The sequence below is a fragment of the Pogona vitticeps genome, chromosome 12 (assembly GCF_051106095.1).
Source record: "Pogona vitticeps strain Pit_001003342236 chromosome 12, PviZW2.1, whole genome shotgun sequence".
Taxonomy (NCBI): Eukaryota; Metazoa; Chordata; class Lepidosauria; order Squamata; family Agamidae; genus Pogona; species Pogona vitticeps.
The window spans coordinates 9,382,929-9,525,719 of NC_135794.1; the positions used below are offsets into that span (position 1 = coordinate 9,382,929).

General features: G+C 44.6%; 4 protein-coding genes across 20 annotated transcripts; 2 read left to right on the top strand and 2 right to left on the bottom strand.

The window, feature by feature from the left end:
- Window positions 1–4,416: 4,416 nt before the first annotated feature.
- On the top strand, window positions 4,417–32,429 carry EDC3 (enhancer of mRNA decapping 3). Of its 2 annotated transcripts, none has more exons than XM_020803821.3 (7): window positions 4,417–4,557; window positions 6,328–6,505; window positions 8,149–8,459; window positions 16,267–16,599; window positions 24,967–25,120; window positions 27,174–27,391; window positions 30,633–32,429. In XM_020803821.3, exons 2-7 carry the CDS (start codon window positions 6,342–6,344, stop codon window positions 30,965–30,967), a joined length of 1,515 nt encoding a protein of 504 aa, XP_020659480.2. In that variant the 5' UTR covers window positions 4,417–4,557; window positions 6,328–6,341; the 3' UTR covers window positions 30,968–32,429. The 2 variants fall into 2 exon arrangements, with proteins under 2 accessions (XP_020659480.2, XP_020659481.2); XM_020803822.3 differs by lacking the exon at window positions 4,417–4,557 and adding an exon at window positions 5,177–5,295.
- Window positions 32,430–33,210: 781 nt separating this feature from the next.
- Window positions 33,211–58,438, bottom strand: CLK3 (CDC like kinase 3). Of its 13 annotated transcripts, none has more exons than XM_020803782.3 (14): window positions 58,281–58,388; window positions 51,674–51,795; window positions 51,187–51,338; window positions 47,162–47,378; window positions 44,774–44,867; window positions 44,440–44,506; window positions 43,350–43,466; window positions 41,884–42,050; window positions 39,749–39,843; window positions 39,202–39,352; window positions 37,633–37,715; window positions 35,371–35,450; window positions 34,909–34,999; window positions 33,211–33,736 (listed from the first exon to the last, which is right to left on the bottom strand). In XM_020803782.3, the coding sequence occupies exons 2-14, from the start codon at window positions 51,674–51,676 to the stop codon at window positions 33,551–33,553; spliced, it is 1,503 nt and encodes a 500-aa protein (XP_020659441.1). In that variant the 5' UTR covers window positions 51,677–51,795; window positions 58,281–58,388; the 3' UTR covers window positions 33,211–33,550. The 13 variants fall into 13 exon arrangements, with proteins under 13 accessions (XP_020659441.1, XP_078237207.1, XP_078237205.1 ...); XM_078381081.1 differs by having other exon boundaries at window positions 39,202–39,331; window positions 58,281–58,386; XM_078381079.1 differs by lacking the exon at window positions 58,281–58,388 and adding an exon at window positions 57,863–58,029 and having other exon boundaries at window positions 39,202–39,331.
- A 3,756-nt stretch (window positions 58,439–62,194) lies between these two features.
- LOC110084461 (uncharacterized) lies at window positions 62,195–101,084 on the top strand. Of its 3 annotated transcripts, none has more exons than XM_072981569.2 (21): window positions 62,195–62,371; window positions 62,962–63,159; window positions 63,972–64,111; window positions 65,209–65,509; window positions 66,257–66,351; window positions 68,538–68,643; window positions 70,123–70,248; window positions 71,901–72,029; window positions 73,595–73,678; window positions 74,625–74,813; window positions 76,235–76,452; window positions 77,625–77,862; window positions 78,966–79,109; window positions 83,237–83,368; window positions 84,557–84,621; window positions 85,401–85,485; window positions 86,645–86,737; window positions 91,610–91,726; window positions 92,722–92,835; window positions 95,710–95,770; window positions 99,400–101,084. In XM_072981569.2, the coding sequence occupies exons 1-21, from the start codon at window positions 62,300–62,302 to the stop codon at window positions 99,906–99,908; spliced, it is 3,216 nt and encodes a 1,071-aa protein (XP_072837670.2). In that variant the 5' UTR covers window positions 62,195–62,299; the 3' UTR covers window positions 99,909–101,084. The 3 variants fall into 3 exon arrangements, with proteins under 3 accessions (XP_072837670.2, XP_072837671.2, XP_078237200.1); XM_078381074.1 differs by having other exon boundaries at window positions 62,234–62,371; window positions 62,861–63,159; XM_072981570.2 differs by lacking the exon at window positions 83,237–83,368.
- Window position 101,085: 1 nt separating this feature from the next.
- LOC110084464 (synaptotagmin-11-like) lies at window positions 101,086–118,081 on the bottom strand. Of its 2 annotated transcripts, none has more exons than XM_020803838.3 (5): window positions 117,817–118,081; window positions 105,830–106,734; window positions 104,732–104,897; window positions 104,440–104,606; window positions 101,086–102,178 (listed from the first exon to the last, which is right to left on the bottom strand). In XM_020803838.3, exons 1-5 carry the CDS (start codon window positions 117,884–117,886, stop codon window positions 102,017–102,019), a joined length of 1,470 nt encoding a protein of 489 aa, XP_020659497.3. In that variant the 5' UTR covers window positions 117,887–118,081; the 3' UTR covers window positions 101,086–102,016. The 2 variants fall into 2 exon arrangements, with proteins under 2 accessions (XP_020659497.3, XP_020659498.3); XM_020803839.3 differs by lacking the exon at window positions 117,817–118,081 and adding an exon at window positions 116,015–116,197.
- Window positions 118,082–142,791: the final 24,710 nt, after the last annotated feature.

Sequence of the window (142,791 nt, forward strand, 5' to 3'; positions counted from 1 at the left end):
GTAGGAGAATCTATTTGTCTCCCCTGACCAACCCTTATGTCTCAAACTCTTCCACACAGCCTCACTGTCAGGATGGGGAGCCTGTGGCTCTGTAGCTCATGTTGGGGACTCCGTCTTTCACCAGCTGCACCAACCATGGATAAGGGTTAGGGATTTCATGAGCCGTAGTGCAGAAACATTTGGAGAGGACAGATTTCCCATTCCTACATAATGCCAACTCTCCTGTTTGATTTGTTCCTCAAGAGAAATGTTGATTGGAAAACTTTTTGTTCTCTTTGAACCATTTTCTTTATATGTACCTTTGCTACACATAAACCCCATTTCCAGGCCTTCTGAGTTCAAATCCCTACTCACCACACTACTCACTACACCGGTGGTTCCCAACCTTGGGTAACCCAGGTGTCCTTGGACTGCAACTCCCAGAACTTCAGACCAGCACAGCTAGTGGTGAAGGCTTCTGGGAGTTGCAGTCTATGAACATCTGGGTTACCCAGGGCTGAGAACCACTGGACGACACCACAGTGCCTCTAAAGGAGTGGTCCGCAACCTTGGGCCTCAAGATGTTATTGGACTACAACTCCCAAAAGCCTTCACCACCACCTCTGCTGGCCAGGATTTCTGAGAGTTGAAGTCCAAGAAATCTGGACTTCAACTCTCAGAAATCCTTTATTTTTTGTGGGTGTAACTTTTAAGTTACCGCTACAGTTACAGATGGGTGACCACACTAACTGATGGAGGAAAAATAACCCATCACTCAAGTACTGGCTTGTGAGCAGGCAAAGGATTTTGTACATGTCATTGGCTTGTAGCACTCAGTTGTTTTTAGTAACAAAGGTATCTCTTAGAATTGTTTCCAAGAAAAGTGTTCCTCAAGTTGCTTTTAAGAAGAATCACTGTCACTTACAGTAACAATCTCCTAGGCAGCTTTGAATCATAACAAACTACTTTTAAAAATAACCATCTTGCTGTTTGAAACCACCCCTTTTTCCCCACTGAGCAACCGTACGTTGGGATTCTACTCTCAGGTCACAAACACTTTATTGTTTATTCTCAAAGACTTTCATGGCTGGGATCCGATGGCTGTTGTTGGTTTTTCAGGCTGTTTGGCCGTGCTCTGAAGGTTTTTCTTCCTAACGTTTCACCAGTCTCTGTGGCTGGCATCTTCAGAGGACAGGAGTCCTCAGACAGAGTTCCTACTCCAGTCCTCTGAAGATGCTGGCCACAGAGACTGGCAAAATGTTAGGAAGAAAAACCTTCAGAACATGGCCAAACAGCCTGAAAAACCTACAACAACTTTATTGTTTATTAGGGAAAATATTTGGTCAAAACAAAGTCTGTACAATATTCATAATAACCAGGCTAAGAGGCAAGCTACCAAAGGATTTGTGCCAGCTGTGGGGACAGGAGGCAGGAACTGAGGGCTGAATCAAGCTTCCAGATGGAGAGACCAAAAATCTTTTGTTGCTCATGTGTTGCTTTGCTGCAAAGATGAGAGGTTTAATTCCTGGTATTTTCAGGCTGCAACCAAAAAAAACTCTCTTTCCGACCTTGGAGAGTTTCTGCCAGTCCGGATAAAGCATCTGAAAAGGGAAGAAACAAAGCCTTTGTATTTGGTTAGGGATGCTTTAAAAAGTTCTTTGTATCTTACCTTATTACTTTGAACAAGTTCAGATCTTTAGGACACAATGAACTCCATCCAAGAATATTGAAGGAACTGGTTGAAGAGATCTCAGAACCACTGTCCATTATTTTCCCAAAATCATGAAGTACATGATGATTACGTCCCTTTGACAACATTAGCCCTCGTAGAGGAAGGCTAATGTTGTCAAAGGGACATGGTGATACTGTGGGTTAAACTGCAGAAGCCTCTCTGCTGCAAGGTCGAAAGGCCAGCCATCATAAGATTGAATCCACGCGACGGAGTGAGCTCTCGTCGCTTGTCCAAGCTCGAACCTAGCAGTTTGAAAGCATGTAAAAATGCAAATCAATAAATACAGTATAGGTACCACCACAGTGGGAAGGTCACGGCGTTCCATATCTAGTCGCGCTGGCCATGTGACCACGACACCTGTCTAGGGACAAACGCTGGCTCTACGGCTTGGAAACGGGGATGAGCACCATGTCCTAGAGTCGGACACGACTGGATTAAATGTCAAGGGGAACCTTTACCTTTACTAATGTTGTCAAAGAGAGCAAAAAAGAGGAACCAGGGAACTGCAGATCAGTTAGCCTGACATCAATCCCTAGAAAAATTCAGGAGCAGATTATAAAATGGTCACTCTGCAAATACCTTGAAAACAATGCAGTAATAACAAGAAGCCAACACAGATTTGTCAAACAAATCCCACCAAACTAATCTTATCTCTCTCTTTTTAAAAATAAGATAACCTCCCTAGTAGATGGTGGGAATGCTGTAGATGTAGTATATCTGGAGTTCAGCAAAGCTTTTGACAAACTGCCCCATGATATTCTGATTAGCAAGCTAACTAGGTGTGGGCTGGATATAACAACTGTCAGGTGAATGCACAGTTGGGTACAGAATTGTACTCAAAGAGTACTTTATTAAGGACTCCTCCTCAAACTAGGAGGTAAGAAGTACCACAAAGTTCAGTTCTGGGCCGTGAGGAGGGGGGGGGGTCAGAATACTTGGCCACTTTTTGTTTAGAGAAATGGGTGATTAATTCCAAACCACTGACTGCTGAGTGGACTGAAACTACATCCTTCCCCCCACAGCCTTTTGCAGACTGTAGACTACAGCTATTTTCATCTAAGACAGTACACTTGACCCCTGAAAACAGCCATGAAACTTTGGGACTATAATAATTTTGGATTTACCCATAAGAACCTGGTGCACAACCTGAGGGGGATGAATTATCATCGAAAGCTCGTAATTTTGTGTGTGTATTTTTTAAAAAATGTAATGGTCCAATAAAGGTATAACCTGTTGCTGCATTTGTATTGTTTTGGAGACAACATGGCCTTTTCCTGATTTTTTAGTAATGACTTGGATGTCAGGGTGCAGAGAATACTTACCAGATGAGCAGATGATGAAGAACTGGCTAGCAACTGGGGACTCTACAGCTTGTCCAAAGCTACAGAGGCTGGCTGTTCTCTTGGGAGATACAGTAGGGAATTGAACTCTGCCTCTTTAATCACATATCTATTTAGCATGTAGTTCATTTTTCACTCAGGTTTTCCTTCCTTTATATGGGACTACCGTACAAAAATATCACCTGACCCATATTCAATTCAAGGAGGACCAATCTACTCAGGATTGTACTACTGTTGAGTACACACTGGCTTTTGAGCTTGCCTCACACAAGTGACAGAAATTTGCTAACTTTGTACACTTGGATCAATCCAAATGGAGACTGTAATCAATAAATCAGAAGACTGAGACTAGAAGAGGCAGCAATGAAGGAATTAAAATTATAATCCTGTGTAAGCATCTGTCAATGGAGACCGAGACCGATCTCATCTGCGCTCCTGGATTTCTGATCACCATGTATTGGTGTGAAAGCAGGGTGGTGAAGAAAACTGACAGGAAAAAAAAGTAGATTTGTTTGAAATATGGTGTTGGAAGGGAGCTTTCTGGATACCCTGGACTGCCAGAAAGATGAATAAGTGGGTCCTAGATCAAATTATGCCTGAATTACCTCTGGAGACAAAAAATGTTGAAGCTGAAGCTGTCTTACTTTGGACACATCATGAGAAGGCAGGGTTTTATGGAAAATATAACAATGCTGGGGAAGGTGGAAGGCAGCAGAAAAAGAGGAGGACCAAATATGAGATGGATTGACTCCCCAAAAGAAACCACAGGCTTGAGTCTGCAAGAGCTGAGCAGGGCAGCTGAGGACAGGGCGTTTTGGAGATGGCTCATTCATTGGGGCACCACAAATCGGAGGCGACTTGACAGCACATAACAGCGACAACCCCAGTTTAGCCCTACAAACTTTTCTTGCTTTTTTTGGAAACAGACGTGCAAGGAAGAAAAATCTTTTCCTCCTATGATCTCTGTAAGAAATGCCTATAAAACATGTTTTTTTTAAAAAAAGGTCTACTGTTTGGTGTAAAATAGTCATAATCCTTGGCCACTGTAAATGGGGTTTATGAGATTTGTAGTCCAAATTCTTCGCACTAAGGTATGAGAATCCTTTTCCTCTCCAGATGCATTTTTTGCTTATAACTCTCAATAGTCCCATCTGGGTGGGCCAGGAATTCTGGGAACTGTAGTCCCTAACACCATTCCTCTCCCCTGAGTCGAGAACTCCCCCCAACCAACACAAGTACCATAGAGAGTCCGAGAGCAGAGCGGCCCCACCGCGAGAAGAAGGTTTCTCTCTACAGAAGCGCTCTCACAATCCTCTGCCCCCCTGTGGGCGCATGCGCGCCTTCCTATGCCCGCCAGAAAGCCTAGGGAGGGCGAGGCGGAAGTGACGTCAAGCCACCGTCAGCGTGTCAAGGCGCTTCCGGAGCGTAAGGAAGGTTTGAGGGGAAGCGGAGTGTGGGACCAAGACAAACAACCGACTTTTCTGCTTACCTGCCGCCCCGGGCCAGGTGTGGTTGTGGCAGAAGGAGGGCTGCCGGTGGGTGGGTGTGTCGGTTGGCGGGGGTGGGTGGTCGTGGGAGGCCTTGAGGGGAAGGAAGCGGGACGTGAAGGAAGCTGCGCTTCCCCTCCCCCCCCCCCCAAAAAAAGGCTCTTCTCTTCAAGTATCACTCCCTCACACACACACACACACACGGCTTTTAATACTAATTGTGTTGTTACTATTTTACAGAGAGCCTCACGGATCTAACTAGGCAGAAAAAAAAATCAATCAGTTAAAAAAAATTAAGAGTCCCTGCCTGCGAGGAGTTTACAAACTTTACAATAATAAAAACAGTATTTTAATGTTTACTTGCTTTTAATTAATCAGTTGTATTTTAATTAGGATATAGTTTAATTGTGTGGGGTTTTTTTAATATTTAGCTTATTACGGTTTTAATTCTGTTCTTTTTAACGTTGTGAGCTGCCTTAGGTCCCTTTTGCCAAGAGGAAGGCAGCCAATAAATAAAACAATAAAATAAGTAATAATAGCTGCACTGCTTTCTAGCGCAGTCTTTGCTGGTAATTTCCAAGAGGGAGGCTGTGTCTCTCTCTCTGCTGCAGCAAAAGCAGCCAGGCGTCTTATGGCATTTTTTAAGAAGTTTTAAGAAGTTTTATTTAGCATAGGCCTTTGTAGGTGGGCAGCAATCCTCTCCTAACAGTTTTCTGTATCTGAAGACCTGGACCCACAAAAGCGTATGTCAGATAAGGTGTGTTAGTGTTTAAGCTGCTACAAGACTCCTTGTTATTTTTGGTAACAATTTTGTTCAGCTCAGAGATTTGGAGCATTGTTTTCAGTCAAAATAATACTTGTGACTGATCACATGTGTATGAAGATGAGGTGCATAGGTTCCTGGACACAGCAGGGATGGAAAAGCCTATAGTGTTATTTGCTTCTTTGAGGATTTATATAATTTATTGTCTGTAGCAACAATAATGATTTGAATTATTGAGCATGTATATGAATAAATGAGCATGTTTCATTTTCTTCTGTAGTCCTGTACATTAAAAGATGATTAGGGCTGATGAAAACTACAACAAACAGTTGAAAAAGAACATTTTGAATGTATACTTTTGAAATAGAAAGAAAACTGCGCTAACCAGCAAGCAGTGTTTCACATTAATATTAAGTGTCTGAGACCTGGGATTCTCCCAGTGATTCAACTACCCTGTTTCCCCCAAAATAAGACCTAACCTCAGAATAAGCCCCAATATGATTTTTCAGGATGCTCGTAATATAAGCCCTACCCCCAAATTAAGCCCTAGTTAAGTGAAAGCCCACCCTCCAGCATGGTGCAGTAACCAGAAGAGGATGAGATGACTGCATTTGAATAAATGTAGATTGTTGTACATGAAAAAATAAAATAAAACATCCCCTGAAAATAAGCTCTAATGTGTTTCTAGAGCAAAAATTAATATAAGATCCTGTCTTATTTTGGCGGAAACATGGTACGTGTCTTACAACCGCCTTGTTTAAAATGACCTTCTAAACTGATGCAGCCACAATAATCTGTCCCGCATTCAAAAAAGATCAGTGGGTAACAAAAATGAAAACTGAATGATTAAAGAGGACAGATGTTTTGGCTTGTGCTTAGAAACATTCCATGCTTTTGCAGCTGAAATCACTACAGCTGTATGGCAGCAGGGGTTTGGTGTATTGGAAGTGGATGTGAGAACTGAGTCATTGAGAGGGTGATATGATACAAGAAGGTTGACCTCATGTATCCCCCTTCATTTTGCAGAGATCAAGGAAAATATGGCCACAGATTGGCTTGGAAGTATTGTCTCAATCAACTGTGGGAACAGCCTAGGAGTCTATCAAGGAAGAGTATCTGCTGTGGATCAAGTCAGCCAGACAATCTCCTTAACGCGGCCTTTTCATAATGGAGTCAAATGTTTGGTACCTGAGGTCACCTTCAGGTAAATGTATCTTCTGACTGCTTTCTTTAGACTTTTGACTGTTAATTCTTCACCTTTACAGGCCAACATTTAACTTGGGGCCAGGGCAGGTATTGATATTTCATATTTGTAGTCAATGTACTCTTTAACTTTCAGCTTCGCTGGGCAGGGCTCCACCTCACTCGCGAGTGATTTTGCTCTTGTATGCGTGCAACTCTCCCCCCCCCCCGCACGCAGGGTTCCATTGTGACTGGAACCTAACGCGATCACTGTGCAGAGGGTGAAGTCAGTTGCAGGGAGAGCTTAGAGGGAACCTGTTTGTAGTTCATAATTGTGTATTTCATTTCCAGAACTTTGGTGACAGATCTGTATGTAAATGTTTTTTTTTAATGGAACTGTTGCTTGAAGGTTTTGAATAAATAGGCTGACCTATTTGAGCAGTAGTACTGTACTAAATTTCAATGTTGTTGCATCTCTGCCTTATTGTACATTGTATTTGAGCTTTTTTTGCGAGTTTATTTTGTGGAGACTTTTTAAAAAACCCACAGGAATTCAACAGATTCTGAAAAAAAAACAGTAAATGATAAATTGGCTAGTAAGCCATGTTTTCAGCTCCTTTTCTGGACTCCTATAATACTCTCCTTACGCAAACCCAGAAAAAAAATCCAACAATTCATGCAGAAGACCTTTTTGCATGAGCAGAACAGACAAAGAAAATGCTGTTTCAGGGCTTGGAACAAAGCAAATTGGAATACTGGTATGGAATTTGCAGAGTCCTCCAAGGTGCACAGCTCTTAGTAATTTCATGGGCTGTATAACTTTGGTTTGGAAGCTTAATTCTGTAGTCTTATAGAGTGAAATTAAAATTGAAGAAGTACAGAGGTATTACATTGCCATGAAATATTAGAGTAGTTTTTAATCTCTGGATACACATATTCATTTTGTTTCTGTACTTATTCAGATTTTTTCCCTCATGTTGGCATTGGTATGGCTGAATATTGAGCTACTTCTGAAGGAGCTTGTGTTTTCATGATAAATACAGCGAACGGTTCTGAAATGTTAGATAGAAAAACTCTAGAGGCAATATATCATTAAACACCATTTTCTGGGATCCATAGCCAGAGGATTGTAGCCTTCATTTCCAGAGATTTTGATCCTCTAGTTGTCACCTGTGGGAGACTGAATGTTAGGTGAGAGACTACCAGGGCTTTTTTAATATAGTCTTCCCTTCATCCTTCAACTTTTGCTCTCTTCCAAACATTTAAGTAGTTCTACTGGGTTATGATGAGAGTACCTAAAACTGGCTAATTCTCAATAAAGTGTCCCTAGATAACCTCTCCTCCTGGTTTGTTTTATTTTCAATATGCAGAGGAAAATATTTGATTTGTAGTTTGGTGATCTGTTTGTGTCTAACGAGATGTAGTGCCATCACTTGAAAAGATGGGTTTTGGCCCATTTTTGTTAACTTAGGCTAACTCTGAGAGCTTGTTATTGAGGTTTGTAGTGTTTCCCAGCTGTATAACTGAAGGGAAGGTTGTTGCTGGTAAGGGAACAAATACAATTTTCTGATCAGCTAAATGCCAGCTACAAAGGCCTTACATTTCTGTACTGGGAAAGGCCTGACTTAAGATTCACACCTTGTTTGGACCTCTTCCTTTGTTTAGGGCTGGTGATATAACTGAACTGAAGATCCTGGAAATTCCAGGCCCAGGTAATAATGGACCATGTGGAGACTTTCAGCCTAATGACCTTGGCATTCCTAGTATTGGATGCTCAGGGGGTACCAGCCAGAATGGTACTGGCAAATTGCTGAAGAAACCTAGCAGTGCTCCCCAGAATATCCCAAAGAGAACAGATGTGAAGTGTCAAGATGTTGCCATTTCTCCCCAACAATATCAGTGCTCCAAAAGCTACATGGATCGGCACATGGAATCCTTGAATCAGTCCAAAGGCTTCCGTCGGAGGCACAACTCATGTGAGTATACTGTGGCCAGACAGCATTGTTCTTTCTTTTTACCTCAGTGATCAAACGGTGTTGGCAAGGTGGTTCTGATTATGCTGTGTTGCTAGAATTGTTCCACCTGTTTTGCCCATGCCCCCCTCTAGAAGCTCTTGAACTGGACCTTTGAGCTGCCATCTTATATTACTGTTCAACATGAGAGGGTGTGAAGGTTGAACTTCAAAACAGTCTACAGATACTGAAGAGTGGGCTCTCAAGTTGACGTCTCTGCAATCTCCTTCAGGCTGGTCACATTTTCTGAGGACGAGTTCCTTTCAGTTCAGAAGAATGTGTTGATGTGTTCAGGAGGAATTGCGCTTGTGTTCTTGCAGGAATAGCACGGGTTTGGTATACCGGAGCACATAGGCAAAAGTTAATGTTCTTGCCATCATAGTCTACTTGATTTCTCATAACAGCTTCCAAAGCCATGCACAAGTAGCCGGACACATGAGGCAGGGCCACTAATAAGAGAACAGTGTCTGTGCCTCGTGCCATTCAGTTCGTCCTTTCTGTCTAGTCTACTCAAGTAAGATGGGTGACTTTGCTTTTGCACTTTACAAGTCTTAGCTTCCCTCCTACCTTCCAAAAGTGAGTGGAGAGCTGAAATAAAAAAATAACTTGTTTTATACATTGTGTCTTTCTACCATCTCCTTCCCCCCCCCCCATGTCTCAAGAAGTCCAGAGAGGAGGAAGATGGAGATGAACACCCATGGGCTGGGATTGGAAAAGGAAGCACGGCTTGACAGGACTGACACAGCTTCCTTTTGGTGGCTGATTCTTATACCCCATGCTTCATGTTCATGGTTGTAAGAAGTCTTGTGTGAGTTTTAAAAGGGTGTGATTTGTTGAGGCAGTCCCAGTAACAAAAGAAAGATTAGGGTCTTGTCATAAGGTTCATAAGGAGTTTTGGGCGGTTCCGAAGTATACACAGAAACTGGAGGAGTTTGGTTATCTGTAACATAACATTTTTTTATTTAATTCTAACATCGGTGTATCTATGATTACTTCACTTGGCATAACCGAGTCCCAATCACTTAACTTCCTTTCTACTCTACCAAACGGGTCAACAGCATGGTCTCTTTTCAATACTGGGGAGCTGGTCCAAACCTCTTCTTGTCGGTTGGCTTCCTCAGAGGTGCGCTCCTCACCACGCATATGGTACCGCAGCAGGGATGGCGGGCCCAATCCCCCTCGGCTGGTGGTTTGTTGAAGGTAGGATCTGGACACCCCACCTTCCTCCAGGGACCACGTCCCCTCCAGAACACCACCACTGTCCATTCCGTAGTCTCTATGATGGTGATCCCCTCACCACTAGACACAGGGGCTTGGAGTAGCCCTCCGACCTTCAGGTTCGGAAAGTCCTTCAGTAAGTCCTTTATTTCTTTAGACGTCTTCTCTTCCTTTGATCTCTGTCTAACATCTGCAGCCACTTGAAAATCCCAGACACCAGTCCCTTCTTTTATCTCCTCCTCCCACATGTCTACCCACTGCTCCTCCCCTTTATCCTTTCCCTCCTCAGGCAAACAAACCTCAATCTTAACCCTTTCCTGTTCCTTTTCCTTTCTTGGTTCATTTCCCTTTTCTCTTTAGTGTCCTTTCCATCAGGAGGAGATGGCGCACTCTCAGCCTCCTGACCTTCACAGGTCTCTCCTGTTTTCTGGATGAGGGGACTGAAGGAGCCCTTCTCACATTTGCTGATGACATAAAGCTGGGGGGGGGGGGGAATTGCTAATACTTTGGAAGGTAAACTCAAAATTCAGAAAGATCTAGACAGACTTGAACATTGGGCCCTATTGAATAAGATTCAGTTCAGTGGCAGAAAAAGTAAGGTCCTGCACTTAGGCAGGAGAAACCAGATGCACAGGTACGTGATAGGTGGTACCTGGCTCAACATTGGTACCTGTGAGGGGGATTTAGGTGTCCTGGTGGCCCACCACCTAAGGATGACTCAGCAGTGTGCTGCAGCTGCCAAGAAGGCCAACACAGTCCTAGGCTGCATCAACAGGGGGATAGCATCAAGATCATAGTGATTGTACCACTCTATACTGCTCTGGTGAGGCCACACTTGGACTGCTGTGTTCAGTTTTGGTGAACACAATACAAAAAAAGATACTGAGGCAGAGAAGAGCAACAAAGATGATAAGGGGACTGGAGGCTAAATCCTATGAAGAATGACTAAATAGCTATGTTTAGCTTAATGAGGAAAAGACTTTAGGGGAGCCATGATAGCAGTCTTCCAATATCTGAAGGGTTGCTACAGGGAAGAGGGCATTGATCTATTCTCCATTGTGCCTGAGGGTAGGACAAGAAGCAATGGGTGGAAACTTGTCAGAGGGAGATAACCACCTGGAAATAAGGAGGAATTTCCTGATGGTGAGAACCATGAAGCAGTGGAACAACTTGCCTCCTGATGTTGTGGGTGCCCCATCACTGGAGGTTTTCAAGAAAAGATTGGACAGCCATCTGTCCGGGATGGTACGAAGTCTCGTGCCTTGGGCAGGCTAGGTCTTATCTTTGGGGAAACAGGGCAGTATTAATGGTTCAGGTTTTCATGTAAAGACTTGCAATAGAGGCACTAACCTCACCAGAATAATGTATTCAGCTCTTTGATTGGCTTTTAGCATTTAAAAACTGTCTTTTTCTGTTTTCTGTTTCACTTAGGAATTTCTGTTCCTTTTGTTTGCTGCTCAGTGTTCTGAATATTGTTCAATTGCAGTTAGTCGTTATGAATAATAGCTATCATTTATTTGACTTTCATGGCTGTATTATCTTCCTGTATACCTCAGCCAAGCTGCACAAACCGAAGTTTGCTACTCTAATTTTCTTTGCAATTTCTGCCTGCTGCTTAGAATTCAAAACACTTACTTTAACTGTCCATGCTTTCCTTCTAAAATTGTGTCGTTCAGTTCTTACTGTCTACAAACCTAGTAAGAAAAGGTTAACAGGTATAGGTCAGAATCCTATTTGCAAATGCAGAGCATAACAGCTCCACAGTCGGAGCACTCTGCGTTTGCTTCTCAATTTTCCTGCTTTTAGGGACGTGGTGGCGCTGTGGGCTAAACCGCAGAAGCCTGTGCTGCAGGGTCAGAAGACCAAGCAGTCGTAAGATCGAATCCACGTGACCAAGTGAGCTCCCGTCGCTTGTCCCAGCTCCTGCCAACCTAGCGGTTCGAAAGCATGCAAATGCAAGTAGATAAATAGGGACCACTTCGGTGGGAAGGTAACAGCGTTCCGTGTCTAAGTCGCACTGGCCATGTGACCACGGAATATTGTCTTCGGACAAACGCTGGCTCTATGGCTTGGAAACGGGGATGAGCACCGCCCCCTAGAGTCGAACACGACTGGACAAAAATTGTCAAGAGGAACCTTTACCTTTTTTACCTTTCCTGTTTTTGGTTACACCCGCTGGATGTCTCCATGTTCAAGTGTTTTCTACTCATGCAAGGGGTTTGTGGGTTCCTCCTTGCAGAAGCACCAAAAAAGGGATAACCATATGAGCAGCTGGCCATTGCATGCACAAAAAATTCAGATGGGATAACATCCATAGTCTATAAATTTAGATTATCAAGGCACAAGTATTGTACTTACGTTCTTTCAGTGCAGTAACTTAACCACTATGCAAAGCAGGTCTGAAAACTGCTTGTTATATCAGTAAAAGCTATGAAGCAATGATGTGGAGGGTGGGTCAAAGTTTTTGCTCTTCCTATGAGCCTTCACGTGATGCAGTCATTCATGTGGGGGCCGTAACACTTAAAGTGATTCTGAAATTAAGTTACTGTATTTTCCCATTTATAAAATGAGACTTTTTTCTAAAATAATTAGAGATAAAATTGAGGGTCGTTTTATACATGGAAGGCAGGAGGAGGAGGCTGAGACAGAGGCGAAGAAGAAGCCCATGATCGGCCGCTTCTCCCTCCAGCAAGGGTAAAAATTAGGGGGTTGTCTTATACATTGGGGGGTTGCATACACGGAAAAATATGGTATCCCTGATCTAATGCATCAGTTGACCCTTAGAGGCATTCTGTATTCGTATATGTGAGTGTGTGAACTAGGAGCAGTGGAAGGAGGTATGCCAGTAAGGGAATAGGTAGCATACCACTAGAACAGATGGCTTGGCTGCAGAAGATACTGGGTTGGCTCCTTGGCATTCCAGTTCAAAAGGGCCTTTGGTAACTGGTGCTGAAAAACCTCTGCTCAAGACCTGGGAAAACCAAAGAGAGAGTACAGAACTAGATGGAGCAGTACTCTCACTCTGTCTGAAGAAGTTTAGTATATTCATTCACATCTGCATCATTTCTCCATAATAAGTCAGAAATAGATTATTAGAAACAGACCGGTTTCTTGTCTGCAGTGTTCCGTTATGGAGTTTTCAGGGAACTATTTTTTAAAAAGTTTAGTGGAGCACTTTTTACATGTCCATCCAGGGTCCTGTTCAGCCATTCCTTCGCGATCTCTACCTGTGCTGCATGAATATCCTCACCTCTGGTCTAGCGTCTTTCAGACAGAATTTCAAGGGGACTGTAAGATGCTAGCCGTAGAAAACATGAGTGGCAGAGGAGCCCAGGGCAAATGATACTGAGTCTTGCTGTTATAAGTGGTGGCCTTTATTGGGTGTGCATTCAGCTGACCTCTGGATGCCCTGCGCTATGCGTGCTGAAGGCTGGGGGACAGCTAGCTCTTTATAATACTGGTGCACGAGCAATCGGTAAACAAACAGTGGCCCTGTAGGTCGTGCAACAATGGATTACGTGCAGGGCTGGCACTCCACTCTTTCACGCTAGGGCTGGCAGCACGGACTTGAAAGGGATTTTGCAGGAAGGCAGCCAGCCTGCTGGAGCTTTCATGTGCTCGGTTTGTTGGTTGTAACTGATGACTGACTCTGTCTGGGAGCCCTTGTTTACCTTTACCAAGGGAGGGCCCCCTTGTCCACTGGCAGATGGCCAAGGGACTCTCTACGGCAACACATCTCGCCAAGGCAAACTATTCTAGAGTCAGGCTGGCCCTTTGGTGGAGTGCAGATGCCTCGTGGAGAGTAAACTTTTACGTTCCCAGGGGTGTGCATTCTAGGCGAGCCGGAGGGCCACATTTTCACCACAGCAGCTGCCATGGGCTTTCCTATCCTCAGAAACACTAGAAAGTGTTTTTTAAAAAAGTCAAAACCAGAAGGATCCAGATGTTTCTAATTTTCGGTGTTTCAGGGGCTCCTCCCACTTGTTTTATGTGAAACCTGCTGCTCCTGGAAGCATTCAGGAGTGACAGAAACCCATTCATTTGTGGGCTTAGCAAATTTTGCCTTAAGGGCTGTATGGGGCCCATGGACTGTGCTTTGTCCACCCTTGATCTAACTGAGAGTCGCCTTAACTACAGCCTTTATTGTGTTTTCAAAGCCTAAGACGGGATCAAGAGAGGGAAGAGCTACTGGAAGGCTTCGCAGAGGACATGCACTCTGGCATCTTGAGTGTAGATCCGCCCGCCCGGTGGCACGGTGGTTGCCTTGCACAGCACAGGAGAGGCTTGTTCCTACAAAAGGCGCAGGAGTTAAGTGGTGCAGCTTTGTTGACTCTGGATGGCTAGCCTATTTCAGTTATGTGCAGGCTATCCTTGGCAGAGTCACAAGGAGTCCAAGCTGTACATCTCATGGCAGATGATGTCCTGAGTGACATATGAAGGATTTATAGGGCAAATGGCATCTCTTTGACTCCCCAGAGGATGTAAGAGAGTCAGTTTAATTAATTGGCCTGAGTACCTTTGTTACTTTGGATCCTCTGGCTTTATGGTATAGGTTCCAATCAGGAAAGTACATTCCTTCTGTTTAGAAAATATATTACATTTGCTTCTTCTCATATTAACATTGTGAATCAGCAAAGAAGTGCTCCCAACCACAAGCAACCCATTTCTGCAGAAAAATACAACTGTTTTTAAGTTTTAACACTCCAGGAGTGGTCAGCTTCCATATGACCAGGAACCATTACTGCCCTCCCCTTGATCTTGGAGGATCACAGCTCCCTCTGACCAGATCACAAATTGCAGACCTGAAAATACAATGGGAAATATTGGCCCCCAGTATGTAAATTGTATTTCCCACAGGCCTCTGGGTCACACAATTAGGCTATATACCTGAACATGTGACCTGTGTTTAAGATAGTAAGAAGTCATTTGGCAGGTTGAAATCGATATGGGGGGGCGGAATTGTGTAGGCATGGAGGCCATATTGACTCTACATGGAGCCCATGATTGTTCTCTGCCCACCCTTGCCCTTGGACATTTATGTTCTGGTCCCAAGTTTTGCAGGTAATGTCCATTCTGGTTGCAGTAGTTTTCACAGTAGAAGCAACAGTCAGCAAGATTTTAGAGCTAGTAAAAATTGGTGTGGATTGAATAGCGGATCTCTTCAATCCCAGTGTTTTTAACTTTTCGGGGGCAGTGGTTTGGCTTCCGTTCAGCATTTCTTTTGGAAGTCCGTGGAAAGTATTCTGATTGTTGTTTCTGCTACCCAGTGACAGTTTTAGTTCCACCAGCATTCCAAGCAATTTGGCGATTCGAGACCCCTTTGAAACTAGCCACTCCCAGTGCTTTGTACATCCTCAGTTTTCGAGGGAGAGAGTGCAGAATCACTGTAAAAGTAGAAGACAGCTGGTTTGTAGATCTGAGTCTGAAAAGATCCAAATCACACAGTTTGGCAACAATAAAAATAGGTTGACGGGCTACTGAGGTACAAACAATCTCTTCTTTTCCATCAGGCTGTATCAGTGAGGAATTGTGCTCTGAAAAGACTTGGTCAGAATGGGTTCATTGCAGGCTTTGCCTGCCAAGGTTTCAGGGCCAGTCACTCATAAATACATTTAATCAGGATAGGTTAGAAGGTTGGGACCTTGAAGAGTTGGTGCCAGTCCTTCATCTTGATGGGCCAATGGCAGCTTCATGTGTTCAGGAAAAGAAAACTTTGGAGGCACTGCACCTGAGATATGATCTCCCTTTGACACCACCTGCCCAGCTCAGAGGTGTTAGACTGCAGCTCCCTTCTTTCGTAGACTGATGATGAAGTGAGTTGTGCTCCAGTGCATAGCACTTCCTGCTGTCTTGAGTGCTGATTCAGGTCATGAGGAGTTGTGATCCAATACAGTATGTCTGCATTGGGTTCCCCATCAAGTAACAGCTATCTTACTTAGGATGTGAGCTGCATTGGACTTAAATCCATCTCGAAGCTTATGAAAGTTTCAGGATTTCTGGCCCCTTCGTTGTGGTGTCTAGCTCTCTGGTGTATGTTTTTGGAGTACTGGGACAAGTTGTTGCAGGCAAGATAAACTGCACACCCCAGGATTCAACTCTTGTGTTAATATGGCCCTACACGAGGTACAAACTTTTGAATTTAGGATGAAATTAAATATATATCTGAAGTGTGATTGCACATTGTTGATAGTTTCCCTTCTCCTTCCCCAGTGGTGTTCTCCTGCAGCACTGAACATAAAGAAGGGCAGTAAGAAAAAGTTGCCAGGGCAAGTGGGCAGTTGTTTTGGCAGGTTGGTTGGTTCATTGGTTGGTTGTTTTTTACTCTGCCTTTCTCCTTGAAAGGATCCAAGGTGGTTTATGTCATTAAAAGACAATAGAAAAGCTAAGAAGAGTGAGTATACAAATACTAAAAAGGCTCGGACAAATACCATACAGAAAGACATAAGCAACGCCGGAGCACATTTGAGGCAGCCAGGAGCAGGAATCCACGTAATGGTTTGTCTGTTGCCTATCAAAGTGTCTTAGAACCTGTCTCTTGCCTCTGTGTTTTCAGGGTCCTCCTGTAGCCGTCATCCAAACCAGGCAACTCCAAAGAAGAGCGGCGTGAAGAACGGACAGATGAAGAACAAGGACGACGAATGTTTTGGAGATGATATTGAGGAAATCCCAGATACGGATTTTGATTTCGAAGGGAATCTCGCCCTCTTTGACAAGGCCGCTGTGTTTGAGGAGATTGAAACCTACGAGAGGAAAAGCGGCACTCGCTCAAGGGGCACTCCCAACGAGAAATCAGCCCGCTATCGCCACGATGAGAATATTTTGGAATCCGAGCCCATTGTGTACCGACAAATCACTGTGCCTCAGGCAAGCAAAGAATTCTGTACTGGTAAGCATCCCTTTTTAAAAAACCGAGGCAATGGGGCCGGGAGAGAGAACGGTTTACTGAAATGGCGTTAAAAGTGCAGGCTTGTTGAGTTCGTTCTTCTAAATGTTTGACATCTGTTTTTTCTCAGCACAAGCCACTTACTGTATTTATTCCATAGATTGGATGAAAGCAATCTCACAGATGGGGAAGTAGCAGCATATAAAATTGTAGCTGTGAATAAATATTTGGCATGAATGTGGCACTTTCTGAGCGTTCAGAAGTGCTCTGTGTATGTTCTCATAATCCTTACAGCAGCTGTGAAAGGTACACCAGCAGAATTCTGTTATTTTTAGGAGATGCTGCAGCATGAACTGAAGCTGAGTGAGAGACTTGCATTTGTACAAGGACATGGTCTGTGGTTTATGGCTTGAATGATTGACATTGTGGCTCACACCGCTCATGCGCTCAGCCACTGCATTGGCCTTGTTCTCTTGGTTCTGTAGAACATCTTCCCTAGCAAAATACAAGCTTCCATTGCAGTATTGCAGCTGGAGTTTTTTTGTCCACATAATGTGTAGTCAAAGTTGACGGGAGGTAGAGCCCATGCTTCATAAGCTTGTAAAATTGATCTGTGTTGTTCATCTTTTAAAAATAATGTACTCAAGAAACAGGTGGTTCGAAGGGCCTCTTGCATTTGACAGCAGCCAAGAGTACTGAGCTAGATTTGCTCACAGTTCTGTAGAGCTGTTGCAGATCTTAGATTCCAACAGATGCCTCTGGGTATCTTGAAGGGTGATACCAAGGAACTCCAGTTTCAGAATGAATATCTGTCTATGGCTGTAATCAGAGTGAAAATATAAATCATTGTTCTGTCCCTTTTATATGGATCCTGGATTACGTATCATCCAGTCATTTGCCAACCTGCGCTTCTGAGGAAGCAGTATGAGCTTTCCTCACTGCTCACCAGCTATCTATCACAAATGCAGTAGCCCAATTTGTTGTGGCAGTCAAGAAGACTTGTTCTTGTTTTGTCAGGGATCATAACGTTGTACAACAGCTGCAAGTATAAGCAGCGAGTCTGGCAGTTTGGAAGGATACTGTGATCAAATTCATGATAAGCGTCTTAACAAGTTATTGTAATTACCTGTTTTAAATGGGGGTGGGGGGGAAATCTTTCCCCCCGTTTTATTTATTGTACATTGTACAGTAAAGGCCTTTGGTCAGAAACAATAAGGTGTTTTATAGTACCCTTGCAATGGCTTACCCATACAGTAATCTAACTAGCATCCGTGTTAGTCTGTTGTGGGGCAAGAGAAACCAGAACTTGTAGCACCTTTGAGAGTAGGCTTGTTTTTTAGCTTCCGTAAGCTCTCGCTTCTGAAGAAGTGTTCTCGGACACATGAAAGCTCATGAAAAATAAGTACTGAGCTAGGTGCAGGAGTATTCTGGCCTGGTCTACAGCATCTCTGGTGGGGGAATGTTGAGAGTGTCCTGTAAATGCCTTTTGGAGAGTGGGGTTCGGGTGTGTGTGTTCCACTGCATTTATCTTTGTAGACGACACAGAGAAGGTGGGTAGCTGGGCACTAGAGCTAGAAGTGTTGACCCCGGAGTGGAAAGTGTTTATCAGGAATGTGCCCGTTGGTTGGAAGGGTGCTTTGAAGTGCCTGGTGTCATTATCCTCTCCTTTGTTCGTGCCAAGGCTACGTGAGCTGTGTCTGCGTTTGCCTTGGCAGCTGTGAAGTAATACCTGGGCCTAAACCTATCTCCTTCCATTATCATGATTACTGAATAATATGATCCACCTTCCAACCCAAGCATAATTGAAGCTTGACTGCGTCCAGTGTCGGTTTGTGGCACTGTTGTTATTTTTCAGGTCGACACGCCTCCCCTTTGATTGCCTTCCACTCTGAGTTTATTTAACATGGTCTAGTTTTGATAAGCCGGTCTGACCGGTTGGCCCTTGCGTGAGTGAGGAGAAGGGAAGTCCTTCTGGTGCTTGCACGCTCTTGTCAAAGAGCAATTAGGGCAAAGTGTAATAAAGCTCTTGCCTGGCTGCTTTTGCGTGTAGCAGTGCCGTGTAATCTCACACCTTATCTTGTCGAACACACTTCAAACAATGGCCCCTTCAATTCAGGGCTGAGAGTTCCCAGAGACCTAAGTGCTAGAAAGGGAGCACGCGATAAGGATACATGTGCCCTTTTCTGTTACAGGCTAGGCCCAAAATAGGGCTGTGTGTGTAAACAAAGATGAAATGCACAGGATCCCACCAGTGTAACCTGTTATACAACTCTCATTTATTTTATTTCATTTCATTTTATGTGTGTACGTTTGATTGATTGATTGATACTTACCTTACCTTAGTTTATCTTCTTTTTTTAATTTTAAGGAGAACATCCCTCAGTGTTGGAGCCTTACAAAACTAAAAAATCTTTTAATTTTCTGAACCATGTAGGCAGGAGAGGTGGCTTGTGGTCCTGATAGGAGGAAGGAGGGAGGACACAGGGCAAGGCAGGAGAAATTTATTAAGGCTGTGGCACATGGGGATGACAGCTGATGTTGGCTGGCTGGAATTTGTCTTGGCTTCTTGCCCTGTCTCTCTCCTTCACCCCTTCCTCCCATTTCTGACTGCAAGCTCTTTGTGACTTGCTTAAGATCTCACTGAATCAAGTGCAGGATGTAACAGCCAGATCCTGTGCATATATAACATCAGGACCAGTCAAGCATAGGATTGGGTTGCAGGTTTCATGGGCCTAGAAGAAAACGTTCTTTTACAACTGTTCCTTCCCAAAATCCACGTTGAGCGGTGACTATCACAAGCTTTTTAGGCCTGAAATGGAGATTGGGCAGATATGTGGAGGAGAACTCTGGAAGGGCTGCTAAGGATAACTGCTTAGTATAATTGCCAAGGTGAGAAGTGTTGCAAAAAGGCTGCTTGCTTCATGCAGTTTTTCAAGGCTTCCTGGAGACACCTCTGCGGTCATTACTGGAAACATGCCGTGAGATTATATAGACCAATGCTAGGACAGAGCTGCTCTTCGGTCTAGAGTTCAGCTCCTTCCTCCATGGTCCGTAGTACCTCCGTAGGTGAATGGAGGGGGAAGCCGGTGCTAGTTAAGAAATCTGCATCTCCCAGTTAGGAAATGGTGTGGTTTCTCAGCATCATGTTATCCAGGTGTTGGAAGAAGAAGAGAACAAGATCTTAACTGAGTGAAGAACTTCATTGGATCCTTGGATTGGAAAACGTGGGTTTGAAACTAAGGGTCTGTTCTCCACTGCAGTCCTCCAGTGTTCAAGTTTCGGCAGTTGCTGAGTAAGTCTTTCTTCAGAGCCGAACGCCGCTGCTGAACCTTGTGTGACTCTGAAAGGGAAAGCAAGGTGAACACAGTGGGACTAGTTTGGCTAATGCCACATCTTGAGTGACTTTGAACATCCCGTGTTATTCTTTTTTTTCCCCCTGAGCTATCTACTTTGTGAAGCTGGTTTCAAGAACAATATTGTATTTGCATGGGTGCTGTATGCCATAAAACTGATTAAGGTGAGGCAGTTATCTCAATTAGTTTTTAACATGCAAGGTCAAGCTGTATAAACAATTTGCTTTTCCCACGTCTGTAGTAAAACTCTTTGCAGGATTTTTTTAAAAACAAAGGGCCTGATCACACGAGGCAAATGTTCCCCCACTTCTAACAATACCTTCCATACCTCTGTTGTACTGAATTGTGCTTATATGGTATATATACCTGGACGAACGGTCTCATTTTTAAAAAATGTTGCCAGTTCATTTCTTCCTGTTTGAAACAGTACGGCTGGCTACCCTGTGGAACAGATTTATTTTCTCTCTTGTCTCCTGGGGCAGTGCAGCCTCTTACTTTATATATTTTTTTAAAAATTAAAGCCCCTGACCCATGCCTCCCTCCCGCCCGCCACCAGCAAAGGCCAGGCATATCGGCTGCCACTCCTCTGACAATTCCCGCAAGGCAGGTGCCCTTCTTTGAGCCAGCACCTTGGTCCTCGCTGCTCTCCCTTTTCCCGGCGAGATTGACATTCACACATGCAATACGGGTAAGGAATGTTCTGGTACATTACTGGAGCAAAATAACAGCCCTCCCACTGAAGGGGAAATAAACCACACTGCTGGTTGAGAAAATGATGCAAAAATAGTTGTGCGTTGTGTGACCAGAAATTTATACAACAATCTAACAGGTATAACTAGGGAACATTTGCCTTGTGTGACAAGGGCCAAAGCTTGATTATGTCTTCATTTGGTCCTCCAATGACTATGATTTGTTAGATTCTTTTTGTCTAAAGCAATTTGCTGTTTCTCAGACTGTACTGCACTAATAAACTATGACTTGGGCCAGTTTGTGTGACAGTGGAGATGTGATCACAATTGCTCAGAAGGAATTTTTGTTGATTTCAGTGGCTTGGTAAAGAATACAGTGGTGCCTCGCTAGACAATGATAATCCGTTCCACTGAAATCGCTGTCTAGCAAAATCATTGTCTAGCAAAAAGCAAATTGTCATCTAGCAAAAATCGGTTTGCGAAGCAGGGACAAAACATTGTCCAGCGAAATTCCCCCATAGGAATCACTGTTTTGCAAATTGCTATAGCAATCACAAAAAGTCAATGTCTAATGAAAAATCTGTCATGTGGGGTAACTGTCTAGCGAGGCATCACTGTATAGGGATCATGTTCCATGTGGCCAGGTGTAGTGATCAGCCCCCCCCTCACCTGTCCGTCACAGCTGAACCGTGAAAAAGGAACCTATGAGTGGACGGAAGGCGGAGCCAAGGGGGGAGGGGGCTGGATATAAAGGCTGGTGTATGGAGTCTGAAGGGGGGGATTCTGTGAGTGAGAGACAGTAGGAAACTTAAAAGTGAATTAAGAGTAAGTTAGAGATCTGTAAGAACACTGAATGGAACAGAGAGTTAATAGAGTTTTAAAGTTAAAGTAGAATTGATTCAAATACAAGTGATTAGCAAACTGTGATTTACCTATTGAATATTAATCATATGTTAACTTCCCTGACCTAATAAATGACTTAAGTTTTAAAAGCACACAGGTCTCCATGATTAAATGGTATTAAGGCAGTAATACCTGGTGGCAGCAAAGAAAAAAGAAGAGCAAGAACCTCGTGAAGGCCTGGGGGAATAGGGGCTTCAGAGGAGATCGCCACACCAGGGATCGTTAGAATGGAGAGTGTTGAACTTTGTAGATCTGGCCATGTATCAAAATCGCGCTGTCACAACTATTGTATATTTATTTATGTATTTAATATCCGTACTGCCCATCTGTCCAATGGTCACTCTGGGTGATTCACAGCAATCAGAGTGACATAAAAGAAAACATAAACACAATCAGAGCAATAAAATCAAACTAAATGATCATAAATTAAAAACATATTAAAATAGTTGGCTGTTATTTATAAAAGGCTGGTGCTCTCAGCAAGTGTTTGGTCGGCAAGCTTTAAAAAGAATAAAAAGGTTTTAAGAGATTTCTTAAAAGACAGCAGGGAGGGAGCCAGGTAGATTTCAGATGGCAGTTCATTCTACAGACGGGGCACAACCACCGAGAAGGCCTGGCTCCTTATTCTCTCCCTCCGGGCCTCCCTCAGGGTTAGCACCCTTGGTCATCCTGCCTGGGAAGTGTGAGTAGGATAGACAGTACCTGTTGTGTGTAGGCATTCTGCCACTGCCACGTACTTCTTTTCATGTAAGTGCAGATGACATATTTTTGCCTGCACTAATTTGGACATCTAAATCGATATCCCAGATTTATTTATTTATTTAACTTATATGCCGCCCACACTACCCGAAGGTCTCTGGGCGGCTTACAGCATTTAAAATACAATAAAAAGGCAAAATAAAAGGGCAAAATAATTAAAATGCAATTAAAAACATATACTCTAAAAATTGCCATCCAACCCACAGCTGATATTATTTCAGTTAAACTTCTGGAACAGGAAGGTTTTGACCTGGTGCCGAAATGTCATCAGCGTCAGCGCCAGACGAATCTCAGTTGAGAGGGCATTCCATAGTCTGGGGGCAGCTGCCAAAAAGGCCCTTTCTCTACAAGCCCTTACCTCCTTAAGGGATGGCTCTTTCAAAAGGCCCCCCTGCTTAGATCTTAACTGCCTGGTAGGTTCATATGGAAGGAGGCGGACCTTCAGGTATCCAGGGCCCAAGCCATTTAGGGCTTTATACGTCAAAACAAGCACTTTGAATTGGGCCCAGGCAGCAACTGGTAGTCAATGTAACTTGAACAGAATCGGCTTGATATGTCCCTTAGCGGCCCCACCACTCACCAGCCGCGCAACTCGATTCTGGACCAGCTGTAGTCACCGGACCGTCTTTAAAGGCAGCCCCACGTAGAGCGCATTGCAGTAATCTATGTGAGATGTTACCAGTGCGTGTGTAACTGTCATGAGACTCTGCTCGTCCCGGTAGGGCCGTAGCTGGTATAATTTCCACAGCTGAAGGAAGGTGCCTCTGGCCACCGAATCCACCTGGGCTTCCAGTGTTAGACTGGGGTCCAGGAGCACCCCCAAGCTGCAGACCCTGTCCCTTTAGGGGGAATGGTGCGAACTCCCCTGGTAGATCTTCCATTTAGCCAGGATGGGCAAGGGTCGAGCGGAGAACAGATGCATAAAGAGGGCATGTACTGCAGATGTACAAGGCTGGTTGAAGATTGGGCCTATCTTGTTGGGTGCTTCTCAGCTAAGGGATGTTGGTTTTCGATATGTCCAAGTCGTAAATGAAACAGGGCATCTAAGGACAGGAAATAATATAAGGACCACTTCCCAGAGCAGAGTACTTTCCCAGAGGGGCCCCAATTAATCTACTTGACCATTTTTCCTTAGGTAGCAAAACACTGGAAGGTCTCCATCCACAAGCCTGTTTGGCTTGCTTAAAACTGCTTCATTTGTACTTGAACCTTTGTGAGACGCAGAGGACTTGTGGGAACTGATTTTTGTAGAGTGATAAGTGCACTGACTGCCTCGATAAAGCTGCCAATCATGAGGACTGTATGTTTCCTCTTGTATCAGAGAGACTGGCTGGATAGCTCAGTGAGTCAGAACCTGAGAGTTTGATTCCCCAGTGTGCCTTGTAGACAAAGAGCCAGCCATGGTGGCCTTGGGCAAATCACGTGGTCCCAGAGCAAATGAATAGTAAATTACTTCTGAGTACTCTGGATATGAGAAGGGACCACCATGTGTCAGAATCAAGTGAGCAGTATGCAGTTAATTAATCAGAAACACAGTGGCTCTGGGGAATGTGAGTGAGGAGGAAAGAGTGAAGTTGCCTTCACCTCTCCTTGCCGAGCTTGCCAGAGGCATCTGTTCGGCCGTTGGCACTGGATGAGATGGACGGGGTCCACTCAGATCCTTCTGTTCTCTCTTTCATGGGAGTTCAAACTCTGTCAGTTTATCAGTGTTTCTTAAAGTCGCATCTCAATACAGTTCAAAATGTATGTCTGTATATATTCTTACCAAAATGTTAACTTCCAAATAGAGGTGGGCACAAATCACAGGTTCACGCTGGTTCGTTTTTAACCCAAACAGATGTTCAGTGCTTCTCAGCCCCACCACCTTTGGTGGGCATCCACTCAGAGGCAGTGCCCTGCCTGGGCACTCCTTCTGAGTGGGCACCCACGAGAGGAGGTGGGGCTGGAAATGCCAAACACCTTTCAGATGAAAAACAAATTGGCATGAACCAACGGTTGAGCAGTTCGTGCCCATCTCTACTTACAAAGCTAAATATATAAACTCTGTATTGAGACCATTTTGTTCTCTGTAATGCGTTCTCTCCTCTTTTGTTGGCCTAGCCCAGCGATGGCAAACCTATGGCACACGTGCCACAGTTGGCACGTGGAGCTCTTTTTGCTGGCACGTGAGTCATAGGTTGCCAGATCGCTACCCCCCCCACCCACCCCGTGCAGCTAAACCTCAGGAGGTGGCTGCAGCTGGTACTGGCACTTGGGCAGGTGGATCTGGAGCAACTGGTGCTGGCAGCGGAGGGGGCTTGAGGCACCTCCGTGCTGGGATTCCCCTTTCCACCGCCACTTCCGGTTCCAGGTCCGCAACGACAGCACACCACCCACTGTTTTTCTCCCCCAGTTTGGGCACGCGAGCCCAAAAAGGTTCACCACCACTGGCCTAGCCTGTACTGAGCTGTTCCACACCGTTGTGTAGAAATGGAATTACTTAAGCACTGACTTGTTATTTCCCAAAGAGTTTGTGACTGATGCTGTGACTGGGTTTCAAGCAGACCCATTTTTTTTTGCAGCAGTGTCATGATGGCTTATGTAGGCACGAGGTCTCGGGAGCCAGCCGTATTCTTTTTGCCAAGAGTCTCCCAATGAGTACGCTCTCTCCTCGTTTTGCCTTTCAGACTCAGGACTGGTTGTTCCAAGTGTCTCTTATGAGTTGCACAAGAAGCTTCTTTCAGTGGCTGAGAAACATGGGCTGACACTAGAACGGAGACTGGAGATGACCGGAGTCTGTGCTAGCCAAATGGCCCTGAGTCTGCTTGGAGGGCCCAACAGGTAAAGAGCTTCTGTAGGACATCACATGCTCTGCTTGCCCTGTTCTTGTGTCTCTTGAGTTTAAGCTGCTCTTATTAAGGGATGGACTGGTCTGGTCATAGAGGCATTCCAGTGCATGCATTCTGGCTCTTGGCTTTTGGAGACAGATTTGTTATTGAAAACCTTTCTGGTTCATTGGAGCATCGTAGAAAAAGTTGACCAATCCCAGCCAAACAGACTGAGTTGGGTCAGAAAAACTTCGCCTATTTAACTTCCAAAATTTGTTACTATGAGCCTTAGTTTCTTCCATGAAAGCAGTGGTTCCCAACCATGGGTCACCCAGGTGTTCTCCCACGGCAGTTCCCAGAAGCCTTCACCACCAACTGTGCTGCCCGAGGTTTCTGGGAGTTGCAGTCCAAGAACAGCTGGGTTTCCCAAGGTTGGGAATAGAGATGGGGGTATTAATGTACGAATTACGAATATTCTCGCACAGGTGGCAACAATGAGGGTCCAGCCCCTGGGGCTGGACGGTCAACTCACCGATCTGCCACTGGCGTGGGTGCCACAGTCCTTCCAGTGACTCCGGAGATCGTTATTTGCAAGGCACTCTTCGACCTGGCAGGGAGGCTTGTCATCCCACCTCCTCCCAGTAGTGGCGAGTGGATCGCAAACTTCGGAGTCATTGGAGGGATTGAAGCAGCGGATCGATGAGTGGACCGTCTGGCCTCATGGGGCTGGACCCTCATTATTGCCACCAGTGTGGTGGTATTCGTATAGTTGGGAACCACTGCATGAAAGGATTTGGGGAATTGAACATGTTACCAGTAGGTTCCTTAGCCTCCTGTTCTTGGGTGCTGCCTGTTAGCTTGAAAAGAGTGGGAAAGAAATGCTACAAATGAAGCAAATCAGAGCATTGCCTGGATGTCCATCTTTACTATTGCTCTACAACAGGGGTCACCAACCACCGGCCCGCAGCCCGGTACTGGACCGTGGCCTTGGAGACAGATCTTCCACCCCCCTGCACGTACTCCCCCCCCGCATGCCCACATGTACACACCGCCTGCCCACCCTCGAGTGCACCCCGCCCACTTGTGCATGCATCCATGAGTGTGTGGGGTGCCCCTGCCCCCATGCACGGACCCCGACCCCCGGGTCCACGGCTTGGAAAAAGTTGGGGACCACTGTAAAGTCTACAATATCTGGTAGAAACACCATCAGCCTCCTTCCTCTGGGAAAGGAGCTATTGGTGTTCATCTGCATCTGGAGCAGCCTAGCTTACTGCACAGCTGGATGGAAAACTGCCAGTATTTTTGTCCAAAAAAAGTAACATTTCCAGCTTGAGAAAAAGGAGACTTCCATATATAACTCCTAATGAAAGTGATTGGAACTAGAATGTTAAAGGACTGAAATATTAGATTCTCAGTCTCCTTGTGTTGTCAAGAGAATGATTCTGATATCTTTCCTTCATTTGCTGCTGTGACATGTTCTAAATATTCTTTAATTGCAGATAGCTGTTACAAATAGTAATAATCAGTTTAGCTGAGTTTCTTATTTGTAATACTTTCGTTTATAGTGGTGGTTCACAACCATGGGTCCCCAGCAGCGTACCCTCTTTCGGCTGTGCTGAGCGGGGCTCTGCCTCTCTCGCACATGTGACTTTGCTCCTGTGCATGCACTTGACACACACCCCACGCACATGCTGTGTCCCCCAGTGCGATCACTGTGCAGAGGGAGGCAGAGGTATGCGCACCCAGCTTACAGGGAACCTTCGGTCCCCAGATGTTCTTGGACAGCAACTCCCAGAAATCCTGGCCAGCACAGCTAGTGGTGAAAAGGCTTCTGGGAGTTCAAGAACATCTGGGAACCACTGCTTTATAGGCATATGTGCGTCCTCTGTAGATAACCGTTTTCCATTGTGAATGTAGATTGACAGTTGTCTCCCTCTTGCCTCCTGACTCTTATGTATTTTGAAAGTGTCTCTTTCGTATAAGGAGGCAATATTTAAAAAATTCCATATGCATTTCCAGGCAAGTGCTTGTGATGCTAAAGACTGTTCACACATCTTAACTTGCAGGCTGAACCCTAAAAACATTCACCAGCGACCCACAGTTGCTTTGCTGTGTGGACCTCATGTCAAGGGGGCCCAGGGAATCAGTTGTGGCCGGCATCTTTCCAATCACGATGTACATGTCATTCTCTTCCTTCCCAACTTTGTCAAGATGCTGGAATCGATTACCAATGAACTGACGCTTTTCAGCAAGACCCAGAGCCAACAAGTGTCCAGTGTCAAAGGTAAGCTGCCGTCAGGCCCAGCGCCTGCCTAAGTCATGCCTCAGTGCCTAAGTCATGTTATTGCAAAGCCTTAAGGCAGCCAAAAGGTTAAACAAACAATAAAAACTCCACAAACAATTAAAATGGCACATTAATAGGAAGGATAACTGTAAAGAGCCAGGAGGAACTGGTAGTAACTTCAGAAGGTGGAGAGAAAACTAAAAGAAGTTAGATTCCGCCAAAAGCTCATGAGAGGAACAGTCTGAATTTGGCAGGCTTCTAAAAGAAGTGTGGGCAACATGTGGATCTTGAACGTCCGTTTTGCACACACATGCTTGCTCCAGTGGTGAGAAAGCTGCGGCAAGGCACCCCATTCAGACTGCAGCTACTACAAACTCCTGGAAAGTGTTCTGACGCCCAGGACTCTGTGTGATGCTCTGCCTCGGTTTTGCAAGGCTCCTGAGTGAGAACAACAACCTGCATACATGTATGCACACTCACGCACCCACATCATAGAGCCACTGCAGTTGCCGTGAGAGTTTGGTGGTGGTCGCAGCTTCAGTGGCCATGATGAAGGGAGTGTGGGGCCTCTGAGGTTTTGTGAGGCTGACAGTGTCTTTCCCTCTACCAGAAAAGTTACTTAATCTTGTCTAATCAAGAAGATGCTAAAATGAGCAGTGCCTGGCAAGTCTAGCTCGGGGGTGGGTGGGGAATTCCCCTATTTGGGGGCAAGCAGATAAAAGGGGCTTTCTCCTTTAGCCACTCACTAAGCCTCACCCAGATAACAGCCTCTGAAGAAGGCCTTGACAAGAGGGCAGCTTCTTTTGATGGTCCAGGGCCAGGGCTATTAAAAACTTCAAAACACTCATCAAGGTCTGACTTTGTAATCATCAAAATAAATGCGTTGGTCCAGAATTCTTTCATTCCAGAGCTTGAAAAGTTCCTTTTAAGAAGACACTCTAGAATGAGATGGTCAAAGCTGGTTTTAACCAAGCTCATCAGCTGACGCTGTGGGCCGTTGCTCAGTTATCAATGGCTTCTGAATGTCTGTGAGGGTTCAGGTTTGGATTTGCTTAGTGTACCTTCTGCTTTAGGTTTAACCTCTTCAGACTCGGACACAGGTTCAGGTGGTCACACATGAAAAATTGTAGGAACTTCAGTAATACTATTGACATCAAGATGAATATTGGCTACAGTGGTGCCTCGCATTACGATGTTAATTCGTTCCAGTGAAATCGCTGTAGAATGAAAACATCGTAAAGCAAAATTAAAAAGCCCATAGAAAAATGCATTAAAACCCGATTAATGCGTTCTTATGGGGTTGAAACTCACCGTCCAGCGAAGATCCTCCATAGCGCGGCCATTTTCGCTGTCCGAGCAGCGAGGAATCTGTCCCAGAAAAGAGCGGGGAGCCTTTTTTTTTTTTACCCGGCAGCCATTTTGAAACCGCCGATCTGCTGTAGGAAAATTGTCATTTTGCAAGAATCGATTCCCAAAGCAGGGAACCGATCATCGCAAAGCGAAATTCCCCCATAGGAAACATTGTTTTGCGATCACTTTTGCGATCACAAAAACTTCGTCGCAATGCGATTTCATTGTAAAACGGAGCGCTCGTCTTGCGAGGCACCACTGTATCTCCTCTCTTGCCAATGGGACAGAAAAAGGTTAACCAGTCTTGGTTAACAAATGGGTTATCTTGGCTAACATTCCAGGGTCCTGATTGGTTTATCTGGTCCCGGTCTCTCACGGTTGTCCCTGGTGATAATGGCAACAAGGGGGGGGGGGTTCTCCCAGGTACTCCTCCCCTGTCGAGCATTCACCCGGTTCGAGGAAATCCCAGGTCCCCGGGACACTCTCTTCTCCATCGTCTTTTGTGCCCTTTTGTGTTCTCTTTGGAACAAATTCCCTTCCGAGATCCATTTGGTCTCTTCGCTGGGCATTTTTAAAAACCAACTTAAGACCTGGTTATTCAAACAGGCACTACTTAAATTTCTTCTTCCCATCTTGAACCATTGTTTTCATTGTATAATGCTGTAATTTTTGTTATGTATTAATTGTTTTTATCTTGTCTGTTGTGAGTCGCCCAGAGTAGACAATGTCTAGATGGGCGGCATATAAGTGCAATAAATAAATCAATAAAATAAATCTCTCTTTCTCTCTCTCTTCTCTCAGCCTACACCCCCCACCCACCCCCCTCTTGTGCTCCTTTCTCTTCTTCCCAGTAAGATTTCTGGGGAACCACTGCCCTCCTTCTGCACTCAGCTTCTTCCCTGGACACCCTCCATCTCTCCCACTTGTGCATCCCGAGATTCTCTAACCAGATCCATTCCCATGCGGGTGGGATGGGATCCTCTCCGTCTTCTTGCTCTTACTTTCTCCTGCCTCCACTAAAAGAGATTTTGTGCCTTCCCGTCTTCCTTGTATTTCCATTCGCACCAACTTTCTCTGTCTTCCCCTCCTCTGTGACCACCTTTTAAAATGATTCCCCCAGCCTTTCCACTTCTCCCGGATCCTGGTCCGTTTCCTATTTCATGACCCCTTTATGGGAACCTACATGAGTGGTAATCAATGCAAAAACTTTTGTTTTGTCTACTTGGAGAAGGTAATGAATTCAAGCTAGCAGCACCATCTAGTGGCAAGAGATTCAAGTATTTTTCACTTATTTGTGGTCAGTTGGGATGTCTGAATCAAATTTCTCCACTGACAAGCAAATGAAAAACGAGTGAAAGGAGCCCCAACCTTGAAATCAGGCTTCTGAAACATTGCCTTCATTCTGTTTGTTTTAAAATAGGAATTAGGCAAATTAGACATCTTGTCCTTCAGTGGCAATGCTTCTTTGTTATTCGAGTGGAACATCGATATGCAGGTGGCAACACTTTTCAGTCCAGTACAACAGGGATAGGCAGCTTGGGACCTTCCATATGTTTTGAGCTACATATTGTAAGCCCAAGCAACATGGTTAAGGCTAAGTGCTTAGGGGAACTGTTAAGCCATAACATCTGGAAGGCACCAGATTACCTACATAGGTGGTTTCCGAACCTTGGGCTCCCAGATGTTTTTTGGACTAAAATCCCCAGAAGCCTTCATCACTATCTGTGCTGGCCGGGATTTCTGGGAGTTGTAGTCCAAGAACATCTGGGGACCCAAGATTCGGAACTCCTGGTCTGGTCCAGCAGGACTGTTCTTATGAGAAGCAATGGAATGAAGCTGCTCTGTTCCTGTTTGATCAACAAGTAAAGCTGTCTCTTTTCTCTGTCTTCAGATCTCCCAGACACACCAGTGGATTTGGTCATAAACTGCTTGGATTGCCATGAAAATGCCTTTCTGCGGGACCAGCCTTGGTACAAGGCTGCTGTGGACTGGGCCAATCAGAACAGAGCCCCAGTTCTTAGCATAGACCCGCCTGTGAACGAGGCCGAACAAGGCATTGATGCCAAGTGGTCCCTAGCCCTCGGCCTGCCCCTGCCCCTGGGCGAGAGGGCTGGGCGGGTGTACCTGTGTGACATCGGCATTCCCCAGAAGGTCTTCCAGGAAGTGGGAATAAACTACCACTCACCTTTTGGCTGCAAGTTTGTCATCCCCCTGCATTCGACCTAAAGTAGCTGGGGCAGAGGGCTTGTACCTCTTGGCCCCAGAGAAGAAGACAAGGCATATGACGGATTCTTTAACCAAATGACGGATTCTGACTGTATTAAACTCTTTGACGCCTTAAGGATGTGAACCCTTCTGGGCTGTGTTCCTTCCAGGGAAAGAGTATGCATTAATGAGAACTGAGAGGCCTCTGAGCCACAGATGCTGTCATGCCATTGCATGAAGGAGCACAAGATAGCCAGTGTCTGAAACTGGCTGGGATCGCTCTGGTGGTGGCAGGGCAGGGCCAGATGTATTTTGTTCTCACATGCAAACATCCCTGCCAGATTGCTTGTGTACCAGACAGTATGTTGTTTTTTTTTCAGGTTTTTTAATTATCTTTGAGGACTTTGAGAGGGAAGGGCTTTCTAAGAACCCCTTTCCTCGATTACCATGTGGGAACAGTTGCCATTCTACTGTTTTTCCCCCCTTGTGCAGCTATAGGCCCATCTCTCTGTGTTGCACCACAAATGACTTGTGACCTCGGGTTGCTTGGCTTTTGGAATCTATTGTGCCAGGATTTTAGGAGTTTCTGGATCAGCACTTATGCTCCTAACTTCTGCTAAGTAGCATTTGCTTCCTTTGGGCTCACTGAGTGTCTCATAACCTGGGTGTAATAAAAAGTGGCTTAAAGAAGAGATTGAGGGAGCAGACTTAATGGTTGTATCCTGCTACCTTACTATAGAGCACACATTGCTGGCATCTGCTCCTTTTTAAAGAAAAAAAATATGTTTTGTGGAGCAGTTGTACATGCCTGTCCATCCATATGAGAAACTGGTGTTTGTGTGCGAGAGGGAGAATGGGAATCATATAAGTACAGTGCAGCCCCCATTGAATGTGAGGTCCATGGGAAGACACATGTACATGGCTGGTGGGATCTGGTTCTGTTTCTTTCTTGGGACCTCTCAAAGGGATAACTATACTTGAATGAAGCAGTGAAATGGGTGCAGCATCACCTAACAGTGCCGAACACTCTGCCAGGAGGGCTGAAGTAGTGAAACATTCAGAGACCTGCTGAGCAAGCTGACTGGTGTAGCAGCAGCTTTTTCCTGCATGCACCATTGCACTGAGATCTTTATCCTCACATTTTCAGGCATTAGCTTGTATAATGACTAGTGAATTGTGCATCTCGGCTGCTACTGCCCCCTTCCATATATGTGCCCCTTTGAGTCAGGAAGGTCAGGGTCCTGTGTTGCTCGCTGGGGAAGAGTCTGTTGCTGTTAAACCGTATGCTGCTGGGAAGAAATGGTTTTCTCTTCTCCTTTTCCCAGTCAGACACTTTTTATCCAGTCAGGGGTGTAATGCAGTGGCAAGTTGAAGATCTCTCTGCTCTTGAGAAATCAACCATGCTTGACTTCTGTGTCTCTCAAGGTGCCATATGAAACTCTTTCCACTAGTCACAATGATTAAACTGTGCAGTTAAAACAGGTTTGCTTGTGCAATGTTTTCATTTCTCATCCAAGGATGCCTCTCCTTATTAATGATCCACTTTTCCAGAGCTGTCTCAAGTTATATGTCATTGGGGTGGTGGCAGGATTGATTCCCATAAAAATCAAAATGAAATCCCTTGACTGGTACAGTAGGGATCTAAAGAGCTGTGTTTGGCATGTGCAACACTGCCAGCCTGAACAACTAGCACAGAACTGGACTTTGCCACTGCCATTGATGGCTACACTAAATTTGTAGGGACTAACTGAAATAGATTCCATGCTGTAGTCTGAGGTTTAATGTAGTGAGAGCAACCCTCTACCCTCTCTCCTCAACCAAAAGGGCTCATAGAGGGCAAAAGTTCAATGTAATGTTGAAAAACTCCTGTGGTATCTGGAAGTTGAGTCATGGTAACTGAACTTCTTTCTTGTTAGGTTTAAACACTTTAATACTCATCCAAGTACAGTAGTTTCTATGGACGGAAAAGAGCAGATACGGATTAAATGGTTTTCAATGCATTCCTATGGGAAATGCAGATTCAACATAAGAACTTTTCAACTTGAGAACCACCTTCCAATACGGATTAAGTTCTTAAGTAGAGACCCCACTGTAGCTGCTTCAGTCTGAGAGTTGCCAGGAGCCCACTGATCTATCCTCCGCGTTGGCTTCACTTCCCCCTGGTCTGAATACTCTCATATGATGGACAAAACCCTCCCCACGCTTCCATATCGCATGGTGGTTCTTCGCAAAGGATGGCAACAAATTACTCCATAAACGCCCAGTGCATACTTTGTGGCAAGATACAAAACCACCATTTTTATTGTTAACAGAAAAGATCAGTAGGGGTAAGGAGCAAAAATAGCTGGACACAGTCATACAAGTAAATTATCAAACAATATGAAACACTTTATTTGAACTTTACAACATATAAATATTTGAGACAAATCTGTGCTTTTGGACTGCCATCTTGTCTCATTCCCCTTCCGTGTCTAGAGTCCAACTTGACATTGCACCAACAACTTGGGACGCTCTTCTAAAGAAGGGTCAATGGATCTCCACCATAAAAAGTCAGGCCAATCTCAGAATATGTACATATCCAGCAGAAATCTCTACTCTTATCTGTCATCTGCTCAGGTCCCGGCTTGAATCTCGGCAACTCAGCCGTCTTTCCTCTGGAGACAAGCCAGCAAAGAATGGGTGGTGCAGAGCTTCAGCAAACGTAACCCGCTGGGCAGGATCAAATTCTAACATCTGCCTCATCAAATGGAACAGCTGAATGTGCTCGGTGAAATCATGCAGCATGTATGTCTGGGGGAGAAGTTGGAAGGAGACAAAACAGGCTTACTGTCACCCTGCTTATATTCAAGAAAACAAAGATAAAAGTATTTTGACGTAGTCTAGGAATTTTAAAATTTCTCACTGAGAAATTCTGCACTAAAACTATCATAGAAGGGATGCACCAGCAGGACCCACAGAAGAAGTCCAAGCTAGTTAAAGAGCAAATTTAATAGGCCTGCATCTTCTGCCAAGGTTGTGTCTCCATCTCAAGTTTAATGTACGATACGAACACAATTTCTGTCAGGCACAAAATAGCACAGAATGAGACTCTTGACTTACGGTAGCCCTTTTCAGGCATTCTTAAGTGAAATTCTTCAGCATTTGATGAGATGAATATGACAGCACTCCTCGGGAATGCCTTTGTTCGCATGAAAAGGGAGGAGTCTGAAGAGTAAAGACTCTTCTATCTGAGGAGGATCCCCTGCAAGCCAGACTCTGTTTTCCTATGTTTAGTCTAGCTCATGCACAGAGCCTGCCCAGACAAGCTGCTTGCCATGCAAGCAAAGGCACATCGAGCAGGATGGAGTTTCTGCACTCTCATCTTTGCATGCTGAGCAAACATACTTAAGGTCAGAAAGAAGTTGTTGTTTGATGTAATTTCTAACAAATAAGCACCTCTAAACTGATTAAGCAAGTCAAATTTGGCTTTTCTGGCACGACAGGAAGACTTGTCACCCCTCTCAGCTCCCTTTTTATGACAAGCTGGCAACCTTCTACATGTAAATATACACAATTGTGCCTAGCAACATTCCACCCCAGTGTGGCAGCACAATTAATGAGAGGATGTCCTGTACCACCCCTAAGACTGCTGCCAAGACAGGATATGGGGTGAATGGCAATTTGTTCCTGATTTTTCCTGAGAAGAACAAACCCACCCAACTCACGCTCTCGCCCATAATTCAGACTGAGACAATTATTTAGATATGGTCAGCCCCTGTTTTTGTTTTGTCTTTTTTGGAAACCATTTCTAGCTTTGCTGACTTGGCCACCCGTCCCAGAAGACACACTGACAAGGAAGGCATGGTGATAGACACAGATGCCATGCTTTGTTTTTAACTAAGGCTTTCAGCAAACCATGTCAAAAACCTACTTGCAGAACTATCAACATTTCCTTGAAACAGGAGACCCCGAGGGGTTCTCACCTGCAGTGGTTTGCAGTTCTCTTGGACGTATCTTCCGTCAGAGGTATTTTCATCCCACACCAGGCCTCCTTTGTGAAAATATTTCTGTTTCCTGCATGCAGTGAAACACAAGAGTTTGTTCAGGAAGAGTGCAAACAGACAAAACCAATTGTGCATGCCTTCAAGAACTAGTCCAGAGCTAAGCATTCCCTCTCCCAAATATTGCAATCTGTAATACAAACTACTTATAACAATACACGAAAGACTTGTACTAAGTACACCAAATGTTTTGTCATCTACAGGGCTTTTGTGCCTCATGAGGGTCCTTGCTCCTTGAAATAAATCTTTGGGATTTATTCCCCAGAGCATAAAACATCATTCTAAAGGAAGTACTAAGCTATCAATAAATTGCCTGTGCTTCATCTGTCCTTCAGAAATGTTACTAATTTGGGGGCAGAGAATCAGATCAAACCATGTTCTCACCGAGTTTTGCGGATCATGTGCTGCGGGATGGGGCCAAGGATTTTCTCCATCATCACAAGATGCTCTCTGTTCTCATGAGTCTGCAAAGTAAAACAAAAGGAACTCTACTCACTCAAGACAAGCAAGCACCCAATGTGTGGACCAAACCTCTATTTCTCTACCATGGATATCATTCCCTGGGGGGCCTAACCACATGGGGCCCTTGAGACGCTGCTGGGCTGGATAGGAAGTGGGAGGCAGAGTTTCCTGACCGGTAACCTAGGTACAGTGGTGCCTCGCTTAACGGGCGCCTCGTTTAACGACGAATCCGCATACCGAAGAAGTTTTTGCGATCGCTTTTGCGATCGTATTGCGATGTTCTCTATGGGGAAAAATCGCTTTGCGAATTTTCCCCATACCTTCCCCCAGCTTACCGGCGGTGGCGACTGGGGTGGGGGGAAGCCAGGAGGGAGAGCAAGCCCCAGCTGAGCTCCCTTCCCGGGATCAGGGACTGAGGTGGAGGGCAAGAAGGGAGGAAGAGCAAGCCCCGGCCGCGCTCTCCTCTGGGCATCGGGATCTGGGGTGGGGGGAAGGAGGGAGGGAGAGCAAGCCCCGGCTGCTTTTCCTTTCCGGGCTTCGGGGACTGAGGTGGGGGGAAGGAGGGAGGGAGAGCAAGCCCCGGCTGCTTTTCCTTTCCAGGCATCGGGGACTGAGGTGGGGGGAAGGAGAGAGGGAGAGCAAGCCCCGGGCGCGCTCTCCTCCGGGCATCGGGGACTGGGGTGGGGGGAAGCCGGGAGGGAGAGCAAGCCCCGGCTGAGCTCCCTTCCCGGGATCGGGGACTGAGGTGGAGGGGAAGAAGGGAGGGAGAGCAAGCCCCAGCCGCGCTCTCCTCTGGGCATCGGGATCTGGGGTGGGGGGGAAGGAGGGAGGGAGAGCAAGCCCCGGCTGCTGTCCCTTCCCGGGATCGGGGACTGAGGTGGGAGGAAGTCGGGAGAGCAAGCCCCGGCTGCTTTTCCTTTCTGGGCATCGGGGACTGAGGTGGGGGGAAGGAGGGAGGGAGAGCAAGCCCCGGCTGTGCGCGCCTCCCGGCATCAGCGAGGAGGGTGGGGGCAAGCCAGGAGAGATAGCAAGCCCTGGCTGTACTCTCTTCCCGGCATCGGCGAGGGGGGTGGGGGCAAGCCGGGAGAGATAGCAAGCCCCGGCTGTGCACGCCTCCCAGCATCGGGGACTGGGGTGGGTGGGAACTGGGTAGGGGGAAGCCAGCTGATCGGCGGTTTCAAAATGGCCGTCGCTGTTTTCTGGACGGATTCCTCGCTTAAGAGGCACCGAAAATGGCTGCCCCTATGGAGGATCTTCACTCAACGGTGAGTTTTAAGCCCATAGGAACGCATTAATCGTGTTTTAATGCGTTTCTATGGGCTTTTTAGTTCCATTTAACGATGTTTCCGTATAGCGACGTTAATCCTGGAACGGATTAACGTCGCTATGCGGGGCACCACTGTAATCTGTTAAGATTCTCAGTCCTCCAGGTGAGGTTATCTGGAAGCCGAGTCATGGCAACTGGACTTCTTTCTTATTTGGTTGAAACATTTCGCTACTCATCCAAGTAGCTGAACCTAGTAAGAAAGAAGTCTTCCAGGTAAGGTACAGAGGTGGCCACAACTACCTTCTCGCTCATGTCTCTACTCACAAGAGACCCTAAATAGAGCAGCACGTGTTGTATGTACAGATTCGGAGTAACAATTCTTCCCTTAGGGGTGTTAAAAGAAACAGAACTCGCTGATGATGGCCTTTAAAAAGAGAGGGTGTGCAGGGTGACGTTTTCACCTAGGCCACAGTTGAAGGTCGGCAGAGCAGGTGTGGTTTTCAGAGAACTCTGAAAAACCCTGACCCAGGCTTCTCCAACCTGGCACCCTACAGATGTGTCTGCTTAACATCAGCTTAAGCACCATAATCAACAGCCCAGAATTCTGGGTTTTGTAGTTGCAAATATAAAAGTATCAGTTGCCTTTCTCATTTAAGCAAGAGTCAATCAGGCAAATTTCCTCCTTTCAGCTAGTAAACTGTGCAGTGCTGTATTCAACCAGCATCTTAGCCTTGGCTGTGACACAACTGTCTAGTTCAGTTGCAACTTCCTGTTCTCTTTTCTTCCAGACCCTGCCAACGCATTATTATTTTCAATTTCAGGACTGCATTAGAGAAACTGGGACGGAGGAGTACTTTCTAGGCCGTTTCAAGAAGAAACTAAGATGAGAGCATTTAGAAGTGTTGTGTTTCCTGTACCTGAAAGAGCGTAAACCCACGGTAGTATTCAAAGAGGATGCAACCAATGCTCCAAACATCACATGGCTGTGCCCAGCCCAGTTCTGCAAAGGGAAATATAGAATAAATGGTGGCAATTCTCTATAGGAATGTGCTGATCCCAAATACCTCCATGTTTCTTTCCTTCAGTAGCTAAATACTATTTCTGCTCCGCAATACAGAGAAAATTTTCAGTGGTTTGCCAGCAGTAGAGATGCCTATCCAAGAAAAAACCTCTTTTCACACACAATCAAGAGTTTCACACAAAATGAAGAGCAAACTGCACCTGGCTTGCCTATCAAGCCCAATAAAAGCAGGAGACTACAGCACATCCTTTCTATGAACATGTTCCATTCCCTTCCACCAGTGAGAGACAACTTGTGTGACCCTCCACTGGCTTTTAAACATAGTTCTCGTGACTGGTTTATTACTTAGGGCTGGTGGGTGTTGCCTTCCAACTACATCTGTTGATACTATTATTCGGGGGGTGGGGAATGCAAGCTCTCTTTTGTCTATGCATACGCACAAAGTTTATGCACTCCTATTCAGACCTGGAGCCTGCAAACCCATTTAAATCCAGAAAGGAACATTCTGTAAGCATGTGAGTTTATGGTGTGTCTCTGTATGTGCCCTGGTTTTGCATATTTTGGCTGTGTGTATTACTGAGAATGTGCCTTTATTTATAATTAAGAATAAAGCAATCTGAATAACATTTGTAAAAAACAAAACAAAATCCATCTGCAAAGCATCAAGGTGTTAAGGGGTAATTTATGAATTTGTGGAAGGTGAACCAGCCCCTTTAAGCCAGCACCTGCCTCACCTGCATGTGTCAGAAGTGGATAGCAGTCCATCAAAGCTTATGCCAAATAAAATCTGTTAATCTTTAAGGTGCCACAAAGATGCGAGCTTTTGCTGCAATGATGTAGAGACTAAAAGAGCCACCCCTCTGGAAGTATGAAGACAAACTCACGAGCCACAGTGAACTAGGATCTCCCATTCACCTGTATACTCAGGTGCCCTAGTGAAGGGGTCCCCAACGTTTTTCACCCCATGGATTGGCTGAGGAAGGCAGGGCACCCCCCGCGCTTGTGCACAAATCAGCTGTGCAGGGGTGAGTGCATGTGGGAGGGTGGGAGGTCTGTCTCCGCGGCCCAGTCTGGCTCAGGCCACGGACCAGCACCGGGCCGCTGACCGGGGGTTGGTGACCTCTGCCCCAGTGAACCTCTTAAGCTAAGAAAGAGATACTGGCTTCCACAGCAGAGCTCACTCGGGTGGGCCAATAAGGCTAACATTCAAATCCAGTTTCCTCTGAATGCTGTGTTACAGGCCTCTGTCTTTTTCTTGGAGCCTCGGTGCCCAACTGCTGCATATTTGTGCCAAGTACTTCATCCCAATTCCTCTCCAATTTTGAGCTTATTTTTGCTGCTCCTGCAGATCAGCCCATTTCAGCATTCAAACCAAGCCAAGGGTGATCCTTGTCCTTACCCACTGCTTCCTCAACCCTTCCCACAACTGACTCCAAAAAGTCCCGGCAGTGAAAAGTCAGCTCACCCAAGATCACCTCTGGCGGGCGATAATGTCGAGTAGCCACAATGGTTGTGTGATGTTCATGGTCAAACGTGGCACTCCCAAAGTCTGCAACTCGGATCCATGTGTTCCTGATGGATCTCTCCTCGCAACTCTGCAAACACAGGAGAGAAGCCTTCCAAAAACGAGGCAAAAAGATGGAATATAAAACATAATAAAATAAAGTAATTCTATACAGATGACTGTTTCCCTTCAAAACAAAAAGGAACTCTAAATCTTGGATAGGACAAGTTCCAGAAAAATGAAAACTCAGCCTATCAAATAATTCAGACTTTGGAGGCTAAGAAGATATAGTAAAGGAGACTTCCGATCATTGGGGGAAAAGATTTTGGGCCTCCCAGACTCCAACCTCCCAGCCTCTCAAGTCTGGCCCATTTTACAAACCACTTTACATTAGCTTAAAAGTTAGCCCTCCAAATGTATCCAACACTAATACTCACCCTACCTCTTTGATTCTCAAAAAAGGGATGGGTCCAAGCCTACAATTTTCACACGCCCAAGGGAAACTCACCTTTTTCTCATTGTATAGCATATCAAATTCAGAGTTTACAAACAAGATGTTTTCAGGTTTGAGGTCCGTGTGAGTCAGCTGGTTGTCATGCAGAACTGCATAAAAATCAAAAGGGGAGAAGAGGGTTTAACAGCCTTTGCAATCCTGCTACCACACACTGTTTCGGTACTAAAATCTGCATCATGTGAACTTCAGCCACCCTAACATCTTCCATCCCCATTTCTAACTGAGAAAGTTGCAATAACTTCATACAGGGCCAAATGTCTCTGGAATTTACACAGATACTCAAGGAATGCAACTCTCTTAACTGCTGCCTTCTGACAGGAGGAGCAAGAGGTTTTGCAGTCATCTGAAAAAAAATCCTATGTGAAAGGACAAAAGACAGGCATCCTGACCCACTGCTGCATGTCTCAGTCGGCAGAAGGAAAACTGCAATTAGCCTGTAAATAGCTCGAGAAAACCAAGGAGGAATGTGGCACTGAAGTCCCAGCATAATGTTTTGTGAAGGAAACATGTTCATACTTCTTAAGTATCACCCAGTTTCTCTTTTTTTCTAAACATTATACATATATATCCACCATAAATCTTTACAACAGTAAGACATATTTAACTCAGTCTTGTTTTTGAGCATTATATTTTGCAGTCTATATCTTGTCTGTTGCCACCATCTTAAGTTTTTAGGTATGTTAATCTTTTCTTATATTTTTATATTTGCGGGTTGGGTGGGATTTGGCTGTACTTTTTATATTTATCCTACTGCTGAAAACAGCCAAGAGTAATGGCAAGGCCACTAGATGGCGCAGCATAAAAATATATTTAATAAATAAATAATAAATGCTATAAAGATTTGCACCAAGCCTCTTCAGTTTCCAAGCTCTTATGTAATTTCTTTATTAAGCTGTTCTACCTGGCTGCATCTGAGGGAACATGGTACACAAGAAGCCCAGCGCAACAACAACAACAAAAAATACTGTCTAGCAAAGAATATCCTTTTCAGGGAACCTTTTAAGAAAATGAGGGGTGTGGGTGTCCCTAGAGAATGCTGTATTTATGCAATTTAGATTTTTTTTAAAAATCTTGACTGACATTTGTGTTTTAAGATAGTTCTGCGTAGTATTTTAAGCTTGTTATTACTGCACAGTTTTAACTGTTGTGAACCAGCTTGGGTCCCCGATGGGGAGGATGACAACATATAAATAAAATATCTGGGAGGAAAACCATTTCACTGGCTATTCCCACTTATCTGTTGTAACTATCATGGAAGTTAAGAACTGTTATATGAACTTGTCTATTGTCCTCCTCTGCACTCCCTTCTCATTTTGCATCTGTTATTGGAATAAATACCAAACTCTCAGCTGGAAACTGCCCTGAATGCATGAGCAGAGAGCAGTAGATTAATAAATTCTGGATCTTCAGCTACTGTTTTTGAAAACTTATGAATTTTCGTCTCTTTACATTTAGACAGCTGCTCTTCCAGATCATAGCTTCATTACAGCCAGCTTGTCAAACCCATCACCACTAATTCTGCAAACCTTTCACTGGGACAGCCTTGAGCACTTAAAAAAAAAAAACACCCTCACCAGAGAGTGCTAAAGTGTATGTCAACTAGGACAGTGGTATAGTTCCTAGAAATTTTGTTTTATCTTTCATATTTAAAATTTTCAGGCTCAAGAAGACAATGCAAGCTATCAGGATACTAAAAAGCTATTAGGTGCGCAGATCTGTGTTTCTGGACAACAAAATCAAACATTCACACTGCCTGGGGAATTGCAAATCCCTGGTAAGGCAGAAGTAAAGGAAACCAACACTTGCATACACAAAGCAAAGTGTGCTGCTCACCTACTGTTCCATAGCATTTAAAGCACTCTCTGGGCGGTTTACAATTTAACTATGCAAGCTATACATTGCCCCCCGCCCCAGCAAATTGGGTAGTTTAAATCTGGAAGAGTTGTCCTTTTTTGTGTGTGACGTTATGTTTGGGCACACAGATGCGTGCACTGTGTTCTGTTTTGTTTGCTCCCAAATCTCCTCGGTGTCTGAACAAAAGCCCTTCCAATCTGTGAACAAAACACCCCAGAGGCTAAGAAGGACTTGCATCTTTTTCTCAAGCAAAACATAAAACATGCAGTACTTACACTTCAATGCATGGCACAGCTGATAAGCCATGTGCCGGATTTGCGAAAGATTGTATGGCTGGAAATTATTCTCCTTCAAGAATTCAAACGTGTTCTTGCCAAGAAGTTCAAAAGCAATACACATGTGTCCATGGAAGTTGAACCAATCTGACATCAGGACACATAAACTGGATCCAAGGCAGGAAGAGAAATGAACCGTCACTGAGACTGTGGCTCTCTAAGTATTGTACACTCATTCCCTTCCTCCCTAAGACTAGTCAGGATCCCAAGCCCTGATGTCTGTTCTAGCAGAGTCTCAGTTTGTATGCGTTTACATTTAAGTACCCAATCCCACCCAAGAAAAAGTCCGACAATGCTGAACAACAAGCTGCTCAAATAATGCTCGTACAAAGCCTGGAGAGGAACTGTGCTACACAGGGCCAACAGGAGTCAGATTTATTCTTCCACTTAAAAAGGAATAAGAGTATAAGAGATCAAAGAAAAGTAGCTTTGGAAAAGTTACTGCTTTTGGACTACTATCTTCAGAAATGGCCATGGTGGCTGGAGAATTCTCGGACCAGTAATCTAAACAAGTAACACTTCCAAGTTCTGTAACAGACAAGTGTCTCGAGCCCAACCAAGTGCAACACACCCTGCTCCCAGCCTGCAAAATACAGTGGTGCCCCGCATAGCGATGTTAATCCATTCAGGATTAATTGTTGCTATGCAGAAACATTGCTAAACGGATCGAAAAAACCCATAGGAACGCATTAAACTTGGTTTAATGCGTTCCTATGGGGCCCAAACTCACCGTTCAGCGAAGTTCCTCCATAGCGCCGCCATTTTTGCGCCCTTGGTAAGCGAGGGCAGGGCGCGAAAACACTTGCGGTGGCCATTTCGGGCACCCGGCGGCCATTTTGGAACCGCCGATCAGCTGTTTAAAAAACATCACAATGCAAAGATCGGTAAGCGAAACGCTTACCGATCATTGCAATGCGAGTTTTTGCCTATGTAAACATCGCAATGCGATCGCTTTTGCAATCGCAAAAGCGACATCGCTATGCGGATTCGTCGTTAAACGGTGCACTCGTTAAGCGAAGCACCACTGTAGATTTCAGCTTAAAATAGCCAACGGTATCCTCCTGGATGGCAAAACTGGCAATTAAGACCCCAACACCAATTTTCAAGCTTGCATTGGGATGAAGCACAGGAGTGCACATCAGAGGACAGGGGTAGCCCTCACAGGTCTCAAGGGGGCGGATGCAAACCTGACCTCTGTAAAAGTATCTATAAATTAAACGGAGCAACAGACCAGCCATAACCTGTTCTACTGTCCAAGTAGTTCTTGATGACTACTTCTTCCCACAGATGGAGAGAACTGGCAACTTTATTGTTTTAGCATTATTACAACTGCACGTGTAAGTTTGTGCAACGGCTCTCCTTTAGGGAAAGAACAATCCAATATAGACTCTACCGGCAAGACTTACTGTTTATTTTCCTTGTCTTTTTCTTTAATTTTCTTCAGGACATTAATTTCTAGTCTGGCTGCTTCACGATATTTGCCCACATTTCGAATAATTTTCAAAGCTACCAGAGAGTTACCTCTACAGAAGAGGAGAGAAAAGAGGGAGTGGAAAAGAAAAACAAAAAAAGAATTGCAATAATGAGACTTACATAACAGCAGAGATTTGTAGTGAAGAAACTGCTGCGGCTAAAATCTACTCCTTGGGTATTCAACAAAATCCTAAACCAAAACAGCTAACTACCCTTCCCATCAGGTCCTGGCACAGCATATGCCAAAACGTAGAGGAAAAATGTCAAGGATACATAATCATTACAGCCAACTGTCAGGAAAGGTCCTGAAAGTGGCTAAATCTCAGAGGAAAGGAAGAATTCATTGCCAGTGGATCTTCCTGATCTAACCAGCCCTATACTGTTCTACTGAGTCAGAAAATTCTTCAGGATCACTCAGGAACCCTCAAGTGTTTCTGCAGATAAGGTAGCACTGATCAATGGAATGAAAGCATTTCTTGCCTTCCTTTTCACGGCTACCCAAGGCCACTGACCTGCCTGAAATGTGACCAAAATGAGCCACCTTTTCTTTGCCCTGGTCTTTCACAATGATATTTCATATCTAGCCCAGCTCAGTTTCATTTAGCTGGGGTGTGTGCTAATATTTTACTGTTTTTATTTCGCTTGAATTTACTCTTGACAATTCCTAATCATTTTTGGAAGCCTCAATGATAGGGTATGACAGAAAATATGTATTTAAAAAACCAAGTCACAAACCAGCCTTTTTGAATCCAATTCTCCCCAATTGCATTGAACTACTACATCATCCGAAGGCAGCATGGCCAAGGGGCACAGACCTGGCCAGTATCCGGTGTGGGGGCGGCTGCTGTACTACCGTTTTCTCCCAGTTCTTATCTGTCAGATGCTCACCATGTACATTCCCCACACTACCTTTTCTCCACAGCCTTCAAGTTCAAGACCACAACTGTTTCTCAGTCTACGACAAGGCAATAAAACCTGTCGTGCCTCCATGCACGGAAGCACAGGGGAAGCGCTCTGACTTACCTGGCATGGTCCACACACTCCACCACTTTGCCAAATGTACCTTCCCCTAGGCTTCCAACAATTTCATCTAGGAGAGAAAACAAAAGTAGATGTGAGCACAGGGAACATGCAGGATATGAGGCCCTGCAATTTCACAGCATTCAAGTTTCAAGAAAAGCTCTCACAGCTACATTCTTTTAACACACAACTGCCTATTTTCTGTTTCAAGCAATTACTTTTCAGTCCATTTATAAGCAAAAAAAACACTAGAGACCCCTCCCGTACACTGAGAGCGATCTCGTCTAACATGGGGATAGAAAGTAGAGAGGTAAAGTTTTACGAAAGGTGGCTGTACATCGCTCTTGGAGCCAATCGCCGATCCTGCACACCAGGTGACCTTCCTTGTCATCTTCCACGCTCCTGCTGCGCTTATTGCTCTGTTGGCTTCTCTGTACACACCGCCCCCCGAAACGCCATCCGACCAATCGCACACAGCGGGCAGTTCCGATTGGCAGAATTGAGTTGTCATTCAAAGGCGGAGAGACGACGATGCGTCGGTGGTTGGATTTTCCAGATCCCAGCATTTCATAAGGCACACAGCATATATAACGATAGGGATATTGCAAGGGACACGTCAAGACACAAACCGACTTCAAAACAAAAGTTAAAAAACAGCTACAGGTATGTAAAGAAATTGATTAGCTATGGAAGGCAGGTGTGGAAGCCTTGCAGCAGCACTTCCACGCAGCTCTTGAGCAGGGAGTGACAGACAGGATGTGCCACCCAAGACATCTACTGCCCCCTCTTAATCACTAAGGGAAGTCACAGTGAGCAGCGCAGGACGGAGGATTCAAGGACAGCAGCTTCTCCATCGGCAACTGTGGCGATGGGTAACCCAAAAGCAGGTCAGGTGTTTTCTTCTCTTAAACCTACCCCTCCCCTCCAGTTCCAGCCGAATCAGATTCAGGCATCCTTGCCTGAAGGAAGCCAAAGAAAATCTGATTGTACTACACACTTAAAAGCGTCATCTAGCCGCTTCTATGAAAATGTGCCAAATCAAGGTACTGTCAATCCAGAGCGGAAATCAAGCTTGGAAGAATTCTAGAGGCAGGTACCAGACCCTATACTGAAACCAGGTAGTTTAAATGCTGCTCATCAGAACTCATTAATACCAAAAGTCAACTAAGGTAAAGACAGCCAATCACTCGGCCTCCTCCCAATCTTCAGGAAAGCATCTGGCTCTCTCAGGGAGAAAGAAAGAGAGAGAGAAAGGAATACCTATCCCAAATTGCTTCTAGCTCTGGAAAGAACAGCTAAGCAATCCAGAAGAGTCCCACTATCATGAGCAGATCTTCCAATCACTGTCATTGTTTTAAATTAGAACCTTTCACCATGCAGACTGTTATGGTCTCTCTAGGCTAAGATGAAAACACAGGTTACAGGCTCAAAGCCTGCACTCCTCTTTTTACCTCCCATCCCCTTCCACTGTAGAGCAAACTACATACAAATCCCTTACAGAGAGTGCCTGAAATATAGGAAAGTTGAGAAAACCTTTAAAAATTTAGAGTACTAAAATAATTTAGGTCACACCAATCAAAAACCATACTCTTAGTAGCACCACACATTCCTTTAGAGGACAAATTTCAACTACAGGAATCAAAAAAAGGGAGGGTGGATTTAAATGATTAGCCTCAGCTGTAAGCCACAAGCAACTGTGACTGAAAAGAGGAAGAGAACAGATGACGTGTCCCAGATTGTTTCCTGAATTTCCATCACAACTATGTGCATAAGAACTCACACCAAATAGAGTATTCACAGTCTCTGAAAGCTGTGAGGTATGCAAACTGGCCAAACTAAGATATATGTGTGACTCCAGATCTGCTCCCTTCTCTCTTCTTTTGTGGATTGGATCAATGAATGGACAAGGTTTGGTACTGCTTGTGGATTTTAGTTTGTAAAATGAAGTAAGAGGTATGCAAACATGTGTATTGCAATCTGGCAGGGATCAAAACCAAGATGAAGTCAGAGAATCTATACTGCACATCTTAAAACCTAGAGAGCCAAATGTACCAACTACCTTTGTAGTGTGGGCTATAAGGAATCTGACACCCCTTTTTCCATGGGGTGCATTAAAACCACCAATGCAAGACTTACGAGCTGCCTGGGTCACAAGCTGTGCCAGCATGTTATACTATAATCAAGGCCAGTGTGATATCCTAGGAACAATCCCCCTAAGGGGTGTAGGAAAGCAGAACATAATCTCTAAACTTAGCAATTGTGAGAAACTGGTCAGGCACAACTTGTTTTCAGCTTAGAAAGGTGACCGTGCTGGGTTTGGTTCTGAACGGAGGACTGCTTTGTGCTACTGAACACAACAGCCAAGAATCATCATACACTCAGTTAAACAAACAATCAAGTGTACAAAACAAAGGATGAGGCCCAACCATTCTAGACCATGTGCACCAGTAATACTGATGCATGCCATCTTTGGTTTCTTCCTCCCATCTTGAAAAACACACACTTGAGTCCCGGCTACTACTGTTGTTCAAATCTGCGTAAGAGCAGAACTGAGAACAGCTAATATAACTAGAGTCACACAGTTGCAAGAAATCTTAACTCTAAATTATATTAAGGAGAAAAAGAGGGATTAGAAGTACTCACCCAATGTTATTCAAAGCTGGAAAAGAACTAAAATTGTGTTAAGGCCCTGACAAATCCTGAACTCATTTTGGATGCTACTCACCGAGGAGGTACTGCTACAAGACCTGGTCCTGCGTTTCCGACAGCGATGCTGGTGCTTCCTTGTTCTGTGACGCTCCCTGTCCCGAGATCGCCGATGATGGCGTGAGCGACGAGTAGAGTAATAGTCCTCTCCAAAAGATGGGCTGCGTTCTTCAAACCTGTAGACATCGCTGTCCGTTTTGTCTCGGTACCCTCTTTGGTAGGGTATTCTGTCCTGGCTGAATTGCAAGTAAAAGCTTGGTTACATGTTTGAAGCAGTGGACATAAGCCTCACTTGCCAGCAACCGCTGTACTGTAAGCGTGCTACCACTCCACTGCAGGGCAGAATGAGATTGTTAAAGTTGTTATGGCAGCAAGCTGAGCTCTAAAAACTGGCCTCCTGAATAATTCAAGGCGATTCTGAACTCATCGACCTTGCTCATCATAATGGCTAACCACTTACTAGTGCAAAAGAGCTCATCTACACGGTACTTCAACTTTTTAATATTGTTAACCACATGCAAACGTTCACTGTCAACCATGTGGAATTTTTTTAACAAGCCATATATAGACTTCTTTTTTAAGATTGCTTATTTTAAATGCTACTTCTGTTTGGTGGATTTACTTACTCTTTTGCCCACCTGTCAGAACAAACCCTAGAATGCGAATGGAAGAAAATGGAACACAACAGTACCAAACAGCAAGCACTATTCCTGCTGAAGAAACTATGTTTCTCGCTCCATTTCTTCTATCCTAATCTGCTGATTGTATGGTTTACTATATGAGCACTGGAGTGGCTTTTTCCTACATGTATGTGCTTGAATGCTGAAATGACTAGAGCCCTTTCCAGATGTTATTTTCTGAAGTAGGGGGTCATTTTTAGCTGTGGCACCATATACTTCAAATGTTCTCCTTGGTGCTATTTTTTTAAGCTGTAATAGTTTTTAAGGCTACCTACCCTGAAGCTACAGGTTATAATTTTTAATCCAGTTAAAGCTGAGGAAACTTGACTCAACAGGAAACTTGGTGGTTTTGTGACAGAACAAAAATCAACAGCCCTGTACAAGTATCTCCAGCCTGTTTTGCTACTTTAAATAGACTACTGGATATAGAAAACACATGAATCCACCAGTCTCTGGAAGAACAGAGCGCACCAGGAATAACAACATTAGTGAGCTTCTAGGACTGAAGCCGGGACAATTCCAATTTCTGAACCGAACATGTTTTCTGCTCAGTAATTCATAAGAAAAAAGCAGGGGGGATGTACAGTCCAAATGAAAAGCAAGGATGCACAATATCTTAATTAAACAGGTAAAATATCTGATCAAGTGAGCTTACCAACCACGCGGAATTATTCTTCAGGCTAGTCACTGCAGGGCTAGGGGAGAGGAGGGGGAGGCATAGAAATCCAAAAATCATTCTAGCCAGATGTTGAGGCATTAAGATGTATAAAGTAAAACCCTAAAATGGAGACTTCAAACTTGTAGAATCAGCTTACATTTTCTAGTACAAGCTGATTCTCAAAGCTTGCAGCCCCCTGCATCCAACCAGGATAACTTTTGGGTTCTTTTGTTCCAATAAGCTCTGCAGTGCCCAGAAAAATCCTGCAAGACTTGCCTGTTCCCAAAATTTTATTAATCTAGTAAAGCATTAGCCAATGTTGCTTTTTGGGTTTAATAACTGAGAACAGCTTTCCAGAATTTCCAGTATGACACATTCTTGTGCTCAATATGCCTACAATAATAATGAAGCCTAAGACCATCACAGGCTAGTTTAGAGTTCACAAAAGTTAAAGCACAGTGAACTTTCTTTGATATTCGATATTCATTATTTCTTCAGCAGCTTCTGAGATGGCAAGTATCTTCTAATACAGTCCTGTAGAAACAATGAAGTGTCTTGCCATATCTTAAGGATTAAACAACTTTTCACACAAGCTTCCACAGACTGATGCCCACTTCATTAAAACACAGCTCTCATTCTGGAAAACCTGTAGAGTATCTACAATCTTGTATTGCAACAGACAGTGACTCTGAATAAAAAAGTTTTGAGAATAGAGCACAGATTTCAACCTGTCAATATCCAAGTTTAACTCTCCCACTGCACTGTACAGGATGCCCTTTTAAATTTTAAAAACAAAACAGAAAATGCCCCTTTGTTATGCTTTTCAATATGAAACAGCCAAATATTATTGAAAATATCCATGTCAAGGCAGCACTTCCTGCAAGAGATATCTAAGTAACTCTTGTCATTTTCCCCCTTCAGGTCAGTTATGCCAGGGATCTGATAGTGACTTCTGGAATAACAGTCTGAAATGGGTTTTCCTATATGCAGCTAAAAGAACCATCTGAATACACTTGTACCCCACTGCTGATCTTTGAAGTTATCTTCTTTGAGTTAAGCTACTCCAGCTCCATCAGTCTGCTGCAGAGTGGCCCCAATGCAATCATAGGCAGGCCCATAATTTTTAGACTGAGAGGAGTGTCTTTCACTCTTCAGCCACAGAGTTGATTTCAGGGTGGACACAACTACCACATATCTAATGCAATACACAAATCAAACACAGTCTCCACTCTTGGCAGCAAGGTGGATAAAAATCCACAATTTTTAAATTTATATTGTCAAAATGATCCAATTTTTTAAAATTTAAATTGTAATTTAAATTAATTTGATTTAAATTAATTCCAGCCTGTTTGGCAGTAACATTTCTATGGGTTAAATGCAGGGCAAATTTACACATTCTGTATCTATCTTAGTTTTTACACGAAAGCTACTAGCTTCAAAGCTTAAGATGGTTTGACACTACACATATCCCTTCTGTAAGAAGATTAAATGTGCTCAAATGCCGCTGGGAAACAGCACCTGAACATGTGCCTTCCACAGAACCATCAGCCACTGAGAGTCCTAGAGTCCTCTATGAATTTTAATAATCTTCAATTTCAGCCAACAGTACTCAGAACTTCATATGACAGCAAGCTCCATAATTACACATTGTTTTGAAGAATATCATTTTCCATGTCTCCTCCTATAGTCATTTTTGTGAGGCATGGGTTTTGTTGTTGTTTTTGCTATGGTGTGCCTGCTTCTTCATTTAGAACCATCATATTTTATAATAATCATTGTAATTGTACCAAGGTGGCATATGGCAGCATAATCAGCATATAGAGGAAACATTTGGCTGTTTAGATGTTTTCAAACTGCAGCTCCCAGCTTCCTCCACAATTGTCTAGCTTAGGCTAACTTGAATTGCAATTCAAGAGTGCTAACAGAACCACATATTCCTCACTCACATACCTAGCAGTCTTCCATTACTTAACCTCTACAGTAAAACACGAGAAACATATTCAGCCATCCAGTGACCAAGCAGAAAGGTGATACACTCACCTCTCAAACTGGTCTTTGTGACTGCACATGTGAAATGGAAAATGTGATTTTAAAGAGCTCTCTGTAATAACCAATGTTTGGTTATTATAATGACAGACACAAAGCACATCCAAAACTGCCTAAGGCAAGATCAGGTATGGGAAACCTTTGGCTCACAGAGGCTTTGTACCTCAAACAGCAACCATAGTGGTGGAGCACCTGCTCATCTCTAGCACCCCATCTCTCACCTTCTTAGGGTACTTCATCTTTGCAGTCCTAGTGCTGCAGGGCCTCAGGAATGGCGGGAAGCAGCCCAATTAAGCCAAGTGAGGCAATGCTGAAAAGGCCTAAAAACTGCTGCAGAGGGACTGAAGATCAACCTTCTGATGCCCTTCTAGACTGCTCTTTCCTCCATCTCTCAGAAGGAGAAACAAGACATAGCTTGCAGGATCCAGGAAAACTAGTGGCGCGTGTGTGTGAAAGAAGCAAGCATGGAGAAAGTGCACAATTGCCCTCTGTTACCTCACTGTCCATCCTTTCCTCTAATTCTTGGGAAAGGGAAGGGCTGCAGAAGATTCCTAAAGCTTTTCTAACTGCAAGTACCAAGATTTCAACTATGAATCCGACTCTGGAGCCTATTTCCATTACTAACTGTGCTGATATAAATGCTCATCCATAGCATCTTACCTTCTAGAACGTGATCTCCTTGAAAGATCCCGTCGAGTTGGGTATCGTGTTCTTCCTTCATGGTGTTCTCTGCTGCGAGATCGCCTCCTCTTCCATCTGTGGCTCATGTAAGGTTCCTGCTCAGGAGAGCGGTAGCGTTTACAGTGATGCATCTAAATACATAAGGAAGAAACTTCCATGAACCCCTGAACAAACTCTATAGAAAAAACAGCCTCAAACCAAATATCCTGACCTGCCAAATTTCCCATCATTCGCAAACCTCATCAATCTGTCTATATTTTAAGTGCTAAGTTTCTTAAACACCTTTCATAAACATCAGCGAATGTACTATGAAATTCAAGAACATCCATATAATTGGCCCTATGAGGGCCTTTGTGACATAAGCAACAGACTCTCCAAGACCTGTCACGTTAAAGGCATATCACCAATTTACATGTTACCTCTGTAAAGGTAGCAAGTTAGTAAAAGGCATTTGTAATTCAATTACCATAAAACAAGTACTGTAAATGGGTTGCCACTCTGGTATTTACTTCCTGCCAGCAATCCTATTTTAGAAGTTATGCGTATGCAAAGAGCTTTCAGGACTGCAGGTCAGATGACTGAAGGAGCCTTGCCAAAACAAAGAGAACAGAATAAGAAATGCAGATACAGTATACAGTACAAGAAACCAAATGAACAGTAGTGAGAACTCTTAGGACTAGAAATTCAGACACCAATATATTCTTGCCTCTAACCACAGTGGATATGATTTAAAACAAAGTGTTTTTTAAAAAAATCGTTCATTTGTATCCAGCCTGCCTCCAAGCCCTACTAAAGTTACTTTTAAATCAACATGCATATGATCAGGCTGCATTTGCTAAGGAGCTAGACAGAATGTGGTGCACTGGATCCAGATCAAGTAGACCCTTAGCCAACAGCCTGCATCATCTTATTACGTTGGGCCTCTGATCTATTTATTTATTTAAAACATTTTAAATCTACCTTACTCCTTTAAAACTACCCAATGTAGCTTGCAGCAATTAAGACAGTACAGTATTTAAACTAATATCAGTGAGCATATACAGTAATATGAAAAGGGTCAATGAATGCAACACCAACAAACAAAAGCTACACCAAAAGATATTCAATGTAGTAAGGTACAATCTATTTTAAAAACCCACTCAGGCAGCCAGTCACTCAGGGAAAACTTGCCTGAGGGAAAAGGTCTTTATCTGCTTGTGGAAGAACAGCAAAGATGGGGCCAGCCAGGCTTCTTGTGGGAGGGAGTGCCAGCAGCCAGCAAGAACAGAGAAGATCCCCACCATTTAGGTGATATATGCCTCCTTTTATTTTAGTTGTCAATGGGTGAGGCTACCAGCACTGACTGGTCTATAAGAAATCACTACTGCCTGAAATGTACTATAAACCTACAGAAGAACTTTTGTTTTAATCAGCCTGGAGCATACAACAGTAACCACAGTTTTGTTCAGTACATCTTAACACACAAACAGCACTGTACATAAAAGAAAATTAAGCATGCTCAATCTGCCATGTAGGAGAACAAAGTGGTCCAACTGTTGCTGAGCCACAGCCAAACCGGAGTCTTCCTATTATTTTTACCACATTTTACCTCTTAGATGGGAAAAAGCTGCAAGTGTTTCAAAGCAGGCACAGATTCATTATCAATTAATTGCAGCCTTCAAGATTAACTCAGTGAGTTGGACACTTGGCTGCAGAGTCAGAGGCTGGAAGTTCAATTCCTACTGCCCATCCCCACCTCCCAGAGAAGAACCAATCTGTGCCGCACTGGGCAAGCAACACAATACCAGGGTGCCCTTGGAAGGCGGGAGTGCTGTATACCAAGAAAACTCTTGAAAGGGTTCCCAAAATTCAAAACAGACTTGACAACATGTAACTAAGTCTGCTGTATATTGTACATCACTGACTAGGCACAAACTGGAACAACTTCTTTATGCTGTCAAGCACTAAATCAACAGCAGGTTCCAGACTTAAGAGGTTATAGTATGATCTGGGATGAAAATACAAAGGAGAACCAGGATATTGAGGCTTTTCAGCTCCAGGGGTCCTTGCACGAGACTGATTATCTAGATCCATTTCAATCTGACTTCAGGCCTGGATATGGGACAAAGACTGTTTTGGCTGCCCTTGTGGACAACCTATACCGGGGAACTGGATAGAGGGAATGTGTCCCTATCGCTTCTGATGGACCTCTCAGCAGCTTTCAATGCCACTGACTAGGATATCCTTCCAGCCCAACTCTCTGGGAAGGGACTTGGAAGCACAGTGTTAGGGTGCCTCTTGTCATTCCTAAAGGAGAGAACTCAGAAGCGGTGCTGCAGCATTCTTGTTTGGAACCATAGCCTTTCTTTTCCTCTATTATCTTTTTTTTAAAATCAGAGTCAAAGCTGCATAATGGAAAAAAAAACTTCATTGGTTTAACCCATGGTGGACAAAAAAAATCAATGATTTTTTTTTAAAAATCCAATTGATTTAAATCACAATTTAGATCCAAATCTGATTTTCTATTTTGAATTGTTCAAAAATATCCAATTTTAAAATTTAAATTGTGATTCAATTCAAAGCCATCTTTACATACTAAATATTAATCCTCCCAGGTTTAGAAAAACCATTTCCTGCAGCAATGCTGTGGGCAAGCAGACCCACATTAGGCCTGGAATTCCTGACATGCATGACAACGTTTCAAACAAAATATAACATTTGAGTTAGTATTTCCTACTGAAGATCTCTCAAATTATTATTTTTTAAGTCCTCTCTGGAAGTCAATGAACAAAAGCAGGCAATGTGATCCTGGCTTATTTTCTTTCTTTGTAAAAGGAGACTGCATAGCAATGCCCAGCATTTAACTTTCTGTACACACAGAGTGCCTTAAACATTATTTCCCCAAGGCTTATTTGTCCTGTATAATGCAATATAGTTGGATAAAAAATACTTTAACAAAAGAAATAGATTCAAGGAGATAGATCTGAGTACCCAGACAATATTTTCTTTCTCAAAAGCAACAGCAATTAAGAACAAAAAAGCCCCCACATCTCTATGTCTACTGATTTTTGCCATGAGGGTACTTTTCTGGAGGTGGTGCCTAAACCAATGTTAATGATTTGGAAGAAAACCCCAGCCCTCAATACTGGGAAGCCAAGTTATATGCAAATATTCAATAGCCACACATAACACTTTGCTTTGGGGAGTCTGAAATATAAATGGATGTGGCTTCTTCTGGCAAAATACTAAAAAATCCATAACGCCAGTTTCTTTGGTTTCGCTCCACGAAAGTTAATCTTCAGCATTTTCTGCCTACTCAGGGGTAAGCCTGAAAGAACAAACAGTTAAAAAGAGGGATTCTGCCCAGTCTTTTTTTATTTGATTTTTATCCCATTTTTCTTCCTTTGTGGTAACAGCCTCTCTCTATGTCCCTCTTCTTTTGCCTGGCCCTTTCAATTTCAGAAAGGAGAACTGTTTTTATAGGTAATTACAATTTTTTTCTTATTTGTTATGTATTCAGAGGATTGTACCTTGAATAATAATAAAAATGTTAAAAAATTTTAAAACTTGGCAAAGAATTTTTTTTTAAAAAAAGGAGAAAATAACAGTTCAAGCAGCAGCATCTAGGAATACTGCTATAACTCTAAATTCAGCCCCACATGCAATTCAGTTGTATCTACTGGTAAAACTGGTTGTCAGACGGAAATGTAAATCCTGAGATTCAGAGGAGCTTTCAGGCTGAACTTTTAACATTAGTCTCTGCCCTTCTCTCTCCCCCCCCCCACCATAACCCCACATTTCAAATTATCATGGCTCAGAAGAAGCAATGTATGGCAAAAATTACAAGGCTGAAGACGTAACACAATATTTGTTTTGCACTAAAGAAACAGATCAACAGCACAAGCAACTGGTTTTTTTGAAGAATTCCTATTCATACAGAAGCAATCTCCTCATTATAGCATCAAGCTCCAAAATCTATTATTACATTCTATTGCACATAACAACCTACAACATTAATTTTTAAACTGGAAGAACAAGTGTGCATAAAGAGGTGCCGCAGAAATAAAGTTACAGTAAGAGCCTTTTTCGACCAGCCCTAAACTCAAAGTAATTGAAACAGCAGAGATTCCAATCCTTATTCTGAAAGTATATTCAGTGCTAAATATAAGCATGAACAGAGAAAAAGTAAGAATACCCATTTGTCACGTTCGTTTCTCTCTCTCCTTTCTTTGCTGAACTGGAGCGCTCAGCAATGCTTATCAAAAGAAAACCCCTCATAAAATGTATACATGCAGCTCTTGCATCTTCAAATATTTCATACCATGTATAAGTAATCCACTGAAAATGATACTCTTCATTAAATATGCACAAGTATTTTTATTTCATATATTTTAACTACCAGGAATAAACTGCTTATTCACCTGCGGGGTGAATTTCCTGGAGCACATGTGTCTGTGAAACATATGTTTCTGTTCTCCAAAAACAAATAGCAATGTTTATCTCAACATTCAAAGAGCTCTCAGTACAGTTCAAAGTTCAGCATTTTCTTTTCCATATCCTGGAACATTATGTAAAACTTTAGAATATGCATGCTTTCATTCCAACAGAAACTTATTCAACAACAGCCTTGAAAATACATCCATTTTTATATGGTTTAATAGGGGATGTCTTGCTGGATAAGACCAAAGATCCATCTGACTAACATTCTATCTACAGAAACTGCTAGAAATTAAAAGCATAATGATAAAGTCATTCCCAGTGAATCTTTTGCATCTAATAATTGCATATTTGTCATGTGTCATTGTGCTGCATCTGACCTATGGTAGCACTAATTGAGTTTCTGAGATAGGTGTGAAATTCAAGGAATAGTTTATCACTGCCATCCCCTAGTAGTGAATCTGTCTGGCCAATCATGACTTGAACCCAAGTATCCTGAGTACTATTCTGACACTATTTGTGTCTCCATCTTTAAAATAAAAACAGTGTGGATAAAAAACAATGTTTTCTTTTTTAAAATCAAAATGAACAACATTTAATTTTTTTAAAAAAATTAAATTTAAAGCATGAAAAATCTTTTTAAAATTTTTTTTAAATTGTAATCTAAATCAAATCCACCCTGATTAAAAACTGTGAATCCAACAAGATCTACCTACAGGAACAGATTCAGTGAATCAACTGCTGAATGTTAAGTGAGTGCTTACATAAATTTCACTAAGTCAGTATACCCAGTATTTCAGTATATAAATCTTGATTTAAAATTTTTAAAATTGGATTTTTTAACAATTTAAAAAACACCATTAAAAAATTAAATTGTGATTTAAACCATTTACTATTATCCACCCTGCTTCAGATTAAAACTGGATTGAGATTGTAGGTTCCACATAAAATCTACTGCCACCTGATTTCACTAAGTAAGTCCAGTCACTATTGTCTCAAAATATTTTTTTCCCTTATGTTTTTACATACAGTATTCTATATCCAATGTTTATCCAGTCATCCTGAACTCAAACAGGGACACTTTATAGAATGAAGATGTACTCAGACAAAAATCTCTCTCTAAATATGTCTCTGCTTATATTCGAATCTTTTAAGACTTCAAAATACACAAGAGCACTTCAAGTCTATTTCAAGTCTATCACACATTTACATACACACACATTTTCCCGATATTTTACCTGCCAAACTTCATTTCCCTCACCCTTTCTGTATGCTGACATCTGCTGTGGCCTACCACAGCCACACAAATGACACAAGTCCCTTTCATACCTTTAAAAAGCATAACATTTAATTTTTAGCTTTAAAAATCAATTTGGCAAAATTTACTTATTTGACAGACCTATCTGAAACATCATTCAAGTGTATGGCTCTGCTACCATTTCACAAACAAGTGACACAAATAGGGGATGATTTATTTATTTATTTGATTTATATCCCTCCCATCTGGTATATTCTACCACTCTGGGCAGCTTTTTTTTCATCCACTGCATTCATACTCATAGGTGCAACTTTGCTTCTCATGTTTATCAAAGGATGTCCAATATGGCCTTCAAAAAATGGCCTTATGAGCCACAGTTTCCAACAGCTAAACCATCCTATTTAGAAACCATACAACATGGACGCCCAAACCCCAATTAATATAGTCCCATCTTGACTATATTACTATTTTAGATTTAAATGTGGTTTTAATCTGTTTTTGTGTTTAATACATTGTGAGCCGCCCTGAGTAGACTTTTGCCTAGAAGGGCGGGATAAAAATCCAATAATAAATAAAAATAAATAAATAAAATGCAATTAGCAGCATGATGGGCCCACGACTCCCCTTTCAAATGTCCGCAGACCAACCGTCAAATACAGGTTGCTATTAACAAATCTAGTTAATCTGGATGTGGACTGTATTGCTCACGTAATGGAATGGGCAAACAACAACTTAAAGGCAACCATTAAAACCGGAAGGCCTTCAAAGCCTGGACATTAGCCAACAAACAGAAAGATCTCTGTCTCACATGAAAAAGGGCAATAAACCAGGTGCAAAACAGACCTGCTGGCCGTTGGGGGGGGGGCGAGGGAAGGAGCAACCACGGCTTCGTTCTCGTCGGCCAAAAACCCGCAGTTCTCAACACCCCCCCCGGCCCCACGTTTTCTTACGAAAGGCCCTCCAAGCTTAATCCACCCCTACCAGCATTCAAAGTCAGCCTAGTTGTCGTTTCTGTGGAGGCGGAAAAGAACGAGAGGACGGTCCCCCGCAGTCGCTTCCCGACGTCTGTTGGCGAGGCCAGCATCCCGCGAGACTTGCCGCCAGTTATCGCGATACTGGACCGACCCAGTTCCCCAACAGCTGCTAGCCTCCCACACAGAACGTGCGCGCGTGCGCGTCAGCTCAACACAAAGCCCCACCCCTCGCCCCACCTCAGGCTCGGCCTTCCCTTAGACGCATACTAGGCCCGGCCAACTGTGCCTAACCCCGTCGCTTTAAAACTGAGGGATTTTAAAAATAATAAAAACCTCCGCTTTCGGCTTTCGTCCCCTTCTCTCGCTCCTCCTCCCCCCCCCTTTCTGCAGCCACACCGTTCACCGAATGCGACTCGGGGCCTCACCGCTGTTTCCGGCTCCTCCGTACCCGCCGACTCCTCTCTTCCTACTGCAACGACCGAGAAAAAAAAAATACAGTTCGCGCAGGCGCACTCGGAACCTCCCTGTGCTGTGGAGGAAGACGAGTGAGGCACCGCCTCCGCCGTGCAGGCCCAGAGCGGCGGACCTTTCCTTGTTTTTCCCCCCTGACGCAACGGACGAGGCAATGGACGCTCTACACTTGCGACTTTATGATCTAGGAGGACTGCGGCAAAGACAGGGCGTGGGAGAGGAAATGGAAGACGGCTGCGCGTAGTGTCAAAAATCTGGTGGCCAAAGGGGATGTGGTCTTAATAGCCTTACATACAGATTTCCGGCTCGGAATTGCAGGCCGAGAAAGAGGCAGGGATGGAAAGACATACAAGATGGATGGGCGACCTTCAGTCCTCCAGTTGTTTTGGTCTTCAATTCTCATCAACCGCATTGGGTTGCAAAGGATTATGGGGATTGTAGTCCAGAATATTTGCCGGGCCAAACGTTCTTCACGACTAGAGTACTGACTATTATGGAGATATATGCCAGTGAAGAAGTACCATTTGTAAAGCAATTTTCAAAGAAGTAGCCGTGCTACATTTCAGAATGCATAACAAGAGCAAAACTATTGTGGCACATTAAAAACTAGGGGAATTATTGCTATAAAAACTTTTGTGGACAATAATCCTCTTCCGCAGATAAATGGAATACAGTATTTTATTACTGTTATTTGCCATCAAAGAAGTTCTGAGTTAGTGGCCCTCTGCATAAACTTCCAGAAGGTCTTGTCATCAGCAGCCCTGTTTAGATCTTGCAAATTCATACCAGTATTTTCTTTTATTCATTTATTTTATTTATTTCAAATATTTTTACCCTGCCTTTCTCCTTAAAATGGACTCCAGACAGATTTAATCAACAAAACACAATATAAAAGCTAACAGTGAGTCTACAAATACTAAAAAGGATCAAACAAATATGACTATGTAAAAAACAAGCAACAGCAAAACACTTTCAAAGTAGCAAGGTACAACCGTCCATTATTTAAAAAAAAAAACCTCAGGCAGCTGGTCACTTGGAAAGCTTGCTTCTTCACCTGTTAGCAAAAGGACAGCAAAGATGAGGCCAGTCTGGCCTCCTGTGGGAGGGAGTTCCAGAGTCTGGAAGCTGCAGCAGCTCTCTCCTGTATTTCCACCGAACACACCTGGCAAAACCAAGAGAAAGGCCTCCTGATGTGAGCAGGCCATTAACAGAATTTGAACAATACTGTTTCCAAAAATATAAAAATAAAAGGATATGATTGACCTCATTAATATACTGTATAAATGTATCACTGAGAAAGAACATGGTAAGGGCAGAGGAACCAAAGGATCCTTGGAAGAAAATTTAAATAATATACTTGAAGAAGTTTGGACAGGAATATGGTATAAATATCCATATAAATCAGTATCAGCTAAAACGAAAGAAATATTTCTGAAAGTTGTTCACAGATGGCATCTATACCCTATGAAGTTACATAAAATCAATGGATATATTATACAAGTACTGGAGAAAATGTGGACAAAAGGGAACTTTGCAACACATGCGGATTTTTTGCCCAAAAATACAGTAGAAGCATTTTGATATGAGGTAATCAATTGGACAGAAATGCTGGCTAAGCAAAAAATAGTTGCGAATGAAACATTACTATTATTTTCAGCAATTACAGGGAGAAATTAGCAGCTACTTAATAAAGACCTAATTGCAAATATTATAGGGATGGCAAGGTGTGAAATTGCTACAAGCTGGAAAAATGGCCAAGATATAAAATTAAAGACATTTTTGAATAGGATATGGCAAATGCTCTTGATGGAGAAATTGACCAATAATATAAGAATATATGGAGGAGAAATAAAGCACAGTCAATTTTTCAAAACTTGGAAACTTTTATTAAAATACACCAGTGAGCTAAATGAGAAGTCACATGATTTAGGAAATAATCTAGATTACTCAGATTGTTGGTCGGTAACTTTCTAGGATGGAATGGGGATTTGAGATTGTAATTGTAATTTTGTTAAATGGTGTGAATAGCTGGTGTTTAGAATGTTAACATATTTAGTAAGGAAGATGAATAGTTAATTGTATTATCTGTTTATAATGTGATTGTCTAAAATAAAGTTTTGTAAAAAATTTTAAAAAAACAAAAGTCGAGCAGGCTCATACAGAGAGATGCAGTCCGTGAGACAGCTTGGGCCAAAGCTGTTTAGGGTTTTATAGGTTAGGGTTAGAGTCAACACCTTGGATTCAGCCTGGAAACAGATGGGTAGTCAGTGAAGCTGCTGTAACAGGAGGGTTATGTGATCCTTGTAACCAGCCCCAGTCAGCAATCTGGCTGCTGTGTTTTAGACTCACAGAACTTTCCATAGGCATACCTACATAGAGAGCATTACAGTAATCCAGCCAATATGTAACTAAGGTGTGTGTCACCGTGGCCAGATCAGACCTCTCCAGGAATGGGCACAGCTGGCACACTAATTTTAATTGAGCAAATTCACTCCTGGCCACTGCCAAAACTTGGGCATCCAGGCTCAGAGAATCTCACACTGAGTCTTCCACTTTTTCGAACATTACTGTCTTTTCCAATGAGTGTTGTGTTTTCATGGTATGCCCAAAACACAGTAGCTGTTGTCACTTTGGAAGTCCATTACCTATGCCTAAATTCCCTTTTGTTTGGTCTCCACCCACCCACCCCAACTGCATATACTGTGTTTATGAATCTACAGCCTAAATATAGTATTCTAAATGAGGAAGTGGATGGTCATTGACAACATCTCATACTGAAATAAATCTGCTAGTCTTTAAGGTGCCATAATACGTTGTTTGTTTTTATTATATACGTGTAAAACAGCCTTTACAAAGCACAAGAGTTTCCTCCAACTGAAGCCTGTGTGAAACGTTTGTTTATTTAAAAAGTTTCCAAGTGCGGTTTAGAAAGATCAGCAATGGAACCGGTCTACTAATAAAATGGCTCTTCCATTTGTGTTGTGACTTTTATCATCTGCAAACAAAAACAAGCTGCCACAGCCTGACACCTCTGGGTGCACGGAACTGCCAGTCCAATAACCTACCATCAACCAGCTATGTAGGCTATGCTGTCTAGGGGATTATGGGAGCTGCTATAGTCCAATATATATGGAGGGTGCCAGGTGGGGGCAAGCAGCCATAAGGCCTTCTCCATCTGTTACAGCAGACCTGGGCAAAGTGCGGCCCGAGGGCCACATACGGCCCGTGAGCCGCTCCTGTCTGGCCCGCGGACAGTTTTGAACATCAAAACCATTTATAGCTTTTTGTCTAAGGTTGATCAGTTGCTTATCTTTAACATATTGCAAAAAAAAAACAAAAACACAAACCTCTTTAGTATTTGTGAAGATTAACAAGTTTAAAATAAAAAACAATCATAACATCACTGTTCATTTTACTGTATTTTTAAGTAAAGTTGGTTCGGTCCCCGAACACAGGTTTTTCATGTGATCCCCCTATAGAAATTAATTGCCCACCCCTGTATTACAGCGACATTCCTTTCTTCTCGGGCCACCCTACCCTTTAACAACAACAATCCCCTCCCATCTGATGATGAAAAGTTTCAGTCATAACAAAAGCTTAATCCCTTAAAACTGTTGAATTGGCCTTAAAAATGTTAGTACTCTACAATGGCTTCTGTATTTATTTATTCACTGCCACCCCCCCATTCCCTGTGGTTCATTATGACTGCTGGCTATTAAAGTACTGTAACTTACACAGGAGTGAATTTACTTTCCTTGGCCCCATGCCAAAGGGACATACAGTTCTCTGGGGCCCAGGAAACCTGGACTCTCGGCTTTCTTTCGTTTTCTTTTGGCTGCCCTTCCTATTTGACAGGTGACTGTGTTTCACAATGGCCAATTTACTAAGAGGAAGCAAGCACTGAGAGGTTTGTTGCCACCACAGTTTCCATAGGAGCAGAAACTCTGTTTCTTGGCATGGGGAAGGTCAGGGTATGCTGAAGCAAACGGGGGAACCTTTGAATGGTCTCTTCAGGATTTGCAGTTACAGCACAGTTTGGAGAGAGGTAAGTCTGGACAACGCTAAACGGTCGGGTCATAGTAACTTCCTGTGTGTTTAGCTTGGCTCCCTTGAGCAAAGCAGCTGACATCTGGAGCAGCTGACATCTGGAGCACCTCTGAATGTGGAACCAGATGGGAATCTCTAAATGGGTCAAGATGCAAGGATGATCCTATTTTGGGAAAAAACAAAAAGATGGAAAAGAGCAGAACTCGGTGGTGTTATAAATCACACAAATCTCCTAAGACCCACGCCGTGTGGCCAATACCAAGCAATGATGGGAACTGAACTCCAAAGGTTCCCCATCCTAGGTATATAATTCATGAGAGTTGCTAGGTCTATTTATCATCAAATAGATCCTGATCATTCACATAATTGCATCTTGTATTAATTTGATCAGATGCTGTAGTTACATGTGCTCTGAAATATAAATGTGACATCATTCCTTGGTCTAGCTCCGTAAAGTGAAATACAGCTTTTTTAATTCTTTCCATAGGTAGGGTATCTATGGGACCATAGAAAGCTGCTCCTTAAGGGATCAGATCATTAGCCTAACCAACTCCGTATTGTTCACCTTTCTCAATGTTTCTCCGGAAGAGGAGTGGAGTTCCAGGGTTGCCATCCCGATACACAGCCGGCAACCGGTCTTTCCAACATGGTTCTGCGGAAATGGCAGCCTCAGATCTACCCCACGAAGATCTGGAAACCTCTGACAGAAGCCTACTAGAGTCTCCGTTCTTTTCTGCTGCAGAAGAAGCATCAAATGCCAAGACCAGCGTTCTCTGTCCATCAAAGGTATGGGTGAATGCTTTTAGTTGCCTCCTGGCCTGAAAAGGCTGAATACTCATATATGTACTGTATATTATCTAAAGCCTCTTCCTCTTGAGGAGGGTTTTTCCCAGGCCACCTTTTATAAGGTCCGTCCTAAACATCCCTGTGCATAGGCTTAGAATCTGAAAGACATGACAGGAGGAAAGCAAACTCATGCACAGATTTTTGAAGCTGCATAGATCTGATTTAAGGCCTTTGTGCCCTGCTTTGTTGGATTTTCTTCCAGAGAAGGAAAAGGCTAGAAATACAGACATCAATCTATCTTCTACCGGCTCAGACTATGGATCCCCCATGCTCAGTACTCTCTTCTGACCGGCCATTCTCAGAATGCGACTGGAAAGATTATGGACAGGGATCTTTCCTAAATGTCCCCGGAGGTGCTAAGAGTTGGCACCAGAACACTTTTGCATGTAAAGAAAAAAGGCCCGGGTTCTGCCATTGAGTTCCTGCCTTTCCTGTCCTTATAAGATTAGTGGTGATGCGGGTTGTCTGGCTTCCTCTGATTGATCTGTTTCTCATGGTGCAGCAGTGGTTATCTGAACAGAACACTCCTTTGCCCCAGCTGCAACCAGCTAGGGAATTATACTGTTCAGTAGACAGAGTAAGCAAAATATCATTCTCATTTTCATTAAGTCCCCAAGGACCGACACCTTGACAATTTTTCCTAATTCATTTTTTTTGTTTAAATCCAGTTTCTGAATTTCCATGGAAGATCGTGAACTAATTTCTTTCTTGCTTGCTTGCTTGCTTTTTAGGGGGATCATCTATTTGTCAAGGGAACACGAGGATACCCGCAGCGCAGCGGTGCAAGAAGCCCAGTCAAGGGAAATGGTTGTGTCGTCCTTCATCCCAGGCCTCTCCGAGGAACCACAGCCCTGGGTCCACAGTGCATCGCTTACTCCAAGGAGAGTGGAATGTATGTTTCGCTTTACTTGAGATTGCTGTGGGAGAGACGTAGGACAAAATCCTATGTATTTGATGGGTTTTAGGCCCCCCAAACAGGTGTGTGCTGGTTTGCAGGCCAGGAGGGGGTGGCAATCTTACAGAATGAGGGGAGATTCGGGGGGGGGGGAGAACAAACAAATTCCAAATCCTATTGTAGTTGTAGAAGAGTTACGTAAAGAGGTAGCCGTGTCAGTCCGTGCTAGCATATCAGGCGAAACTAAAAGAAGAACAGAACGTTCTAGTGTGAGCTTTCGTTGGCAAGTCCAATTCCTTAGAACTTCTCCACGAAGCCTCATATTAAAATATACCAGTTTGTCTGCTTTATTTTTTTACTCTTCTTTTGGTTTCACCTGATATGCAAATCTTGCTGGGCTCCCATCCCACTGGTGGAAGAGGCAGAGGAAAAGCATAAGAGAAATGCACATGCCAGGCCAAGGGCTGCCATATTCTTTCTCTTTCTCATGGGGAGAGGGAGGACTTTGGATCTGGTGAATCCGAAGCCCCTCCCTGTCTGTCACTCCCATTTTACCATCAAAGCACTGAAGATGGAACAGCACAGATGGCAAGTTTCCATCTCAACAAGGAGAATGTTTGTCCCTCTCTGATCATGAGTGGAGAAGAGGATCTGTTCCATCTTATGGCTACTGGGACACCCTTCCAGAGAGCACAGGGTTGCAGCCATCATCTACCAGGCATTATCTGTCTCAAGAAGGAGGTAGAATGAGAGGACTTCTAAGCAATGGTTCTAAACTTTGTGTTGATATCAAGAATGTCCTTTGCTAGATATGAACTCTACAAAAGCATCAGGAACCACATAAATAACGGTAGGGTTGGCTTGCATTTTCAATCTCGTCTGCATTTCCTACCCTTATTTTTATTTTCTTCCTTTTTTTGCTTATGTTTTTGGCTTCCAGCGCCTTCAGTTCCAGTTCACCAGTTTTAGACAGGGTAGGGGAAGCCAAAGAGCAGAGCTAGGAAATGCTCCATTTTCAATACTGCCGCTTCCAAAATCTCCCAGCCTCTTTGCTCTGTGAGTTTGCATGTTGCTTCCCATTTTACTCTTGGCAGAGATACAACGGACAGTACCAAACACAGGGAGAAGCATCCCAGCTCAGCCTTCAGGAGGAGAAGCCATTCTTTCTGTCATCTCCCAAGCCGTGACAACAGGGGCTATGATCCCATGCACCTTCTAGCTAGAAAGGTGTGGAATGGCTCAGAGCTGAGCCTGCTAGCATCCTTGCAAGAAGAGATACAAAGGAAATCGGAATGGAGCAAAGTGGGTTCCAGGCCCAGAGGACAACCTCAAGAGCGGAACCTGGAGTTGGAACTTAACATGATGCAGTTTGAACTGTTCTCCCTTAAGCAGAAGGTAATGTGAAACCTCCTGGGAAGCTGCCAGATGTTTGCAGCCAGAAGGCCATGTGGGAGCATCTGGATCAGCAGTGATGCTCCGCCTCTTGGTGCGGGAAATTCAGTCTTACTCACATTGGAACTTTTTGGTTGCCATGGCCATGAAGTTGACTCCAATTCATGGCAATCCCAAAAAGATTCTCAAGATACGTGAGATGTTCAAAGAGTGGCTTACGCTTGCTGTCACCCAGTACGTTCTCATGGCTGAGCTGGGATTTGAACCCAGGTCTCCTGAGTCCTTGTCTGTCTTTCTGTCCAGTACTCTATGCTGGCTGTCAATGACAGGAACTGATGCAATTAAAATACAAGTGATGAGCATGAGAATCAAGTCTCTGTTGAGAATCTGAATCCCTTTCTGGCAATGGAAATTCACTGGGGAGGGCATGGATAAAACCTCTTCTTGAACATCTTGTATTTAGGCTTTAAAAACTATACTAGGGTTTTGCTTGACAGCATACAACTGTGTAAGAACATTAACATGCTGACTCTTTCCCACCACAGGCTGATGGCCTCTGATGGCCTCTACATATAATACAAACTGAGGTTTATTTACAGTCAGGGCAGGGAGAATGCCAGCTTGCCAGTCTAATCCAGCCAAGAGATGGTCTGGGTTCGGGTTGAGTCAAAGCCCTGCCTTCTTCAGTGCAATAAATGTAAGAAGTGGTACCTGAAAACTCTGCTGATCCCTTATCTCTTCCCCCAACAGATGGAAAGTTCCTTCACTCATCTCGAAAGGGAGAAGAAATGGCTGGAAACAAACCACGCTGAAACCAGGAAGCCGGGAGGAGACCTCAAGGATAAGTGAGCAGGGTCTTTGCCTTTGAGCAGGGAGGAGGGGGGGGCAACTCGAGGACCACTTCCCAAATTCAGGAGCCCCATTGAAGCTGTGAGATCAGACCTCTGGCAAGAGTGACCTGTCCTTCTCTCATTTCTCCACAGCCACCTGACTGTGAGAGAGCAAAGACTAGGCAGATGATCACACAAGGAAACAGACTGCAGTCGGGACTGCTTGTAGAGTAGTTCTGTGTGGTCTGTTTCCTGGCGATCACACAACACACCGGAAAATGTGCTTCAGCTTGACCCCGATCTGTGCCCAAGCCGAACCTGTTCTGGCCATACAGCTGCAGAGTTCCTGCCTTTTTGGGGGGCCATTCAAGCCACCCCTTCTGGTGTGATCAGGCACGCACCTTCGCAGCCATCTCAAATCACACCCTGAGTGAAGGCAAAGGGGTGTCAGAAAGAAAAAAAGGGAAGATCTTAGTTACATTTTAAGAGGAACTAATTACACTGCTCATTACTTCCAAGCAACCACATTGCTCTCCCTGCTGCAACTCAGCAAGTATGTCGTTGCGCTGTGCATAAATGAGTATGTTGCATGGACTTTATCACCTGCTGTTATTTTGGGCTATCAAGTTGCTTTTGACTTATGGCAATCGTATGAATGGATGACCTCTAAAAGGCCGTGTCCTTAGCATCTCTGCTCAGGTCTTATAAACTAAAGACTGCGATCCCTGTCTTGAGCTAATCCATCTCATATTTTGCCTTTCTCTTTTCTTGCTGCCTTCAGCTTTGCTATTATTGTCTGTCCCTATGAGTCTTGTTTTCTCAGGATGTTTCCAAACTATGGTAGCCCCAACGCCTTAATAGTAGACGTGAAAAATATAAGGAAACATTCTCTAGTTCCCTTTAGTGGCCAGTTCTGATATCACACCTTGGCAATATTTATAGCAATGCAGAAGATGCAACTCGAAAACACACTTCCCTTGCCAACTAGGACTGATAAGATGGCATAAAATCATAATTCTGGTCCAAATGCCTTTAAAAGCCCTTTAAAAGTAATATTGGAAAGTAACTAAGTGTTACTTGTGACACCAAAGTAACATAGGTGTTAACCATTACATCTACAGTGGTGCCTCGCTAAACGATGTTAATTCATTCCGTGAAAATCGCTGTCTTGCGAAAACATCATTTTGCAAAACGCGGTTCCCCATTGGAATGCATTGAAAGCTATTTAATGCATTCCAATGGGAAAATTGTCGTTTTGTGAAAATCATCCATAGGAAACATCATTTTGCGTAACGTGGTTCCCCATTGGAACGCACTGAAATCTATTCAAGGCGTTCCAATGGGGGGAAATCGTCGTCTAGCAAAAATCATCCACAGGAAACCATCGTTTTGCAAAGTGCAACAGCGATCGCAAAAACTAATCTTCTAGCGGATTAATCGTTCCACGAGGCAATCGTCTAGCGAGGCACCACTGTAATAGTAATTACTAGGTGTGCTACTTGTAGCCCCAAAAAAGAAACAAGGTAAGGGAAAACTACTTATAACTGGTTTCTTCCAAATTCTGGTCTTGCTCGTAAAAAGCCTTAGTAAAATAAAATGCTCAGAAATCTCCACAGAGAGATGAGGAGGAGCCATTTTAAAAGTGTTCGTTTCAGTGCCATAGCTCTGCGAATGTGCTTCAGCATGCACAGGGAAAACAAGAGAGTGGTGACATTTTGATGAGGAATGGGTTTATTTCAAGGTGAGCTTTCATGGATCACATCCCATGTCCTCAGATGCAGGAGATAGTTAGGCTACAGGCCTGCTCCCTGACTCTTCCTTTCGTTAGGCAGAGTATTCTGGCTTAGGGTGCGATCGGGCCTGTCTGATTGCACTGTGAAACTGGGGAATTTCTAGCAACCTTGCTGGACACCCAGTATGGTGTGGCAGACGATGTGAGAGACTAGGACTCAGGGGACCCGGGTTCAAACCCTGCTCTGCTATAGAAGCTTTATTTGGGGGTGGAACTGGTAAAACCACTCCTTTAAAATCTTACTTGCCTTGGATCACCAGGCTGGTTCTCTCTCTCTCTCTCTCTCTCTCTCTCTCTCACACACACACACACACACACACACACACACACACACACACCTCTGCTTCCCATGGGTGGAGGGGCAGGGCGGAGCACCTTGTACATATGTCCGGGCATGTCTGTCTTTTAGGACCGTCCGTCTAGAAATGGAGCTAGAAAAAAACAAACCTTATTTCAGCAAGAGGAAGCCTGCGTCACCACCACCAGCCCCAGATTCTGGCCCAGATCCAGACATGGTAAGGAGAGTCTTCCGAATGTCGGATGGGTGTCCTTTACGGATCACGACCCCCAGAATCTCCCATCCAGAGGGGCCATATTGGCTGGAAGACCCCTGGAAAAGGGACTTTTCCACACACTGTTCCATTCTTCATGAACAAAAAGATGCATTCCAAAAAAGGTGTATAGACTAGCTTTCCACAGCCTGCTCCCCTCCTCATCTTTTGGACTACAACTCCCATCGGTCCCTGTAAGCATAGCCATTGGTCAGGTATTCTGGAGTTGCAGACCCATATATTTGGTGGGAACCCAATCAGGGGAAAGCTGTATGGACGGCGATTGATAAAATCTAAGGCACTAGGGCTGTTTGTTCTTTGAACAGGTTTCCATTGATTATGGACAGGGTTTTGATGACTTCATAACAACCCAAAGCCAGAATAAAATGCACACATTAACTCACTTAGTATAATCAGTATATTTTTGTGGGGCTTGGGACATGAATTGTTGGGGTATTTAAAGCACAGTGGGTTTAGAGGTAACACCACCCTGCACACAACACAGGAAAAGTGGCTTTTTTAACCTGGTGCCCCTCTGGATGTTTTGTACTAGAACTTCCTTCATCCCTGCAAATTGTCAGTGGAGTCTGGGGCTGATGGGAGTTGTTATACAAAAACATTCTGGTGCCACTCTGTGGGGTTCCTTGAATGTTTAAATCAACATTTGAAAACCTGGGTTCAAATGACCTTTTAGCCCTGAGGCCTGCTGGGTGGCTTTGGGCCACTTTTTCCACTCTCGCCTACCTCACAGGGTTGTTGAGAAGGTTTAATGTCCAAGTGGCAGAGGAAGAGAAAAGCAGAGAAGCTGCCTTGCGCTGCACCAAGAAAGACAGAGAGAAGAGGGGATACAGTGGGGTCTCTACTTAAGAACTTAATCCGTATTGGAGGGTGGTTCTCAAGTGGAAAAGTTCTTATGTAGAATCTGCATTTCCCATAGGAATGCATTGAAAACCATTTAATCTGTATCTGCTCTTTTCCGTCCATAGAAACTAATGGGAAGCTGCTATTCCGCGTTTTACCACTAGAGGGGGATTTTTTCTTTTTTTCCCCTTAGGTCAGGGAACAGTGTTAAAAGCACTTCTGGCGAAGCTAATTTTGAAGCAATGGACTGAAAACCAATTAATCCGTTCTGGCTGTTTTTTTGTTATGTAGAGGTGCGTTCGTACATTGAAGCATTAGTTCCCATAGGAACTAATGCAAAGCTGGTTAATACGTACTCTACCACTAGGGGGAGAACTTTTTTTAACCTAAGATGACCTAAGGTTAAAAAAAGAGCAGGAAAGTTTTTTTTCCTGTTCTTATCTGGATTTTTGTTCTCAAGTAGAAGCAAAATTTAGCAAATGGAGCTGTTCTTAAGTGGAATTGTTCTTAAGTAGGGACGTTCTTAAGTAGACACCCCTCTGTACATCAACCCAATATGATAAGCACTCTCTTTTGTACCAGGGTAAGAAGAATGTGGGTCAAGAGCTGACCGCTCTCCAAGAAAGCCTGGCTACTCACAAGAAACGGATCAAGGCCCTAGAAGCCAAACAAAAGGAAATGGCGCAGCAGCTGAGCACTGCTAAAGAGGTTTGTCCTAACAGGCAGTTTACGAGTGCTGGCTGCATTATGAGCCAAGCACCCTACAGTTTATTTATGAGTGAGTCTCTCCTCCTTCCCACCTTATTCTCCCTTATAGCCCTTTGAGGTAGGGCAACCTGAGAGCATGTGACAAGCCCAAGGTCAATCAGGGGTCCCCAACCTTGGGCCTCCAGATGTTCTTGGACTTCAACTCCCAGAAATCTTGGCTAGCAGAGGTGGCGGCGAAGGCTTCTGGGAGTTGTAGTCCAAGAACATCTGGAGGCCCAAGGCTGGGGACCACTCATAGTTTAGTGGGGATTAGAAACTGTATCCCGCTAGTCCCAATCTAACATGTTAACCATAATGACACATTCCCTCCAGCTGCTAGTTTTAGCTTGTTTTTTTCCCCCTTTTGGTTTTTTTGTCCTTATATTTCATGCCTGTTTTTAAATTTGTACATTAAGGGTCAACATAGACTTGATATTCAAGCTTCCAAAATCAACTGGCTCTTTTTCTGGCTGGAGAATTTTGATTGCTGGGTGGTTTTAAAAATCAAGAAACATAAGGGGATGCCTTTAAATTAAATTTATTTATTCTTTCTTTACAACGTCTGGGTTCTAATGGATTCAGGTTGCTCAGTCCTCATTGGTTGTTTCATTTGTTTTAAAAAGCAGAAGAACCCTAATACATGTGACAGGAGATCAGTTAGGAAGCAGCATAGCTAGATTATTTCCCTCCTCTTGTCTTTCCTTGATGTATATGCAGATTGATACTCACAGGCTTCCTTCCTTCTTTCTCTCCCTTCCTGTTATTACTTGCTCCTCCATTATACTTGAAGAGGCAGACATGCACATCTGGAAGTCAATGTCAGGCACTTCTGAATCAAGCTTGAGAGATCTATCCTACAACACTATCCACTAAATAGATTTCTTGAGTGAAAGAACGATACATTTTCCTTCACTCTCTTACAAATTTCTAGAGAGATATTCCTATTTTGGTAGTCACAAGCTCAGGAGGAGGCCACTGCATCCTGCAAGTAAAAATGCCAAATAAAACCTCTTCTCTTTTTTCTTTTTTTTTTTTGCCTCTGGAGGTCTCCGTTTTTGCATACTTAGACCTCCCTTTTTCTGAAAGCCCACTTCACCTAGGGAGCCCTCAGCGCAGAACACCTGAGTTGTTTATTATTATTATTATTATTATTATTATTATTATTATTATTATTATTATTATTATTATTATTATTATTATTATTATTATTATTATTATTATTATTATTATTATTATTATTATTATTTATTTATTTATTTATTTATTTATTTATTTATTTATTTATTTATTTATTTATTTATTTATTTATTTATTTATTTATTTCATTTATTCTCATTGTAAGTATATACACGGTATACCCATACAATGAAATTCACAGACACCCAGAGACCAGACACATGCACACATAAAATTCCCCAAACACTCCCTACCCACTAAAAAATCCCCAACACTCCCCACCCACTAAAAGTCCCCAATAAGAATATAAACGTTGTTGTTGTTGTTGTTGTTGTTGTTGTTGTTGTTGTTGTTGTTGTTGTTGTTGTTGTTGTAATCCCAGCAGGGTTTTTGAAAAACAGCACTTCCAGAACATTCTCCTCCTTTTTGCTCCTCAGGGACAGCGAACAGCATTCAGCCAGATCTCCGAAGCAGAACACAACGCTACAAATCCACCTCAGAGCAACGAAACATTGAGGGAAGGAGAAAGGATCCGGCTGCGAGCTGCTCACAGCAGCATCTGCCTGGTTCGTACCCCCAGAACCTGTTTCTTGGCTTGAGCCGCATATTCCCCGTGGCCAAGATCCTTGTGAGAGAAACGTTAGCTTTGCTTCCCACTCAGAGCCTTGTGACACCCCGGAACGTCACGCGGCCCCTTTGAGCCACCCAAAGGACAAACCAAGGAAAGGGGAGAGGGTGGGTTGAAAGCCATAGTGGCTGGCAACCCACTAGGGTTGGTGGGGCTGAAGGACACAACAACCAGTTGTGGGTCCAGCCGGGAGCAAAAACAGGCATTCAGACAAACACACCAAGACCCGGAGGTTTCTCAGTCTCCTAAAGGCAGTCCGGCTTTCACACGGACGCACAGAAAGAGCCCCTTTGCCTCGAAGAAAGAGCCGAGAGGAGGAAGGGAGCTGGCAATAAGCTGAGCCTGGCATGGGGCAGAGACTCTCTTCCTGGTATACACAAGCAGCTGATGATTTAAAGGGCACCCGAACCCAGAGCCTGTCAAAAAAAGAGCAGTTCCAAAATTACGCCAGCCAGCATGAACTGCCAATAAGATCTACCATGCAGGACAAACAAAATTCTCAAGAAAAATGGGCAAAGTCCCAGAGAAGGTGGCTCTTGCTAAGCCAGCGGGAGGAATAGTCTCTGCTGGAGGTGCTTTTACTTGCACACTATCAACATAAGACAACGCTTTCCGCCTGCTGGCTTCCTCCTGCGTTGGATGACATTTTTTCTTAGCCCCAGCCAGCAAAGGTCGTGGGGTCATGGATCCTAGATATTATAATATAAAACATCTAGATTTCCTGTGCCAGGTACTATCAGTGGCCTCATTAAGTGCCAGCATGGCTTCTAAAGGTTCCTCAGCTAAGTGGCTCTTTAATTGTCCTCCTGGCCCCCTTCCCTTGCATGTGGGCCCTACTACTTAAATTAGCTGGTTCTTGTTCCCTTGAGGTCTTTGCAGCATCCCTCAATCAGCCCTTAATTAATCGGTTCTTGTTTCTAGAGGGAAGCCAATCTGTGTCCTTGTTTCATGTCTGCTTGAGGCAGTCATTTCCTCCCCAGCTTCCCCCACCCCACCCCACCACGGCAAGGGATAGATTCTCATCTGCTAGGGTCAGTTCATTTGGATTTGAGCTGAAAATGCACCCTCTGCCGTTTGGTTGTTCGATCCATGCAAAACCTGGGCAGAAACGCAACGGCTCCTGGGTTTTAAGTGAGCCTACGGCTTGATTTAGAACAATAATTCTGTGATACATTCTAAGCCAACGATTCCCAACCTTGGGGCCCCCAGATGTTCTTGGACTAATGCTCCCCAAACCCTGCATCACTAATTGGGAATTCTGGGAAGTGCAGTCTTAGAACATCTGGGGACCCGTGGTTAGGAGCCACGGTTCCAAGCCAAGGGTGGAGGAGCTTGCGTCCCTCCAGATGTTGGTGGCTGGCCCATTTTGGGCTATTAGGAGTCAGAGTCCGCCATCATCTGGAGGGCTACCCCTCCTTCTCCTTTGTGTTAACCACACTGCGAGCCGCAGAACAATAATTAAAACTGCATTCTGGTCGAACGATCTGCTCATTAACTCAAGAGGAAAAGAACCAACTGGTGGAGAAAGTGAATGGGTTAGACCTGCAGCTGAAAGCGACTCTGTCAGACCGGATGCGACTCCTTCAGGTATTGGAAACTTGCAGGTCGTTTGGGGAGGAAAAGGTGGGCTATTCGGAAGGCTAACGGAGAGCAAGCAGGGGCTAGGTAAGAATTCAACCCCATTAGGCTGCCTGACTATAACAGCCTTAGCCAGGGTTGGCACCATGCAATTGGGGGGGGGGCACTATCGTTTTTGTAGCTTGGTCTGTCCAATTTTTAGGTGCTTCCAGCCAAAGAAAGGTGTGTGTATGGGGGGGTGTCAGCGTGTTCTATTGACCATCTTTGGAAAGCACCAGAAGCAGGGATGTTGTTGCAAGATGTGGCACAGGGTTCACATCCCCCCCAAACCCCATCCCTCCCCCAAATCCCACGTTGAGGGACACAGTTCCACAAAGCTGCCATTTTCTGTCTGTTTCTCATTTGTTCAGGAAGGGCTGCATCGCAAAGCCCTGCGCCCATCCCTCAAGGCTTATGATGCCACCGTGACATTGATGCCCTCTGATTACATTTGCTGTTCTGCATTCTGTGATCTTCTATTTTATTAGCTACATTTCTATCTTTTCATTTCTCCTGTGAGCTTCCAAGCAGCATTCAAGGCTTTCTTCCTCCCTCCTTCCTCCTCAGAGCAACCTTTTAAGGTAGCTCGGGCTGAAACTATGGCTTGCCCGAGGCCATCCTGCGAGTTAGATGCCCGAGTGGAGATTCGAACTCAGACCTCCTGACTCCTAAACCAACAATCTATCCTATGTTTGGACAAGGCTTGGAAAAAAAAACTTCTGTGGATTACAAATCCCCTAATCCCTGACCCAGCATGGCTAGCGGCCCTAGTGGCTGGGGGTTTGGGTATTGTAGTTTCCCTCTTAAGTTCCTTTTTTTGGAGGGAGGACTTTCTGATCGGTATGGCGTTGTCTGTTTTTGCGACCACCCTGATCCTTGTAAGGAGAGATTAATTGTAGTGACCACTGGATTGCAGGAGAAGGTGGAGCTCCATCGACAGGTCCAGCATCTCACTTCGGAGCTGGAATGTGCCCGGAAACAGCAAGAAGGAATCAGTGAGCAAGTCTCCGCCCTCCATTCTGAGCTTCTCAACACCAAGACTCAGGCGAACCATCAGGAAAAGGAGAAGGTCCTCATGAAGGAGGAGCTGGAATTGACCAAACAGGTAACTCTCAGGTCTGGAAACGGTCCTTGTGTGATTTTACCTGCAACATGGGTGGAATCTCTGCTCACATGACACATGCTGCTATGTGCTTAAAAACAGCCTCAGATCTTGGAATGCCAGTCCTTGTTGTTGTTGATATGGACCATCAAGTTGCCTCCAACTTATGGCGATCCTATGAACGAACAAACTCCAAAAATGTCCTGTCCTCAGCAGCTTTGCTCAGCTCTTGTAGATTCAAACCTATCACTTCTTTTAGGGAGCCCATCCTTTCTCGTATTGGGTCTTCCTCTTTTCCTGCTGCCTTCCACCTTTCCCAACATTATTGTCTTCTTATGATGTGCCCAAAGTAGCAAAACCTCAGTTTCATCATTTTTTTTTTGCCTCCAGAGGGTGTTTGGACTCGATTGGATCAAGGACCCAATTGTTTGTTTTTCTGTCCATTGAGAGTATCCATAAAGTTCTCCTCCAGCACCATATGTTCAACGAAACCATTTTTTCCTATCAACTTTCTTCATTGTCCAGCCTTCCCATCCATCCATAATAACTGGGAATACAGTAGTGTGGACGATCTTGGCCTTGGTCTCCACTAGTAGATTTGTACAGTTGACATCCTTATTGTAGCCAAAACAGTCCCACCTCTGTTTCTCCTAAGCAGAAAAGCCCAAAATGTTATAACCTTCCCCATTACAGACTTTGGTCCAATTAATTCATTTTGGTTGCCATTTCCCTGCATGGTTGGTTGTAATGTGTCCAGAACTTGGAAAGATTACTTTTAGATCCCAATTCCTACTACCTCCAAGTACCTGTGGGAGGTTTCAGAAAACTGTAGTTTGGAAAGTAGCTTTTCCGAGCTCTTGATCTGGGTCTTTGCAGAACTATTCCCAAGGTCAATAATTCTGCACAGAGAAAGGTAGGTTACTACAGCCATGTGAACTGACCTGAAAAGTACACTCATCCTAGCAAATGAAGTACAGTGGTGCCTCGCGAGATGATGATAATCCGTTCCACTGAAATCGCTATTTAGCGAAATCATTGTCTAGCAAAAAGCTAGACAATGGAATGCATTGAAACCTGTTTAATGCATTTCAATGGGAAAGAATCGTTGTTGTCTTGCGAAGATCGGCCATAGGAAAGCCACTTTGCGAACCGCCAATCAGCTGTTTAAATAGCTGTCATGCAAAGCTTAGGTCCTGAAAATGCCTGTTTGCGAGCATGGAGGGAGCTGTCAAAATCTAGTCTAGCGAAAATCGGTTTGCGAAGCAGGCACCAAACATTGTCTAGTGAAATTCCCCCATAGAAATCACTGTTTTGCGAATCGCTATAGCGATCGCAAAAAGCCAATGTCTAGCGAAAAAACTGTCATGTCGGGTACCTGTCTAGTGAGGCACCACTGTACAACTTTGCTACCCCCCCCCTTACAGGTAAAGGAGGAGCTTTCTTCTGAAGTGACAGAGAGCCGTCAAAGGCTGGAAGAATTGCTCGAAAAGGTTCACCACTTAGAAGCGGAGAAGGAAATCCTAGAAAGCCACATCCAGGCTCTAGAGAATGACCAGACCCAGTTGCTGCGGGAGAAAGAAAAGAGTGCCCCACAAAATCAGACAGGGGATGTTCCTCTTCAAGACGGCTGTGGGCATCACAGGTACTTGCTAAGAAAATGTTATGAGACATTTTTAGGCAAGGGAAATCGCCCTGATGACCTCACAGGGCTGACCCATTTTGCTGACTAAAGCTGGCTCCTCCTCCATCGCAGTACAAACAGCTACCAGGCTGACACCCCGTGACTTTATCGTTGCTGACGAGCGTGTGCCCTCCTCTGCCCCAGAGGGCAGCCAGCTAGACTGAGTCACCTGGCATTGGCAGCTCTGTCCTCCCACAGAAGGAAGTAGCCAGCTTAGGGGGACTGTTCAGAGGTGGCCAACGCTGCTCGTCACTCATTTGCCATCTGAGATGGTTACATCGCTGCACCTAATAGCAGTCAGCCCTAGTAAGGTCCTTATGTGTAGGAAGATGTATCAGATACTGGCTAAATTCCTTGTTCTCACCAGCTTTGAAGCACTGGATGCTGGGGAGTGGGGTTCATCTTTTTCAGCAATCATCCAGTACTTCTGTACTTGCTGTGTGTGAGAGCTGTAATCATCACCATCATCTTAGAATTGCAGAGCTGAAAGGAACCCTATAGAATAGATCATTGAATCCGGTGCCTGTCAAGGAGGCACAGCGGGGAATCGAACTCCAAGTCTCTGGGAAATGACACTAATTTTGTACAGAGATATCTTACCAGTGTTTAGGGACCCAACAAGACTCTTTGACAAGGGGTTTCGGAGCTCCACTAGATTCTTCTGAGCCTTTAATCCAAGGCAAGAGCAAGACAAGGAGTTCCTCCTTTCACACCCAGCTCCCCACAATGTGGCAAAATGTTTCTGTTTACTATTAGCACCTTTTTGCTTTGAAAAGGAAAGTACTGTACACACAGAAAGCAAGCATAAAAGGACTGGATGGTTGTTCAGAAAACCTGCAAACAACCCATTCCATGCTTCTAGTTCTTAAGAAAGCTGCAAACAACCCATCCTATGCTTCTAATTCTTGAAAACTCATGAAACAAAGCAGCAGTTATTTTTGGTTTTCTTGATTTGCATTTCTGCCCAGATTGTTCTCACGAATGCAAAAACTCCTCGCAAGACCAACAGAAACTACCTTACCTTCTCTCCTCCAAGAAGGAAAAAAATTATAATTCTTTGGTGCATAGGGTGATGAGATTTGTAGCACTTCTCTAGTGACATCCTTCTCTCCCCCAACACCCCGCAATCCAAGACCCTCCAGGGAATCTCAGGCCTTGCTGGAAAAGGAGAAAAGCCTCCTGCAGGCTCGTTGCCTTGAGCTGGAGGAGGCTTTGCACCACAAGCAGGAGGAAATGGAGAACCAGTTGGCCGAGCAACAGCAGATCTCCAAGTCCTGGAGGGACAGGTGGGAACAAGCGACTGCAGCCTTGAAGAGCAAAGAAGAACAGTCGGCAGAAACACACCGGCAAAGCCAGACCTTCTCCCCCAAGGTAAGCTGGGAAACCTCTCTGTCTCTCAGGCTGCCCTCTTTTCTCCCTTCCCGACTTCTTGTGTACCTTTCTCAGCACCCAGGTGTGCTGAGATGGCATGAGTGTGGAGCATCCTCTTCTCTAGACCTCCATGCCAGGAATTCAAAAAGAATGCTTTATGTCTGGTTTCTGGGGGAGAGGTTCCCTTCTTTCACTCAACAAAGTCCCCGTGGTTTTGGATGATCTGCGGGCGGACAAATTCTATGTCTATGTGCCTTTATATTTGTATGCATGCCCATGGATCAATCGATTTCTCCTGTATGGAAAGTAACTGGGCTCACATGATAAGTCACTTAAGATTAATTCCTTTCTTTGTAGTAATTAAGGCATAACTAAGCTATAACTAATTAACATAACTAAGAGGGATATTGTGGTGCTGCGGGTTAAACTGCAGAAGCCTCTGTGCTGTAAGGTCAGAAGACCAGCCATCGTAAGATCGAATCCACACGACGGAATGAGGTCCCTTTGCCTGTCCCAGCTCCTGTCAACCTAGCAGTTCAAAAGCATGTAAAAATATGAGTAAATAAATAGGTACCACCTCAGTGGGAAGGTAACGGCGTTCCGTATCTAGTCGCGCTGGCCACGTGACCACGGAAACTGTCTTCAGACAAATGCTGGCTCTACGGCTTGGAAACGCGGATGAGCACCGCGCCCTAGAGTCGGACACGACTGGACTAAATGTCAAGGGGAACCTTTACCTAAGCTATATGCATTTCTAATGTAACAAGAGATGACACCACTGCTTCTGTGGGGCAGCTGTTGTTCTAGTTATGGTTACAGTTACAAGTACCCTTTAGCCCCACTGCTTGAGTGTGTTTCATACCATAGAGACTGGGGGAAATTACAGTATTTGTTGGATTACAAATCCCAGAATAACCTGGGATGGGTGGGAATTGTAATCCAAACATTTTTCCCAACCTTAAGTAAAGAGATTCTGGGATTTTTTTAAAAAAAATGTAACTATAATAGTAACTAATTACTTGCGGTTAAGAAGGATAACTAATTACTTCTCCAGTTTATCTCTCTGGAATCAATCCTTCACCTCTGTTCTTTCTCCCTGACAGGTGGAAGAACCTTTGCTTCTCCAGATCCAGCTGGATGCTTGTAAACAGGAATTGGAACTGGAAAGAAACCGTACGCGGGCTTTACATGACCAAGTCCAAATGCTGCAGTCCAGGAGCCCAAGCAAGCCGGTTCCTCCAAACGAGGTCTGGTTTGAGGTGGGAATGATGTGTTGGGGGGGGGATATTTGCCATGCCTGCGTGCCTCTGCGCCCCAGGGTGAGGCTGATTAGGAACACTTTCCATCTGTCATGGGAAGCAATCGCGAGATGAAGGGGAGCAACCCAGCTCAGCCTGAGGGCTGCATTCCAGTGACAGATGGAGCTCAAAGTAAAAGACTAATTTTTAAAATATTTATTTAGATAAATAAATAAATAAGACATACACACACCCCAGTACTTGCATACATTCGTTTAAATGTGAAGAGGGCCATATATGGCCCCTGGCACACTGGGGGCCTCCCAGCAGACTGATACCCCCCCCAATGATGGAAAAGTTTCCCTCTGCCCTCTACAGGAAACATGGGTGGGCCCAAAATCACCATGTTCTGAGGGCTCCCCGTTACTCTGAGACCATCGTATCCCTCTAAAATGTTTTAATTTTTTTTAAAGCAAGGAGGCCACCAGAAGGCACAAGGAGGTGTTTTTTTTTAAAGCTTTAAACCCTGTAAGAAAAACAATTGTTTGGGGGTGGGTGGGATAGGGGCTGTGGGAGCAGAGGCAGCCCTCCAAAGCTGAAGGATGGGTACCAGGTGTGGCCTTTACAGGTTGCCCACCTGTGACCTAAAGCTACACCCTATCATATTTCTAATTGAACTCTTCCTGTCATGGGAGAGGCATCTGAGCTTTATGGGAGGATAGGAAGTTCTTGGAGACCATGGCCTTCTTGAACATGTCCCAGCATGTCAACGGCCCTACACACGTGGGCGGCCACACATTAGACCTGGTCTTTTCCACCAATGGGAGTGAGAGTGGTCCGATGGTGACTGACCTCGAGTCGGTCCCCTTGTCATGGTCGGATCACCACCTAATAAAGTGTACCATCAAGATGGCTCTCCCCCCTCGCAGGGAGCAGGGACCTATTGTTATGGTCCGCCCTCGAAGGCTACTGGATCCGATTGGATTCCAGGATGCCATGAGAGGGGTTACGGCTGACCTGGCTGGCGCTCCTGTCGAGGCTCTGGTCGACGCCTGGTTCACAGCCGCGGCTAGTGCCGTAGACACGATCGCGCCTAAACGCCCTCTCAGCCGCAGAGATCGCCCGGCGCCCTGGTTTAACCAGGATCTCCGGACGTCGAAGCGGGTCAGGAGACGGCTAGAGCGCAAATGGAGAAAGGACCCGACGGTTTTTAATCACATAGCTGTTAAGGTCGCTACTAACCTTTACCAGGCCAAGGTAAAGGCTGCCAGTCGAACATACCTCGCTAACCGGATAAGCGAGGCGTCTAATCAGCAGGCGGAATTATTCCGTATAGTACGTGACCTATCCGGAATTGGCCCGGGTGATAGGCCTCCCCCTAGTTTTACACCGGACCAATTTGCAGCATTTTTCAAATCTAAAGTGGAGGCCATCCGCCGGGACCTCTCCCCTTTTTTGAATACAGTGAGTCGAGCTGAGATGTCCAGCGCTCCGTCTTGTCCGGTGATTTTTGACTCCTTTCAGCCTGTTTCGCCCGACACTGTGGCCAGGACGCTTGATCGCTGCCGTGCTTCCACCTCCTCTTTGGACCCTTGCCCGGCCTGGCTAATCAAGGCAGCCAGGCCTTCAACAACGGAATGGGCTACTGTAATAATTAATGGGTCTTTCCTTGAGGGCAGATTTCCCTCTGCCCTCAAGGAGACACTCATTAGGCCCATAAGAAAGAAACCTAGTTTGGCGGCGGATGAAACTGGCAATTATAGGCCCGTCGCCAATGTTTCTTTCTTAAGCAAGGTAGTCGAGAGGGTGGTGGCCGATCAGCTTCAGGCGTTCCTGGATGACACAGATGCCCTGGATCCATTCCAATCGGGCTTCAGGCCGCGCCATGGAACAGAGACGGCATTGGTCGCCCTGTGTGATGACCTGTTGAGGGAGGCCGACAGAGGCAAAATGTCTCTGCTGGTCCTCCTCGATATCTCAGCGGCCTTCGATACCATTGACCACGGTATCCTCCTGGGGAGGCTCACCGAGTTGGGAATAGGTGGCCGGGCATTTGCCTGGCTCCGTTCCTTCTTGGAGGACCGTCCCCAGAGAGTACAGCTTGGGGAGAATGTCTCGGCCCCGTGGAGCCTCAATTGTGGGGTTCCACAGGGGTCGATCATCTCCCCAATGCTGTTTAACATCTATATGAGGCCGCTGGGGGGGGTCATCAGGGGGTGTGGAGCCCTGTGCCATCAATATGCGGATGACACGCAGCTCTACATCTCCTTTTCTCCAACTACAGGAGATGCCATTCTGTCCCTTCAGCGCTGCCTGGAGACCGTTCGGGAATGGATGCAGGAGAATGGGCTGAGGCTGAACCCGGACAAGACGGAGGTACTGAGGGTGGGCGCTCCCACAGTTGGGGATTTGGGAAACTCCCTCATTTTTGGGGGAGTGACCCTGCCTGCCAGGGATGGAGTTCGCAGCTTGGGGATTCATCTGGACCCGGCGCTCACTATGGAAACCCAGGTGGTGTCCGTGGTCCGCACCGCATTTTTCCATCTTCGGCGGATAGCCCAGCTGCGACCCTACCTTGATGTGGGGGCTCTCAACACTTTGGTACATGTGCTTGTAATCTCAAGATTAGACCACTGCAATGCGCTCTACGTGGGGCTACCTTTGAGGCTGCTGCGGAAACTACAGGTGGTGCAGAATGCTGCGGCCAGATTACTCAGTGGAGTGAGAAGATACCAACATATCTCGCCCACTCTGGCCGCATTGCATTGGCTGCCCATCCGATTCCGCATCGACTTCAAAGTGTTGATGCTTACTTACAAAGCCCTAAACGGTTTAGGACCTCAATATTTGGTGGAACGCCTTCTCCCACCTAGATCTACCCGTGTCACCCGTGCGAGCCAGGAGGTGAGGCTGAGGAGCCTGACGCCGAGAGAGGCCCGGAAGGAAAAGACCAGAAATCGGGCCTTCTCGGCGGTGGCTCCTCGCCTCTGGAACAACTTACCTCCTGAGATTCGCGCGGCTCCCTCGCTGGGCATTTTTAAGAAACAATTGAAAACACTGATGTATAGGCAGGCTTTCCCAACAGATAATCCCTGACGATTTTTCTTTTATATTCTTTGATTTCCATTTTTGTCTATTTGTAATGTTTTTAATAATTTTATTGTTGCTCCAATTGTAAGCCGCCTAGAGTGGTCTAGTATGACCAGATAGGCGGGATAGAAATAAAATAAATAAATAAATAAATAAATAAATAAATAAATAAACGATGACACAGACATGGGGAAACGTGCAAAGCTGTCCCACAAACTCCAAAGGGCTGGACTGGGTTCCACCTCTGTTTTGGATTTTGACCCATACTTCTTTCTCCCCCTCCCCCTCCTCCTCCATGGGACCATAGCAGAGCCCTTGCAGTGTCTGGAAGGGCTGCAGAATGTCTGGGACTTGTAGTAGGTGGTCCCAGACAAAGTAGGCTCACCTGAGCTTGGTCAACCAATGGTATGAGTATACAGTCGTGCCCCGCTTTACGATTACCTCGTTTAACAACGAATCCGCTTGACGGTGAGGTTTGAATGGTTTGAATGGGGTTTTTCTGCTTTGCGGTGATTGGTTCCATGCTTTGGGAACCAGTTTTCGCTTTATGACGATCAAAAACAGCTGATCGTTGGGTTTCAAAATGGCTGTCGGCTGAAGAAAATGCCCCCCCGCTGTACTTAGGGACGGATTCCTCGCTGCACAGGCACAAAAAATGGCCGCCTCTATGGAGGATCTTCACTGGACAGTGAGTTTTCGGCCCATTGGAACGCATTGAACGGGTTTCAGTGCATTTCAATGGGCTTTTTTATTTCACTTTACAATGTTTTCGCTCTACAGCGATTTCGCTGGAACGGATCAACGTTGTTAAGCAAGGCACCACTGTATAACGCTATAAGGCCACTCCCTGTGTTTTCCTTTCTCCCGTGCTGATTCTCTGTGAGGTTCAGTTCATGCCACAAATGGACACCTGCCGTAAGAAAGGCTGCCCATAGGAGCTAATGGCTAGGGGATGGTGGGAGTCATAGTCCAGCACTTTGGGTTGGGGAAGACTGCTGGACGTCCAGCCTTGATCATCACTGGCTCTTGGCCTTGCAATCCTGAAGGACTCCCAGGAGGAGGCAAATCCGGAGCTGGCACATATCCGAGAAGAGCTGCAGAAAGCCCAGGACATGCTGAAGACGCGCAACGTGGAAATAGAAGAACAGCGGAAGGAGCTGGAATCCACCAGACGCCAAGTACAGTATGAGCAGGACGCTTGCTTGAGACCTTCTTGCTCAACAGGGGAATGGAAGGGCCAAGCAGCCCATGTGAAGAAGTTGGGGTGAAGGATGGGATGTGCTCCTTTGCACCCCCACTACAAGAAGGCTACCTATCTTGTTAGCACATTTCATTAGAGGGAGGAAACTACCGCTGCTGTTTAGACATTCACTGGCATTTTTGCTCACCGTGGTTAGCAGCCAAGCATGGGTAGAAGCGATCAGCCAGAAGCCAGAGGTTGGAAAAGTTCTAGTTTTGCACTACAGTTCCCAGAATCCTCCAGACAGAGCATTGCATGCACAGAAGAGAGGCACTATATGATCTCTATGAAGTTCTTAAAAAATATCTCACACTGTGGCAACCCAATAAGGCAGCAACACGTGGGCAAGTTGCTACAGACAGCAGACTGGGAGATGGAGAGTGATTTGGCAAGGGAGAGAGTCATGCAGCCTGACTAGGAAATTATGGGAGTTGTAGTCCTAAAATGGAACTTTCCTAATTTGTAGCCAAAGATAAACAAGGTTTGGCAATAAATAACAATACAGTGGTAACTCGCTTAACGGGCACTCTGTTTAGTGACGAAACCGCATAGCGATTAACTTTTTGCGATCGCAAAAGCGATTGCATTGTGATATTTCCTATGGGGTTTTTTCACTTTGCGATGATCGGTTCCCTGTTTCACTTACCGATCCTCGCAAAGCGATGATTTTTAAACAGCTGATCAGTGGTTCCAAAATGGCCGCCGGGTAAGAAAATGGCCGCCCGCTGTGTTTTCATGTGGATTTCTCACTTTAGAGGCAGCGAAAATGGCCGCCGTATGGAGGATCTTCGCTGTAAGGTCAGTTTTTTGCCCATAGGAACACATTAAACAGGTTTTAATGTGCTTCTATGGGCTTTTTAAAATCGCATAGCGACAAAATCGCTTAGCAGCTATTTTTGCTGCACGGATTAACGTCGCTATGTGAGGCACCACTGTAACTACATGTATTCAAATTGATTCCAACTTCTGGCAACTCTCCTAGAGTTTTTTTTAGCTATAAAGTACTTTGAAGCAGTTTACCTGTGCCATCTTGCTACTCCAACCCACTGAGTTTTGCTGAAATGATCCCGGCTATGGGTTTCCTCCCATTGCCAATGACCTGCTGTTCTCATTTTTCTTTCCCCAGTGTGCGGAATGCATCTCCGAGAAGGAGCAGCTGGTCGCTTCTCTGGAAAAGCAGCTAGAGGAAAAGTAAGGAAAATGAGGAGCAACTTGGGACCGATCTGGAGGGACGGTACCTCCATTTGCAGGAAACCAGGCTTGAAAGCATCGTCTTGTGGGGCCTTGATGCTGCTTTTTGGACTACAGCTTCCAGAATTCCTGACCGCTGCCTTCCTATCTAGGGATAATGGGAGCTGAACTCCAAAACAATAACTGCACCATTATTCTTGTTGTCATTTTCAGATAACCTAACATCTGCAAGCAGAGCTTTTCTAACCAGGGAAAGCAGATCCCAAATCCAACTCGTATTTCAGGAAAGTTGCACGCCCCATAACAGAGAGAAGATGCCACAGGATGCTGTGTCAACACCACACCCCCTAATTTCTCATTAAAACAGGGTTGTTATTTTTATTCTCCATGGGAAACCTTAAAAAAACAGCCCTCCCATCTATATTTTGAAAATTATCTCTTATCAGGCCAAGAAAAAGCTCGTCCAAATATGTACAAGGTCCTGGGGTCTTTAGCTCTTTTCCCCAAGTGAGATATTGTAAAAAAATGGGCTGAGAGAAGGACAGAATCCAGGGCCATAAAAAATGGATCATGAAGTCATCTTCTCTTCGTGTCTTCAAATGGAAGGGAAAAGCTCATCAGCTGAACCTGGTGGTGTCAGGTATCACCTGAGGCATCCTTTAAGCTTACTGGGAGCAGGATGGGGCAGTAAAGTCTGATTCTGAAAATTATTTTTATGTTGGATTAGGGAAGAGGGAAAAGCCGACAGCCTCCATTCAAGGAAACTCTTTTGTCTCCAGGGAACAGGCTTTGAGGGACCTGAGACAAGCCAAAGATGTGGACAGAACTCGGAAGGAGAATAAAATGTCTGCGTTAGAGCTAAAGGTAACAAGAGGGAAGCTAACAGCTTGTTGAAGATGGCAGAATGCTGAACAGACCTTTTCTCTGGTCTGCCAGGATTGGACATAGGGGCTATCTCAGTGGTTTCGTGGAACCTCCATGTTTAGGAGCAGTGTACCTTAAAAGAACTGGTTTCTATTCGCCAGGAATTAAGTACATGTGTTGTCAGGGCATGCTGGAAGGTTTTTTGTGAGCAGCAGGATGCCAGAATAGGCAGACTAAGGGGAGCAAGAAGGGCCCTCCAGATGCTTTCATTTGGCCCTATGTTTCCCATTGCTTTCACCAGCATAGCCAATGCCGAGGGAGGGCCCAAGCTGCCTGCTCTTGTGATAGGCTTTCATTCCGAGTTGTTCTTATGCTTTTTTGAAGCATTAGATCAGGCGTCTTAGAGCTGTTTTGGGCTATAGGGCCCATAAAATCACTGACCGTAAAGCTAGGGTTTATGGGCATGGTCATCTGAAACACATGGAAGGCACATGGATTGCCACTCTCTGGAACAGGTAAACAAAACAAACAAAAATCCTTTGAACCAAGAGAGAGACTCAAAATCACTGGGTAGATCTCGGATTAACAGGAATTCTTTCCACAGTGGGGTTACATCCAGATTGAGGCACGAGATTAAACTGGTGGAAATGCACTTTCCTGCCCCCTTTCCTCCCCAGGGGAAGCCTTTGGCACACACTAAAAATGCAACACCTTTCGTCCAGAGCATCTTGCTGAATGGGATGAACTGGGGGACATGCAAGGGGGAGGTTTCTCTCAAAACCCAGCTGACGTTCCTCTTGTGAGAGATGCCCCTCCATCGATGAAAATCAGATCCTAGCTCTAACCCGCTGATTTTGAAGAGTAGGGAAACTGGAAAATGTTGCTCTCTGAAATGCAGAGGCATTTCCCACTGCATTAAGCCACGGCATGCCTGCTCTGGCTGGGAGATGCTGATGTCCTGTCAGCCATGTAAGGGGGTGGACAGAGAGGGTGACTTTGTGGATGCCTCCCAACAGTCTCGTCCATGACTGAAGGTGCACTGCTAGTTCACGGAAAGCCCCGAGGCTTGTGTCCACCTCCTGTCCCATGGAAGCAAAGAGCCGTGAAACCGAAATAGTGCACGTCTTCCAGTTCTGCCTCCCCCTCTTCCCTCCCTCAGGGTCGACATGGAGACTGGGATGCAAAAAGCCCCCAAAGCCCCCAGCGAGATCAGGAGAGCCTGAAACTGCAGCACCAGCTGGTGACCGAGCAGGTAAGGAGGCGGAGGGTCACTGCCACCGCCACCCCCTACACACACATACATACACACTTACACACACATCCCTCTTTGTCTGTGTCCCTCTGACTCATCAGAGCCCTCCAGCCCCTTGGAGGAGAGTGGGTTGGCCGTGGGGGGGAAGGAAATGTCATGAGTCAGAGGTTCACATGATGCCTGGAGATGGGCTGAGGGGTGGGAGCCCACACCCCACCCCGTCCTCAAACATCTGTGATAAGCTGGTTTCAAATCGCACTCTCCATGTGTGTGTGTGTTGTTATTGAGAGAGAGTTATTGAACTGCAGTAAAGGTAACTTCAAAACATATCTGAGCCAGAAACCAGACTAATCATCAGCACATTTATCTCCTCTGTATATGGGGAAAGTACGATTTAAAGAAGAATTTTGCACACAACTCGTAACAGAAGACCTCCATTCCACACACACACACCAAGCAACTTGTTCGCATTATATACACACATGCTCTCTTCCTCTTCCCCCCCCCCTCTTGAGCACTGTGCATGTATGTATATCTCTGTGTTACGTCTGCAGTGTGTTAATTTTTATGTCTTTCTTTGATGGAAAAGATGCTGTCTTAAAAAGTAAGAACATTTTGGAGGTGGGATCTGTGGCAGAGTTTTGACTTTCTGATTAAAATTCTTTTTTTGCTATGCAGAAGTGCAGAGATACACAGAGAAAAATACTTTCAAGTTCCTCATACAGTCCACTGCTTTCTCATTAACGGGCACGTAGGTAGATATTTGTAAGAAAAAGAATTAAAATGTTTCATTACTCACAGTTGTGAACAGATCAACAGAGAACTAACAAACTACTCTGACTGCTTCCAACAGATTAAAGAATGGGAAAAGAACACTCAGCAGAGAGGGAGGGCTCTCTTTAAATTCAGAGGAGGGAAGGAATGATTGGTTAGTACCAGATAGATTGACAGTCATCCTAGCCTAGCAAGGCCCCTCGCAGTCATTCAAACCACAGGCAGAATGCGAGGTTTTGAAAACTCCAACAGGATCCTTTCAAAATGCCCCAAGAAAATGCAATCCAAACCCCACCCTCGTAATGAGAAAAAAAATCGTGTATCAGTGTTGCTCATGACATGGGGGAAAAGTTATGACTCCCTTCTTTTGGAAAAAGTCATAGCATCATATCTTTGCTGTGTCCCAAAGTGGTGTGTTTCTTTCCAGCTGTAGTCCGTGCTTACCCCCTTCCAGACATCCTGGGAATAATGATGATGAGAAAATTTGCAGGAGACATTTCTGTCCTCCTCTGAAATGCTGCTTGTAAGACGAGGAGCTCCCATTGATCACTCAGTTCATAGGGTCACCATCAGTTGGGGTGACTTAACAGCACATAACAACAACAACAACAACAACAACAACAACAACGACAACGACAACGACAACAGCAACAACAACAACGAGTTGTTCCTACCCTCACTGTTTAATTTGAAGCTATTATTTCTCTTTTGGTCCTCCCACACAGAACAGGTTTGGGCACATGGAGGGGAGGGGGAAGGAGGAAAGGAAATTAAGTACAATTTAGTGCCAGTAGAATGTCCCTGTGTCTTATCTTTCAAAGAAGGGTCCTTTGTTTGCAAGGGTTACCCAGCTGAAATCTGATCTAAGAAAATCCTTAAAAAGGGAAAACAGGGAGCTTGGAAGCTTCTCATCAGCAGTCTGGACACAGCCAATAAGATGAGCAGGAGGCAGTCTTGATCACAGGGTCCCTTTCCTCCAATGTATTTCCAAGTGATAATAATCTTTTTCAGATGCACTGCTGCAGGTATGCACATTTCATGAAAATGCGCAGGGTATGCACATTTCATGAAAATCTGTATCTTCTATTGCCCTCTTTTTTTTTGAGGGGGAGGGGAACATGTAATTGGCCGCCTTGAGCTGGCTGAATAGCTCAGTGGTTTAGTTATCTGGCTGCGCAGCCGAGAGGTTGGGAGTTCGATTCCCCCGCTGTGTGCCTCCTGGGAGAAAAGCCAGCCTGGGTGGCCTTGGGCCAACTGCCCAGTCCCAGGGCACCCCCAGAAGAAGGGCAGGGCAAACCACCTCTGTGTTTTCTCTTACCTGGAAAACCCTGAAAAGGTTTACTGTAGGTCAGAATTGAAAGCACATAATTGTTATTAATTGGCTGCCTGACAGGGCAGCCTGTTCAATGCAGATTTGGTGTGGTGGTTACCGAATGTCAAGGATAAGTGCTTTTGGCTGGCTGGGCAGCTCAGTGAGTTAGGTATCTGGCTGTGGAGTCAAAGATTCAGAGTTCATGGTTGTTTTGGGTTTTTCGGGCTCTTTGGTCATGTTCTGATGGTTGTTCTTCCTGACATTTCGCCATTTTCTGTGGCTGGCATCTTCAGAGGACTGGAGTAGGAACTCTGTCATTGCTCTGTTGCTGTTTGTTGAGTATTTATAGCTGTGGGAACAGCTTCTGTCCTTCTCAGGAGATAGGGTGATCAGTGTGTTTTTGTTGTGATAAAGGGGGGGGGGGGCGGAATTATCTGTCACTGTGATTGATGGGTATCGTTAGCTGGTCTTTTTTGTGCAATGATCCCTGGTCCTTGTGGCTGGGTAGAGTTTGTTGACCTTTTACAGGTGGTATTTTTCAGTATTGGGAGCCAGGCCGTGTTTAGTTTTAGGCCTTCTTCTTTTTTGTTGAAGTTCTGTTGATGTTTATGGATTTCAGTGGCTTCCCTGTGCAATCTAACATAATAATTGCTGGTGTTGTCCAGTACTTCAGTATTTTGAAATAGAATTTCATGTCAGCATTGAGAATACTTCATGTCTTTCTGCTAAAGACAGCAGGAAAAGAGGAAGACCAAATATGAATTGGATTGATTCCCTATAGGAAGCCACAAGCTTGAGTCTACAAGAGTTGAGCAAGGCTGTTGACGACAGAACATTTTAGAGGTCGCTCATTCATAGGCTTGCCATAAGTCACAGCTGACTTGAGAGCACATAGCAACAGCAACAATGGCTCTTTAATTTTCCTTCTGGCTCCCCTTTGCAAACAACCACTATAATCAGCAATGGCTAGGCATTTTCCTTCTTTATGTTACTGCAGCCTTTATTTTAGTTCCCAAATGGCCCATTAATTGGGGAAGCACTTTAATTACCAGTTTCTACCCTGCTGCTACTGAAATGGTCATATTTCATGTCTTTTTATGTCTGTAACTGCTCCCTTTGTTGTACTAACAGGAAGATGAGAGTTAAACTTACATTATCCATTTATTTACAGTGTTTCTGTAAATGCAGTTTTCCTGCCCTCTTTTCAGAGGGGTTTTGCTGTGGAGAATCCTGCTACTCCGTTTGGTGTGAAATGCTGCTCCCCTCCCCTTCCTCTGGTGCTATTTAAGCCGGCTGCAATCACAGTCTCTTGGAATAAATACGAGGCCGGTTGCCATGACACTGCACAGGCACTAGAAATGTGAAAAGCAAGTTAAACCTGTCCCGGCTCTGGCACCACTGAAAGAATCTGCTCCGTCTAATTCCGATTAAAACAGCCTGACTGTGGAGAAGGTGGCGAGAGAGAGGAGGAACTGAGGGCATTGCCACATCGCTCCCTGTCCTCGGCTGTGTTTGTCATGGACGGGGCGCATGAGCCTGGACCGGCTGTTTCTGCCAGTGTGCCCCCCCCCTGCACCACCACTTCCCAATTCAACCTTAAAACTAGTGGGCCAGGAATCTTGTCGTGGCAAGTTTGTCACCATGGAGAGTTGCAAGGAGAAGGGTGTGTTCGATATGAAAATATCAAGGTCGTTGGCAAGTCTCTGGGCCCAAGTCCAAAGCCTGAGTTTGAATCTTTCGTACCAAGTCCTGAGTCCGAGGCTATGTATTGAAAACAAGCATTTTCCCCCACAGGGGGGAAAAGGGGAGGGGGTGGGTTCTGAGTTGCAAATTGAGTCTGAGTCATTGAAATACACACACACACACGCACACACACACACACACTGAGTTGAGTCACTAGTGCGATTGAAGTCCAACTGGACAGTGGGTTCTGATACTCAAATCCCATCCTTATAAAATATAGCACTGGATTTTGGCTGCTTGTAAGACAGACAGACAGACAGACAGACAGACAGACAGACAGACACACACACACACACACACACACACAAACACATGCCGCTCAGAGAGGACTGGTAATGGCACAGCTAAAAAATCTTGTAAATAAATAAAAAATAAATAAGACAGTGAGAGAATAATTCATAGCACACGCACATACATGTAAATGTGTTTAGATGTGTGTGTAAAACATATACATTAAACAATTAATTTTAGCTATGAAGACGTAGAAATATCTGCCACACTAATCTCTCCCAGCTGCGGCTGTGAACTCGGTCTCCAAAATACCTGAATGTTGCCTATGCTGGCTAAGACTGATGAGAGGAGAAGTTACATCTGGAAAGCGTCAGGGTAGAGAAGGCTGGAGAAAGGCTCATTTTTACGGTGATAGTAAAGTCATTCTGTGGAATAACACACTTTATGTATCTGTGGTTTATTTTGGGATACTAGTCATCGTGCACAATAACGGTAATCTGTCACCCGGATTCCCCAACTGCCGTTTCTTACACAGTGAAAAGAAAATATGATGCACACACCAAGAGGAGGTGGTGGTAGGCTAGAAAATAAAATTTCAGATTTGAAATCCCATCATTCCAGGGTGTGTGTGTGTGAGGGACTCAAAACAGCCCCATAAAAGGGTTAAAAGTGCCTGGGATCCCCAGAGTGATGGCTGACTCTTGGCATAAAAACCGTAAGGGACAGGTAACAGCCTCTCTTGAAGAAAACCAGATGCAGCCTCCACTGACTGGACTGTTCTCAGCATCTCTTTTCCTCTCTGCCCCCAAAAGCTGAAAGGGCTTTTCAGGCAGAGGGAGCAGCACCTGCAGCTGACGGGATCCAAGAAGCATCCGCATGGACCTCAGGAACAGAGTTCTGTGGCTCCTCAGACATCACCAGGAATGCCGGTGAGAGCAATCTCCTTCTTCCGTCCCAGAACCGTCATCAGTTGGGTCTCTTCTGGTTAAAGAGCCACTGGCAACGCTGCGGTTAGCTAGCACTATGGCCTGAGGTGGGGAACCTGAGTCCCCGAACATTTCTAGTAGTAAATCAATGGCTGGTGATCAGAGCTTGGAAACTTAGTCTTTAAAGTAACCAATTACGCTTCCGAATCCTCATACCCCCTGAGGTGGCCACATGGCCTCTTTTGGGGAGAACAGCCCCCCCTATTTAAGGAGCTACCAGGGAATGAATTTTTTTTGAAGTTGTCTTGGATTTGGGGAATTGTCCAGCCTGATTTGAAAACCAATACACTGGAGGAGGGAGATGAGGAAGCATGACGTTGCTTGTCCACATCTCAAAGCACCTGGGCAGCAGACCCAGCAGGTAACAAGGCACATGATGGTCACTGCCTTTTCCACATAAGTGAAGTGCAGTACAATTCTGCACAAACTGCAAAAATCATTTTTTAAAATTTTGTATCTGTGCAAAGTTAACCTATGCAGTTGCATACAAAAGTAGCCTTTTTGCCCTCTTTTGGGAGTTGGGCGGGTTGAGGCCTGTGTTTGATGATGTATAAACGGTCACCTTATGCAAAAGTAGTTAGTTTACCACCATAATTACAATCTTGAAAGAACAACTTCCATTATTCAAAAGCACTTTCAAAAATATTAGACTGCTATGAGCTATTATTGCCCTCACACTATCTGTGCGGCCTTTCCACTGGGATATTTCATTGAACAGAAAAGTTAGGTTTTTTGGACTACAGCATTCTGAATCTCCATGGTAACTGAGGCTTTCTGGGAATTGTAGTCATAAAAGGAACATATCCAGGTTGTGACAGATGCAGGGCCAGATAAGCCACTGAAGGTAAAATCATCTGGAGGAGACCAATTCAGGAAGGCTGACCTAAGATGAATAATCACCTGCCATTTGCTGGATCTCTTTATTGTGTCTCCTACAGACTACAACTGAATCAATCAGTTTTCATGAAGGTCAGCCAGCATCCCTGAACGTTCACTACAGCAAAGGAGAAGTACAGAGTCTCCAGGAGCAGCTGAAGGAGAAAACACAAACAGTAAGCAAAGCACCTATGATCAATGCAAGCGGATGAATTCAGATTCAGGGACGCTGTGAATCCAGTCCAGGTTTTAGTTTGCACTTGATAAGAATTATCCAAGATGCAGAACCTATTTTGGAACTAGGATTCAGCACCTTTGATAGTTCCTGTAAAGTGCAAACTAAAACCCGGATGAGATCCATAGCACCTCTGAAACTGGAGACACCAGTCTTCATTGCCTTTAGTTGCTGGGCATCTTAATCCTGTATCATAGAGTATTCAGTGAGACCCCTCAGTAGCTGAGATCCAACTGGTGTGCCCCAAGTGCATACTGTCTTCATTGGAGGCCCTACATGTGTGAAATTCTCTCTCCAGGAAATCTGATAGGCTTCCCTCCTGGAAAAGATACATGGGACTCAAACTGAAGCAGAGCACAGTCTTAGAATGTTGGGAAAAAAAGAGAACTTTATTCATTTCCTTCAAGTTACACAATGCATTTCAGCCACTATACATTTCTTCTATTAAAAAGAAGAAAGGGACAATGCAGTGTCATGAGATAATGAGATGAAAACATTTAAATCACATACATATTCCTCATTGTCTGACAGGTCCCATGACACATGTCATTGGCCAAATCTGTAAATCATTTGAAGAATGGCAGATGTTCCATAAAATGCTTTACTAGAGTAATACGTCTACCTTTTATTCCTTGTTGTGGTTTATAGACCGCACAACAATCAGAAACAGCACACTGTTGTGGTTTTTAATCCCCTGCCACATTGTTATGAGATATTGGCCATAGATGCCCCTTCAATAGGTTTTGTACAGGAAACCCAGCTAGAGCCCTGGATACAGGTGAGCATTCTGTTAATATCAGAGATAAAAGATTAGGTAAGTTTGTCATGGATCGTTTTATGAAACACCACCACAAAATTCTGCTGCAACTGAAATGGTGACCGTGGCTCCTGAAAGTCTGCATGAGGATGTTGAGTTTGCTCCTCTTTTCTAGAAGAAAAGCCAGATGGGTGGGTACAAATCAAATCAAATCAAATCAATCAATCAATCAATAGAGCTCTTATAATGTACATGCATGAAAGTCCTTCACGTTATTCTGACTCAACAAGAGTAATTATAATTCTGAAAATATTGATCATTTTCAGACCAAAAGAAAAAAGGGAGGAAAAGTGAGCCAGGAGGTGAGGCTGAGGAGCCTGACGCTGAGGGAGGCCCGGAAAGAAAGAACTAGAAACCGGGCCTTCTCGGCGGTGGCTCCTTGCCTCTGGAATAACCTACCTCCGGAGATTCGCGCTGCACCCTCGCTGGGTACTTTTAAGAACCAACTAAAAATGTGGATGTATAGGCAGGCCTTCCCTTCCAGTTAATTCCTGTCCTCTTTCCTTTTTTTCTCTTTATTTGATTTATTTTGTATTTTTCCCATTGCAAAATCATTTAAGTAATTAATTGTTATAAATTTTTCTTGAACTTGTTATGTTTTATGTTGTAAGCCGCCTAGAGTGGTCGAAATGACTAGATAGGTGGGGTATAAATACAATTAATACTAATACTAATACTAATACTAATACTAATACTAATACTAATACTAATACTACTACTACTACTACTACTACTACTACTACTACTACTACTACTACTACTACTACTAATAATAATAATAATAATAATAATAATAATAATAATAATAATAATAATAATAATAATAATAATAATAATAATAATAATAATAATAATAATAATAAATCAGCCATAATATGAGAATAATCTATCAATATTGGACTTTTCTCCCAAGATCCCACCACTTCCCCCTTAATGAAGTTAGGAAGGCCTGCTGTGCTCTGGTCCATGGGGTCACGAAGAGTCCTACACAACTTTAAAACTAAACAACAATAACATGTGATATTAAACATGCTCAGCTCATTGTCTCATCATAACTATCATATTTTCCCATTCTTCTTTTTACAAACTCCTGAACAAAGCTACAGAATAAACTGGCCAAAATGTGCTGGACATAATTTTTTTATGGTTGTCTTTTTAAGACTGGTTTGAAAAGTGGGTTTTATTCCAAACTCCGCTTTATGTATTTATCACATTTCTATACTGCACCATTTAGGTGGCATGCTACTACTCTGGGCAATTTTCAATTAAAACGGTTAAACACAAGCACAAGAACAGCCATCTCTCCACCCACACAATAATACTATATTAAAAAGCTACACACAAAGAGCACAGGACAGTTGTCACGGATAAAACAACAAACATAATCAATCAATCAATTGATTGATCAGTCAGTCAATCAATCAAGGGAAGAATGCCGTGAAATGCTTCTCTCAACAGTAAGGTTTTTATTATATACATTCTAAACGTCATGGAGGGTAGAGGCCTGGCGCACCGCCTCAGGCAGAGCATTCCACAGAGAGGGGGCCACTACCGAGAAGGCCCTGCTCCTGGTCAAAGACCAGTGGCTTCCCTTCTGATGGTCACCCACAGCATGAAAGCCTGGGAAATGTTGCCAGTATGGGTGGTACATCTTAGGGAGAGACACTCTGACAGGTACCAAGGTCCCAGACTGTTTTCTATCTTCTCTTTTTTAAATCTTGTTCTCTTATCTTAATTTGGATATTTTTCTATTAACGGTTGATGCTTCTGGCTGTGTTTAATTTTTCTGAACAACATTTATACAGGATTTTGTTTGTTTTTTGATGGAAATCGTTTGAGGAACTGATTTGAGAAAGCAAAGTGGAAATCATTGAAACAAAGATATCCTGGTTTGCAGTCATTTGGGGCAAAAATGATGGGGGCAAGCCCATTTGGACGAACCAAGGATCACACATTCAATGACACTTCATCAACTGTTTCCCACTCTTTCCGTTCCAGATCTCCACCATGGCTTCCGAGATCCAGGAGCTGAAGCAGAAGAACGAGAGCTTAATGAAAGGTAAAGAGAGTGACTCTAATAGGGCATCGAGTCTTCTTTCTCAGTCCTACGAGGCCTCTGGATTTGTTGTGGGAGAGGGAGAGGGAGAGGGAAAATTCTGCAAAGGGTCATCTCAGGAGACCAGTTCTTTTTTCTTTGTCCTGTCTCGGAGTGGGGGGGGGGCACTAGGATGAGGTGACACAAATCTCACCTTCCCTCTATGAGTTTTACTTGCATTTTTGTGTGCATCTACCAATCAACCCTTCTGAGGAGTAGAACTTGGGAGCAGAAGGATCAGGCAAGGAAAGGGGTTGCCATCAGAGGAAAATACATTTATTAAATTTATGGACTTCACTGTTGCAAGACAAGTTTGCTTAAAGATGGCCTTCAGGGAGGAGTAGACATATCTATGGAAGATTGCTCTATCAGTGGCTGTTCAACAGGGTAGTTAAGTAGAACCTCCACATACAGGAGCAGTACACCTTTGAATACAGTTTCTCATTCTGCCAACAGATACGAGCAACTGCATTCATGATTGATTTTTATTTATTGTTTCCCAGAAGCATCTAGCTTTTGGCCTCTTCCTGGAAGGTTTTCTTTTTCTTTTTTTCTTTTTAGCATGGTCTATTATGTCCCCTCCACAGATCTATCTTTGTCTCAGTGTCCTGCTTAATGACAACATAGACTGTCTGGGACCTTCTTATTGAGATTTTCAGTCATCCATATCATGAGTGTGAGGTTTTCCCTATCAGGGATATTGAGCCCATAAGGTAAAGGTTCCCCTTGACAATTTTTGTCCAGTCGTGTTCGACTCTAGGGGGCAGTGCTCATCCCCGTTTCCAAGCCATAGAGCCAGCGTTTTGTCCGAAGACAATCTTCCGTGGTCACATGGCCAGTGCGACTTAGACACGGAATGCTGTTACCTTCCCACCAAAGTGGTCCCTATTTATCTACTTGCATTTGCATGCTTTCGAACCGCTGGGTTGGCGGGAGCTGGGACAAGCGACGGGCGCTCACTCCGTCGCGTGGATTCGATCTTACGACTGCTTGGTCTTCTGACCCTGCAGCACAGGCTTCTGCGGTTTAGCCCGCAGCGCCACCACGTCCCCATTGAGCCCATAGCAGTATGCTAATACATTCTGATGCCTGGAGAAGAGAATAAAATGGTACCCAGAGTCAGTTGCCCTGGCCATGGGAATCTTTCTGCAGCTCTGGAGGTAGGGATCAAGTCCTCCTCCATGTTGAAAAGCAGTAAGCCAACTTAAGAGTACAGGATCGTCAGCACAACCTACACAAAACTGTCCCCCAACATCTCACTGTTGGCTCCCAGCATCCTTGACTGCCTCACTCTGGCAAATGGGAGGGCCAGCCCTGCTGTTGTTTAAGTACGGTTCTCATCATTCCAGACACTTAGCCATGCTGGTTAGGAAAGATGCAAAATGGAGTCTAATGATACCAGTTTCCATCACCACCACCCCACCCTCATTTGTAAGGAGCGCAGGAGGTATAATAATGGGCTCAAGCTACAGGAAGCAAGATTTAAGCTGAATATCGGGGGGGAAAACTTCTTAACAGTTAGAGCAGTGCGACAATGGAACCAATGACTTCAGGAGGTGGTGAGCGCTCGAATGCTGGAGGCATTCAAGAGAAAATTGGAAAACCCTCTGTCAGATCTGCTTTGATTTGGATTCCTGCCTTGAGCAGGGGGTTTGGACTCAATGGCCTTATAGATCTCTTCCAACTCCATTATTCTATGGTTCTATGAAAGCAGCATTTTCTGGGGCAATGCTGTCTCAAAACTCATTGTTGGTTTCAGGGGAATTGACCTCCATTGCTGGAGGTTCCGGCTGTAATCCGCTTGAGAACCCTTCGTGACGGGCAGCAGGGCAAGAGATAATCCCCCATCATGCATCTCTTGGGCCTCAACTCACCCACTATCTACAGAGGTTGGAACTGTTAATTTTTCGGATGGCAGTTTCCAAAATCCCTCGGCCACTATGGCCGTGCCAGCTGAGGAGTTCTAAAATGATAAATTTTTTAAACTCTGCCGCCTTGAGTCGAAGGTGTCCTTCTTGCTGACCCATGAACGAATGAGTTCCTCTTTTGATGACTGCTGACCTCTGCACCTCCATTGTCTTTTGAACAGCCCCGTTTCATCCAATCTTGCTCAGAGAGCAGCAGGGAATTTCTAGTGGCTCCAGAGAAGGCTAGGAAAGAATTTTGCCTGTAAACTGGGAGAGCCACTGTTGCTAAGAGTTGGCAAGGCTAGGCTAGATGGCCCAAAGGCCCAATTCAGTATAGATTTGCAAATGGCAAAATCTCTCTCTCTCTGTGTGTGTGTAGAGAAGAGAGAAAGACGGTGCATCTTCTAGCACCATCCAGAAAATAATTGAGATGAAAGGACAGGTTCGGTAAAACTATTAATTTTTCTGGTTAATCCATACAATGAAGATACGGAAGAGTTTGGAATGGCCCTGCTGGAGGGGGGTTCTGGCAGTGGTAGTCTACAGTAAAAGGCAACTTTTCCAGGCACAAGATGAGCTTGTCGATGATACAAAGAGGATATGAAGCCTACAGGTCACCAAGGGACAAAATAGTCTTCTCCTTAAAGCAGGAGTAACGGCACTCCCAGATGTTGTCTTACTGTTCCATAACCAGCATGTCCAGTGGTCAGGGGTGATGGGAGTTTTAGCCCATAATATCAAGCAGGACACAGATTCTTCACTTGGGTTGAAGCCTTATACAGTGGTGCCTCACATGATGACGTTAATTCGTTCCAGCGAAATCGCTGTAGAACGAAAACGTCATGCAAAAATAAAAAGCCCATAGAAACGCATTAAAACCCGATTAATGCATTCCTAGGGGCTTCAAACTCACCGTCCAGCGAAGATCCTCCATAGCGCGGCCATTTTCGCTGCCTGTGCAGTGAGGAATCCATCCCAGAAAACAGCGGGGAGCCATTTTATTTTCCCGGTGGCCATTTTGAAACTGCCGATCAGCTGTGCGAAAATCATCACTTTGCGAGAATCGGTTCCCGAAGCAGGGAGCCAATCATCGCAAAGCGAAATTCCCCCATTGAAACCATCGTAAAGCAATTGCTTTTGCGATCGCAAAAAGTTCCCCGTCTAGCGATTTCGTCGTTAAACGGGGCGCTCGTAATGCGAGGCACCACTGTATACCTTGTGCAATCTAGGGCCATTTTGGACCACCTTCTCCTGTGCACACCACCACTGGCAGATATTTTTTGTTGTTGAGAGCCTTCTGTGGTACAGGGTGTAGTAAGGGAAGGATGGGCTTGTCAGTGGTGGCTCCCTGCCTTTATCATTTCCTCCCTGGGACACCCATTCAATAGCTCTGCTGAAAGACAAAGGCTACAGTTTCGAATTATCTTTTCCCATGGATCTTTTCAATAACCTCTGCTTGTTCTAACTTTGAAGCAGGTGATGCTTTCGCAGTTTATTTGTTTGTTTTTGTTGCTATTCAAATGGTTGGCACCTCCTGTAGTTTGATGTTGCATTCTTTACCCTTTGGTTGTATGCATTCTATGACCTTGTCAATACACTAGGCTCTCTTGGAGTTGCTTTGCAAACAGTAGATACAAATCTGGTAAATGCATATTCAGGTTTCCCACCTCCTGCCCCCTCCAACAGCTAAGCTCCGCTTCCAGCAGCAGATCCAGGACATCCGCCGACTTTCGAAGCAACAGCCAGAAAGAAGCAGCGCTGAGCTGGTGGTTGCCAGACTCCACGGCTCGGGAGCGGGTTTGCAAAGCACCCAGGGGACAGACCGCCTGTTGCCATCACCCCAGAGTGACGAGCCTGTGTTGTCCTCTTTGCCTGGTCAAGAGAACCTGCAACCCACGAGGCAGGAGCCTGAGCTTTCCACCGATGCTGGGAAGGAGCAAAGAGGCCCCTCACCTGACACCTTCTCGGCCTCTGTCCCCACCTTGCCTTTGCACTCCGACCCAACCCTCTCTGGCCCACCTGTGCCTTCCATCAAGCTCTCCTTAGGCACCCTAACGTCTCTCCAGGATCCTGAGAGCGAAGGGGCCTTGCTCAGTCCCCGAGGCTCAACTCTTTTATCCCCCAAGCCGTTCGGGTTCCCAAGACCATGGTCCCCCTTTAAAGCCAGAGGAAGCCCTGAGCCTCCAGAGGACTGAACCAAAGAGAGGGTGGCCGCTGGTTTGCCTTTCTTGATCCAGAGCCTGATCTCCGAGCTGGGGAAGGCTCCTTTTCTGGAAGAGAGGTGCCCAAAGCCACCCACTGTTAGGGCCTCTGGCCCTGCCGGCTGGGGAACTGAGGCAATTCTGGTCCAAAAATGGAATTTTCCCATGTGTGGGGTGGATCTCCAGAAGGTCCAGAGGCAGGGTGGCAAATGTCAAAACCCAAAAGGGATATACAAATTGTGTCTTCTCATGCTCCCACCCTACTGAAGCAGTTTGACGTTATTTTTAAGAGGGCATCATGTTGTTGTCATTTAAAGGCTGTGTGCCCCACATTGGTTTGTTTTTGGCGTGGGGCTTTTGCTATATTTTCTTTGGGTGGTCTCCGGCTCCCACAGGGACCTCCAGATTTCTCTCTGGCTCCTGTGCCTGGCAAAGGCACCATTCAGGCTACACTGCAGTTCCAGCAAGGCAGAAGATTGGGGTGGGGAAATCTCATGGTTCTGAGGAGGGAGAAGAAAGAGGCACCTCTGAATTTGGCAGGCCTGTCTTACTTCCCCCAGTTTCCAAATGGGGTGAGGTTCCTCGCCATCTGAAACACTTGTACAAAATCTGGACGCCTTCCACAATTTCATAGAGATTGCAGTTCCCATCACCTCACCCAGCGTGACCTACGCAGATGATGTGCACTGTAGTCCAAATACATTCAGTTGGGCAACCCTGTTCTAAAGACACCCCTTTCCCAGTAAGACCATTGTGTCTAGGGTCTAAAACTGTTGAATGGGTTTCCAGGGCTTTAGGTGGCCCTCTGCCATGACGGGCTGCCTTCCATGGGTGCATCAGGGCCTTTCCCAGGTAAATGGGGGATGTCCAGATACTTTGGTCTGCAGGTCTGCAAAAGCTGGTCATCCTACCAGGAAAGGTAAATGGCTTGGCGAGAGCTAATAGAGAGCAAAGATCTGAAAGCAGGACCGGAAGACAGATGCTCATTCAAGGGTGGACTATCTTGGGGGACTTTGTGTCGGTCACCCGTTCTCCAATCGAACTATCTCACAGGATTGTTGGGAGAAGAAGATACGGCACAGGGAGAGCCATGTTCGGTTACCCTGAGCTCCTTAGAAGAGGAATGGAATTAAGCTTTTTTTTAATGAAATAAATTCCATCTGAAAATGAGCACAGTGACGACTCTTTATGACAGTGCATAGAACTGATACGAAACATTTTGCCCGTTGTACATTTTCCAGACAACACATCTAGCAACACGAGTTTCTCCTGCCCTTTCCGTCCGCCCAGTGTTGTAACCTTTCCAGCTAGTCTTCCAAGCCAAGGACCTTCGCACCACACAGTCCAGGGTCCTGCCTGTGGTCCTTCCGGCCCTTCTCTTTGCATCCTGGTCGTTCTCCTACCCACCCAAGTCCGTTCTGCAGCAACCCCATGCTGCAACAATCTCACTGCAAGAGATCGTTCAGCGTTCCCGTTCCAGCAGCTTCGGTCCCTGCAGCTCCCGCAGGACTGCAGGCCGACTTCAGTTTGGCTGGTGGTGTTTTCAGTTCTGTTCCTTGGCCGTCACCAGGTGGCAACTGTGCAGGTGAGGTCATTCCCCAAAAGCTGCCACAGTGGATTGTGGCTCAGAGGTCAGTGCATCTAAGGGGGACATACTAGTTTTGCAGAGGAAGAAAAGTACACCAAAGCACAAGGTCCCTTTGCCCTTTTGCGCCTTCCTTAGTTCTCCTCTCTAAATTGTCACCTGCTCTTTAAAGATTTTTGAGGAGCTCCCATCAAACTCACTTCTTTCTTAGATAAACATCTAACAGGCCACACTCAAGACTGTTCAGAACTGGCTTGAGGGTGCTCAGAATTGGCACCGATTTCTGAATTTCCCAACCCGCTCTGTTTTGGGATCACCGCACTCTGCTTTATCTTATCTTACAAATGTTCCTGTACCGAAATGTCTCTCAAGCAGCATTTTGGGACATGTCTGCTACAGCTCTGACTGCAGGGCTCCTTGTTTCCAGACATGGTGGATGGAAACTCCCCATGATGTATAGCCAACATATATCACAATAGGCAAAGGACTGTCCAATAGGAAACTTGGGGTCTGTGTATCAAGGGCAGAGTTGAAAATTCGGAGGCTGAAGTGAGTGCCAGCGGGCCGATTCCACATTTCCCCGACGGCACATCTCCTTCCAGTGGACCCGCCCCATCTCTGGGGCATCAGGACCAATCAGTACTCGGCCCACATGACAGGATCGTGTGTAGAGGCGAGCCTGGGGGGGGGAGGGAATGGGAGACACAAAAAAAATAGTCAAAACTCTTGACAGCTTCCTGTAGGAAATACTAAGTTACCATACTTTTTCATGTATAAGACTATACTTTTGTCTAAAATCTTTAGACTAAAAATTGAGGGTCATCTTATACATGAACATAAGCTGAGGAGAGAACAAAAATACAGTGGTGCCCCGCTTAACACTTACCCCACTTGACGACAAATCCGCTTCATGATGAAGTTTTTGCGACCGCAAAACGATGTTTGAATGGGTGTGTTTTTTTTCGCTTTGCGATGATCGGTTCCCTGCTTCAGGAACTGATTCTTCGCATTATGATGATCAAAAACAGCTGATAGTCACGTTTCAAAATGGCCACTGGGTGTACAAAATAGCTCCACGCTGTGTTTAGGAAGGCTTTTTCGCAAGACAGAGAGCAGAAAATGGCCGCCCTATGGAGGATCTTTGCTGCACAGTGAGTTATTCAGCCCATTGGAATGGATTGAATGGGTTTTCAATGCATTTCAATGGGATTTTTTATTTTGCTTGATGAGATTATCCTCGTCAGACGAGACACCACTGTAAGTGGAGGGGAATGCAGGGATCAAAGTGATCCTGCCAGGCTTTGATCCCTGCTTTCCCCTCCACTCGCTAAGCACCACTTAGATTTCTTAATTTTGGGTTAGAAAAGTGGGGGGGGGGCGTCTTATACATGGGGGTGTCTTATACACGGAAAAAATACAGTAATCCAACAGGGCAGTATCGTAGTGCAGAAACACAGAGTAGAAAAGCAATCTTGTAAGGCTCCCAGTGGCATGACTGGTTGTGTGACTGGCCTTCCAACCAGTGCAAGAATGGGCATGTAAAAAGAAAAATGCTGGATCAGGAGTGGCGTTTACACAACTGCCTTTATATTTCACATTTCTGCCATGGGATACTGGCCAGATGTACAAAATACTCCCAACTTTCAGAACGATGGTAACAACAGCAGTTCCAAAATCAACACCTGATAGAACAGTCTGGTGCGAGTTGTGTAGAAGGATTCTTGAGATGTAGAGTGAGCCAGGTTGCAATCTCAGTGCATCACTGTCATTGCAATATTTGCATATGAACAGCCACATTTCTGTCCAGGTACACATGCATGTTTTTCTCTTGCTCACAGAACACCCATATGTTCCATCCTTTTCCCCCACATAGCAACATAGTTTGAGGTCCATCGCTGGTGTTGGCCTAAAACTCTTAGCTGGGAATGGAGTGTGAGTTGACATCAGATGTTTCTGGAGGGACCAGGTGGCAGAAGGCTTTTGCAGGGATATAAACCTGCCTTTGCCACTGGCATAGATTTTTGCACTTTGCTGAGAATTCAAACCTCTTTTTGAAGAAAGCCAATCAGCATCCATCACGGCCAGATGATGCCAGACATCAAAGATGGTTTGACTTTGTCCGAAGAGTCTGCCAATCAGTGTTTTGCACAGCCAGATTTAGACAAAAAACATTTGGTTCCTTTTGAACAAGATTCAATGTGGAACTCTGCATATATTCATCAAGAATGTGTGACCAAGGATTCCTCATGTTCTCCTCACGCATTATTCACTAAAATTACTCTTGAGCAGTCTTTGCAAAAAATTGTGTTGTGGATGTAGCAAAGTTCTGTTTTAACCTATTTTAAATTCTAAAACATGGTGCGGTGCATAACCTATGGGTGATTAAATCTAAATAAAATTGAAACTTGAACTTGATCACTCGTGATGTTCTGAGCGATTCACTCATATGACTTAAAATTAGAGCTTGGAGAGTGAGATTTTTGGGGGGAGCACAGAGTGGCCCTACAGACTGGAGAATTCTGCTGGTTATAGTCCAAAAAAGTAAATGTGCATTATGCCAGAGATGGGGAACTTCCAGACAGTGAGATGGATGCAGTTCATGGACAAGTCCTGTGGACAATCTTCATCTTATCCTGGATCGGTAATCAGAGATAAGAGGCTATTTAAAGCCTAGGAAGTTGGTATCTCTGATCAGTGATAGGAGATAAGAATTGAAATGTTATATAGAGTGAGGAAGGTGTTTCATTGAACTAAGCACAAGAAAAACCTCACAACTGTGCCCTTAAATGCAACCCAGCCTGAAAATTCACTATAGCTCCTTGATCAGCTCGCAGGAATCTCACCACTACGACTGTTTGCTTTGGAAGGACACCCGGATCAAGGCTTGGGCCGGCCTTACAGGTACAGGCAGCCCACTGTCACAAAGGCTTCATTCCTCACCTGCACAACTTTGAACTCCAAGGCCAGCTGCTGTTCTTGAATGTCTCCAGCAGGAAGGTTGAACAGGAATGGGGTATTCCACACAGGATTGTAGCCTGCTATGGGCTTGGTCTCCTTCGAATCGATGATCTTCCCGTTATAGTACAGGTGTATTATCACATGGTGGTCTGAAAAAGAGGGAAAGCGAGAGAATTCAGTTTTGTAGCTGATGGCTGCTCTACATGCATCCACAGATACTGGCAGGAAAATGCAGAATCCGAAATCACAGAGGATTTTGGCAAAGGTAACCTACCTGGGGTCCCTGGGATTCGGCTGAGCCGTACCAAGTTCTCTGCCTTGCGGACCAGCACTTTGATGCGGTTGGCCAGCGCTTGGTGCTGAAGCAGGAGAAACAGCTGGCCCTGGGACTTGGGCTGGGACAGCAAGGTGGTGGAAATCATGTTCTGTGAACTAAAACTCTAAAAAAGCAGGAGACAAATGGAGAGAGGGGGAAGCTGATCTTTTGCTGTGTAAGTTTTATATTATATCAGCTAAAATGCTGTAGTGCAACAGGAGCAACATCATCTCCAGCAGGAAATCACCACTGATTTCCTTTTAACTATTCTTGGGATGCACATGATTTATACATAATGCCATGAAGTCACATGCACTCCAAAATCACCAAAGGAAGGCTTTGATAAGCAGCAATTGCCTACTGATGATGATGGCATCAGCACAAAAGGATTTCAGCCGTTGTGATATATTTGTTACAGCATCCTTAATATTTTGATAGTTGCTTATAATTGTATTAACATTATTCAGATGTATGTGATAAAAGGGAAGAATGCATTAACACCCAAGGCGGCCATTTGTTCTCACAGATCCCGCCATCGTCTGTAATGAGCCAGCTGCTCAAAAAGATGCAAGTAACCCATCAAATGCTTTATTTCTTAAAAGGCTGTGCAATAACAAGCCAGCAAGGATCGAAGTTTTCAGTTTTATGAAATTGCACTAAATTCAGTAATGAAAATGCACAGGTTCTCTTTGAGACCATAAAAAAAAGCTATTGCTGTCTTGCCACAACAGGAAAAAAAGAATGTATTTGCTGTGGAAGGAGGACTGATGTCATGATTGCTATAAAGATTGAGTTCAGAACTATAACAGTAACTAATTACTTTTTAAAATAACTTCTGAACCCTGTTGCTAACAAGCATCTTGTGGTCCCTTAAGAAATGGCCAAAATTGTATTGCGTAAGTTATGCTTGCAGAAAAGTAATGACTTCATCCGTAGGGGCAGATTTTTAGTCATTCAAAACCTTCCTTGCAGCTTGTGTGACTTGCAAGCTTTTGAACAATGGGACATATCACAAACCAGTTCCTGAAAGCGTATGTTATGGAACACAGTCCTCACCTTTTTGAGCTTGGTTTTAGTGGCCGACAGCTCCTGGGTGTAAGCAGAGGAAACGTTTTGGTTCCAGGACACTTGAGCACACGGAAACATCACCTCTCCAAGGAAGGAATCCTTCAGGTGATGGAATTCCTTGGCATACACAGTAAAGCGCAGCGTCAGGCTTTGCAGCTCTTCCAGGCTGTAGGGGCCAAAGTGGAACGGCTCGTGGAACGTGGGGTTCAAGCTTTTCCTGCACAAGGCAGTGCGCCGGGGCTCCACGAATCTGGGAAGGAGGTAGACTTTGACGTAGGAAGTCCGAGTGGCCCCGAGGCCCTTGGGTAAGTCCGAGACTCCAATCACGGTCACGATCAACGTGGCCTCGGGCTGGGAATAGAACAATGTGAACTGGAGGTGTGGCCTCGGCTTCCCAGTAGCACTGGACAAACTCCGCGGGATGGTGTAAGACTGGGGGAAGTTGGTGCCCAGTATGGGGCTGGAGAGGGGAAGTCTTTCTCTGCCAAACAGGATGTCCCCAGAGATGGTACATCGGCGTTCTCGGCCTAGAGGAGGTTTGACGGGCAGGCTGAATTTCTGAGAGAGTTGTATGCTGGGAAGAGAAGCACGACCACGAGGGATTCCTTGAGGTGGGTCCTCCTGGCAGGAAGAGTCTGGTGAATCAGCCACCGCTGCAAGAGGTGGTTTTCCCAGAACCTCTCCTTCAATCTCTAGATATTGCTGCTGGATGGGCACAGCGGCCATCTTGGAAGGCAAGACCGGAGCAAGGTCCACCAGTGTCCGCCCTGGCCCCTGCGGTTGGCTGTCGTCAAGAAGGCATTTCTTGCGTTGGTACCAACATATCGCGCAGCCAAGGAGAAGGCAGAAGCAAAGGAGAGCCAGTCCCACACCCAGGAATATCTGCAAATGCACTGAGAGAGAAAGGGGGGAAAGAGAGAGAGAGAGAGAGCAATAAATTTGGTGGCCACCTGGCTTCTTCTGGGGAAGATAATCCTGACTTGAAGGAGGGACATCCGAGACCTTGAAGTTTCTCCATCTACACTTAGCACCTGACACACAAGCTACCTGGCCTCACAAGTCACAGCACTTATACATATCAAATGGCCATTCTTTTCTTTATCCAGGTGAATATCCACTACAAGATTTGTTTAAATTATAAAAACAACTTTTATTTTTTGCATCTATACATCTCAATAAGGAGCTCTCCTTTATCCTTCATTTTAGTCAACTGTGTCCTCCTTCTCGGTGCTGTCTAAGTCGTCATCCTGGAGACTAGGTGTGGCGTAGTAGACAAGAGTGATGGACGAGGGCACGGTTGACCAAGGCTTGAATCCCCATTTGGCCATGGAAACTCATTTGAGGTGGTGGTAGAACTGGTAAAGCCACTCCTTAAATGTCTCACTCACCTTGAAAACCCTATTAGGGTTGCTGGAAGCTGGTTCCATCTTGACAGTACATAACTAACTAAGTGGCCACCCTAGCCATGAAAGGCGGTAGACTGATACACAGTGTGAGACTATATCTTCATGCACAGTTTGAACATTTTACACTACATCTTCCTAAATCCCTTTATCAGCAGGGTCACTGGGAGAGGAAGTCCAAAATAATTAAGTGCATCAATCTCTTCTTTCTTTCTTTCTTTCTTTCTTTCTTTCTTTCTTTCTTTCTTTCTTTCTTTCTTTCTTTCTTTCTTTCCAAGGAAGCTGATTTAAAAAAAAAGAATCCGTGGGAAATATTGCACCATGTCCCAATTCTATAAAAAGTGTGCCCACTCTTTAAATAGTATGTAAACAACTGCAGGTGTTTCTGATCAGATCCATGTGTACAAATTGATTGTCTTGTACAAATGGGTTGGGTCCATGCAGGAAGCACCCCCATGGGGCACCCTGTTTCTTGTTTGTTGATGTACACAAAGCTGCTGAAGGACCCTTTACATCACATCTCCAAGGAAAGCCTATCTAAAAGAACCTGTTACGTGGACTCCATCTTGGAGCAGGGCCTTGCTTTTCATTCCCAAAGCACTCATGACATCCCTCTGCTCCACAGAAGCTCCAGGTGCCCCCAATGAATGGGGTGGGTTGTTGTGTGGTGGAGAGAGATCCCAAACACAGGAAAACACACTGTATGTAAGCAAGGGGAAAGGGCCATCGGTTCCAAACTGGTAGCTGGGAAGGAGCTTGAAAACAACTTGCGTACGGCAGTATCACCATCTAAGAACTGAACCTGCCTTCAACATCATCATCCATGTGGATCAGGGACATTAATAACAGCCTATAAATTGGAATTACCCACAAGAACTTGGTGCATAGGCTTGAAGATGTTTTATAGTCAAAAACGTGGTTTGTTTTTGTTTTCTGCTTTTTAAAAATATTATATTCTTAACGGTTGATGAAAGGTATCACCTGTTCCTGGGTTCGATCCTGAGGCCCGAGGCCCCCCAACCCCATCCTGCATTTCTGCCAGATCTTCTTATTGTCCTCAAAGCGTGGTTTGCAGTTTTTGGGAGTCCTGGGCCATACACCCAGGTTACTCTCCCCCTGTTCACTGGATAAAAGCTCAAAACACAAACCAGCCCCCAATTCTATTGTTCAAAGAAACCATCCTTCTTTTCAAGAGATGATCAACCAGGCAAATCTTAAGGGCGCAATCCTGCATCTTTTTTTTCTTAGAAAGAAAAAAGAGAACGAACGAAAAAGGAACAGGACTGCTGCCCAGCCGCTCTGGAATGATTACATCAGCGAGACATGTTTGCTCAGAAGCCAAAATAAACCTGGCCTTAACTTGACACTGATAAAACCTATGGAAAAACCTCTGCTTATCAAAGCGGGTGCTCCGCTGACGCAATCCAGGAGAAAACAAGCCACCGTTTCCCAGTCCAACACCGTCTTCCAAAAGCACCTGATCTCGGTCCAATTCCCCACGTCTCTGGACTCCTAATCCAGAGTTGGGGGGAAATGGCAACCTCCAAAAGGGTCTGCAATCTCCAGAAGACCCCAGCCATAGAGGACGGCAGGAGCTAGAGCCTTAAAAGGCCCTGTTTGGCTACGGTCTAGGATGGTCTCTTTGGCACTGGGCCTTGAAACCATATTGCAGAGATGTTCCATGGAAGTCTTACTAAAAGCAGCCGTCAGCCAACCCAACATTTCCCAGATGGGTCACACTACAAGTCCCACCTTCCCCAGACAACATGCCCCCCCAGTAACCCCATGTACGCCACCATGATTTCCATAATGGAAGAAGGAGGTAATATGAATGTACTAAATCCATAAATACAGTGGTGCCTCGCTAGACAATGATAATCCATTCCACTGAAATTGCTGTTTAGCGAAATCATTGTCTAGCGAAAAGCATTTTCCTATTGGAATGCATTGAAACCTATTTAATGCATTCCAATGGGGAAGAATCGTCGTTGTCTAGCGAAGATCGGCCATAAGAAAGCCGCTTTGTGAACCGATGATCAGCTGTTTAAATCACTTTCTTGCGAAGCTTAGGTCCCGAAAACACCTGCCTTGCGAGCGCGGAGGGAGCTGTCAAAATCATTCTCTAGCGAAAATTTGTTTGTGAAGCAGGGACCAAACATTGTCCAGCGAAATTCCCCCACAGGAATCACTGTTTTGCGAATCGCTACAGCGATCGCAAAAAGTCAATGTCTAGCGAAAAACTGTCATGCAGGGTAACTGTCTAGCGAGGCACCACTGTAAACCTAGAGCAGAGAGTCTCAGAGTCAAACTTGCATGTGCTCTTGGACCGTACTTTCATCACACAGAGTGAGACTAGCCAATGATGGGCAATTATGAGGACTAACTTCCCACCCAACCCTGTGAAGGCCACACGAAACAGTAGTACCAAAGAGAAGTGTGGAAGAAGGTACAGATCAGGATACCCACCTTGCTGATGCTTGCCCAGCAGTCCGTGGACCAGTAACCATAGAAAAAGGATGACCACCAAGCTTTGTATCACCCACTTGAAGAAGAAGCAGTTCTGACAAAGGGTCTGGACTGGATCAGTGTGATCCTTCAAAAATGCCATCCCCCTCAATTTCAAGGGCCGGGGCATTTTCTTCAGTTTTGGAGAGCTGATCCCGAGATCAGGAACTGATCTTCTGACTTGAACCTGATGCTTTGAGGGGGGCAGAAGATGAGGAAGGACGAGACGTTTGGAAGAACAGGGGTCTATATCAAAGGGAAGAAGTTTCCCCTGTTTTAAGTCTCTCGGGCAAGGTCCTTGGGGAAGAGAGGGGGAAAGGGCATGTAGACGGATCCAGCAGCCCCAGAACCTGCCGGCTGGTGTGTGCAGGTCGATACATTGCGCTTTAAGTAATCCAGGTATCTCTGAGTAAGCAGCCGTACCTCCCACGCACAGTAAAGAAATCACTGGAGTTTCCCTTCCCCTCCACTTGAGCCCACCAAGAACGACCCTCTCACCTCCCTCTGTCCCCACTTCTGGATTGTCATTCAACATCAGGAATGACAAGTCTGGCCATGTGGGCACTCATCCGCCTCACTGGGCAGACTTATTCTTAGAAGGCCCACAGCTGCCAAAAGGATGGGTACTAGCAGTGTATAAATAGACACGAGGGAAGAGGCGCCCTCTGATTCGCAGATCTTGCATAAGGTGCAGGAAGGTGATGTGACAAGACAACCATAAAGATCAAGAATATTTTTGGACAGGAAGACTACGCGGAAGCAGTGGGCTTGTGTATTTTGGTTGCTTTGGAGTTTTTTGTTGTTAACTTTGAAGCTGAGGGAAATGCCATAATAACCGGATGGAGGAGTAATATACCAAACAAAGCTTTGTCACTAAAGCTCTTTGAACCTCCTTTTCTCAATCTAGATTTGCAATGGGACAAAAGCCCTCCTTTATTCATAGCACAAGGCTCAGCATGCCTCTTGTTATAGCCCTGTTTGCCGATACCTCTCCCATTGGCCAAAAGATCTCTATACAGTGGTGCCCCGCTTGATGACGACCCCGTTTGATGACAAAATCGCTTAATGATGACTTTTTGTGATCGCTATAGCAATTGCAAAACAGTGATTCCAATGGAGTTTTTTTGCTTCACGATGAATAGTTCTCTGCTTCGGGAACTGTTTTTTTCACTTGATGACGATTCTAAACAGCTGATCGGCAGTTCTCAAAATGGCTTCCTGCTGTTTTCCGGACCTATTTCCGGAAGACAGCGATTGAAAATGGCTTCCCTTACGGAGGATCTTTGCTGGATGATGAGGTATTTTCCCCATTGGAACCCATTAACCAGTTTTCAATGCATTCCAATTGGGTTTTTACTTTCGCTTGACGATGATTTCGCTTAACAGCGATTTTAACGGAACGCATTATCGTCGTCAAGCAGGGCACCACTGTATTACTGAACAATAATTCCCATGCAAGTCCCCTGCAATGTTAGTTAAAAACTTCTGGCTTGCATCGTCTGCCCCGTTTCTCTCCTGTTGTTGAAGCAGCAGCAGCAGCAACAGTCCAGTTGAATAATGAGCTTCTTACTGTATGGGCTCCTTCAAAGAGCCAATTAATAACAGCCTTTGGACATCTCAGCAGGGGGCTGGGGTATTTGTTTCTGGTTCCTGCCATCCTGTCCTCTCTTCCTTCATTTGTAGCACAGTGTGGAAAAGTTACTTCTTCAGACTGTATGGCTACCATTCATGAGAAATGGAGATTGGTGGGAGACGGTGGTCCAAAAAATAATTTTCTCAGGCTCTGAATTATAATGAAGCAGAATATCTTCAGACTGTAAAAAGAAAAAGATATGGTATCTGGGGGGGGGGGGGGGGGGGCAGCCAATAATTCAATTCTCCAATCCACAAACTATTGTTCTGATCTTGCGACCAGCTCTCCAAAGGTAAGGAGAATGCCTTGACCCTTGAAATTGTGGGGGATGGCATTTTGTAAGGGCTGAATTTACCTGGCCCTGATCCTCTGCCAATCCATTTTACCTAGCGTTGCCAGATTCACGGGTCCCAAAAGGAGGACATAGAAAGACAAAAAAAAGAGGACAGAGGAGGACGTATTATTGAATGTTTCATTTGAATCCTTCCGGATTAAACCTGCAATCAATACAATTTTATTACAACGGCTGCCAATAAATGTCTCTTAGTGAGCTGACCAAGAAACAGTCATGTTAAAAAATAAAAATGAATTCAATTGAGGCTTTTTTCCAAAATACTAAAAAACATTATTTAAACAGCCAATTGTACCCAAACCCACCCTGGCCTGGCTGCAGGATCCCCTGGCTGCCCACACTCTGCACAGGCTCAGCAGCACCCTTGCTAATCTGGACACCCAAACAAGGCTCTATTGCAGGAAGGCGGAAAGTGGCGCCGGGCAAAGCCAAACGAGGCAGCCTCCCCTCCCCTGAGGGTCATAAGTTCAAGGCTGGGGAGTGTGGGAGTTGGAGTCCCCAAAAGGGACTTTGAACACACACAATCTGGGCGCTCGCCTTCCCATCTATGTGCTCGGGCGCTGCTTGCTGCTGCATGGATGGGGAGGTGGTGCTCCATTCGCGCTGCCTTGCTGGCCTCCACGTGGGCTGGGTGAGCATGGCGGATGGCCGAGCAGTTGCTGCCATGGCGGGAGGGGGCGAGGGCTGCAGGCGATCTCCTCTCCGGGCTGGACTTTATCTGCCTGGGCTCTGGAAGGCAGCTGTATCCTGCCTACTCTGGGGAAGGAGACAACAGTTCTAATTCCTGATCCTCAGACATGCTCACTTGAGTTGGTGAGAGTTGTAGTCTGTTCTGTTCTGGAACCTTTAATGGCATTTGCAAAAGTCTAAAACATCTGGAAGATACCAGGGTTACCTACTATGTGGGGGAACATAAATTATTAGATAATGGGGGAACAGGTACACTGCCATTTGACCCGTTTGTGATGAGACTGATAAACCCACATATACGTTTAGGACAAATCTAATTACAAGATGTATGATTTGCAGGTGGGGCTCTGTGCAAAGATTTAAATTGTCAAAATAACTGGGAGTCCAAATGGAGAGCCTGCCTTAACGATGCATCTCAGCCAGCTAAATGCCGATTCCTCAGCATCCTTTCACCAAGGCTGAACTTCCAGCATTTCACAGCTGCATAAAAGACACAAGCATAATCAATGCTGCAGACGAGGTGTCTGAACTTTTTGTTTCTTTCTCAATGCCTTCATCTTTGTACCATCAGGCTTGACAAGGACTTGTGAAGAACTTGAAATCTTTTGTGCCACTTTTGTGCCAGGTTTGTAACATTTGAGGGTAAGCCAAGTCCATGATTTTCTCTTCTTACAACAGTCAAAGAAATGAGTGTTTCTTCCTCTTACAACATTATCCCTTTAGGCATGCAGTTCTTTCAGCGCTACATATTTGAGTATTCAGACATGCCAAAAAAGAAGCCATGTTGTCTCTCCAAGAAACAATCACTAGACAAAAACAAGCTGATCTGACACACATGGATTAAGGTAAACTCATTTAGACTAAACAGACAAATTTGGTATTACCAGTATGTAAACGTTGTTCATGTTTTACAGTAGGCAACTACCCTGTTTCCCTGAAAATAAAACCGAACCTGAAAATAAGCCCTAGTATGATTTTTCAGGATGCTCATAATATAAGCCCTACCCCCAAAATAAGCTCCAGTTAAGTGAAACCCTGCCCGCCATCATTGTACAACAGCCAGAAGAAGATGACAGGACTGTATTTTAATAAACATATATTGTTGTACATGAAAAAAATAAAACATTCCCTGAAAATAAGCCCTAATGCATTTTTGGAGCAAAAATTAATTTAAGACCCCATCTTATTTTCGGGGAAACACGGCATATAGTAGAATCAACTCAGTAGCTGATGGGAGTACTAAAACCAAACAGAGTTGGATACACTGATGACTTCAAATCAAGATGAAGATGACATGCAAAGTCGAGATGAGTTACTGCATCGGTAGAATCACCACCCATTCTGTTGTTGTTGTTTAGTCATTTAGTCGTGTCCAACTCTTCGTGACCCCATGGACCAGAGCACGCCAGGCCCTCCTGTCTTCCACAGCCTCCCGGAGTTGGGTCAAATTCATGTTGGTCGCTTCGGTGGCACTGTCCAAACATCTCATCCACCCATTCTATACAGGTATAATTACTCTAACAATAATCATTTAAAAACATATAGCCTTCTACCTAACAATCCACATGTTGAACATGTCCTATGCTTTGTTGTATTTTAATGGTCCTGTAAAACCTGGATATAGTAGACAGACAGGAAGGCTAACTGTACAATTCCACACATATTATGGCACAATTAGGTCCTATTGTGTTTCTCTGTCTCACAGGGCCTCTCCAAACAGACTGCAATAGCCAGTTATCAGTGGCCATGGGCTACCATATTGAAGCAGTGGGCAGCAAGGATGTGAAGAATCAATTTCATTTCTCAAAATCCTATTTAGCATTCTTTTTCTCTTAAACTATGCATTTTTGAATGCACTGTGTGGAAAATTTCCCCTCTGGGGACTACATATTGTAGAATCCATCCATCAAAAGAATCTATGCCAAATCCAGTGGCTACCATGAATGATGGGTTCTGGGAGTTGTCGTTCAAAACAGGAATTTCTCCAGGCTCACCTTTTTTCAAAAAGTGCGTCTGTGCACTTTTTAGATATCTGCATATTTTTCAAGATGCACATGGAGTCCAATTTTCTGTAGGAAAATGCAAACCTAATGGGTTTGCGTTCCGCCCTGGCTGGATGGAGATCTGCCCTCAGCTTTACCCAGGAGCCACCAGCTTCTGTGTTTCCAGCTTGTTTGCCTCTCTGACTTATCAAAGGCAAGCAAAAACTGCCGTGGAGGAAGACGGTAGACCCAGGTTCCCATTCTGACAGCCCCAGAGCACCTGACGCAGCTTCTGGTCACACCCTGGAGGCAGATTTAGGTGGTTGGTTGGTTGTTAATGATTGATCAGAATCAAAGGGGAAGTGTTCTGAGGAGGGGAAGGATGCACATCATCCCTCTGCGGTTTCTAAGCCATCACAGTTTCTGGGTCCTCAGTTACATTAGAGAATTTTCCTTAGATTACCTTATGCCATGGAGGAAGAAGTCGACAGGCCTATTGGGACAGACAGGCAGAGATTTCCACAGCTGCACAAGAAGCAAAATGGCAGCAGGTGATTTTTCCCAGCACAGAGAGATTAAAAAATGGGGACTTTCCAGCTATAAAATGGCCTTCCGTTCAGCCATGAAAAGGATGAGATCCAACTAGACTCTCAGTTCTTTGCAACCTTAAGATGCCAGATGCTTTTGGACATCTAGCAACCCTCACCCCCAGAAGCCTTCACCAGTAGCTGTGCTGTCCAGAATTTCTGGGAGCTGTAGTCCAAGTACATCTAGGGACCCAAGGTTGGAAATCACTGAACTGGAGGGTAAGCTCAGATTGGCCAGCAACCAGGGAGTGGTTCTATGTTTCACCTTCCTCTGTGGCATGCCAGGCTTTGTCCCATGAGCCATGTCAACATACAGTGCATAAAACACAGCACACTCTACCTTGGGTCAACCCAAGATAATTTTAATTCTTGAGAGACTGTAGACAATAGCAACACCTCCACCTCTCTGCTCCACTCAAGCTATAGACAGTCTTCAAAGCCAGCCTAGTTATATTGGGATGCAAAACACCCACCCACCCAAAGGACCTTTCCCCCTTCCCAGGACACTCTGTACAGGCTACGCTGGAGCCAGGATTGTTGGGTCACCAGCATCTTCTGTCCACAAACTTCAGGGCCAAAACCTGAGACCAAGGAGTAGCTCCTTGCGATGTCACAGGCAAGGAGGACCCTTGTGATGTCATAGCAGAAGAGCACGAGAGTTAGAAAAGAAGCCATCACGTTACACTAATAAACACCTTTGTGCTGAGCTGGAAATGGATGAAGACAGTTTTACCTATGCCCAGGTACCAAAGCTACTTTGCACACAAAAAGCCACTTTATCTTCCTTCAGCACTGCTCACCTTGTGATCACTCATACACACATCTAGAAACACAGAGAGGAACAGCCATTCCCTGACACTTCAGAGCCCCCCCCCCCAGGCCTGACTTAGTCAATCTTTCTCAAGCCAAACCACCTCACAGGATGTTGTGAAGACCAACAATCTTTGAAGAAGTCTTTAGAGGATGGAGAGAATGTAATAGGCATTCACAACAATAAACAGCGGAGATGCTCCTTCCTTACTTTTCAGGATAAAACGGGAGTCCCTCATTGGTGCAGGCAGCCTTGCGATGCTCTCTCTCTCTCTCCCTTGCAGATTTTCTTTGGTTTTGGGGGAACCAGTCCTGGGGTTCTTAAGCCTGGGATTCCCATAAACGAAAGAGCCTCCCCACCCTCTTGGCTTCCCTGCCAGGGCGCCGGAGGTACAACAGCCTGCCTACATTCCTGCATGTAACTCAGCACCTCCTGGCACTATCTCGTCCTCGCAGGGCCTTCAAACAAAGCGCCTTGGTGTTCAGGGAGAAGTCCAGCCCTCCTCCTTCTTGCAAGCAAACAAAGGCAACTCAGAGTAAAAGAAGGGAAGAGTTTCCCATCAGGTGCCCCCAACTCTCTCTCCTTTTCTGGGGAGGGGCCCCTCTCAAAGACAACTCCTCAGCCGTATTGCGTAGCGTGGGGGCCCACAACTGGCTTCCTGGCTGTTCTTCCTCTCCGTCTTGGCCCTGCTTGTTCACCGCAAACAGCGTCCTGGACTTGCCGTTTCAAATGGTTCACCCCTGATTTGCATTTTTGTTTCTGGTGTTGTTGGGGGTGTGTGTCTCATTTTTGGGGGGCCCTCTTTGCCACACTAGAAATAGCACACGTTCCCCAACAGTGGATCTGACTGCCTCGGGAGACTCCTTGAATGAATGAATGAACCATTTCTGGGCTAGTCCTAAGGAGCTCAGGGGAAGGCGCTGTCAAATCTCGACCCTAAACGGTAGAACAGGGTCAAGCCACTCAACGCGATCAGCATTAAAAGAAAACCAGCGGGCCAAACAGGACGAGGTTTTCAGGCAGAGGTTAGGTGGCTACCTATCAGGGATGTCGTACCTGAGGATTTCCTGCAACAGTAAGGGGTTGGGCTTGATGACCTTTGAAGGTCCCTCCTAACTCTGCGGTCTTAAGATAGATTCCCAGGGAGCTGCGTGGGGGGGGGGGGAGAATGGGGACTGCTTGGCTCATCTCACCCACTACCTGCCACTGGAAAGCATCCTGGGTTATAGAAAGAAGGGTAACTGAGTGTGCTGGTTATAAAAAAATGCTGCTTGCTTATACCTCCTCCCCCCTCCCCACCCGTAGTACTTTCTGGGCAGTTTTATTATTTATTTTCTTAATTCAGCTTTTAGACCATCCATCTGGCTGCAAGACCACACAACCTTGCAGCCTAAAAGAAAGCCCACAACCTTGAGTTTGCAGCCAAGGGGGAGAGCGGCTGAGGACATGACGTTTTTGAAGCCACTCGTTCATACAGTCAGCATGAGTCAGCAACAACCTGGTGGTGTGTAGCAGCAGCGACAGTAAAAACAGACGTACAGTAGTTCAGTGGTTTAGTTATCTGGTTGTGGAGCCAGAGGTTAGGAGTTTGATACCCCACTATGTGCCTCCTTGGCAGGGGCAAGAGTCAATGATCTGGAGGATCTTTTCCAGCTGTACAGTTCTAGGATGATGGTGATGATTATTACATGTCTGCAAACTCCCCTCGCCACCTCTGCATTTATTTAAATGCTAATGTTAAAAACTACAACAGCAATTCAGACCCTGCTTCTTTTGCTGAGTGGGATTGCCCCGTTTCTGCCCCGGAGCCGTCCTCTGATCAGGCCCGGGCCCCTTTACGCTATCCCCCCCCCAACAGTGGTATAACTTCACCAGCTCCCCCCCCTTTCCCGTGCCAGGTTGTGTCTCCAGCATCTCAATGGGCACCACTTTCCATCCTCCTTCCTACACCTCCCCTAAAAAAGAAATCAGGGCCCTCTTCCCTTCTCCGAGCTTTTCCCCTCCCGACTTACCTACTTGATCCACCTTGCTCCGGAGATGATCAGAGAGGACAGAGAGACCTTGAAGCAGGCTTGGGAGCATGGCAAAGGTGTGTGTGTGGGGGTCTAACAGGTGCCGAGGATAGGGACCAACATATGTAGCAGTCGGAAGGACAGTGGGGCCGGCTGGGTGGATGGTGGAGGGAGGCTGATCAAATTCCAGGCTCCGTGGGCTGTTCAGAACCAGCGAGGGGTCCAGACAGCAAGCGGGGGACGTGCCGGGCCATGATGGGTGGCCTTAGCCAGGCTCTGAGAGATTGAGAGATTGAGAGAGAGATTGAGAGGCCGAGAAAAGCACTCCAGGCTCAAAGAGCTGAGCAAACAGATGGAAAATATTCAGTAGTGTTTACTCCCCTCTGATCCCGGGAAAGGACAGGTTGCCACACCACCAACAGGGCGAGGGGAGGGACTCTGACACAACAGCGTCTGGAGCGGGCACCTTTCTCACGCCCAGCTTTGAACGGGCAAAACAGGAGGGCAGGCAAGGAGGACGCAGCTGACTCTGCTTGCCCTGGAATCCTGGTCTTTGGGAAATTTCCAGGTGGCTCAGCCGGGCTAGTCCTGCCCCTTCAGATGCTTCTTCTGGGCAGATTTTGTTCTGTTTCCACTATGAACTTACCCTTGTATCGATATCGGTTGGAAGCTGTCCCGTAGCCCGGAACAAGGGGTAAAATGCCATCTATGAAACATTTTAAGGATGTTTTCTGTAAGATTTACTGGCTTATTTTATGATTCTCTTTCCACATCTTTGCCCATTCATCAATATCAATATTACTCGTATACCCAAATTTTTGTGCCCATTTTACCATCGTCTCCTTCACCCTCTCATCCTTCAAGTCATATTCCAATAAGTATGTATACATTTTTTATTATTTTCTCATTAGTGTAAATCCATAATTCATCCACCTGGTCTTTCCCCTCAAAAAAGCCCATAATTTTATCCTTTTTATATCTCAATTCTAATTTCAACTTTGACCACCAATCTGTAGCTAGACCCAGTTTCTCTAGATCTTGTTTGTCATTTATAGTCTGATCTTTAGTTAATAAATCTTTATATGTGAGTAACCCTCCCTTCTGATTCAATACAGTGGTGCCTCGCTTAATGACAATAATCCGTTCTAAGTGAAAACATTGTAAAGCAAAATAAAAAACCCCATTGAAACGCATTGAAACCTGTTCAATGCATTCCAATGGGGTAAAAACTCACCATCCAGTGAAGATCCTCCATACGGCGGCCATTTTCCGCTGCCTGTATAGCGAGAAATCCGTCCCTAAACACAGCGGGGAGCCATTTTAATTACCAGGTGGCCATTTTGAAACTGCCGATCAGCTGTTAGAAAAACATCGTTTTGTGAAGAATCGGTTCCCGAAGCAGGGAACCGATCATTGCAAAGCAAAATCCCCCCATTTAGACCATTGTTTTGCGATCGCAATTGCGATCGCAAAAAGATCATCGTAAAGCGGATTCGTCATAATGCGGGGCAATCGTAAAGTGAAGCAACACTGTACTTTCAAAGTAAATGCTTCTTTTGGAGCTACCTATATTGGAATTTTCTTATAAGCTTGGCTAGTCTTTTGTGTGCAGTGTCACTGGCCCTTGTGGCTGGGTAGTTCATTCACCTTTTTGCAGGGAGACTGGCGAAACTATAGGAAGAAAAACCTCCAGAACATGGCCAAACAGCCCGAAAAATCCACAACAACCATCGGATCTCAGCCGTGAAAGCCTTTGAGAACAAATTACACTCGTTGGCTGAAAAAGGAAGGCAGAGGTATTCCTGGGGATCCTCTTCTGAGCAGCTCTCTGTGATGCTCTCATTGTGTACTCAGTGTCACTGTCTGTGAGCTGTCCAGCCTTAAATGCTTGGGCCAGAATCCTGTTCAGTCCTTCCACTCTGCAATGGAGTATAAGTACGAGTATAAGTGGACCATTTCTGAGCTTAAGCATGGAGATGCACCTTTAACAAGCTGACAAACCATTCAACTACTTGTCAAACAGACTTTTGTCAGAGCAGAAGGGACAAACCACGGTTCTTCCATTGGAAGTATCAGGTTTGAGTGACAGATATAGATTTTTATAATTATATTTAAAGGATCACGTACTATTTATTATTGCATCATTACACAAATTCTTTATACTATATTTTGTACTCTTATTTAACCAATTGCATGTAAGTATTAGAGTAATATAGGAGTGCACTTATGTGGTTTTGCTTCTACTTTTCCTTTACATCACAGAATATTAGTTGAGATATTAAATATTATTAATCATTTAATTAATCTATAAAACATATTTATTGTATTATTACATTCAAAATGTTAAAAGTATCATATTTAAAGTACATTAAAGTATATTGAATAATATTTATATAAATTTATATATATATAATGATCTATCTTGAAAGCTGTTATTAAATGAGTAAAGGTATTATTTGACAAATCAGTCTCATTTGTGTTCATTTAACCACTGACATCTTGTGGTTAAACGTGGTACTGCAACTCAAACCCACATAGGCCCTGTTCCTCAGGGACTGTTCACATTTTTCTTGTACAGGAATGCAGGCTTACACCAAAACTGCAAAGCTCTGCAAGGCATACTAGCACACTTCCATTTCTGAAATATTCTCACATGTGAAACCATCCAATCATTTGGGTTTAAGAAGAGCCACCTCCCCTATAAAAACATTATCTGGACTCAAATGAATGCAGTAATAACTAGAAGCTAACATGGATTTGCCAAGATCAACTTGTGCTAGACTAAACTTATCTCATTTTTTGATGATGTGACCTCCTTGAAAGATGGTGGGGATGCTGTAGATGTAATATAGCTTGACATCAGCAAAGCCTTTGACAAAGTGCCCTATGATATTCTTACTAGCAAGCTAACCAGTACTCAGAAGAAGAATAGAAAGGGAAATACTCTTGGTGAATGATTGGCTACGAAGGTGTTGTTGATGTGAGAGATTTGGTTTTGGGGATCACAGGCTAAGCTTCCTGGAATATGGACTGCTAGCAATAGATGGCTTGCAGCCCACAAAGACTGGTAAGAATCTCTTTGGCCACAGCATAAAGGAGGATTTAAACTGAGCTGGAACAGGGAGGGAGAAACAGGCTCAGAAGTACAGTGGTGCCCCGCATAACGAGCCATTCGTTTAACGACGAATCCGCATAGCGATGAGGTTTTTGCAATCGCAAAAGCGATCGCATAAAGATGTTTTCAATGGGTAAAAATCGCTTTGCGATTATCGCATAGCGATGTTTTAAAAACAGGTGATTGGCGGTTCCAAAATAGCCGCTGGAAAAAAATTGGCCGCCCACAGTGTTTTCACGCCCTTTCCTCGCATACTGGGCAGCGAAAATGGCGGCCGCATGGAGGATTTTTGCTTTAAGTGAGTTTTTTGCCCATAGGAATGCATTGAAGGGGTTTCAATGCGTTCCTATGGGCTTTTTTGCCCCCCACAGCGACGAATCCGTATAGTGACGATTTTTTTGGAACGGATTATCATCGCTATGCGGGGCACCACTGTAAAAATGGATGAAGCCTTACGCACAATAAGAGAAAGGGACCAAACAGTTCTAATGAGGGGGGGCCAATAATAACTTTAACATTAATAAAAGCTTTCTTATAAATACTGTATATATGAAGAAAAGCAGGCCATAAATCAAACAACATATGTTGTCTATATATAAATGTGAGGAGTACAGGGAACAAACCAGAGAAACTGGAAATCTTAGTTCAGGAGGGTAAATATGACTTGCTAGGAATAATCGAAACTTGGTGAGATGACTCCCATGACTGGAATACATAAACGGAAAGATCTAAATGGTTCAAAAAGAACAGAAAAAAATAGAAATGGATGTAGAATTGCAGTAGATGTTAAAAAATACACATTCCTGCACAGAAATACAGGAGGAGGAGATTGGCTGTCCCATTGAGATCATCGGGATCAATGTAGTTGGGATCAAAAACAAAAGGAACATGGTACTTGGAGTTTACTACGGACTGACAATCAAGGAGAGGATGTGGATGAAACTCTTTGTGACAAACCCAGACCTACTGGGATATGTCACACAGTTACTAAGCTGCCACCAACCATTCCCTATAATAAGTCACACAGACCAGGGATGGATTTTTAAACAACAAAAGAATAAGGTTTATTTTAAATACAAACAGGGTAAATAAAACAATCAGGTGAATAAAATAAAGTAACGTGGCTTATTCTCACACACACAAGCATACAGTTTGGTTCACCTAGAACCTTTAACTTAAAGCACAGACCCTGAACCCATCAGTTCTGGCTAACCAACAGACCCCTGAACCTTTCAGGCTGGTACTCTGACACACAGTAGTACCCTGTCAGACACCCAGACTCCCACAACAGCTTCTTCTTCCCCAGCTGCTGCTTCGTCCCAACCCAGTGTCTCACAGTCTGTCTCAGCATCTCCCTCTCACACACCGGCATCACATATTTATACAGTACAGCCCCTCCTCCTGATGTCCCGCCTTCCACTCCCCATAGGATGGAACTTTCCCTCCAAACCCATGACAGACAGGTAACATCAGTGCTGTTATGTAACACCTCCCCTCTTTAAAAGTTGTTTTGTAGGGGGAAAGCTAAAATTGCTTTTCACCAAAAAAACAACCTGCATAAAATACACAACAACATTTATACATACCAGATAATACTTACATATACTTACACTCCAAGTTAAACATAGCAAATAGGCATTTCAAACATTTACCATATGCATTACACCAATTTACCTTTATTAATACAAACCAATTTAAAACCAGGTACATTTTAACTTTTTGTTTTCATTATATACATATAGTCCATGTTCTTTCGCCGTCTTCAGTCTTCAGGTCTTCTTGATAAGGCGTCAGCAACACAGTTCACTGACCCTCTGACCACCTTCACTTCAAAGTCATAGTCCTGTAAGTTCAAAGCCCACCTCATAAGTTTGCTATTGTGGGTTTTCATTGTCTTTAACCATTGCAATGGTGAATGGTCAGTACACAGAATAAAATGTCTTCCCCAGATGTAAGGCTTGGCCTTCTGGATCGCGTAGACTATGGCCAAACACTCCTTCTCCACGGTTGCCAAATGTCTCTCACCTTTTTGAAGTTTCCTACTCAGGTAGGACACTGGATGCTGGTCACCATTCTCATCCTCTTGGCACAGAACTGCTCCTACCCCGCTGTTAGACGCATCGGTGTAGATGATAAACTCCCGGTCGAAGTCTGGAGCACGCAGGACAGGATAGTTGATTAACGCCTCCTTCAACCTCTGGAACGCCGCCTCACAGTCGCCGGTCCACGGGATGCGGTCATCAGCCTTCTTCCTCGTCAGATCGGTCAGCGGAGCCGCAATCTCGCCAAACCTCGGGATGAACTTTCTGTAGTAGCCCACCAACCCAAGAAATGATTTGACTTTTTTCTTGGTGTTGGGTCTGGGCCAATCACGAACAGCTTCTATTTTGGCCTCCAGGGGTTTTATCACTCCTCCCCCTACCTTGTGACCCAAGTATTTTCTTTCTGGGATACCCAGCTGCAGTTTGCTCTCTCTGCAGAGCCTAGGCCAAAGCACTTCCTCCCCTGGGTTAAAGCGCCTCTCCCTGCCTTCCTGGTCATCCCAAGCTTTCTTTCTGACCTTTTGAGCTGGCAGGGTCTCTGCTGCTAGCTCTAGGTTTCTCCTTAGGTCATTCATCAAGGTGTCTATGTATGTCACAACGTCTTGTGGGTCATCCTGGGTGATCTGCTCCCAATTTTGTTTGATCAAATCAAGGGGCCCTTTCACCCGTCTCCCAAATAGAAGTTCAAATGGACTAAACCCGGTACTGGCTTGTGGCACTGATCGATGAGCAAACAAAAGGGATTGCAGCTTCTGGTCCCAATTGTTTGGATTCTCTGCCAAGTAAGCCCTAATCATGCGCATTAGAGTCCCATTGAACTTCTCAGTTAACCCATTACTTTCAGGATGATAGGCAGTGGTTTCCTTGTGCTTAATTCCACAGATCTGCCATAAGCGTTTCATGAGCTTTGATGTGAACGATGCTCCCAAATCTGTGATTATCTCTGAGGCAAATCCCATCCTGGACATATACCCCACCAAAGCATCGGCCACTGTGTTAGTCTCAATGTTAGTCAAGGGTATGGCTTCAGGATACCTTGTGGCATGGTCCACAATTGTTAGGATGAACCTGTTCCCCCTCTTTGTGGCCTTGGGCAAAGGTCCCACAATATCCACCCCTATGCATTTGAACGGAGTGTCAATCACAGGCAAAGGGCACAACTTTGCTTTAGTCCTGTCGCGGTTATTCCCCTGCCTTTGACACACATCACATTGTTTACAGAACTCCCTGATCTGCTTCCCTATGTCAGGCCAGTAGAAATTCTGTGTGATTCTCTGCTGTGTTTTGTTCACTCCTAAGTGTGCAGCAAACATGTCAGAGTGCCCCCTTTGTAAGATCATGGGGCGATACTTTTCAGGTACCACCAGCTGACTTCTGATCCCATCTCCCCCTTTTGAGATATTCCTCAGGGTTTCTCTATATAAAATCCCCTTTTTCTCCAGAAATCTCACTGGGGTCTCAGGTGTTAGCTGGGCGTCAGTCACCTGTTCAAAACACTTTTGGAGAGTGGCGTCTGCCTTTTGCTCCTGTCCAAATCTGCTGTCTGTGGTTAAGGTTTCCACCACAGCTTCTGAACTTCCCCCACCTGCTTCCGTCTCTGGCTCATCATTACCCCCCTGAACTGTCCCTGTGGTGGCTTGTGAGCGTGTAATCACTAGCACCCGTTTCACATGTTCAGCCAGGTCATTTCCCACGAGCACGGCTGCTGGCAGAGTCGATGAAATCGCTATCCGCCAATCTCCCCTCCAGCCTTGAAAGTTGACAGGTACCTCTGCTACTGGCAGAGAGATTATCTGCCCCTCAATCCCTGCCACCTTCATGCTCTCATTTGGGATTATAAACTCCCTAGGAATAATATCTGGATGGCACAGGGTTACCTGGGAACAAGTGTCCCGCAGCCCCCTATACTGACGGTCAAGTATTCCTACGTCCACCCCTGCTGTCTCAAACAACTGAGAATCTGTTTTTATCAGCAAGCAGCGCTTTACCTCCAGAAGAGGACCATTTTCCTCAGCCTGATCAGCATAGGTAGCTGTTCCAGACTGAGTAGTCATGGCAACAGGCTCCCTCTGTGACAATGAGCTTTGCTCTTTCTGGACACAGAACACAGCTTTTGGCTTGGTCCCACTAGAATTCTGAGGCACCATTCCTTTTAGCTGCTTTAATTTCTCACACTCTGAGATTAGATGACCCTTTCCCTGACAGAAATAGCATTTTCTGGTATATTTTGATTCTCTCTCATCTTGTTTTGGTTTTCCCTCCAAAATCTGAGGTCTTGGTTTCATGTCTGAGGGCTTCCCTTCACCATGGGCCCCTCCCCCTTGCTGGCTTTTCCCTGGTCCCTGAGAGTACTTGCTGTAGGTTTCTTTGGGTTTACCTACAGATTTCCCCTCACCCAAGGGCTTTCTTATTTGGGAGATAAAATCTGCGATCTCTGCGGCTGCTGCCACAGATTTCGGTTTCCTTTCCCTCACCTGGAATTTCAATTCCCCCTGCAGGACTGAATAGAACTGCTCCAGCGCTATCAAATCTTTAAGCTGCTCATAGGTCTCTATTCCCTCCTGCGATAGCCATTTCTCAAGCAGCCTCACCAATTGGGCCCCCACTTGGGTAAAAGTTTGTTCTGGTTTTTTAGTGAGGGACCTGAACCTTTGTCTCAGCTGCTCTGCATTTATCCCATGTCTTGCAAACACCAGTTTTTTAAACTCTGCAAAATCTTTCATCAATTCCTCAGGCATCTCGGCATAAACCTCAGCCAGGCTACCACTGATTAAAGACCGCATGATGGTCATCTTCTCAGTTTCCCTCACTGAGAAGTCCACAAACGCTCTTTCCACTAAGGAAAAGAACACCTCAGGACAATCTCCCTTGTGGTACACAGGGAATTTCTTCAGGTCAGCCTTAGACAGTTGGCCTCCCTCAGAATCCCTATTATTATTATTGTTCTGGTTCATCAGTTCCAGTTTTCTTAATTCAAACGCCATTCTCTCTCTCTCCATTCTTTCTTCCCTCTCCATTCTCGCTCTCTCTAACCTTTCCTCCATTTCCCTCACCCTCAGTTCATGCTGTTGGGCTAGGAGTATTTTCCTGAGTTCTGGGTCCTGCTCTCCTGTGCTGTCACCCTGCACTGAGCCAAATTCATCCTCAGAACCTTGGTCAATCTGGGGGTCTTTCACTTCACTCATTTCTGTTACTTGGCTTCGAGTCAAGGGCATACCCCCCCTCAGAACAGGCTGCTTTAAAAAGTCAAGCCTCAAAATAAAACGACCACTTTTTTCCTTCTTGCCTCAGAACCAGCTCTCCTAGAGATTGCTGCTGTTCTTCAGCACTAAATTTGCAACAGTATCGAGTCAGAGCCTACCCCCCTCTGCTGGGCCTCTCAGCTGGCAAGCTAGCTCACTGTTGCTACGCAGTTTTGCCTCAGCGTTTTCCCGCCAAAATCAGGCTGCCTCAGAGCACCTTAATCTAAGTCTCCCCAGTTGGCACGTTCTTCTACTAGTGCACCTCCCCGTGAGGTACACCTAGAAGATTACCTACGCGCCTCAGACTGTCCCTGACTAGACCCCCCTTGCTCTGGGCACACTTGCCAAGGCTTTGCTGGACCGCTGGACAACTGGACCAGTCGTATCCCACACGCTGGACACCAATCAATGTGACAAACCCAGACCTACTGGGATATGTCACACAGTTACTAAGCTGCCACCAACCATTCCCTATAATAAGTCACACAGACCAGGGATGGATTTTTAAACAACAAAAGAATAAGGTTTATTTTAAATACAAACAGGGTAAATAAAACAATCAGGTGAATAAAATAAAGTAACGTGGCTTATTCTCACACACACAAGCATACAGTTTGGTTCACCTAGAACCTTTAACTTAAAGCACAGACCCTGAACCCATCAGTTCTGGCTAACCAACAGACCCCTGAACCTTTCAGGCTGGTACTCTGACACACAGTAGTACCCTGTCAGACACCCAGACTCCCACAACAGCTTCTTCTTCCCCAGCTGCTGCTTCGTCCCAACCCAGTGTCTCACAGTCTGTCTCAGCATCTCCCTCTCACACACCGGCATCACATATTTATACAGTACAGCCCCTCCTCCTGATGTCCCGCCTTCCACTCCCCATAGGATGGAACTTTCCCTCCAAACCCATGACAGACAGGTAACATCAGTGCTGTTATGTAACACTCTTGAAAAACAAATTGTAAGGATTTCAAAGAGACACAATGTAGCAGTGTTGGGAGATTGCTGATAACTGTTGGGAGGCGAATTCTGCCATGTATGACCCTTGCAAGAAATACCTGGCTTGCGTGCATGATAATTTTCTCCTACAAAAAGTGGAAAACGAAACTAGAAGACTAGTTACCCTTGAGTTGATTCCAACCACACTTGAGATGACTTGGTGGAGGAAGTGGCAGGTAAGGGGGAACTCTGGGCGAGAGTGACCATGTTCTAGTAGAATACCTGATTTCAAAGGAAACCAAAGTAGAGTGTAGCCCCCGCATAGGTATGTATATGCTCAATTTTTAAAAAGTCAATTTTAATAAAATCAGAGCAAGAATAGGTAAGGTCCCATGGTAAGAGATCTTAACAAGAAAAGGAGTCGAAGAAGTGTGGGAGTTTCTAAAAAAAGGAAATTTTAATGGCACAACTACAAAGAATTATCACAAGAAAAAAGGATGGGAGACAGCAAAAAAGGCCAGTGTGGCTTCATGAAAAGCTCAGGGAGGACCTGGGGGGGGGGGAAAGGACACATATAGGAAGTAGAAAGAAGGCCAGGCCACATCAGAAGAGTACAGACAACTAGCAAGGAATTGCAGAGATGGCATTAGGAGGGCGAAAGTTGTGAATGAGTTGAGACACTAAAAGCAACAAAAAGCATTCTTCAGGTATGTGTGTAGCAAAAGACAAAGAAAAGAAACAGTGGGTCAGCTACACAGTGGAGATGGAAAACTGGTAACAGAGTAGAAAGAAAAGGCAGAGGTGCTCAATTCCTATTTTAGCTCAATCTTTTCTCTAGGTATGAATCTCCAGACGAATGTGAATTCAAAGTGGAGGAGACAGGATTGCAGCTGCAGACTGATGATCAAACAGTCAAGGAATCCCTTACCACCTTGAATAAGTTAAAATCTCCAGTACTGAAGGAACTCTCAGAACTGCTGTCCATTATTTTCTTGAAATCATGGGAAACGGGGGGGGGGAGGTGCTAGAGGATGGGAGGAGGGCTAATGTCCTCCCTATCTTCCAAAAGGGCAAGAAAGAGTAACCCGGGAACTGCTGGCCAATCAGCCTGACATCAATCCCAGGGAAAATTTGGGAACAAATTATATAACAGTCACTATTCGAGCACCTAGAAAACAATGCAATAATAACTAGAAGCCAGCACGGATTAGACAAGAACATATCCTGCCAAACTAACCTGATATCATTCATTCATTCATTCATTCATTCATTCATTCATTCATTCATTCATTCATTCATTCATTCATTCATTCATTCATTCAACTTGCATGCCAGTCACACTACCCAAAGGTCTCTGGGTGGCTTACAACAATTAAAATACAGTAAAAAAAATAAAACAATTAAAATATAATTAAAATACATACTCTAAAAAATTCCATCATGACCCACAGTTTATATTATTTCAATTAAAAGCCTTCTGGAACAGGAAGGTTTTGATCTGGCGCCGAAATGTCATCAGCGTTGGTGCCAGACGAATCTCAATTGGGATGGCGTTCCATAGTCTGGGGACAGCTGCTGAAAAGGCCTTTTCTCTACAAGCCATTCCTCTTACCTCCTTGATCTCCTTGATTTTTGATCAGGTAATATCCCTGATAGACAGAGGGAATACTGTAGACACTGTATATCTTGACTTCAGCAAAGCTTTTGATAAAGTGTCCCATGATATTCTGATTAGCAAGCTAATTAGGTGAGAGAAGAAGAGTGATAGCATTTTTAAAAAATATTTGAAAGGCTGTCGTACAGAGGAGGGGCAAGATCTGTTCTCGATCATCCCAGAGTGCAGGACACGCAACAATGGGTTCAAGTTATAGGAAGTCAGATTTTGTTTGAATGCCAGGAAAAACTTCCTAATTGTTAGAGCAGTAAGACAATGGAACCAATTACCTTGATAAGTGCTGAGTGCTCCAACACTGGAGGCATTCAAGAGAAATTTAGACAACCATCTGGCAGATATCCTTTGATTCATATTCCTGTGTTGAGCGGGGGGCGGGATTAGACTAAGTGGCCTAATAGGCCCCCTTCTAACTGAATAATTCTATGATTCTAGCTGTGTGCTGGAAATAAAAAGTGTCACTTGGTTAAAGAACCATACTCAGAGAGGTCTTATCAATGGCTCCTTCTCAAACTGGGGAAAAACTAACAAATGGGGTATCCCAAGGCTCAGTCTTGGGTCTTGTGCCCTTCAACATTTTTAATAATGACTTGGATGAGGGAGTGCAGAGAATAATTTTCAAATTTGCAAGAGGACACAAAATTGGGTGGAATAGCTAATACCTTGGAAGACAGGAACAAAATTCAAAAAGATCTTGATAGGCTTGAACACTGGGCTGAAAACAACAGAATAAAATTTAATAGGGATAAGTGCAAAATTCTACACATAGGGGAAGAGAACCAAATGGACAATTAGACAACAGGGGATACTTGGCTCATTAATACTACAGGTGAGAAGGATCTTGAAATTATTGTAGATCAGAAACTGAATGTGAGCCAACAGTGTGATGTGGCTGTAAAAAGGCCAATGCAATTTTAGGATGTATTAACAAAAGTGTAGTCTCTAAATCGCATGAGGTGCTAGTTCCCCTGTATTCAGCACTAGCTAGGCCTCACCTTGAGTACTGTGTCCATTTCTGGACACCACACTTGAAGAAGGGATGCCAACAAACTTGCTCAGCAAGTTCAGAGGAGGGCAACAAGGCTGATCAAGGGAATGGAAACCAAGCCTTACAAGGAAAGACTGAAAGAATTTGTCATGTTTAGCCTTGAGAAAAGAAGACTGAGGGAAGATATGATAGCACTTTTAAAATACAGCAAAACTTGACATGCAGAGGAGGGGCAGGATCTGTTCTCAGTCATCCCAGAGAGCAGGGTACATAATAAAGGCTCAAGCTACAGGAAGCCGGATTTAGGTTGAATATCAGGGAAAATATCCTAATTGTTCGAGCAATAGAAAAATGGAACCAGTTAACTCAGGAAGTGGTGAGCATTCCAACATTAGAGGTATTCAAGAGAAAATTGGACAGCCCTCTGTCAGATCTGCTTTTATTTGAATTCCTGCCTTGAGCAAGAGGTTGGACTCGATGGCCTTATATGCCCCTTCCAGCCGAATAATTCTATGATTCATTTGGGGAATTCAGCACTGGTTAGGCCTCACCTTGAGTATTGTGTCCAGTTCTGGACACCACACTTCAAGGACGATGCCAACAAATTGGAACAAGTTCAGAGGAGGTCAGCAAGGATGATTAGGAGGATGGAAACCAAGCCTTATGAGGAAAGACCTCTTCCAACTTCACTATTCTATGATTCTATGAAATTGTTATGTTTATTTCACTCAGCACCTATTTGAAGAATGTTTAGATCAATAATCTATTGCTATTTATTGGATTCCCAATAAACTGGATATTTTCGGGGGGGGGGGAACAGAGAAAGGTGATAGTGTGAGTTTCAGTGTGTATCCCTGCGCTTACTTACTTTGATGGAGCAAGAACAGTCATTACTCTTATTTAGTTCATTTATTTAATACTGCTTTATTGTTGTAATTGATTGCACTTTTTGGCTCTGTCATTTTTTTTTAAAGTAGGTACATTGTAAGTCAATATGAGACACACAAGGGGCAGATATAAACAAACAGCAGATACTGCATTGCTATTAAAATTGATTAAATGCTTTCCTGATTTAAAAAGTAGTAGAAAATTAATGCTGCAGTTGTGCATTGGAAGGACTGTTAGGAAGCATCAGGTCCAGAAGTAAAGATAATATCAGTGAGATGGCATAAATGTAACACTGACAAAGCAATTAATGCTTTCAAAATATGAATCCTATCCCAAGTGTGCCACTTATTTCATGTGGAGAATTAATAACTATTAGCCAAAATACTTTTGTGTAAGTTATGCCTGAGGAAGGCTGAGCATGTCACTGGTGGGGGAGGGAGAGTAATTAAATACTTCATCCTTTGTCTGACTCATATGTAATCTGTTTCATTGCATGATGGCTATGGGAGCGGCAGGACAGAAGAAGGAAGTCTACAATTACTTAAAATGATCACCATCAAATGGCATTAGTGGCAGATAGATATTTTTACTAATTAAAAATGTCTTCCTAGTGTGTAGGGATCATGTGTCTTGCATGAAAGGAAACAGATTAGTCAAAAGTTGGGCAAGCCATGGCATGGAGAACGAAATATTTCATTATACAAAATTTCACCCACTCTCTCATTTTTCCATAGGTGTCACTTACAGAACAGGTTTATTCGGTCAACCATTACCTAGAGATGAGTTAATATTTACATTAAAGTTGAGTTAATGTGTATCTAAAATTAACTTAACTGTCTAGATAATATCTATATATTATCTAAATATTAACTGATGAAATGCAGCTCCAGAATGTCAGTTCAAGATCCAGTGAAAGTTTGGTACATGTTGCCAACTAAAAACAACCTGGAAATGGTTGAACATGAACCAGCGGGTTTATAGCAGCACAGTAAAAAAATAGTTGGCCTGGAACAGCTACTTCAGGTTGATTGTTGTATCTCAGATAGTTTCAAAGTGGATTGGAGAATTGGCATTGCCTGATGCTGTGTAAACTTGATTCAGATGCATTACATGGTATGTTTCTGTGGGAGGAGAAGGAGAGGGGAGGAGGACTATTTTAAATTGTTTAAGCATTTTGGTACAAAATGAAACAGCGACGTCTACATTGGCTTGGGCATGTCGTGAGAATGGCTGATGGTCGGATTCCAAAGGATCTCCTGTATGGAGAATTAGTGCAGGGAAATCGCCCCAGAGGGAGACCACAGATTCAATACAAGGATATCTGCAAGAGGGATCTGAAGGCCTTAGGAATGGACCTCAACAGATGGGAAACCCTGACATCTGAGCGCTCAGCCTGGAGGCAGGCGGTGCATCACGGCCTCTCCCAATTTGAAGAGACCCTTGTCCAGCAGGCTGAGGCAAAGAGGCAGTCACGAAAGCAACAAAACCAGGGAGCTGGACAGGGGACAGATTGGATTTGTCTTCTGTGTGGAAGGGACGGTCATTCTCGAATCGGCCTTCTCAGCCATACTAGACACTGTTCCAAGACCTCCATACAAAGCACGATACCATAGTCTCTCGAGACCGAAGGATTCCTACAGAAGCATTTTGGTACAAATGTAATCATGCCAGACATTCATAGTTACCTCCCCTACATTTTCCATGCAGTCCTATCTGACCAAAATGAAGGAGGGGGAAGAGAGAGAAAACAATTAGGAGGGAAATGGAGGATATTTGCCTAAGCTGTCTCTGAAGAAGAACCCGCAATAAGTTTGATCTCCTTCAGGATTTTTTGCCAAACATTTTCTGCTACATTCTTTGCTACAATAGGCAGCTTCCCAGTTTCCTGCATAACTCAATCTGAATGTACCAAATATTTTTTTGGATTAATTCAGTCTGAAGAGGAGGTGCATTAATGGGTGAAGAGAACATAGACCATTCTTGCTGTTACTAGAATGCACACGGGTCATGGTTACTCAGAAATATTTCCAACCCAAGGATCATTTTTTCTTGACCGCAATAAAAGCTGCTTGAGTCCCTGCTGCTGTGCTGTCATCTAATGTTCAGTTTTAAGAACTGCAAGGAATTTAAGTACTGGAAGAGGCTCACCTTTAAAAGGGTTGCATTTCTGCTGCCTAGTATAGTAATAATCTCAGAACTGCAGAGCTAGAAGGGAGCCTACACACCCTCAAGTCCAGACCCTTGTCAGGGAGGCCTGGGGGGGCGGGGAAACCAAGCTGTCAGCATCCAGCTCCACAGCCTATGACCCAACAGTTGTTCTTGGCAAAACCCTCGCTTCAGCACAACCTGCTCTTCCTGAAGATTCAAGCCCCAAAATTCAGTTCATAGAAATCATAGAAAAGGGAAGTTGGAAGGGGTCTACAAGGCCATCAAGTCCAACCCCCTGCTCAAGGCAGGAATGCAATCAAAGCAGATCTGCCAGGTGATTATCCAAGTTTTTTTTTGTTTTTTTTTTGGAATATCTCCAGTGTTGGAGCACTCACCAACACCCGAGGTCACTGGTTCCACTGTCGTTCTGCTCTAACAGTTAGGACGTTTTTTCCTGATATTCAACCAAACTCTGGCTTCCTTTAACTTGAGCCCATGGTTGCATGTCCCGCACTCTCGGATGCTCGACCGTTGCTTGCACCAACATCCTGAGGGAGCCCTCATCAAGGTAAGGGGCAGAGTTGGGTGATGAGCCTGAACTGATTAAAGGCCAATCTGAATACGGCTGCAATCTGGGAATCCCAAGAAAGAGCCGAGTCCAGAAGGACACCCAGATTACGAAGTCCCTAAACGGGAGGGCAATGCCATCCCTTTTAGGGGTGACCCCCCCCCAACGTACTAGAGGTCCCTCCCGGGAACAAAATATCTGACTTCCCCAGTTTGAGCCTGTGAGCTCTCCTCCATTCGAGTACCGAAGCCAGGCTTTGCTCCAGCAGATGGAATCCACTGCAGAGGTGGTAAAGGAGAGATATCTGCCCTGATGCTGTACAGAGAAACCTGGGGGGGGGCACATCTGGGAGAGGACAACCCCTCCCTCGTGGCCCATCCAGGTTTCTGTAATACAAGCCAGGTCTGGTCTCCCTTCCTCAATGAGAAAATGTGTCAGTCTTAAAAGGCCTGTTTTGTTGATTGGATAAGGCAGCCAGTGGGTCGCATAGGATGTGTCTGAGAAGGGAAGAGGTGGGATGCATGAACATAAGGCGGTTGCTTCTCTCTCCAATTAAATCTTCTGCTAAAGGTGCTGCAAGGATAAAATAAAGCAAAAGGGGATTTATGCTGCCTGCAGCTTCTTGGAGAAATGGTTAACTGCTGAACTCTCCCCCCACCGTTTAATAACCTCATGTCACCCTATAAAAGCAAGAGGGACAGGATAGGCTAGAACTGTGGGTTTGGTTCGTCTGAAGTCCAAAATCTGGAGTCAAGTCCGACCATCACAAACCAGCCTGTCCCTGATATTTGCCTCCCTGTACCTTTTTGGGTCCCTGTCAAGGGGGTGCTATTTTGGGAGTGTGGGTAGGTTCCCCTGTTTTCATTTGATTCCAGTTGGGATCAAGTCAAAGCATCTGGCTGGCTGTCTCGTTGCTGAAGCCACTTAATGATCTTGAGAAATGGGAAGATTCCTTTCCACTCATCTGCAGAGGGGAAGGGAGAGGAAGTTTTGCATTTCTTTTCCCCCCACCCCACTGAAATACATAACAGCTATTATTTAACCTGTCCTTACCCACAAGGAACGCAACATCAGATGTTCCCAAGTTAGTACCCTCTAGATGTGATGACAACTCCCACACTGTCTGGAATTGATGGGAGCGGTAGTCCAACATATCCGGACAGCATTGGGTTGGCACAGACAGTTCCCCCCCCTCCTAAGAACCCTGCAGAAAAGATCATAATAACTCAGCTAAGGATATCCAGACACCTGCATGGCCAAGCAAAGATAAACCCAAACCTTGGTGTGAAACTGTAACTCATACAATGACCTATATGAGCTTGGTCATATCCAGGGCATCTTCCTTTTAAGATTTGGTTTGGTTCTTTATGGAAATACAGTGGTGCCTCGCATAGCGATGTTAATTCGTTCCAAAAAAAACATCGCTATGTGAAACCATCGCTATGCGAAACACCATTTCCCATAGGAATGCATTGGAAACCGGTTAATCCGTTCCAATTGGAACGGATTGCCGTTGTTAAGCGAAAAAACCCATAGGAAACATCGCTAAGCGAAACAATGTTTCCTCCATTGGAATGTATTGAAGCTGACTCAATACATTTCAATGGCTTTGCGAAGTCAATTTTTGCAAAATTAAGTGTGTCATAAAAGGGTCAAAAATGGTTTTAAATGCTTGGATTAGCTTCTGCACCCTCTAAAACGGATGCAAAAGTTAATTTGGCTTTGATCTGACTTTTCGTTAATTTATGGTGAATTTCCCCCCCCAACTTTTGACAGCTGTCAAAATCTGACAGCTCCATTATTTCCTATGGGGGAAGAAAAAATTCACAAAAAATTAGAGAAGACTCAGCAACTGTTCTAAATGCTTGGGTTCGTTAGAGGACCCCCTAAGTCATGTGCAAACCTGATTTGGCTTTGATCTGAACTTTCGTTAATTTTTTGTGAATTTTTTCTTCCCCCATAGGAAAGCATGGAGCTGTCAGATTTTGACAGGTCCATTGGTTCCTATGGGCCGGAAAAAAAAATTAACCATAAATTAACGAAAAGTCAGATCAAAGCCAAATCAGGTTTGCACATGACTTAGGGGGTCCTCTAACGAATCAAAGCATTTAGAACCGTTTTTGACCCTTCTAAGACACTTTTTTCATTGAAAAAAGAAACATCGTTAAGTGAAGCAGGGGACCTAAAATCGCATTCGTTATGCGAAGCATGGTCCCAAACTTCGCTAAGCGAAAATCGCCCATAGGAAACATCGTTATATGGTGCATATTATTTTCTAAAAAAAACACATTGTTATGCGAATTCATCGCTAAACGAGGCAATCGTTAAGCGAGGCACCACTGTATAATATATTCAGGAAATGCAAAACCCAAAGACAACAATAGGCAACCTCTTTCAGATGGTTGTCCAAAAATTCAGTTTCAGAGAAGTTCTTTCGGAGAGCAAAGGTAGGGGTCACAATTCAGTGGTAAGCGGGGCTGAAGGCAAAAGGGTGGGAACAAAAAATAGCCTTAAGCCCTTATCATCAGGAATGAAACTTTAGGAAAGACATTTCATCCTTCTAGAATTACAAAACCCCAAACAAGAAAATCTGGACATCCACAAAAGATGACGCCGTGGGAAAGTGGCTGTGGCCATATGAGGAACTCGAGATTCAGCTTCAATGCCCAATATTCATGAACCCCTGCCCTAAGAGACTGGGGCAGAAATGACAGGATATGGAAGCAAACAGGCAAAGAGCACCCTAAACTCCGTTATTTCCTCTGGACTGAAATATTAAGAGATCTTTACAGCTGTAGGATAACTCCTTTTGAATGTCCCCTGAAACCTAATGTGAATAGTGAATAGTAAGCCTGAACCAGTTTCTATCCAGCTGTCAGACTAGAATCAGTAGAACCACCCCTTTCTTCCTCTGCTGTGCAAACATAACAGCCGTTCTTTATGTTCAAAAGGATTTAGGAACCAGTTTCTAGCACTCGGGCAAGCCACTGGCTTCCTTCAGGGCAAACTTTAAGCCAGGATCCGTCAGCATATGGCTTAAAGCGGGTAGCTTTAGCGACACAATGTGTTTGCCATCACAACAAAATTCATTATGGGAAAAATAAAATATTCTGCATAAAACAGTAAGGTAAAAGGTAAAGGTTCCCCCTTGACAATTTGTCCAGTCATGTCTGACTCTAGGGGGGAGGTGCTCATCCCCGTTTCCAGGCCATGGAGCCAGTGTTTGTCCATAGACAGTTTCCGTGGTCACGTGACCAGCCCGACTCGACATGGAACACTGTTACCTTCCAATCGTGGTGGCACCTACTTATCTACTCACAGTTTTTATGTGCTTTCGAATTGCTAGGTTGGCAGGAGCTGGGACACGCATTGAGAGCTCCCTCGCGTGGATTCAAACTGCTGATCTTTCGATCTTGCAGCCCAGAGACTTTTTGTGGTTTAACCTGCACCACCACCACACCCCATAAAAATAAAATAGTCTGCATAAAACATTAAGTACTTCTATAATGGTTTGGATTCCCCATCATAAACACATCCCAATGAGAATATATGTAAAAACAAGATGCTTTGTTGCATCTTAAAGATTTAGGGTGCAATTAGACAGCCAAACTATCCTAGCATGGATCAGTCTAGGTCATGCTAAACAGGTTTTAAGGTGTAATATACCATTTGGGTGATCACCGCATCCACTTGCAAGGATCAACTGCATCACACCTCAAATGACCCTGTTTAGCGCTATCTAAAGACCAATCTTCTTTCCCTTTAAAGGGAAAGGAAGCTTCCCATTTCTCAAGATTCTTAGAACTACTTAGGCAAAGCACAGAGAGACAGAAGGGTGATTTTTCCCTTTAAAAGCCAAAAACAACAACAAAAACAACAAATTTCCCCTTCTGGCTCCTCCTCTGTGATTTGCCTAAGCCACTTAATGATCATGAGTCTTTCTGTTCCACTTACTATTTCTTTTTAATTGTTGCTCACTGAGACATCAATGTTTTGAAAGGGCCTTTTAAAAAGACTTCAAAGCATTGCTGATGCAAAAGCAACAATTAAAAGAAATGCAAAACTTCCTCTCCCTTCCCCTCTGCAGATGAGTGGAAAGGAATCTTCCCATTTCTCAAGATCATTAAGTGGCTTCAGCAACGAGACAGCCAGCCAGATGCTTTGACTTGATCCCAACTGGAATCAAATGAAAACAGGGGAAACTACCCACACTCCCAAAATAGCACCCCCTTGACAGGGACCCAAAAAGGTACAGGGAGGCAAAGAACAGGAACAGGCTGGTTTGTGATGGTCGGACTTGACTCCAGATTTTGGACTTCTAGACGAACCAAACCCACAGTTCTAGCCTATCCTGTCCCTCTTGCTTTTATAGGGTGACATGAGGTTATTAAACGGTTTCCAGGATTAGGACTAAAAATGTACTCACAGCAAAGCAAAACCAAACACAGGGAGGAACACATGCACAGCCATCGTATGAAGAGGTAGAAGTTTATTGGAATATAAACATTCAGGTAACATGTAAGATAGAAAAAAAATTCCACCAACAACATATACAGACACTTGCTGGAAGGAGACGTCTGAGGTATTTATTTATTCACCATCTAGGCTATCACATTTTATTTTTCCTTTAAATAGTTAAGAAAACAAACGAACAAACAAAACCAAAACCTAAGAACAAGGCTGCCGCCGCCACGTTGAGGAGGACGCCTCCCTTCCTCAGCTCTCTCTGCAAGGAGGGGGGCAGAAGCCAGAAAGGGCTGTGTGCGGGAAGCCGTCCGCTTGCTTGGGAGGACCCTGAGCCAGGATCCGTTCCCTCCTTTACACCTTTAGGGCTTGAAAAGGATCTTGTCTTTTGAGTTTTCTGGCATTCCCCACAGGCTACACGGATCTGCTTGTCAGACCACAGTGAAAAAGGAAAGGAAAGAAAGGGGAAAGGGGAAGGGGAAAGGACTAAAAAATTCAGCTCAGTGGAAAAGCGCAAACTTTCCATGGAGAAAGTGCCTGGTTCATTCCCTGGAATGGTTAGGTAAAGTCAGTCCCAGGGCAGGGGCTGGAAAAACAGCCACCTGCTCATGGCGGAGCAAGACTTTGATCCAGGGCCCCGTGGACCTGGCCAGAAGCTTGGAAAAGGTACTGTTTGGACTACAACTCCCAGAACCTCTCAGCCAAGTGGCTACGGGTCTAAAAAGCAACATTCCCAAGGTCAGGTCCTGCTCAGTAGAAAGCAGCCTTCCTTCTGTTTGTAACCTTTTGTGCAGCCATGAGTTAGGGCAGAGCCATACATGCGGGACACCCAGAGCACAAGGCTCAGTGTTTGCAGTGTATATACACACACACACCCTTACTCACAATCTAGGTTCCTGATGCTCAGCTGCTGTGGGGAGGGGAGTGTAGGGGAGGAAACAACGTCTGCAAAATGAAATCTACCTTCACAGCAGAAACCGCCTTTCCCATCATATCAAAAGCCCTGAGTGCCATACAATCTTTAAATATTCAGAGTCAGACAGAGGTAGAGTGATAACAGTCCCCCCACCCCAACCTCCCCTACCAAGTCACACTTCGCTGCTGGTTTCTTGTCTAAAACCAGATCAGAAAGAGCTACACAAACCACTCAACGCGATCAGCATCAAGAACAGAGGAGAGAAAAGTGTGTGTGGATTTTTTTTTTCACATTCTAAAGTGGCTGACCCAGAAAACCACAAAGGATCTGAGTTTGATGCTGCAGCTTATTTTAATGAGGTATACATATATGTAGGTGTATATATATATATATATATCTATATTCATATATATAGTCTCAAGTCTCCAAACCTATCCTTTTCCCTGAACTGGATACTAATAATCCTTTAATTCCCTGACTAGTTTCAGTTTAGCAGAGCGAGAAAAGCTGAGCAATACGAATGCTCTCGTTGGGTGGACTGCACGCATCCAAAAAGCTTTTCTGTGCAAGAAATGAGCAAAGGCGGCAGGACCAAAGCGGACACAACAGCCGGAGAGTCCTTCATTCGCACTCAGGTCACTCTGCAAGCATTGCTGGACCAGTGGCTGTAATGTGCCAGTTTTCTTTGGGGTTGGGGTGGGGAGAGAAGCATGCACTGAGGGGGTGGCTAGGCTACAACTTGCACACACCCCCGCCACCCCTGGCTCTGATGTTTAAGAGAACTTGGTTGAGGAAAATGTTCTGAAGGAGGGTTATAGAAGAAGTGAACACTGAAGAAGAAATAACAGAATCTGATTCTTTGGGGGGGGGGGGTGTCACAGCTTTCGCCACACCAACATGACCACCTGGAGTGGTTCTGTCCATGTTAGTTCTTTGTGCAAGTCAGAACCCGGAATTCCTTGCAAGTTCTGGCTTCTGACATGAGGAGCCAACCTGGGTAAGGGCAGCCTCAAGAAAGAGATGGCAGGGGGATAGCGACTCCCCTCATTCTGTGAGGATGATACACCCTTCCAGCCCACCTGCCTAGGGCTTGTGCCTCTGCTAAATGTCATTATAATGGGACAATCTTAGGTCATAAGGAGACTCTCCCTCTCTCCCCCAAATATACAGAAGGAAAAACATTTGGCCACTAGAACAGCTCAGAAGGTTTAGGGGAAAACCGGCTCTTGCACAGCTTCTGCTAAAAGCAGGATATGAAAGCAACAGGCAACAATAATTTATTTATTTATTCTATTTGTATCCCACCTATCTTGTCATTGCGACCACTCTAGGTGGCTAACCTGAGCTGTCCTATCTTAAACTGGGGTGGGCCAATGTGTAGTCCACCCGGTGTTGATATGGATCACAACTCCCACCAACCCTTGTCAGCACAGCCAATGAGGAGGAACGCTGGGAGTTGCAAACCGAGAAAATCAGGAGGGCTGTACTTTGCCTATCTTGTTTAAGCCTTGCACATAATTTGTGATCCTGCTGGCAATGACAGTAAAAAAAAAACATGCTTGCTGCATTATCAGATCAGTCGCTCCAGAGGCAAGCCGAGGGGATTTCATTATCAACAAGTTCTTTGGCTTCAGATTCATGCCTGAAATACTCAGCAAAGGAGACCACTTTTGTCTGGGTCCATTCAGTCCATATAGGAGGAATACATGACTTTATACTTAGTCCCTGCCTTTGAAGGCACTCTGGCTCTGGTTCTCAGCCCAGCCACTCCTGGCTGGAGGGAGGGGTTGATTCTTAAGGGTTGTAGCACCAGCCACCAGTAGGACCTTTCCTCAACCATTGAATTTATCTTAGAACATCCAGGACTGGAATGAGCTAATTTATCTCCAGTGAGACTTATATTTTCCTTACACGTCTTATCCCTTCCCCACTAAGCATAAAGAAAGCATAAGTGTTTTTTTTTTTTGTTTCCTAAGGGAGCTTTTTTTGCAAAGCCCAAAGAAAGATGCAACAGAAATTTATAGAATCACTCACACACAGCTTTTGGGGAATTTTCCCCATCAGTATGAACACGGGTTGAAATCATGCTCCTTATTTTATTAATGTTTAGCAGGCTTGCAGGGGAAGATCTAGGTTTTGCAAAGTATGGAGCCCACAGTTGACCAGATCTGATCCAAGAGAGTGGCTGACACTCCAGATATTCTGGCCTTCAACTACCAGAATCCCTGAACTGCTAAGTCTTTTGTGCACTGAGGTCCAAAAAATGTTGAAACCCAAAACATGCAATCCACTGGCCTGGTACATGGATGTTCCACTTCTGTATTCTCAAGCATCAGTATATTATCCAGACAGAAGTGTGTTTTGGCTGACAATCTGGTCAGCCTCACTTAATACGACCAAGCTTTCAAAATCGTCAGAGCTGGGTCAATAAGATTCTGAACACAAAGGCTTCGCTCACACTATCTCTTGCTTCAGTTGTAGCACTTTAAAGAAATAATGATAATCAGATGGACCAACTTGGCTGTCTAGAGTTTTAGTCTGCTATGACATATCTGGCGTCTCATTGTTTCTCAGTTATTGTTGGCTGAAGAGAGTTAAGACTAAAGTATGTAATCTCTCTTTCAACCACACATGCATGGATACTGAGTAAACTTTTTACCAACCCTTGATTAAAATTTGGTCAGGTGCACAGAGACCATGAAAGCCGATTGTTGTGCAAGTCATATCTGGCCCACCAACAAGCCACCACGGGTTTAAGATTGATCATTATAAATCAGAGGTAATTCAGTGCAGTTTGCATTGCATCCCCTCTGATAAATCTGATGTATGGGCGGAAAAAGTGCTGCTATTTAGACAAACCTGAGTTCTTCAAGAAACAAAATCATCTGCCAGAAGCAATTGTTTTAGGTCACAAGCAAGATACTAGTCTGGAACTGGCTCTGTGGTACACTAGTGAAAATTCAACAATATTGTTTTCATTAATTCTTGTGTTAGTGTGTGCTACTTTGGTTCCACTGCAATTGCCATGTCCTTAAATCATGTGCAAATTGTAGGAGAGGCCTTTGGCCATTGCCTATGATCAGAACAGCTCTGGCTGAGGCCATGCCAGTATGCAGCCACTGGGTTCACTGGGACCGTGGGGCATCGTGTGGCCAGGAGCCTTGCTGGCTGGGGGATTGTGGCATGTACAGTCTAAAAAAAGGGATTTTTCCAAGCTTGTCTTATTGGCTATGAATAGTTCCTGAAGGTCACACTGCAACAGCTGGAGAGAAGAACATATCGATATCAAGAGTAGCTTTGCTAAGAAGATGACTGTGAAGGAATGAGACACAAATTAGACCGGTCACTTCAGGAATTGGGGAGACCCACAAATCCTCTGGAGAATATTAAATCTAATCAAACTTTTGCATGGCGGCCTCTTTTTAACTACACATCCCCTATGGACATGCAGCTGCAGTGGACATTACAGGGTACAGCGGACCCTCGACTTACAGACTTTTCAAGTTACAGATTTCTCTGGCTGCAAAATTTAGGTTCGACTTGCAGCCGGATAATCGACCTACAGAACCAGAAAAAACCCAAAATGGAATAAAAACAGAACAAAAATGGCCGGTTATGGGATTAATCGGTTTTCAAGGCATTGTAGGTCAATGGAGACTCAACCTACAGACTTTTCGACCTACAGTCACCGTTCCAATACAGATTAATTCTGTAAGTAGAGGGTCCACTGTACCAGAATGTGAAATCAAATTAATTTGGGTGTTTGTTATTTTTTTAAATGAAGTCTCTCTTGGGAGCAAGCATTTTGCTTGCAACTGTTACATTCTAGCCTGCAGATACAATTTAGGACAGTTTTCCAAGAGTATTTCCTTCTTAAGAAATTTGTCAAACAGCACTACAGTGGTAGGAAAGTCCAAGCCTAATCTAGTCTTCCAGACTGTTAATGAGAGCTGCAATAATTCAGTAGCATCTTAGTGAGATACAGTT

What these genes read in the sequence shown, in the direction of transcription:
- EDC3 (XM_020803821.3), top strand. Translation starts at nt 6,342, where the DNA reads ATGGCCACAGATTGGCTTGGAAGTATTGTCTCAATCAACTGTGGGAAC. An exon ending in CCGTCGGAGGCACAACTCAT is followed by an intron (nt 8,460 to 16,266) that starts GTGAGTATACTG and finishes CTGTGTTTTCAG; the next exon opens with GGTCCTCCTGTAGCCGTCAT. An exon ending in ACAAGTGTCCAGTGTCAAAG is followed by an intron (nt 27,392 to 30,632) that starts GTAAGCTGCCGT and finishes CTCTGTCTTCAG; the next exon opens with ATCTCCCAGACACACCAGTG.
- CLK3 (XM_020803781.3), bottom strand. An exon ending in CTTGTAGCAGTACCTCCTCG is followed by an intron (nt 44,868 to 47,161) that starts GTGAGTAGCATC and finishes CGGTGTGTACAG; the next exon opens with AGAAGCCAACAGAGCAATAA. An exon ending in CACATGATCCGCAAAACTCG is followed by an intron (nt 35,000 to 35,370) that starts GTGAGAACATGG and finishes CACTGCATGCAG; the next exon opens with GAAACAGAAATATTTTCACA.
- LOC110084461 (XM_072981569.2), top strand. Translation starts at nt 62,300, where the DNA reads ATGCTGAAGCAAACGGGGGAACCTTTGAATGGTCTCTTCAGGATTTGC. An exon ending in GCGTTCTCTGTCCATCAAAG is followed by an intron (nt 63,160 to 63,971) that starts GTATGGGTGAAT and finishes CTATTTGTCAAG; the next exon opens with GGAACACGAGGATACCCGCA. An exon ending in AGACATCACCAGGAATGCCG is followed by an intron (nt 91,727 to 92,721) that starts GTGAGAGCAATC and finishes TGTCTCCTACAG; the next exon opens with ACTACAACTGAATCAATCAG.
- LOC110084464 (XM_020803838.3), bottom strand. Translation starts at nt 117,886, where the DNA reads ATGCTCCCAAGCCTGCTTCAAGGTCTCTCTGTCCTCTCTGATCATCTC. An exon ending in GAGCAAGGTGGATCAAGTAG is followed by an intron (nt 106,735 to 117,816) that starts GTAAGTCGGGAG and finishes TTTCTCTCTCAG; the next exon opens with TGCATTTGCAGATATTCCTG. An exon ending in CTAAAACCAAGCTCAAAAAG is followed by an intron (nt 104,898 to 105,829) that starts GTGAGGACTGTG and finishes CTGCTTTTTTAG; the next exon opens with AGTTTTAGTTCACAGAACAT.